Consider the following 144179-nt stretch of genomic DNA (forward strand, 5'->3'; position numbering starts at 1 on the left):
AAGGTGTTGTGGTTAAGCCACTGTAACTTATGGGTAATTTAAACTTAAGAGTATGTTGTTATTCATCAATAGATAATATATCTGGTGACCTGAATCATAGGCTGAAGGAGAGTCTCTCAGTCAGAAATAGTTGCATTGCATTCAGTTGAATAAAGATAGATTTCCATTATATAAGCCACTAACATTTGTTTTAGCACTTTGGGTTAGCTTAACTAATATAGCTAATGTCCAGAGTTCCATAACCTCTGAATTTTGGGCTTATCAACATTTTGGACTAAACAATTCTTTGCTGTGGGAGGGTGTCTTATACACTGCAGGATATTTAGCATGATACTTGATTTCTGCCCATTAGATGAAACCCCTTTCCCCCAAGTTGTGACGATAAAAAACATCAAGGGTATTGTCAAATATCCCCTGGGATAGAAAATCACCCACAGTTGAAAATCACTGAGCTAGAGAAATGTTAACATTCCTTTGAGTTCTAAGCTAGTGTGATCCTGATAAAGTCACATAAACTTAACTTCCTCCTTTATAAAATCAAAGTTGATTAGCCAAGTCAAATTTAATTCTGAAACTGAACAAGTCTTGTTTAAAGGTCTTTTCTCCTTTCTACGATGTCAGCATCATAAGATCACTTAGGAATACCATAGGATGTAATTTTTTTTTAAGGAAACAATTGTCCTAGCTCATGCAATAAAACAAGAGAGAGGACAAAATGCATATGGGCTGGGAAGGTATAAATAAAACTGTCTTTGTTCATTGATGATACGATTGGCAATGTGGAGAATCTGAAAAATTGGTAAAAAAATTGCCATAATTAATAAGGAATTATAGCGAAGTTGAAGGATAAAAGGTTAATATACAAAAGTCTACAGCTTTCTTACATACCAGCAATTAATAAGTGGAATTTTAACTGAAAAAACTCAATAACATTTATGTGGGATATTCCAAAAGTGAAATAATAAGGTATATATTTAACAAAATAAGTACAAGATCTTATGAGGAAAACTACAAAACTCTGATGAATAAAATCAAAGGACCAAATAAATGGAGAAATATTTTATGCTCATGTATAGGGAGACTCAATATTGTCAAGAAATCAGTTCTTCTCATTTAGATCTATAGATTCAATGTAATCCAAAACAGAATCCCTGTTTCTTAGAATCAAGGGATGGAGTCTAAAATTTATATGGAAAGGCAGAAGACTTACAATAGCCATCAAAATTCTAAATGAAAAGAACAAAGCTGGAAGATTTAAACTACCCCAAATCAAGTCTTACGATAAAGCTATAATAATCAAGACAGTACGGTATTGGTCAAAGAATAAGCAAATAGATAAATGGAGCAGAAAAGAGAGCATAGAAATAGATCCACATTAATATAGTCAACTGATCTTTGACCAAAGAAAAAAAAAAGAATCCAGACACAGACTTTACACACCTCACAAAAATCAACTCAAAATGGATCATAGACCTAAGTGTAAAATGCGAAACTCTAAAACTCCTAGAAGATAATTAAGAAGAAAAACTAAAAGACCTTAGGTTGGCAATGATTTTTTAGGTAAAACACAAAAGGCATGATTTATAAAGATAGAATTAATATGCTGGGTTTCATTAAAATTAAAGATTTCTGCTCTGTGAAAGATACTGACAAAGGAGTAGAAGACAAGACATCGACTGGGAGAAAATATTTACAAAAGACATAGCTGATAAAGGACTATATCCAAAACACACAACGAACTCTTAAAACTCAGCAAGAAGAAAGCAAATAACTCAATTCAACTACGAGCCAAAGACCTCAAGGATACTTCATCAAAGAAGATACACAGATGGCAGACAAGCATATGAAAAGATGCTTCACATAATATGTCATCAGAGAAATGCAAATTAAAAGAAGATAGCACTACAAACCTGTTGGAATGGCCCAAATCTGGAACACCTATAACATCAAAGGCTTGTGAGGATTTATAGCAACAGGAACTCTCCTGCATTGCTGGTGGGAATGCAAACTGCCACAGTCACTATAGAAGACAGTTTGGCTGTTTCTTACAAAACTAAACGTACTCCTACCAGGCAATCCAGCAATCACACTTCTTGGTATCTACCGGCAGAGTTGAAAACTTATGTTCACACATATGTTTTACATCACCTTTATTCACAGTTACCCACACTTGGGAAAAATCAAGATTTCCTTCAGTTAGGTGAATGGATAAATAAAGTGTGGTACATCCAGACAATGGAATACTCATTTCTTTTCGACACTGCTCAGTGCTCCAAAGAAATGAGCTCTAAGCCATGAAAAGACAGAGAGAAAAATTAAACTTATATTACTAAGTGAAAGAAGCCCATCTACTTTGGGCTATATTTGGTATGCTTTCAACTACATTACGATCTGGAAAAGGAAGACCTGTGGACATTAAAAAGATCAGTGGTTGCCAAGAGTTAAGAGGAAACTCGAATAGGCAGAGCACAGAAAAATGTCAAGTCAGTGAAGCTAGTATATATAATGCTATAATAGTGGATACATGTCATTATACATTTGCCAAAACCCATAGAATATACAATTCCAGGATTGCACCTTAATGTAAACTAGGAACTTTGGATAAAAATAAAGTGTGGATGTAAGTCCATAGGTGGCAACAAATGACAAAGGTCCCAGGCCCTCTTTTATTTTCTACCTTTGCATCCTTTTCTTTCTTTTTGGTCTCTGACTTCCTCACCCGGATAAGCTGATTAAGTGCAGGTTTTGCAAACACAGTTCTCAGAAAATATCTTTCTCATGGTTATGGGAACTCTGAGCAAGGAGCATGAATACAGGAATGGCCCACAGCCATATGTTTTTGTTAAAATAAAAACCAGATTAAACTGAGACTGTAGGACAGGTATGTAATTTCTCCTATCACATACAAATCTTGACTCCGCTTTATGGGGAAGTACCTGCTTTTCCAGTGCTTCCTAATTTGCATGAGTTGAATGGAGGCTTTCTTCTCAGAGTCCCCTAATTTCTTTTAATATCTAACCTCATGCATTAAAAAAAAAAAAAAAACAGAAACCATTCTAATGCTACCATAATGATGCCACAGCTTAAAAGTCACATTCTATTTTTTAAAATAAAATATGACAATAATATAATGTTTATGCCACCCACAAACTAGGCTCAATAAATGATTCCAATTTCATTTCCCATCTTTCTATAAATGAACAAACCCACAACACTAGTTAACATAAATTTAAAAAAAAAATGTTTAGGCTTTCCTTTTAATTAAAAAAAAATGTTTAGGCCAGCAGCTTGAAAATTGGTAGTTGTGTTATAACCACAGGGCTTACATCCATCATATTTCTCCCACCTATTCACTAAGAAACTTTAGTCTCCCACATTTTTCAATCAACATAAAACATTCCCATGGCATCAACCTCATATCATTTCATAAGCCTAACTAGTTCTGGGCTCATACTTTGCTGAGGAATCAAGGAACAATATTTACTAGAACAAATGTTCTTCGTGCATAGAGCAACTGATTTACTGTTGGAAGTAGACATCCATCCACATTCTATCTCAGAAAGAGTAGGAGAAAAGAATATAAATTCGAAGGAATCAGCAGAAAGTACATGAGAGCCCAGAATCTTGGCAAGAGAGGCAGGAGATGGGTTGGAGAATAAATTTTCACATAGCACAAATTTGAGAATCTTTGAGTCACTCTCTTCTGCTTTCTCTAATTTTATTTCTGAAAGAATGGAGACTATGTGGGAAGTAAAACCTTGGCATCAAGAATAACTTATGAATCCCTCAGGGTACTATAGAAAAATTGACATTACAGCTATATTTGAAGTAAAAAGAAAATTAGGAAATGAATCACCTTGTATGATTATAGTGTATTCTGACAAATTTGCTCTTTTTTAGCTTTCTTCTGCATCATCACTTATTTTGATATCTATATCACATTTTTGCTGTAAGGTGCCCTACAAAAGAGCAAGGTGATTCAGGAATGAGAGATAAGATCACATAGCTGACTCTTTGAGGGACTTTAGAATTGGTAGTTTCATAAAAACTAGCTGGATAAGACCAATTAAGATCAAAAATACATTTGATATAAATGGTCAGTTTGAAGTACCATATGATCCAGTCGTAGTGTTCTTAGGTATATCTCCAGCTGATTTGAAAACATATGTCCTTATAAAACCTTGCACATGACTATTTAAAACAGCTGCTTTATTAATAATCTTCCCAAACTGGAAACAACTAATATGCCCTTTAATGCACTAATGAATATACAAACTATAGTACACCCAAACATTTTTAAGCAATAAAAATAGAGAAGAGGAAAAATGTGTGTAACTTTACAGTCGTGAACTCTGGCAAACATTACCTCTTTCAGATGATCAAGGTCAGTATCAAAAGTGCTAAATCATGTTGAAAGCATGTAACTCTGATATGGTGTGATAAATATGGCATTTCACCTCCGTAGTCTTTCTACCAAAAACTCCACAACTTTAATATAGTCAGAACAACATCAGACAAATTGCTTATTGAAAGGCATTCTAGAAAATACCTGAGTACTCCTTAAAACCGCCAAGGTCATCAAAAACAAGAAAAGTCTGAGAAACTGTCACAACCAAGAATGGCCTTAGGAGACATGACAGCTGAATGTAATGTGTTCCTATCTTTGTGATTACTCATTAAAACTATTTGAACCTTGTGGCAAAATTACCTTTGTATCAAATCCATTTATTCTGTGTGTTTTGTTTTACTTCTTTTTTTAATTTTGGCAGCCTTGCCACATCTACTTTACTCTCTTTCTCTCTCTTTAATTCCATTATGCTTAACACATACTGCTGTATTACTTTCAAGTGCACAATATAGTGATTCAACAATTCTATATGTTGCTCAGTGCTCAAGATTCTCTGTTTCTTAAATTCCACGTATGCGTGAAATAATTTGGTATTCGTCTTTCTCTGACTTCTCTCACGTAGCATTATACCCTCTAGATCCATTTACGTTGTTGCAAATGGCAAGACTTCATTATGTTTTATGACTAATATTCCATTGTGTGGACATATGCACCACATCTTTTTTATCCATCCATCTATTGATGGACGCTTGGGTTGCTTCCATAATTTGGCTACAGTAAATACTGCAATAAACATAGGGCTGCATATATCTGTTCAAATTAGTGTCCTGTATGCTCTTGGTAAACACCCAATCATGTGGAAGTTCTGTTTTTAATTTTTTGAGGAATCACCACATTCTTTCCCACAGTGGTTGCACCACTTTGCATTCCCAACAGTAGGGAAGGTGGGTTCCTTTTTCTCCATGTGCTTACTTGTTTCTTCTGTTTTTGATTTTAGCCATTCTGGCAGGTATGAGATGATATCTCATTGTGGTTTTGATTTGCATTTCCCCTAATGCAAATCTGGTTTTTTTTAATTTTTTTTTTAACGTTTATTTATTTTCAAGACAGAGAGAGACAGAGCATGAACAGGGGAGGAGCAGAGAGAGAGGGAGACACAGAATCTGAAACAGGCTCCAGGCTCTGAGCTGTCAGCACAGAGACCGACGCGGGGCTCGAACTCACGGACCGTGAGATCATGACCTGAGCCGAAGTCGGATGCTTAACCGACCAAGCCACCCAGGCACCCCAAATCTGTTTATTCTTATGATCACAGACGCACAACAATTTGATGATTTTTGGCAATGTTACCCATTTGTCCAAAATATTCTGATGTTATTTTTGTGTATCCTTTGTGATAGATTCAACCACAGGCGCCTTTTTTTTTTGTTTTTTTTTAAACCTCTCTTTCCATGACCTTCTCTATTACTTTCCATTAAAAGGATGAAGGATAAATTGTAGGCCACTGAGATTTTGTTAGGAAGCAATGGTTAGCTGACACACCCTGTAAAAAAATCTATATATAAATAATTCAATATTATCCACTTTCCAACTTAAAAAGCTAATACTCTTTTCAGGGTTTTAGACTTGGAAAACACTGTCAAGGGTACAGGTTGTGGATTTGTAGTGACAGCCTCTATTCACAGGCTTTACATAAAACCTATGGTATTTTTTAGAAGGGCACTGCATCTTATTGTGTGAAATAAATCATCTTTAAAAAAGTAAATAAGAGCTCATATGTCCACTTGTACCTTCTGTTACGCAGATTAAAAAAAACCAAGTTTACAACCAAATAAGCCAAATTTTATAAAATATTTTTTTCATTTTGTGGGGAATCAAATGTTTATTATAGCCTTTCTGAAAGAAGTGGTATGCATTTCTATTTAGATTTCAAGTCAAAACATCCTTCTTTTTCTTTGCTTACCAATAATTTAAACTGCACTTAGCATGCAATCACTAGGTTGTTGTTTTATAAACTACATCATCATTTTGCTATACACTAAAATGCATAATTTTGGAAAATTACTGATTTAAATTTAATGAGAGAATAAAATATCATTCCTCTTTTCTCTTATTTTAACTAGCCCGTTTATATCTAATGATTTTCCAACATCTTTGTTTATATATTACCATATTTTCAGATTACAAATTGGCAAAAACCATTTTAGACCATCATTTTCAAATTTAATTTCTTTGTTTGTATTTTTTAGCATTTGCTTTTTTATTTATTTATTTTTTTATTTTAAAAAAAATTTTTTTTAACGTTTATTTATTTTTGAGACAGAGAGAGACAGAGCATGAACGGGGGAGGGGCAGAGAGAGAGGGAGACACAGAATCGGAAGCAGGCTCCAGGCTCCAAGCCATCAGCCCAGAGCCTGATGCGGGGCTAGAACTCACCGACCGTGAGATCGTGACCTGAGCTGAAGTCGGAGGCCCAACCGACCGAGCCACCCAGGCGCCCCAGCATTTGCTTTTTTAAAGGGATATTTTACTCCCCCTGAGGCACCAAAATTTGCTGTGATCATGCTTTGTACCATGCTTGGTGATAAACAGTGTTTATACTGCTAGATAAAAAATAATGTCTGTTTTTGACCTTATCATTTGAACTTTAGAAAGTATCTAATTAGCTGAGAACCCTTTCCTTTCTTCTGAAATAAAGGGGCAATGTTTCATGTAACCTTTAGAGTCCTTATAGAATAAAATCATTAATAATCAATGTCCACATTTTAAATCATCACTTAAAAACTAGGGATGAAAAAGGTAAGAGCAAAAGCAGCGGAGACATTATGAGAATATGGAACAGAAATGGTTGATCAATAATTTAACTCTGTGGCTTAAATCTGTTTTATATATATGTGTAAAGACATATGCCATATATATATTTGTAAAAAATAGCCTCATTAGTTAATTTCTTGGAAACCTACTCTGATAGGGTAAATGTGTGGAGTGAGGAGAGGATCATAAAAACTGCTATTATGTGATGGAAAAGGGGAAAATATTGGATTTTCTCCAACTACCATCTGCTGTCAGTTTCAGCTTCATCTATAAAACATATTTAAACAGCTAGGCGATGTGAAGGTTATATGTAACTTTTCTGTTTGCAAACAGCGTTCAGGGAAGACTGAGGTAGAGGAATTTAAAATGTAGTGATTCCAAAGTGTTCAAGAGAAATAATGGAACAATTGTAGAGAAAACCAGGCTTATTAACCTCTGTGTATGTCAGTTATTTATCCATAAAGTGGGGTGATGAAAATGGCAGTCTTTTAGTATTTCTTGGAGGCTTAAATGAGTTAAAATATGGGAAGGGCTTAGAAGAGCTCTTGTCAGGTAGTAAGTACATTACTATGTGTTGTCCTACTCTGTAGGGTAGCTTCACTCTCTAAGGAAGACAAACATGAAGTTCACTCTTGAGAGAAAAGCTAAAACCATACAATTTCCCCCGTAACTCAGAGTATTCTCTGCCTCAGTGGTAAATGTGAAGAAGTTAATACTACTCTACAGTGTAGAATACATATATCTACCTAAGCTATAAATGCCACCTTGCAATTACGTGAACGGTATTATAGTCTTATATACATCTTTCACAAATCTGGACTTGTTCTCCACAAAATTTGAAATCTTTTATATTTCTATGTAGCTGTAGTTTGCCGCATAAACATTGCCCATACATCTAGCCTTTTGCATTTCAAAACACTTAAAATGAACTCCTTTTCTAATTCTAAATAATAGTGATATAATATATAATTCTATATTATAGTTATATCCCAAAAGAGTAGAATGACAAAAATAATGAATGAAGATGTATTAGACAACTCATCACAATTCAAATTTAAGCCGAAGGACGTGTAAGAGACAATTTACTGGAGGCATTTTTTATAAGTTGTGTATCATTATAATATAAATAATGTTCTGGTCACCCAAAATTAACTCTCCATATTAGCTAAACATTGTATATATATTTTTTAAAGTGTAAGAATATTTAAGTCTACCTTATATCAAACAAGAATTATTAATTTTAAAATAATTTTCCCTTCTTCCTATCAAATCTTGAGTAAGTCCCTTACCTCCTCAAGCATCTCTTTACCTAGAAATTAAAGTTCTGTACAAGTTTAACGCTTTCTAGCTACGGGCTTCTTAGGTTTTATATACTCATCATTTAAATTCACTATGTTAAGGTGTCAAAGTAAATAAATGAGAAGTAGATATTCACCTATATGCACAATCTTGGCATGCTTACTACTAATTGCTTGATTGGATTTCAAGTACACAAATAAAATTATTTTAACTTTGTAGCATTTTGGTGGAATGAGACATTTAATAATTACCTTTCCCTGAAGAAGAGCATTATTTTACTCATCCATTTACCTTCCTATTCCTGTACAAAGACATGGTTTTACTAGTCCGTAAAGCTGTTGTTTCATAATATAGATGATTGCATAATATACTGTTGTTACAATAAATTGAGAGCTAATAAGTATTAGAATAGATATCTGTTATTTGTTCAGAGTAAGGAAACCTTTTTTTTTTTTTTTTTAATCTCGGCGGCTATCTGCATCATCATGTGGATTTCTGTGTTAAATTGATTGAGCCACGAATGAGCACTTCCCTCAGCCTTCAGAATTGCAGATTATTAGATCTGAGGTTCAGAAATAATTGCTTTCAGAGAGAGAATTTAGTTTGTCATCTATTCAATTCCATATTTTTATGACAGCCTGTTTACTTTGGTTTAGAATCAAGATATCCTTATTACCTCCACCGTCACTGTTTGTCACTTAATGTGTCTGGCTGGGGATAAGGACTACCAAGAATGCAATAAAAAAGAAGAAAGCCTAAACCTCTGAGTTTATTGACCTACTCACTTTTCATAGATGAATGAGACAAGATCAAGTTCAGAAAATATGTGCAGTGAAGGGAGGACTGGGAAAATAAAGAGAAAAAAAAGATATTTCATTAGATTTTCAGAGACCATCATCTATGTAGAAGGAACAACAGAAAAAAAGATGTTTTGCCAATGGCATTTTGTGCACAGACAGTGAGGAAGGAACACCAATGCCACTCTGAAGCCTGGGGTATCATTTCTCAGGTAATGCTCCATGGATATGAGGGGACATTGCTTAGTACCCTCTGGCTTCAATGATGGGAATTATTTCTTAAGAAACGTGCGTCATTGATGACAAACTTGAACGTCATTGGCTTCGATCCAGCATTATTGCTCTACTCATTGTTCCCTGAATCTGCCAAGGTCTCTGGCCTCATATATCCATGCTTGGCATCTAAGTTGCATCAACTCACAAGAAGCAATTAAGAAATTGATCCAGCTACCCCAAGCCCCAAACAGATGAATTGTGTGTCAGACAAAGCAAATCACTTATTTACACTGACAAATAAACTTGTGTGATGAGTTAGAAAGAAGTGTCACTTACATAAACACACATTCTATCTGTGGCAGGAAAGCCTACTTTGAAGCAAATAGTAACAGAAACTTGGATTACAAGCAAGAGAGCTGGATGTATAGTTAGAACCAATGGTTGATATTAATCAAGAGTAAAATCAAATTGTTACCACCTGATATACCCTTGTTTCACCAATGATTCACTTGTTTTACCAAGCAACTTAGAATTAGGTGCCAGTACATCCTAAGTTGCCCATGAGAGTCCTGCTGTATATTTGTTTTCCTATAAAACATTCACTCTCAAATCTTTCCCAGTTTGGATGCTTAAAGTTTCATCTTTGTAGAGCTTTGTCAGTAATGTAATAAATGATACTCCTTATAATTATTTTTGTTTATATGGATGAGGGGATCCAAGCAAGCCTCTCATTTTTTTTTCCAAAAGTGTCAGGATTATTGTCAAATATTTTGAGTTTTTCTGCATTAGTAGTTTTTTTTAGTCCTTTATCTTCTATAAAGAGAGAGACTGATGGGTCTCAGAAAGACACTAAATTTTAATCTACAACATGGAGATGACCTATGTTATTATTCTTTGCTTGAGACTCATACCTTATAACCTCTAACATCATAGGTATTTCATACATGAATATTGGCTGGTCAATTAAATCTTAAACATCCATCTGTTGACCATTTATGTCTCTATGGAAGGTGTTTCTTGTGAAATTTTCTTCTCCATCTACATTCTTAAGCTTGTCTTCTCAGTGTTATTTCTGCCTCTCTGTGTGCAAAAATATTTTCCCTAAGTATTTAGTCAGTAATTCCAATGTCTTGGGAACACCTCTTATTGTATATCTCATCGATATCTAAACTCAACATGCTCATATCAAATTATTTGATTTATATGAAGGACTTTCTCCATTACTTTTGAAAAATGTAAAAAATTACACAAGCTGGTTGTAGGGGTTTCCCTAAATGTATTGCAACAACAACAACAAAAAAAAACTACAAAACAAAACAAAATAAAACTCAAGAAGCAGGGAAAGAAAGTAGGACTAATTAAATCAAGTAGAGTTGATATATTTGCATGAAATAGTTGGGGAGGCATAGGAGAAGAGGTAGTTTGCAGTGAAAGCTACCATGTTGTACTAATCTCACTGGGGTGGGGAGAAATTATGAGCTGTGGAACAAAAAAATATATAAAGAAGTGAAAACAAAACACACTAAAATAGGTAATTTAAGAAAATTAAGAGATTTGAATAAGTTTGAGAGTGTACCACAGCCCACAGAAAAGGAGCAAAGAACAGTTTACTAGATCTGTTGCATAAAATGATCAGACATCTAAGATAAAGAAAAATATTTTGTGCACCTGGATAAAATAATTACATTATTTTATATAAAAATGGTAGAATTGCCCATGAAGGACTTACAATAATTAATGTGTATGCACCAAATTTTATAGGCCAGTGTTTATATGTTAAAAATAAACTATAACAATATAAGGAAAATAGAAACATAATATCTATCATATGATTTAATTAACCTCTTTCAGGTCATGATTGATCAAATGGACCAAAAATAAATATATAGGAGACCTAGGAAAATGATGGTTTCCTATAAACAGAATATATCATTTTTTAAGTATGCATGTGTTATTTATAAAAATCAATTCCATATATTAAGCAAGAAATAAAACTTTAAAACATTTCCAAAACAATACCCATAAATATTTAGTGTCACTATTTAGTAAACTAAAAGCTAATAATAGAAAACTCCCCCAATATAGGTCCATGTAATTTTACACAACACTACCCAACCTTTAAAACATAGATAATTCTAAATATGTCCATTGCATAGTATAAAAAAATAATAAAAGAAACACAAAGAAACTTTTCAAAATAGTTACATTTAAGGTTTTAATTCATGCAAAACCTGTCATGAAGATCATACACACAGGGAAAATAAATAGAATTAAAGAAACACACCTATGGATAATAATGCAAAAGGCTAAAATAAATATTAAGAAACATAATTCAGTATCACAGTGAAGAAAAACAGATTGCCTTGTGAAATTAATTACAGAAATGCGAAGATGGTTCAATGTAAATAAGTCCTTTAATACAGTTTATTGTTATTGTTATATGTCAAAAGCAAAAAATCATCTTAGAGAAAATTATGGTCATTTGCAGTAATATTCATATGACATTTGTTAAATTTAATTAATTATAATCAAGAATATTATACTGAAATGAAAACATATTGTTACAAGTTCTTAATAAATTAAGGATTAACTATTTACATATACCCATCATCAGACTTGATACTGTTTCCATGGAAACAATATAAATAGATTATTTATTTTATCCTATACCTAAACAGATTTCAACAGGAAAAGTTTTAAATATTTTATAAAGCTGCTAAGAATGAGTCAAATTTTGTACTGACATTAGGAAATTACTCAGAATATTGAGCAAATAGAGAGAGATGCAGAACCACTTATGCACGATGCTCCCAATCACACATTTCAAAAAGCACTCAGTAGATATACTTAAGAATGATAATTGTAAACTTTGATATGTAGACTATTTCTGGACATATTCAAAGATTCAAGGTCACTGGTTTTTGAGGAGTAAGGGTAGGCACGGGACCTGAAACTAACCTTTTCTTTATACATCTTATCTCATGAAATTTTACCATGAGCACATGTTGCTTTATGTTGCGTTATTCTTTATTTTTTCGTATGTGTAGGATAAACAAGTGGAAGAGAACTGTGAAAACGTAAAATGGCACAAGCTCTTATTTGAGTTTTTTCGTACAGTAAACATAGTCTCTGCTTCCAATATATACCAAGTTATCACAAAAACCACTCAGCTGAAGGTGGTACTTTCCAGAGTAATACAGAAAATGCATACCACATACATGCATACATACATACATTTCATCTTCCGTCCCTTAGCCAGTTTACCAGTATGTATTATCGTTCAAGTATATGTGGTGAAATTCTCCTGAATTTGCATTTTCTCTTCATGAGACTATTTAAAACATTACTCCAAATTTAAAGGACCTGATTACAAAAGTCCAAGAATACACCCAAATTGGAACACAAGAATTACATTTAGAAATGCTTGAAACAGCAGGGTTTTTGAAATAAATGAGAGAATATATTATCAGAAGAACAGAAACTGGAAAAAAAAAGTTTACTTTGAGTGCCATCAGATGCATAGCTGATAAGAGAAATTAGAGTTTAATGTGTCATCATTGCCATGTCGTGAGTAGGATGGAAAAGTGCTTTCTGTGTACTAGGACAACTGAAAGACTGAAACACTTGGAACAACACTTGGTAGCATCAGGGGTCATTAACAGCAAAAGCAGCTTCATTGTAAAAGGGGGAGATGAGTGGAACGAACGCAGCAGGACTCCTTTTTTTCTTTCAGTTTTCCTCCTTTGTATACAAAAAGTATAAAATCACATACACCTTCTTAAAAATAGTGAAAAAGAAAGAAAAATCACAACGATCTCCAAACACCTGTTTCTTTGATATAACATTTTGTCCTGAGAATGATGACGTTCTGTTTCTCATCTCTTCCTTGACACTCAAAAGCTCTAAGGACATTATCATACTGAATCCCACAAAGGAAACCTCAGGTCTTTTTGCAAGTAAAGTGCTATATTTGTGAGGTATTTCTGTAGTAAAATTTTAATGTACATAAAACTAAGGTAGTAGCTCCTTTCCTTCCTCCCTCCATCCCTCCCTCCCTTCCTTCTTTCCTTCCTTCTCATGAGATCTTTAGTTTTAAGAATTTGATCAGAAACCTTCTCCCCTCCCACAACCTCTGCTATTTTATCACATGAAAATCAATGTTACAAATAAATGTAAACCATTATAAGGGAAATGCCTATTATATGTTTAAAAACTAGTTTAAAAAAAATAAAGTGTTATTAAATGCAGGTATGTTTATTTCCCCCAATATTAAAAACATCTTGACTCCATTTCTACTATTGAAAAAAAGCCCACTTTAATTGGCAAACAAAACCCTTCACATCCTGGCCCCACATATATTTCTAGTATGCTCCTCATTTTTTCCCTACTTCCTATAAACAGAACTTTGTTTGTGATTCCTTAACATGTTATGCTTTTTGCAAGCTGCTCCCTAGTCCTAGAATATCCTGATTCACTGTTTTCTGGCTGGCAAAGGCATGGTTATAGCTCAAGGCTCAAAGTCCAGTTAAAATACCACTCCGTGCACCAAAAAAAAAAAAAAAAGTCTCAAGGAGTAATTACTATCCTCCTTTTGACTGTCATGTAGTAATTTAGTAATCTGTATACAGTTATGCAAAAGTACTTAACACAGTGTGTTGATTTCTTGCACTGTTGGGTTGTCTGCTTCAGTGCATGGAGAGGCAATGTTCTAACTCAAAGCATAAAGGTTTTGTGGTTAAGGCAGACCTGTTCCAAATATTTATTAGCCACTTGCAGATTAGGTACCTTAGATCATTTAATCAACCATCTGTGAATTCTCTTTCTACCACTGTAAAATGATAATATAGTCAAATTCATGAGGTTGATATAAAGATTAAAAAACAATGTATGTAAAGTACTCAGGTTAGTGTTTAATTTTTCCAGTAAATTCTAGCTGTCTGATTATTTCCTTCTCGAGAAGAAGATACATGTTTTATTAATTTCTGCTCCTTGCCACAGAGTGAGTACATGATAAATATTGAATAAATACTGGCATGATGATATTTTGTTACAAGCCTGTTGCATTACTAGATGCTGGACACCAGAGACACCTGAATGTTTGCTGTTTGAACTCCTTTTATCCATTTGATTTTATGTTATGCTGAGTTGAGTTTTGTGACATCTCATACTGTGAATGAGGCAAGGTTTATGCCAAGATATACAATGTCAAAACACTGTTGCTCTCTTCAATTCCAATATTCCCCTAGCTTTTCTGACCTGAATTTAAAACAAACTGCAGAAAGGAAAATATCTAAAGAGCTCAGATACTCTGAATCCTTCTGCAAACAGCTTTTGTATCTTTCAATACCTGGAGTGAAGCAAAGTGAAAATGTTTTAGAAAATTGTATGCACTTTTCCAACACAATGGCGAAACTTTGGGTGGTGCCCGCATCATAGACTGTAAAGGTAGAAGCATAAAGTGGCCTCTCCATTTGACTAGCGCGTGTATATGGGTTAGAAAGCATATTTGGTACTACTAGTGATTTATAAGCTAAAATAACAAATAAGAAACAAATGCAAAAGATACAGTTAACTCAGTGAATTGCCATCCTGAGAAGTAAGGCATATCAAAATTTCATTTGAACCCCCTCTTTATTCCTACTTTGAAAATCTTAATGTTGGATTCTTGCATTTTCTTTGCATTTCTGTTTTGTGTTGCTTTACCATAGAGGATTTTCCTCTCTTTAGGAAATTACTTAGTGACTTAAAGGTAAAATAGAAACATCATTTTGCTGGCAATTTGTCAATAGTATTTTAAATTCTGAGATATGAATTATACATTTATGCATGTACATGTGTGTATGTGCGGTGTGCATGGTGTGTATATGTGAATATATATATACATATATATTCACACACACATATATACACATACACACCCCACATATACATAAAAATCTGTGTGTTTATGTTGTATTATATATATATGTATATATACATACACACATATATATGTATATATATACACATATACATATATATACATATATACACATGTATATTATTATTATATACATGTGTATATACACATATATACATATATATGTGTATATATACATACACACACATATATATACACATATATATACATATATATACATATATACACACACACACACACACATATATATATATATATATATATATATATATATACACACACATGTCTGGGGTGTCTGGGTGGCTCAGTCGGTTGGGTGCCTGATTCTTAGTTTGGACTGAGGTCATGATCTCACAGTTCATGTGTTTGAGCCCCACATCAGGATCTGTGTTGACAGCGTGGAGCCTGCTTGGGATTCTGTCTCCCTCTCTCTCTGCCCCTCCCCTGTTTGGTCTCTATCTCTCACTCAAGAATAAATAAATAAACATTTTAAAATATTTTTAAAACGTCTTTCTGAGAATTTTACATTAACTACTGACTTTCATTTCTGTGTCACAGCTTATAATTTGTAGTAAAATACACATGAATATTCTGGTAAAATAGAAATGTGCTTAAGAAATACTGTGGTGAGACTATGGTCAACATGTTTCTCATTACTGTCTATTTGGTGCTGATGCATTGAAATATCTCTTGTAATTTTAGGGAAATAATTTAATTTAGTATCACCCCAATAATTATACATTTATGCACTTTGGGTAAATAACATGGCCAATACTTTAATTCTTGCCTAGTTTGGAGAATGCTTCCGTTTACCTTTAGCCATATTTACTGGTAAATATGCTTCCATTTTTCATGTTACACTTCAAGTGTTTGTCTTTCAAAGTCTGTGAAAGGAAAAAAATAAACAACAAAATATAACTGAAAGGATATGTGCACTCATTAAGTTTATGCCCCTTCTCCCCAACTCTTGGAGTCCTCTCCCTCTCCCCTTTTATCTTTACTTGTAGGCAAAGATAATGTAATGATTAATTGCATAGCCACTAGAGTCAGCCTGCCTGGGTTTGAATCTTACTTCTATCAATTTCTAACTTCATCCCTTAATATTGCTATTTAACCTGTAAGTAAGGATATTAATATCATTTACCTCAAGAGAATATTTAGGGGCCTGGAGTTACATGTTCACTGAATTTAGAACAGACCTATCTCATTGCAGGTATGCAGTATGTATACATCTTACAGGACTGTTCACATTAGCCTTATTTTGTTTCTTTACAACCTGAGTTCCTTCTCTCATTTAAGAAAGGCCTAGTAACTGGAGAGTGTGATGCTAAGTGAAATAAGCCATACAGAGAAAGACAGATACCATATGGTTTCACTCTTATGTGGATCCTGAGAAACATAACAGAAACCCATGGGGGAGGGAAAAAAAAAAAAAAAAAAAAGAGGTTAGAGTGGGAGAGAGCCAAAGCATAAGAGACTGTTAAAAAACTGAGAACAAACTGAGGGTTGATGGGGGGTGGGAGGGAGGGCAGGGTGGGAGGGAGGGCAGGGTGGGTGATGGGTATTGAGGAGGGCACCTTTTGGGATGAGCACTGGGTGTTGTATGGAAACCAATTTGACAGTAAATTTCATATATTAAAAAATAAAAAAAATAAAAATAAATAAAAAAAAAAAAGAAAGGCCTAGCATAGGATACTTAGTGATTGTGTATAAGAGAACAATACATAAGCATAACTGAGACACAGGCTTCTTAACAGAGGAGATATAAAATAAACATAAGATAAACATAATACTGCACAATAAACATTCAACCAGCTTTGAAAATTGGGAACATTGCCTAACTGTATTAGGGGGAAAAGAAAAATCTCATTATGACAAAGCAAATCTCTGCTAAATATTTAAATATAAAAAAATGCAAACATAAAAGAACTAGAAAATACAGAAAGAGATGGAGATATTTAATTAAATTGTGGTGAAATCTTTTCCAAACATACATGAAAAGTTCAAAGCATTTGCAAGCTTGACTATATTAAATATAAATCATCTGATTATAAAATTAATTACAAAGATAAAAGGCCAAAACTGGAGGCAGAGGCAAGCATACACAGAAAAGGTTTTCCATATATGAAAGCTCTTTTTTAAAAAAAGAAGCTGAAAATCCCAATAGATAAATAGACACAAATAAATTAGTCTGTTATAAAAGAAGATATACAAAAACCAGTAAGCCAGTGAAAGCATTTCCAACATCATCAAAAATCAAAGAAATGCCAATTAAATCTCTGAGAATTAAATCTCTGAGATAATATTTTTTCACATAAAACCGGCAAAGCTTTTCTTTTATGCAAAGTTTTTGTTTTTAATCTAGTTTTAGCAATAATATGGATGGGCCCATGGGCACATATGAAAGAATATCCTATTTTTAAGAATCTAGACAGGTAAAAATTTGGGGAGAGTAATTTAGCAACATATCAGTAAATTGAGAAATGTATATCCTTTCAAATGAACAAATTTCTTTCTGGGAATTTATTACAAGAAACTAATTAGAGATATGTACACAGTGGTGGCTGCAAGCTTGTTCATCATAGCACTGTTGATAATAAAAGTTAGGCATGACAAATATCCAACAATGGATAAATAGTTCAATAAATAAATCTTTTTATGAGTCCATTAAAATAATGATGTAGGTAGGATATTATTGGCATGTGAAAATGTCCACAAAAGGGAGAAAGTATGTTGTAAACAGGGATATACAGAGTGCTTCTAAGTTAGTGAAAGTAAAAAAGCATACACATAGAAATGGATTAGTAGAAACTGCATATAACAAGTAGTAGATAGGTTGGAAATATTTGTTTAGTTTTGATTGAAATTCTTTATTTTCCATTTTCCCTTGAAAGGACATTTATCATTTTGAAATCAGAATTTTCAAAAGTCTGTGTTTGTCATGTTAGACCTAAAAGTGGTAGGCAACTGAACACATGGGAAAACATGTTGGTATGTAAGCCAGGAACACCTGAGTGTTAATAATAATTCTGCCGCTTATTAGCATTGAGACACCGAATATTAACTTAACGTATGTGAACTTCAATTATAAAATTCACCCAAAATTTTCAACGGCCTTGCATAAAATATATCTGTTAGTTCACTCCTCCCTTCTTTTATTTACACAATATATTAATTACCTCTGCAATGTTCACCCATGGGCAATGAATCTTTGTAAATATTGCCAGATGGACACTGGTCATGATGAGCACAATGTACAACATGTTCTAAATCTTGTCTGAGAGAAAATTATACATGTACGGAGTATCATAACATTTCAAATAAGACAGTTTGTAAAGCTGCCTATGGTTTTTGTTCTCTGTCTTACATTGCCCCTTATCATTTATTTTTGGCAGGATCTCACCTGGGAAAAATGCCATTTTTTTCAATGGATTTTTACTATTAATCTATGCCACTTCAGAAATTATATTTGCGTTTGTACGTATATGTTATTTACATATGTGTGCATATATACATCTATTTATTCATTCCAGACTGAACAGACTTAGTCGACGTAAGCCATATGTAGTTCCAAATATTTCTAAGTATTTTGAGTAAAATATTCATACTAGACAAGCCTTTATAAAAGATTATTTTGCTAGGCAGAGTTCTTTCCAAAAATTTTTTCAGAAAGGAAAATGTATTTCAGTGAAGACCTTTAGATTTGAATGATTTCCATCAGCCACAAAGACATATTCCTTATTTTGGAAGTAAACTTTGTCACAAATGTCAAAACTCTCTCTAGGTTTATGATTTCAATTTCCAATATAAAAATCTTTGTAGGGGGACACCTGGGTGGCTCAGTCGGTTGAGCGTCCGACTTCGGCTCAGGTCATGATCTCACAGTTCGTGGGTTCGAGCCCCGTGTCGGGCTCCGTGCTGACAGCTCAGAGCCTGGAGCCTGCTTCAGATTTTGTGTCTCCCTCTCTCTCTGCCCCTCCCCTGCTCCTGCTCTGTCTCTCTCTCTGTCTCAAAATTAAATAAACATTATTTTTTTTAAAAAAATCTTTGTACATGTAGCCTCTTCAAGCGGAAAATTTTGAAAATAAAACCTAATGTTTGTCCCGTATCCTGTTCTTCTGGAATTTTAATGCTTGACTTTTATTTCATGAGTTAATTATTGATTTCCTGATATAGACCAACTAAGTTCTCAGATCTTCTTCACCTAAATACTATTGAAGGTAATGTTTTATAGTCTATACTGAGTTGCAAAGTCAAATGCTTACATTGCATAGCAGGAAAATAAGTGGATGAATCAAAATGTTTTTTTTTTTCCTCCTGGGCAATTTAAATATTTGTGTGATATAGATAGACAGATATAAATGTTTAAAAAGGTGTGTGGGGAGAGTGATCAAAGGAGAATTGGAAAGAACATGTCTCTTTAAAGACTGTTAAGTTGACCCACTCTTGATCTTGGCTCAGGTCGTAATCTCACCCAGTTGCTGAGTTCCAGCCCCACTTTGGGCTCTGAGCTGATGGAGTGGAGCCTGCTTGGGATTCTGTCTCTGCTTCTCTCTGCCCCTCCCCTGCTTGTGTGTGTGTTCTCTCTCTCTCTCTCCCTCTCAAAATAAATAAAAGTAAACAAAAAAATTTTTAAAAGGCTGTTAAATTGAAAAGTTTTATAGGGGTGCCTGGGTGGGTCAGTCAGTTGAGCATCTGACTTCGGCTCAGGTCATGATCTCAGTGTCTGTGGGTTCCAGCCCCGCATCGGGCTCTCTGCTGACTGCTCGGAGCCTGGAGCCTGCTTCAGACTCTGTGTCTCCCTCTCTCTCTCCCCCTCCCCTGCTCATACTCTGCCTCTATCTCGCTCTCTCAAAAATAAATAAACATTAAAAAAAAAAAACTTAGGGGCGACTGCACAGTGCAGCCATTCTGGAAAACAGTGTGGAGGTTCCTCAAAAAATTAAAAATAGATTTCCCCTACGACCCAGCAATAGCACTGCTAGGAATTTACCCAAGGGATACAGGAATGCTGATGCATAGGGGCACTGGTACCCCAATGTTTATAGCAGCACTTTCAACAATAGCCAAATTATGGAAAGAGCCTAACTGTCCATCAACTGATGAATGGATAAAGAAGATGTGGTTTATATATACAATGGAATACTACTTGGCAATGAGAAAGAATGAAATCTGGCCGTTTGCAGCAATGTGGGGTACAGGAGGGTATTATGATGAGTGAAATAAGTCCATTGCCATGTTTTCCTCTGCTGGCAATTTTTAAATTGCTGAACGAAAACTAACAAAATACATGAACTCCAATAAGATCCTTAAAAACTATTCTTTAAAGATGACATTGCTTCACAAAAAAAATTCAGTGATACCTGGCTTCTTTATAAGTTCCAAATCCTTAGCTTTTAGATGAGCTTCATACAATCTGATCTTTATTTCTGAGCTACCACCCTTCACAAACTGAAGCATGAATTTGGCATCTTTGATTCTGAACCACTTACAATGTGCCCTTGGCTTCTGTTCTCAACCTCTCACACTGGAATTTTCCAAGTCAACGATTCTTGGAGTTTTCCTCTTTCTCAACTGTTTACTCCCACTGAGCCCAGACTTACATCATTGGTTCTCTGAGTCCTGTTATGAGCTTTTGTCCTGTATCATATATTATTTCCTTAACAACTAATATATAGTTGCTAAGCTGATCTTAAACTTGCCTCTCATTCATGGTCCTTTTATATCTTTAGAATTGAGTACAAATACCGTGTGACTCAGTGAAGCATATTGACTGGTCAGTCTCTAGACTCCTTATATGTGTATGGAGGGTGAACCAATCAGGTTCTGATACTCCTGTAGTGTGTACAGAATTATGGTAACATGTCTTTTCTGGACCACTTGTTTGTGTCACATTGTCACACTCTCTCACATTTTGTATAAACACATGAATATGCTCCCTGTATAGAGTCTAGGCTCTTTGATGTCAGGAAACTTATCTAACACTTCTCACAATGGAATTCTCTCTCTCTCTCTCTCTCTCTCTCTCTCTCCATGTATACACACACACACACACACACACACACACACACCTGTAATAGCTTATTCATCTCTCCTATTCACCAGTTTTGTAAAAGATAGAGATATAAGGGGAAGGTAGAAAGTCAATAATTTTAAAGCATGGTGGAGTAAAAATGGGCAATATTTGGAATATAAATAGAATTAGCTTTCCATTCTTTTCTGTTTATAAGTTCAGTAACCTTGTACAAATTACCTAACTCCAGTAAATATCATCATTCTGATCACTGACGGGGGAGGGGGTGGTCTCTAATTAAAAAGCGTTGTTAAAATGAAACAATAATGGATGTTATCACCTTGAAAATCTATTTCAAGTATTCCTTGATTATGTACTTAGAACCTCAGTTTCCTGATATGTAAAATAAGGGACATCTGGGTGGCTCAGTGGTTAGGCATCGGACTTTGGCTCAGGTCATGATCTCATGGTTCGTGAGTTCAAGCCCTGCATCAGGCTCTGTGCTGGCAGCTCGGAGCCTGGAGCCTGCTTCCAATTCTGTGTCTCGCTCTCTCTGCCCCACCCCTGCTTGCCCTCAGTCTCTCTCTGACTCTCAAAAATGAATAAACATTAAACATTTTTTTAAATAATCTGTAAAACAAGCATAATATATGTCAAACCAATATGTGAAATAGATAATTAGAATAATGCATATAATGCCCTCGGAATAGTCCCTGTTTAAGATGAAGGTATTTAATAAAACTTAATTCATTCTTCCCATATAGCAAAATCTTAAATCATTTTTTTTTATTTTAGAGAGGCAGAGAGCATGAGCAGAGGAGAGGGGCAGAGGGAGAGAGAAAGGGAGAGAGAGAGAAAATCTTAGGCAGGCTCCATACTCAGTATGGGGCTCAATCCCAAGACCATAAATCATGTTTATATCACAATGACAGATAGTTATTACAACTAAATTAGGTCTATTGTACAGGGTTTTTATTTTGCCCCCAAAGTCTCCTGGACTATTTTTACATTACAAAGATCTAAATAGGGTTGTTAACTGAAACTTCCTGGTTAAGTTAATTATTTTACCTATCTGTAAAGATGATACCTAAAAAAATAAAATTAAGCCTGGTTTGCTCCAAAATACCCACATATAATAGTGTGAAAATGAGGAATTCTCTCCATAGGTCTTCTTAAATTATATTCACAAAATACTTCATAAACATATTTATTAGAAAAAAAATGTGAAAAAAAAAGAAAAAAAGAGAAATATTTGGAGAATGACAGTTTATGAAATGTCAATTCTGGGTGTTAAATCATTTCATCATAAATTTCATTGCCCTAGTTCTGTGACTTTTCACTTCTTCTTGAATGTTACAAATCTCAGAAATGGGAAATTTTATGGGGTTTATAATGTTGGAAATATTTATCAGTACCATACTGGCCAAAAATAATTAAATAAAATCAATCTGTATTCACAGAACAAGAACCTTCATTTTACAGTCAACAAAGCTGAAATTCTGAGAGATTTAATAGCTTTCTCAAGGTCATACAGATAGCAGATTTTGCATTAGTTTTTTTTTTTCATTTTTTATATCCTCCCTGAAAAACATATTGAAATTGAAAATGGACAGTCAGATGTAAAATATCAATATATTATAACAGCAAAAATAATATCAATCACTATAGGATTAATAGAAACCTGTTTCAAGGAGAGCTGTCTTAATTGAGTGGATTATTTTATAAAATGTACCTAGGCATGAAGCAAGATATTTCTATTAATTTTGCAAACATTAATGGCTATTTATTTTAACGTCAACCTTGATCCATGTAGGATCTCAATCAAATAGGGATAATAACCTCACTCATTGAGAGTCAGTAGAGAACACACACACATACGCATACACATGCACCTGCCCCACTGCACATGGAAATATTCTTCACAACATGGAGGAAGTAATTATGCTATCCATGAATGTGAACTATTGTCTTCATAATAATGTCTTCCATACATGTGTAAAGTGTGTCAGAAGCCTCTTGCCTTCAGAAAGGATTGGGTCATAGGTACCTAGGTTTCAAGCCATTATGTTTTCAAAATCCCTGCGTCTCCCATTATACAGTATCCCCTCTGTAAATAGATAACATAAGCCCATTGTCTTTTACTATGTTGGGCTTTGTGTATTCCTTCTCCCATATTCCAGCCCCTTTATTGGTTTACATACTGATTCTGTCCCAAGCTGTTCCCTACTCGTCCCATTAAATTTACTTTGGCAACAACTATATTTCCACTTTATCCCTTCCCCATAAAAGTGGACTCTGGTTGATAAAACCGAAGAAAAGGATGAAATAGATATTGGGTTGTTTTAAAAATGAGTTTGAGGGCTTAACAATCATGCTCAAGGCCACGCTTCTAGCAGCAAATCTGGAAACTACAGTCTAGCACTAAAGAGGAAGCAGCGAAGAAAAAAAATTTAAAAAAACAAAAAAACAACAACAACAACAAAAATAAAAGAGGAAGCAGCATCCATTGCTGAAGGGCTGAGAACAGTCCCACTTTGGTCTGGCCCCTCTTCTGCTTCAAGAATGTGGCTTTGCAACTATGGTTACCATCCTCACAGAAAGAAAAAGCTTCTCACTCCTTCCTCCTCTGGTGTCACCCTCATAGGCCCCATGATTGTGCCCATCTGTAGGGATGCTGAAAAGCAGGGAGCGCACATTTCTCAGGGTGTGTGAGGAGATGGTCTTTGCCAACCAGTAGGATTCCCGGGAGGAGGAACTTCCCACCCACAGACTGGCTCTCAGATGTGAGCAGCCATACTGAGTGAAAATGTTTACCCCATATGTTATTCATTATTATTTTCAATTTTCTATGAACTAAAATATATTTTCTCTTAAATAATTTTAAAGTAGAGAAAATTAGAGAGATTAACATAATAAACACCCCATTACAAACCTACTCAACTTCATCAAAACTTAATTGTTTGCCTCTTTTATTTTTTTCCCCCGTAAGAAATAGAAGTTGAAAGATGGTGGTAAGTTCTTGCTTGGAACTTGTCAATTAGCCCATTCTTTTTCTATTCTTTCTCTTTCCATCTTACTAATGTTCATATATGTCATTTTCATGCAGGTTTTTCTAGTTGTAGTGCGTGTGTATCTAACAGGTCAACAATAGAAGGAGCCCAGGGGCCAAATGATCATGTGAACTTCTCAAACTATTCGCCTCCATACTTATTTTCATAAAAGAAAAATAAACTATCTTGCACAGGGTACTGCAATTCTGAATTAATACAAAGTAGATATTTGACTTTAGTAGATATTACCAAATCCCTTTACATGGTGTCTATAAAATTTGCATTCCCTTCATGTAGCTTAAGAGGGTTCCTGTCAGTATACTTTCTTGTCAACATTTAACGTTGTCAGACTTTTAATTTGTTCTGAGCTAATAGATAGGAAATAATATTCAATTTTTCTAAATTTTCTCTCTTTGATTACTAGTGTGGTTAAAGATTTTTTTTCCTAATTCTCTATATGATTTACTGTATGAATTGCCAGGTTATGTTCTTTGTCCTGTAAAGGTGAGCTGAGTATCTTTTCAGTATAGATTTATGAGACATATATAGTATGATTTTATATTAGAAAGTTTTTTTCTAACTTTAACGTAGAAGATTTCCCTCTATGTATCTCGCTTCTGTATACATTTCCCCACATCATATTCATTTTAAAAAATTGATATACCTGGGGCAGCTGGGTGGCTCAGTCATGTGTATGAGTCTTCTTTCAGCTCAAGTCATGATCTCAGACTTTGTGAGATCAAGCCCTGGGTAGGGCTCTGCACTGTCAGTGCAGAACCTGCTTGGGATTCTCTCTCTCCCTTTCTCTCCCTCTTGTCCCCCTCCCTGACTTGCTTTCTCTCAGAATAAATAAACTTAAAAAATAAAATCTGATATGCATAAACATATGTATGTATTTATATACATATATATTCCCACTCATTAACATGTGTACAGATATGTGTGTATATATATGTATTTATAAATATTTTAAAGTATATTTATTTTTTATTGAGGCATATCATTCCCCAGACTATTGGTTTGTGTGTAAGTTGAGGTAGGATTTAATACATTTTTTTTTCCAAAAGCCTCTTTCTCATAGTGCCATTTATTGAATAGTTTACTTATACCTCTGAATCTATTATATACCTAATTTCAATATGTTAGTGGACTTGTTCTTGAACTCTCCACCAAAATGGTTTATTTATCTGTTTTGACACCAATATTTTACCAGTTGATTTAATTATTGTAGATTTAAAATAAAATTGGTATTTGATAATTAGAGTGATCTTATTTCAAAAAACTTTTCATTGCTTTGATTCTGTGTGTTTTCATAATGTTTTAAAGTCAAATTTCCAAAAAAATAAAATACTCTTGGAAACTGATTTGAATACAAGGAATTTAAAGATATGTTTGGGAAAATGTCCTCTATTGTTTTGAATCTTCCCATTTATAAACATAATGTATCAAATTTGTTTAGGATCTCATTTGTACCATTCAAAAATGTTTTATAAAGTTTTCTCTATAAAGGTATATTTGATATTTCTTATACTTCTAGAAGCCCTGTTCTGTTTGTGGCTTTTATGGCTATTTTATTGAATATTATGGGTTTTTAAAAACATTTTTTTAATGTTTATTTCTTTTTGAGACAGAGAGAGACAGAGTGTGAGCTGGGGAAGGGGCAGAAAGAGAGGGAGACACAGAATCTAAAGCAGTCTCCAGACCCTTAACTATGAGCACAGAGCCCGACACAGGGCTCGAACTCACAAACCGCGAGATTGTGACCTGAGCCGAAGTCGGACGCTTAACCAACTGAGCCAGCCAGCCTCCCCATTGAATATCATGTTTTCACATAAGCTATTGCTGATTTGTAGAAAAAACATTTAATTTTTATATGAATCTATCATATAAAATCAGAATTTCTAGGCCAAATTGCTAATGTGGAACATATTTTTGTTGTAGTGAATGAAAAATATTATCATATATTATCCATCAATATGAAATCTCAAACCTATATCAAAAAAATATAACTGGAAAACATACACAAAAATGACTATATATGACTTAGTCTTGTTTTAAGGTACAGAATGTTAAAAAATAATTACTGTTTATCAGTCAATTTGGATGTTGAGAAAGTTATTTTATGTGTAGTAATTTATAAAGTTTACATGCCATTTACAAGATGGTGCAATAAATCATAGAGAGAGCCAGATTCATTTTCTTATAAAGAACACAGAGCCAAAACTTATAATGAAATATCAAAAAATTTTCTGAAATAAACTTATTCACCAAGAGAAGTAATGATTTGGGTCTTAAAGAATATCGAGCAAAAAGGAAGGAATGAAACTTAGAGAAGTTTTTGTTGCTGTTTGGGAAGGAGATAGCATCAACAAGTAAGATGAATAAGGAGCAATTTCAGGCAAATGCCAGATATTGGGAAATAACGTGGATTTTTTTAAATCAGTTTTGGTCTAATATAGAGACTCTGTAGTAGAATGGATTTCAGGGGAGGTAGTTTGGGCTTATAATGAATGCTATTATCTATTACCTATCTATCTATCTATCCATCATCTATCTATCTATCTATCTATCTATCTATCTATCTATCATCTATCCATCATCTATCTATCTATCTATCCATCTATCATCTATCTGTCATTTAATGACTCTCTGTTTTCACTCTTACATGAGCGTCTTTGAATGACACTAAAAAGAATCATTAGGCAAAATCAAGGATTCTCATTATATGTGACATATTTGTAGAATATATTTATCATTACATTGGCAAATCCCATAACTGTTTTTGAAGTTAAAGGTGTCTGGGGGATGAAGTCAAGACTGCATTATCACCATCTTATTGAAGATAACCCTTTGTGGTAGAGATAGCAATTGTGGGTGATTGGGTGGGGTTTTGGTTATGACTTAAAAGTTATCATTGAAAATATTCATATATTTATTTTTGCAACCCAAGAATTATATATTGATGTTTCATTATCCAAGACTTTTATGTAAACTTATGTGTGCCACAGCTTTAGTATTCTTGCCTTCAGGAATAGACAGTGCTTTTATGAATTCTCTGCCATTATTTGATATTTGTTGTAGGAGGATACAATATACAGCTGATATTGATAATGATCATTTGATCTTTTAAATTGTATTAGTATAATTGTTTTTTAGCTTACTATTTTTTTTAAATGTTTATTTATTCTTGAGAGAGAGAGAGGCAGAGAATCTCAGGCAGGCCCTGTACTGTCAACATAGAGCCTGATACAGAGCTGAAGTACACGAACAGTGAGACCATGACCTGAGCTGAAATCAAGAGCTGGATGCCTAAACAATAGAATCACCCAGGCACTTCAAAGTTTATTATTTTTATTCAAAAAATATTTTCATGTAGATTAAAGAGTCAAACAATAAAAATGATCTGATTTATAATGAGAAAAACACAGTCTCCTATTTCACATTCCCTATCCTTAATTTCGCTCCCCCATACTATTTCTTAATTTTTCTGGTTTAGGTATTATTGTGATGGTGAATTTTATGCGTCGACTTGGCTAGGCCACATTACCCTGATATTTGGTGAACTGTTTTTTCTGGATGTTTCTGCAATGGTATTTGTTAGATGAGGTTAACATTTAGAGCAGTAGATTTTGTATAAAGCAGATCACCCTCCATAATACGGTGGGCCTCTTTCAATCAGTTGAAGGCCTTTGATCTCAACTCTTCCCTGGGTCTCCAGCCTGCTGGCTGGCCCATCTGCAGTGTTTAGACTTGTCAAACCTCCACATTTATGTGAATTAATTCTTTCAAATAAGTCTCTTTCACCCCACCCCCATCTCTCTACCTCTATCTATTTATGTACATGTATGCACATCCTGTTTATTCTATTTCTCTGGAAAATCTTGACTAATATGGATATTGCCTTCCAAATTTGGAAGATGAATCTCTACCTTTTCTTACCTTCTACCACTTCCTTTCTCCTCATCTTTGTAGTATAATCACATCCTAATTTTTACTTAAATCAATATTTTTTGTGAGTGCATTTTTAGAACTATATCATTATTGTTCACTGCTGTACCATATAATGAACCATAAACATGTCTTCATTCTAATACAACATTTTCTTTCTCCTAATGTTAATCACTGTCTCAGTTCTTCATTTGCATGCTTTTGTTTCCTAAGTGTTTTATTAATGCTACAGGACACTTCTCAATATGCTCATATACTACTCCCTCTGAAAACTAAATGTATTTATTACTGATTCTCTCGTCCTTGCCAGCCTAGTACCCCAGCTAATCTGAATCTCAGGTTTATAATTCCAGGTCTGGGATACGTACAACTGATTGGTTAAGTCAGAGTCAATAATTCATGTTTTAGGTGCAAGAGGGGACTGGTAAGACAGAATTCTAGCTTTACAGCTTCTGTTGTAAGAGGAGGATTATGTTTCACCTGGCTGGGGATTTCCATAACACTGGAAGGGGCTTCACTTTCTGAGTGGACAAGTTGAATTGTAAATGGCTGCTGTATCCTGACACTGACTTACTACTTGGCCTTGATTATCAACTGCATTCATTCATCAAGATTCATATACAGACACAGAATAGATAAGTGAAAAGAAATTGGGAAATTAGATTTTAATCCCATGTCTAATATTTATAGAGTAGGGATTGATCTAGAATGTTGTACATAATGAAAGATTGCTATTTCTAGTGAAAGTCGAGATCAGGTTTTGATTTTCACTTAGAAAGTCACCAGATAATTTCTTTTAATTATCAGTATTTTACAAGCTTTTTTTTTTAATGTTTATTTATTTTTGAGACAGAGAGAGACAGAGCATGAACGGCTGAGGGTCAGAGAGAGATGGAGACACAGAATTTGAAACAGGCTCCAGGCTCTGAGCGGTCAGCACAGAGCCCGACGCGGGGCTCGACGCGGGGCTCGACGCGGGGCTCGACGCGGGGCTCGAACTCACGGAGCTCGAGATCATGATCTGAGCCGAAGTTGGACGCTTAACTGACTGAGCCACCCAGGCGCCCCTTTTACAAGCTTTAAGATATAGGTTCTATCTCAAAAAATGAGGCCAAAACCTCAGAAAAATATCTTGAGATGGATTTTTGCTGTTTTGTCTTCAATTCCAGTAAGATATGGAAGGCGGAAATATTTGGACAAAATGAAGGAAATAATGAGGAGAATGGAATTAAAAGATTGATTTTTTAGTATTCAAACTGAAGGAGTTTTAAAAGTTTTGAGTTGAGTATTAGTAGATTCTAAAATATATACCACCGTAATGTACCTACCCATATTTTTAAGACATGGGAAGTCTTAAATTTCTCAGACTCTCACCCATAAGTGACTAAATGAGGCAGTGATAACAGTCTTAATTTAGGAGTAGGGAAATGTTTTGTTCTCTGAGGAATGAGATTTTATTTATAATGTGTGCTTCATAATTCTAAATTGTTTCCAATGTAATTATTTTATGAGTAAAAGTTTTATTTCTTTATGATGTCAGCTGAAAGAACTGTCTGAAAATCAAAAGGGAAATTTTGGCATCATACTTACCAACACATTTTTTATTACATTGCATAATTTTTTAAACATATTTTTAATGTTTATTTATTTTTGAAGGAGAGAGAGACAGAGTGTGAGTGGGGGAGGGGCAGAGAGAGAGAGACATAGAATCTGAAGCAGGCCCCAGGCTCTAAGCTGTCAGCACAGAGCCCGACGTGAGTCTTGAACTCACAAACCGCGAGATCATGACCTGAGCCACCTAGGCGCCCCTACATTGCATAATTTTAAGAAAATTCCCATTGGTAGTAAATAGCCAAAAATTATAGATGTGTTGATTACCTTCAAGTTACCTATTAGTTATTTAAGAGTTAGATGTCAAATTGGAACTTTTTTACTCATGTTTTGAATACTGGATTGAAACAATTGAATGCTGGGAAAAGTCATATGTAGGAAATTAGTAAGGATGTAATTGATCACATACAACTCTTTTCCTTTGAAAAAACATGGAATGTGTTACAATATGAAACAATTTGTGTGTGTGTGTGTGTGGAATATACCTCAAACAAAATTGTTTTTAGAAAGAAAAATACCTTAATCACTAATTTATAAAAATAAATTATTGACTTGTAGAGTAGATTCATTTATTCATCCAACAAATATTTTGAATTTTAATTATACATTGTGAAAAATGCATGCATGATACTCTGCTTACACTCTTTTTATCTAATATTATAATAAAAACATAATATATAATATGAGTTTAACTATCTCAGGTAATATTTTGAACAGGTGTTGCTTTTTTCCAACATAGAAGTCCTAATTCTTTTTTTCTGCAAAGGGAAATAAAGATATCCATAATAATCTGTCATAGATTTGGTGTGATTTGTATTCAATTTGGGAAGAAGTGTTCTATGACCAGGTAATATTTCCTATACCTGGGATACAAATTCAGATTGAAAGAGGAGCCCTATGCAGTGATGTTTTGTTAAACTCTAAGGTGATGTGGGCCATGGATTGCAGGTAAAGGACGACTGTTATGAAGTGATTTCCTGTAAGGAAAAGATCTTTGAGAAAACTACTTACATTCACTCAAGTATGTCAAAATATTACATAAATGCTGCACCTTGTATTGACAGCATCTGTTCCTTGTCCTGGCCTAAAGGGTGTCAAACTAGGTATAAATTCAAAAATGCAAATTTTATTGCTTCCTTTCAAAGCTAAATTTTCACATTATACCTCAAACCATGAATAAATTCTGCAGATTTACACTTTCTTCCCCTTCACCTCATCATCAGTCCTCTTTATTCATGAAAAATATGCTTGACTCTCCATGTATATATTCTTTTAATTTCCATCATGCCAAAGGACTGAACAGAAGTATGTTTGTAATTCTAATACTGATGATGTTGATGATGGCAGTGATCACAGTGATGATAATGTTAAAGAAAATGATTTTGATAATAATGATTAGCATGATGATGATGATGATATTTTTTTCAAGTTTTTATTAAATTCCCAATTAGTGAACATACAGTGTAATATTAGATTTAGGTATAGAATTTAGTGATTCACCACGTACATACAACACCCAGTGCTCGATGATGATATTATTTCTGATAGCAGTTCCAAGTTCTTACTCATTTCTGCATTGTTGATTGTAGGGAAGAAGAAGAAAACCATTAGTATTTTCAGACAATTATGGAGAATTAGTCTATCAGGAAGAAGACACTATCATAAATATACTTTATATCCATTCTTTCCATTTGCACTGCCAGCATTAATCTCTCTACTCATTGATTCATTCATTCATCTATTCAATACATGCTTATTAGGTATAACTAAGGTACTAGAATACCACAGAGAGCAAACATAGACACAGCTATTACCTCATGGACCCTCAATCTAGTAGAAGACATGAAGGTTAGTTCCATAAAACTAATTGAAAAATTGCAACTGTAATAAGTGCCATGATTGAAAGTGACATAATGCTACTACAGCGTATAAAAGAGGGCTTTGATATAAATTATGAGCAAGGAATTAATGAGCCTTAGGAGCTAAGGGAAGACAGGAAAAAAAAAGTATCCCAGGAACAGCAGTCAAGAGAAGCACGATAAGAATATTAGTGATTGAAAGGCATTTTGTCTGAATTAGAGAAAGCTAGGGGAATGTGGTTCAAGATATAGCTAGAAAAATAGGTAGGACCATACCAAGCTGAATCCTGTTCTCTTGTGTTACATAAAAGGGGAAGTTTGATCAAAATATTTTAAGTTGGAGGATGCCCTGATAAGATTTGCATTTTGAAAAGGTCACTCTGACTTGGCTGCTGTCTGAAGGTAGTTGGAAGGGAGCATACTGACTGGATAACAAGTCATAGATTTAAAAGAAAAAAAAAAAGTAACCTGGTATTTGGCATGGCCAATACTCTGTTTTAATAAGAAAGAAATGAATGTCTAAGAGATACAATAACTTTTATAATTAGTACCAGAACCTGATTTAAAAGAAACAGAATTTAGATTATTTATTCTAAATATTTTTTCAATGATACTCTGACATGTAGTTATTAAGTATTAGAGCCAAACTTGCTTAACTGTTTGTGCTCTTAGATCAATTTCTGTCATCTTTACTTTGCCGTTTCTTCCAGAGTTCTCATTCATTTTCAATACTTTTTGCTATTTTCTCTCTCCTGCCAAACAAATACATCATCTTGTAATTCTGAACTACAAAAAAATCTGTGATACCCTAAGGCTCTTCTCGCACATTTCCAATGATGTAATAACTTATTCATAAACATACTATTTTCCCAATAAATTGCATGTTTTCTGAGGGTAGAGGCAATAATTTGATCTGTTTTCCTTCCACTGATTCTGATTTGATGTCTTGTATGTAATGGGTGTGTCAACAAGGATATTACTTTGAAAACCATTAATATTCTTTATGAATACATTACATTGTATTACCATATATTTCTGAAGAACATTTTGTCATTTAAGAATAACAAAAATATATAACCATAGTTTTATTCATGCGCATTTCACCAAGTACTAAGGCTGACATGGCGAAACTTGACAATCCTAGAGGGAAGAAGTAGGAACTGCCTATTTACCAAGTCTTTCTTCGGGTCAGAAAGATTTGCCAACATGGTTGTGTATGTTTGTGACCATTTCGTAATTTTTATAATCCAGCCCCTAAAATCAATTATTCTGAAAGCCAAAATAGCTGTTTTAAAGGTGAGTAAAAAAATACTACAGACCTCCCTAAAACTCTTCAATAAATTCTCACTGCACTTAAAATACAGTCCAGACTCCTACTACATATGAAGTGATCCTATGTGATGAAGCCATGTGGGGGCCTCCCATCTCAGGTCCTTTCACTCTGCCCTCAGTCACTGTGCTCCAGCCACGACGTCTTTTCTCAACGCTTCAAATAGTGCAGGCTCACCTCAGCCTGGTGGCCTTTGCACTGGTTCTTTCCTGCTCTCAAGGTTTCTTCCTACACAGTCTCCTAGGTCTCATTTCTTATCATATAGATCTCAGCTGCAGCATAAGCCTCTCAGAGAGAACTTCTCTGACCATGTCTCCAGTACCACTCACCCTCTGTCACATCACACTGCTGTATATTCTCCCCAGGACTTCTCATGGTTTGACATTTCCATAGATACGCACTTGCATATGATCTGTCTTCTATAACTACACGTTCCATGAAAACAGAAACTGTGTCTGTCTGGTTCACTATTTTATTTCTAGAAAACAGAATATCACCTGTCACTTGGAAAGTACTCAATAAATATTTGTTAGAAAAGAAAATAATTCAATGAGTAGCTAAAGAAATCATGCTATTCTTTTTTTAAATGTTTATTTATTTTTGAGAGAGAGAAAGAGCGAGAGAGAGCAAGCGGGGGAGAGGCAGAGAGAGAAGGAGACACAGAATCCAAAGCAGGCTCCAGGCTCTGAGCTGTGAGTACCAGAGCCCAATGCGGGGCTTGAACCCATGAACCGTGAGATCATGACCTGAGCTGAAGTCGGATGCTTAACCGGCTGAGTAGCCCAGGCGCCCTGAAATCATGCTATTCTAAGGCCTCCTCTGGACCACTACCTCAAAGCAGCTATAGGCACAGGGTTCCAGATCTTTCTTTCATTGACAGAATTCATGACACCTATATTACCTTCCAATTTACTATGAGATGTGTTCAGAGAGAAACATAGAGAGTTTTATGGCATTGAGTGTAAAGAAAAAGAATCCAAGAACTTGGAATAATAACTGGTTTCCTTCATTGGGAGTTAAATTTACACCAATATGCTTTAGAAAATTGAACTCTTTGGTAAACCATGCCTTTATAGAACTAGAGAGAGCAGCTATTAAAAATAATGTAAGCTTGTATATATTAGCAAGTGTAAAGAGGGATTGACAGAATGAAACATTCAGAGAATAATTTAACTACCTGTTATACTAGATTAAATTAATATATATTAGGTGTGATTCATCAGGACAGTTTAAAAAAAAAGTGGTGACCTGAAATTGTGTCAGAAATAAAATTAATTCTGACAATCTATTCATACTATTCTGATGATTTGGATCTCAAAGGAACCTCATACTATTCTAGCTGTACATTCACTAGACACCCAGCAAATAATCTTTATACACTGGGCTTCATTAACAGAACAATAGTAAATGTTTATATAACATTTATCGTATCCCAGTTACTGTTATATGTACTTCACATATGTTAACAAGTGTGATCTTTATGATGGTCCTTCAGAGTGACTAATTATTCCTACTTAACAGAGAAGACTAAGTAACTTGGCCAAGATGAAACTTGTCAGAGCTAACATGTGAACATAAGCAGTCTGTCTATAGGTCCACACTCTTGATTACCGTACGATGCCACTTCTCACACAATCCTCTTCTGTCCGAAAAACAATTTTGTGTGTGTCAAATAGAGTCAAACGTAGCTAACAGAGCTGGGGAATGAAGTCAGATATAATAAGTCTGAGCAGTGAGAAACTGAGAACTAAGGGGAATTACAGAAACTTTTAAATGACTCAAAAAAATTTATTTGGATTCAAAGGGATTGTCTTAGCTTAGGCTGCTATATCAAAACACCAGAGAGGAGTGGATTAGAGTCAACAGAAATTTATTTCTCACAGTTCTGCAGGCCAGGAAGACCATGATCAAGGCAGCAGCACATTTGGCATCTGGTGAGGTGTCCTGGGGCCTCACATAAAAGAAGGGGGCAGGTAGCTCTCTGGAGTCTCTTTTACAAGAGCACTAATCTCATTCGTGAGGGCTGTAACCTCATGACCTAATTGCCTCTCAAAGGCTCTACCTCCAAACACCATTACATTGGAGATTAGGTCTCAACATATGAATTTTGGGGGAGACACATTCAGTCTGGTGAGGGAAAGATTTTGGTTGCTTTCTCTCCAGGTAATTTTGCCTGGTATAACCTAGAGTTGTAAGCAAATTTCTTAAATTCTGAAAAAGATAGTTTATAACTTTAGAATAACTAGTGGACTCTACTGTACCTGTTACCTTAGAAAAACTCTTTGTTTGTGAATTCCAAATCGTTTTAGGTACATTACAGCAGTCTAAACACATTTCTGAAACTTACTTTTGACGAAATCACGTAGTCTGTTTTAGTTGCTTTTATACATATTTACAAATTCTTTGTCCATTAAAAAAAATTGCTTGGGGGTGCCTGGGTGGCTCAGTCAGTTAAGCATCCGACTTTGGCTCAGGTCATGATCTCACAGTGAGTTCGAGCCCCATGTCAGGCTCTGTGCTGACAGCTCAGAGCCTGGAACCTGCTCCAGATTCTGTGTCTCCCCCTCTCTCTGCCTCTCCCCTACTCGTGCTCTCTCTCTCTCTCTCTCTCTCTCAAAAGTAAATAAACGTAAGAAAAACTGCTTGTATTGAAGACATATTCAAAATTACATAGTGGCATATGAAATATCTATATCTATATATATCTATATCTATATCTATATCTATATCTATATCTATATATATATGGATAGGGGAGATAGAGGTACAAGCCCCAGCTGTACTACTTACCACAAATAAAACTTTTTGCCAAAATGCTTCTTTTGGACTCATTTCCTTACTTTTACTCTTATTTCTTACTCATTTCCTTTACTTTTACAGCAAGAAGTACGCTTCCATTGCTTTTATCTGCTCAGTAATTTTCTGAGGGGATTTTCCCTCTATTCTTTTGATTCTGATTATTATTTTTTAATAAATATTTATTTGTTTGGAGAGAGAGACAGAGAGAGCATGAGGAGGGGAGGGGCAGAGAGAGGCGAAGAGAAAGAATCCCAAGAAATCTCCACTTAACTGACTGAACCACCCAGGCACCCCATCTGATGATTCTTATACTCTTGATATCCCCATATTTTACAACAAACAGACCTTATTAAGAGACGATCAAACATATAGACTCTGTCTGTCTGAATCTCTTTGCTAGGCATTTTATTCTATTAATACTTATTTATTTTTGAGAGAGAGAGTGTGAGCAGGGGAGGGGCAAAGAGAGAGGGAGACACAGAATCTGAAGCAGGATCCAGGCTCCAATGAAGCAGGATCCAGGCTCCAAGCTGTCAGCACAGAGTCTGATGTGAGACTTGAACTCACGAATGGTGAGATCATGACCTGAGCCAAAGTCGGACACTCAACTGACTGAGCCACCCAGGCGCCCCTTTTATTTTTTTAATGTTTATATATTTTGAGAAAGAAAGAGAGAGAGAGAGAGAGAGTGTGTGTGTGTGTGTGTGTGTGTGTGTGAAAATGTGAGGAAGGAAGGGGGGAGAGAGAGAGACAGACAGAGAGAGACAGAGATCCCAAGCAGGTTCTATGCTCTCAGTACAGATTCCAACACAGGGATCGAACTCACAAACCATGAGATCATGACCTGAGCCAAAATCAAGAGTCAAATGCTTAATGGACTGAGCCACCCAGGTGCCCCTCTTTGCTAGGGATTTTAATCTTTTGGGATATACCCAGGGTAGGAAGGCAGCTGGAAATGGGTAGCACTATAGATTAAGGTGTACTAATTCCCGATTCTTTAATCTCTGAAGTTGTGCTGTCTCCTGTCTTTACCAAAGATTGGGTGATTCCTTCACTATTGTGATTTAATCCACATCCTTTCAAAAAGTTGCTGTATGCATGCTCAAGTCAATAAAGTGCCTCTTCTACTTACTATCAAGGAAACTAAATGATACTTGGGAAATAATTCCTATTCTAATGATCATCAGAATTGTTAGCCTGGGCCATATGAATTGATAGCTATGAAAAGGATTAACTAGAAAATTCTACATAAGTAATCTTTACAGACCACCTAGACAATTTGCAGTATCCAGTGCAAAATGAAAATGCAGGCCTCTTGCTCAAAATTATTTAGACTTTCATATGATGACTGCCATTTTGCATTCCCCCAAATTCACGTTAGATGCTTAATACCCAATGCAATCATAGTAGGAGATGCGACCTTTGGGAAGTGATTGGTGTACTGCCCACCTGAATCAGAATAATGCCCTTATAAAAGAGTCCCCAGACAGTTCCATTGCCCCTTCCTCTATGTGAGGACATGAGAAGTCGGTACCCCGAAGAGCGCCCTTATCCAATTATGTGGCACCCTGATCTTGGACTCTCAGCCTCCAGAACTGTGAGAAATAAATTTCAGTTTTTTATAAACTACTCGGTCTGTGGTATATTGTTACAGCAGCCCTAAAAGACCAAAACAGTGACAACAGAGCATTAAACCAAGTATGGAGTCCACACATTGCATACCTGTGAAGCTGGCCCTTGCATACTTATTATAATGGACTTAAAATCAGATATTCCTGGGGCACCTAGGTGGCCCAGTGGGATAAGCATCCTACTCTTGGTTTGGGCTCAGGTCATTATCTCACAGTCTCATGAGTTCAAGCCCCACATCGGGCTCTGAACTGACAGCGAGGAGCTTGTTTGGGATTCTCTCTCTCTTTCTCTGTCCCTCCGCCACTCACATGGTCTCTGTCTCTCTCAAATAAATAAATAATCTTTATAAATAAAATAAAATTAAATCAGGATGTTCCTTAGACATCCTGATATTTTTTAAACCTAATGTCATTGTTAATACCTCTCTTCTTTCTTTATTAACTATTAACAAGAAATAAATGAAAAGGAATGTAATTCCAGTAATCCCAGGACTGGCAGTGGTATCTACTATGGGCAAACTATAATAAGACTAGAAAAAATTAGATGTATATTTTACTATCAATTAAGATAAATATAAATATTTATCTGATTATTGGACTGAAGACTAATCTGTAGTATAATCTGTAAAAAGTTGTTAATATTTGTACCATGGAAATAATCTTTATTTTTGTAAAGTTTACCCGTTAGAGTATTTGGATGCATTCATTTACAATTATAAAGTAATGAGATAAATAATGCTAAAAGTATTTTTTTAATTTATGATTTCTTAATAACTAGCTGTATGATCCTGAAAAAGTTAAAATATTTTTGTACATCTTTTTTTCTCATTCTCAAAAAACTTCAATTTTTCTTTTATCTCACTGGGTCATGGTGAGCATAGAACATGAATTCCCTGAAAATGGGGACAAAACACACACAAATAAAGTAATAGCAATACTACTGCACTTATTAATATTGTCATTATATTATGTCACTTCCTAGCTATTAAATATCCAAGATGGAGCAGGCAAGCTAAACTTGTGGTATTTGAAGTTTTTTCTAAGGCACTTTTAATTAACTTAAAGAATAAGAGGGAAATTTTTTTGACTGATTTATAAGTTCTAAATAATGTGACATATCTTTCTGACCGAAGATTGTGTTTCGATCATGTGGCACTATCCGTGGTGCCTAGCACAGTTTCAGACGTGTAGTACTTAGTATAATCTGTAAAACTTTGCCCTGGGGTGTCTCCATAATCTAACTTTAAGGTTAGATTCCCTTTGCTAAGGGAATGGGTTAATTTATTTTCAAATAGGTATTGATTCCTTCTGGCATATGATTTTAATAATCCAAGGACTTAAGAACTTTGAGTTCCACTCACCATGCATGTTTCCCATTGTTACATTTTGATTTGCCAAGCTTTTGCCATTTCTCTGTTTCTGTATTCCTTGAAATGACAGTTTAAGCCTCCTAATTTTTCAAAGTATAGATAGTTATAAAAGAGCATTGCAGGTTCAGATTTTTCATATGTTGAGTTAACACCATTAGATACTGCCATGAAAGCAGGTGAATCGGCATAAATCATACAATCATACAGCTGGAAGAAAACTCCAAAGGTCACACAGTTAATTCTCTAGAATCCACATAGACTGCCTTGAAATTAACCTAGACAAATAGGTGTCTGTCCAAGAACGTAAAGGTCAAATGGCACCATGAATGTATGAACACCCATACCCAAGTGGAGTATGAGGTGATTATTTTAGGTAATACAAGCACAATATCTTCTTATTAGTTTAATCATCTGAACATAGGAATATTTCCATTTATATAGTAGTGCTGTTAGCAGAAGAAAGTGATTGGAAGTCTGAAAGATGGTATTAGAAGGATTTTGTTGAAACTGAAAAAAGAAACTACATACAAAATGCCCGTATCAGTTATCTAACGCTATGTAACAAACCACCACGAAGCTTAATGACTTAAAACAATAATAACAATTTATTGCCCATGATTACAAAACTTGGGCAAGGCTCAGTGGGAATTGATCATCTTTACCCATATGGTGTTGACGGGAGCATGTTGACCTCGTTTGTAGGATACAAGAGAGGCTCTCTCACATGTCTGGCAAAACAGATAGGGATTGCTAGAACGCATGGAGAATGCTGAAATTCTGAAAAAGAAGAGTCTTAATTTTTTTTTTTTACATGGAGACTTACTCTTCAAAGACAAAAATGGAAGATCCATATCTTTTAATAACCAGGGATATTGCTCATAGAGTGTCACATCTGCTGTATTTCGTTGATCAAGCAAGTCACAAGGCCAGTGGGCACTGCTAAGAGAGGTAGAATAAGTCTTGATATGAGAAAGGCAAGGATGTACAAGGAAGGATCAAATTTCTAGAAACAAATCTCAGTAAAATCTAGCATGATAAATCATGCCTCCTCCGGTGAGAAATATATCCACCCCCTGCAACACCTCCCCAAACACATCTCATCATAGAATCAGACTTGAAGTCCAGTATCTTTTGCTCTGCGTCAGGGCTGGCTTTGAATGGTACTTCCTGGGTTCAAGTCCAGTTCTTCTGGAGAATTGAACATTTAAAAGGCTGGTTATCAGGGCACCTGGGTGGCTCAGTTGGTTAAGCGTCAGACTCTTAGTTTCAGCTCAGGTCATGATCTCATGGTTTCGTGGGTTCAAGCCCCACATCGGGCTCTGTGCTGGAGCCTGTTTGGGATTCACCGTCTCTGTCTCTCTCAAAGTAAATAAATAAACTTAAAAAATAATTAAAAGGCTGGCTATCTGCCCCTAGTATTATTCATGAGTCAGGGATGGGATAGTAGAGACTAGAAGGGAAGGGGAGAAAATAGGTACAAGCAGAGAGGAAGGCAAACCATAAGAGACTCTTAAATACAGAGAACAAACTGAGAGTGATGGACATTGAGAGGGCACTTGTTGGGATGAGCACTGGGTGTTGTATGTAAGCGATGAATCACGAGAATCTATCCCCCAAAACAAGAGCACACTGTATACACGGTATGTTAGCTAACTTGACAATAAATTATATATAAAAAATAAAAATAAAGAGTGGAAGAATATGCAGCACATAGCAGTCTCTGCTCTGTAGCTCTTCTGAAATCCAGCTGTTGCTTGCTTTCAGAGCCTCCTAATTACACAGACAAGGAAGGTTTTCTGAATAGAAACCGGTTCTGGCCTGTGAGAACACATTCACTGTCCCATGGCTAGCCTTGGCCCCTGGCTCTATCTTCTCAGCTATCAGCTTTGTTCTGAGACGCCATTCCCTTATCATAAGAAATAACTATTTGTTGCTAACTTTTCTTCCTGATACTAAACACGTGGTGGCTGAAGCCTCTTTTCATTAGGAAGTATATTAATCCCTATTAATTAGCCCAAGTCTGTACATATTTCTAATAACTTTGTATTAAATTGATGTATGAAATTATAGTTCATTTTATTAGACAAAAGCCATACCCACAATGTCTTCAAGATAAGCCCTTCTCAACTTTTGGCTGCAAGCCATGGTTGTACTGGACATTGCCTTAATATTCTTAGAATAGTTTGTTTTGTTTTGGGTTTTTGGTTTTTTTTTTGTTGTTTTTTTTTTCATGCTGGGGGAATACAGGATAAACCTCCTTAAGTCCTTCTGAACTTTTAAAAAGAGGTCTTATAAAACACCCTGGATTTGATCTTTTAACTGGCAGTGCCCTGAATTTGATCTTTGCCTGAGGCTATTTTGACTTTGAGGCTGGGATTAGAAAAAAAAAAAAAATTGCAACCTGGAAAGTCCTCAGATAGGAATATTTCCTCTATATTTTGTTTCAAAATGGAATATTTTCTCCTTTAGCTCATCACCCATCTTCTATTTTATCATACCCAGTAAAGAAAGTCAACTGGTACTTTAGACATTCGGCCTGGGTACCTTCTTATTCAGATACATTTTCTACATTTTATGCTAACCCAGTCAGCACTTTTGCCAATTTTCCCATCAGTGGAACAACACTGGTTTTCTTTCCTTCGGTCTTCTACCAACAGTGTCCTCACTGCCCATCCAGCCCAGAACCACTTGGTTATAAGCCAAGACAACTTATTTTAAGTTTCTGTCATGTAGCACACCATTTCCACATATCAACAGCTATCCTATTTACATATTACTGAGTAAATAATCACTAAACACTTAGCTACTTGAAACAACCATAATTTTCTACTTCCCACAATTTTATAAGAAAGTAAGACTCTGATGGATACGTCTACTGCTCAATGTCGTGTTGGTTGTGGTCACTTAGCTATTTAGTGACTGCTGCATCTAGCTGGGAGCAAAGTTGATTCTGGAAGATCTCAGATAGTTTTAGTCACATACCCACTACTTTAGTAAGGGTAGATAGAATGTCTGCTATCAGACTGGGCCTGCCTGCATATTTTCTCTCATTATTCAGTAGTCTGATCTGAACGTCTTTGCACAGTAGCTAGATCCCAAAAAATTAAAGCAGAGGCTATTAGTCCTCTGGAGACATAAGTGTGGATTTGGTGGTACATCTTCTTCACTACATTCTATTGGCAAAAGACAGCCACAAGGCTAGCTCAGACTCTAGAGGAAGATACCACATCCATGTATCGATGGGACTGTGGTATGTATGGACATGTCAAGACTGAAGAAATTCTTCGAAGTTATGCTTAAACATAATCTATCATTTCCTAGGATAATTCTGGACCTATAGTGAGTGATTAATAAATGTCAGTGGTCTTTCATTGACACCCATCAGATGATGTATATGTTACTCCTTAATAATGAATGTATTTATTCAATAATAATTTGAAAATGAAATGAATTTTACTCTCACTACAGTAATCTGGTTTTCAGTTTTAAATTTCTCCTTTTGTAAAAAATATTTTTTAAGTTTATTTATTTATTTATTTTTTGAGAGAGAGAGAGAGAGAGCGAGCAGGGGAAGGGCAGAGAGAGAGGGAGAGAGAGAATCCTAAGCAGACTCCACACTTTCAGCAAAGAGCATGACACAGGGCTTCATCTCATGAACTGAGAAATCACGCCCTGAGCTGAAATCAGAGTTGGACGCTTAACCAACTGAGCCACCAGGTGCCCCTTAAATTTCTCCTTTTTAAATAAAGAAGGAATATTTTCAGTGACAAATGATTTTGAGAGATCACGTAGTATCGTGACTACAATAGATTTGGCAACTCCAAGGTCATTGGTGCCCTTGTCTTTTTATATGTCCTGAAGACTTTTCCACTACATTGAGGATTACAAGAGGATGAGAGAGAGTAGAATCTGTGAATAAGAACTATTCAAACTTTACTGCTTAAAATATTATAGGATGTGGGGAAGAGAGAGATTGTCGTGAAGAGATGTGTTTCCACTACCTCAGCCTTATCTACTTCTATGTAAGGAATTTAAATTTAACAATTTAAAACTTATGTGAACTTCCCACACTCTCTTTCTTCAATCTTTGATTGCATTGCTTGTTCCAGCCCATGAAAGTATGTGCTGTGTAGGTGAGATGCAGTCATCTAAGCAATGATGTAGGTGTGCTGAAGTCATCGTCTATATTTTCTATAGATACAAAGTGGAATATTAGATTAATATCATGTGGCCTGATTTTTACCCCCCCCCCCCGTTTTTTATACACAGATTTTTTTTTTTTTTTTTTTTTTTTTTGCTTCTGAACAGTTCCCTTGGAGTATAGGACAAACAATTTCTAGCTAAGTGCATTCAGGAGTGTTGACATCTTATTTGTTCGGTGTCAGGCTTCAGAGAAGGAGTTTAAAAGGCCCTGGAAGCCCTGATGATTAGGAGACTCAGGTGACACATCGGCTGTGACATAAGCCGCCGTATGTGGTGTCACTGGCCAAGGCCGCTGGGTTCTGGCAGAGCAGCCTCTACCACCGGCTGAGGAGAAGACATACTTTCATCTTCATGAGTGTGACAGACATGTCAGAGAGTCTTTTCAAAGCTCTGCGTTGGCCACGCTGAGAAAGAGCATTGAAATATGTTTGCAGGAATGAGGCGGAGAGCCCTCTGTCCCCCAAAATCTCTGCAGGGAGCAGCAAGAGAGCCTTGTGTTTTTGTCATTTCCCCATGTGCATCACTCAGTCTACACAACGGTGTTCACAGAGTGAAGAGGAAAGAGAAGGGGCTGAAAGGGATCTGAGGGTAGGGGCCAGGGTAGTGACTCGTGCCAACTCCAGTCTTCAGTGAGTCCCACTCCCGCACAAAGATCAGAAGAAACTGAGAAAGATGGCAATAGACAGTGCAGTGCAGGTGATCGAAGAGCAAAGGCTGAACCCCATTCCCATAGAGCTGAGGGGAGCCAGAGAATGAGGCCGGAGGTACAGATCATCAGAGAGGAAGAAAAGTTTTACAAACTGGCCTCTGGGTTTCTACAAGTGACACGCTAAAGCCCAAAGGGAAGGCTCGATGAAGGGAGTGGTGAGAAACTTCTGGAATACAATGTGCAGTGACTAAGGAAAAAAAAAAAGAGAAACTTTTGGGAATGCTGAAAAATAAAATTGTGTGAAGGCTCTTAAACACTTCATTTAGGAGAAAAATCCATTAAGTTCTTTCTTCACATCAGACACTGTACTAAGTATAAAAAAAGAAAGGCTCTAAATTTTGAGATAATCATTTTTCATATAGTAAAAATAGGCATACAAATAATTAGGATTCAATGCTCAGAATACTAAAGTACATAAAATTATAAACTATCTCCACCTTCCATCCACAGCATTGTCTCATTTTTTTTTCTTTTTACCAGATGAGACTCTATTTGCAAAGTAAAAATGTCAGTAAGAAAATGAAATTTGGCCAGTATTTGTGAATTTTTATCTTCTAGTATGGGGAGATTTCAAACTTCCCTTTGTTTTTAATGTGCGGAAGAGTTGTTGGTAGTTCTGTCTTGTCCATGGAGTCTTTAATCTGGGACTGATTTCTTTTTTTTTTTTTTAATTGCCTGTTTATGCTATACATTTCTACTCTTATAAATAACTCACTTCCACCAGGCCAATGTTTTTTTAGTTTGCATATAAATTTAATTCTGCTGTCCATGCTCTTGAATCTTCCTGAAGCTTTCCTCTCCATTCTTAGATCCAGTCTAATTTTAAAACATTTACAGTTAAAGGCACGAAGGAAAGAACATGGCAAGTTATATAATTATAATAATATTAGCATTTTTATTTACTATGTAATTTGCTGACAAATTCACATGAATCATCACGTCTAATATTTTCAGTAATTTGTAAGTTCAATACTACTTTTTTGTTTGTTGTTTGTATAAGGCATTATAAATTAGATGAAAGAAAGCAACTTGACCAATGTTAAAGGTTCAATAAAGGGCACATTAAATTTGGGGACCTATACACTATGTCATAAAATCTTACCTATTTTGCCAAGCTTAAAATTTTGTCACATAAAATCAAGAATATAGGAAAGGATTTTTTATACATTAAAGAACAGTATTTGGGATTTATGAAAGATACTACGTGATGCTTGGAACAGCACAATTCAGGTCAGTGAAGAGAAGTAGTTTTGCCTTCTAAACCAACGTGTTTAGTTGAAGACAATAAGAACTATTAAAATAAAAATATATTAGGGGCACCTGGGTGGCTCAGTCGGTTGAGTGTCCGACTTTGGCTCAGGTCACGATCTCACTGCTTGTGAGTTCGAGTCCCATGTCGGGCTCTGTGCTGACAGTTCAGAGCCTGGAGCCTGCTTCAGATTCTGTGTGTCTCTCCCCCTCCCCTGCTCTCTCTCTCTCTCTCTCTCTCTCTCTCCCCGTCTGTCTCTCTCTCTGAAATATAAAATAAAACATAAAAGAATTATATTATATTTCGGCTTCCAGGAATATGGGGCAGACATATGTGTTCCAATTTCTCCCCCTGAATAATCTTTAGTTTTATTCCAATTAAAAGCCCTGGACGTTATATTAAAAAAAGAAAACAGAAAACAGAAAAAGAAAAGTAGAGATAAGAAGAAAGACCAGCTAGAAACCCGAAAAGGACCCCAAAACAACGTGGTGGTGGTGAGTTCCTGGGTTTTCCTTTTGCCTCATATCACACACTTGGAGTTTAAAAAATTACCCACCTGGGAACACCAACGGACACAGATAATGCCCAACAAAAGCCTGTTCTCTGTAGCCAAAGGGCTAGGAAAGAATCTTTAGACCACCAATGCTCAACTTAGCCATACAGCACCAAAAGATCTGGCTCCACTCCTATGTCAGCAAGGCCTGAATGTATAGCCCATACTTGTACCTCTGTCAGGCTGTCAGCAGGCTCCCTCCTCCCCCACCAGGCTGGAGTCAGGGACAGCTAGGTGGGGAGCCTGCACTTTTATCCCTGCTGAGCAGTAACAGATCCCCACACTATACAATGCCAATGGAGTCCATATGGCAAACCTGGACTTGCACCTCGGCAAGCATCAACAAATCGGGCCTACCCCCAAGCGCTGTGTCAGTGTGGACCACATGTGGAGACAATCTCCCACTCTGCTCAGCAGAGATGGAGAGCCATTCCCCTGCCCCGCCACCACCCCCGTGAGTGTCAGGAAGCTGTCTGGGGGAATCTAGACTTCTGTTTCCACCAGGCAATAATTCAGTGGGACCCCTACCTTTTGCCCTGCTAGGGCCATGTCAGAAAAAGCCAGTGACAGAGATGGCCTCAACATTTCCCTCAGCATGACCCAACTTGTGACAGGTTTCTTCCTGCCTCTAGGTCTCTGACCATCCTTTCCTTAGAGCATTTACTTGAGAAAAGTTGTAATTGCAAAATCTTCTTCTGCCCCTTTGAGATGTAATATTTTTAGAAGCTTCTTGCCAGTTTTTGTTTGTTTGTTTGTTTTGTTTGTTTATTTGTTCTCAATAATCTGGGCCAGTCATTCTCAACTTTGGGAGCCATCCCTTTGAAATCTACTCATCAAGGAAGACAGAGCTCCTATCCCCCAGTCTCTGTGGGTGGATAGAAATTTCACTTAGGTGGGTAGATGGGTACCTCACTCCAAATTGTACAGCAGTCTCCTATTAGAAAGATTCCAGGAAGTTTGCTTCACTTTTGTGTAAAGCTGAATGGTGAACACAAACTGCCTAAGATCCACCTCCAACCCAGCTCTTAAAGACTCCCTAGTCCTTCCTTTACTGCAGTTGAGTTTAGACTGTATTTTAGTCTGTCTCTTCTATTGCCTGTTTAACTTGGTGCAATTTTTGCTTTAACGCTGGCTCAAACAGGCTGTCTCATAACATACTACAGAAATGTTTAGGTTTTAAACAAAAATCACACGTTATACCGAGAGCCAGATGGATCTGAAGCGAATGGTAAAGAAGATAATCAATAAGTGCTAGCAACAAGATAATAGAAATATTAGAAGTTTCTGATAAATATTTTAAAGTAAGCATGATAAACAAAAATAGCGCTTCAATGGACAATTAGGACCGTGCTTGAAGCCAAAGGGAAAAAAAAAAAAGGAAAGATTTAGCAAAGAAGTTGAAGTTATCAGCCAAGATCAATCAAAAGGAAATTTTAGAACTGAAAACAACAATAATCAAAATACAAATTCAGTGGATTGTCTCATCATCAGAATGGAGGTGTGGTATTTTTATATATTTAGAAACTTTGTGCTGTCTGTCCTTATTTTATTTTACCAAATGGTTGAAAGAGAAATACTATAATTGGCCTATGAAAGTAATTAGAGAATTTGTTAAAATAAAAATAAATTGTTCTGGTAGTCGGCCTCACCTGTATGAATTTGCTCCATTTAATTGGATTGATGAAGGTTTCTAATTTGGTAAAACTACCATTTTAGGTTTGTAAAATTGCCATAATGTATTGGCAGGTTCTGTGTTAATTATTTTGTGTTTATCATTTTAATATTTCACAAAATATGGGGCACAAAAAATTGTTGTTACAGAAGATGATTAGATAGTCTATGGTCTTAACGTTAAATAACATTGTGTTACAGAGAGACAAAGATAATCCTCTTTGTTTTATCTCTGGCCTCCCTACTGCTCAGAAAGGACATATCTGTTGAATATCACAATTTCTTTACAATCTCTCTGTCTTTTTACAAATATAAAGCTTCAGGCTCAGAATCTTCGGCTGGCACAATATTTAGATACCTAGGTAGGAGTTTGTAGCATTGCTTTGTTTTCACAGTATTTACTTTATGGTTGTCTGTTATTTATGAAAAACATCCTTGTTTTCCATTATAGTGGTGATATAAAATTTCCTTTTAAAAATACATTTAATGTTTTTTTGAAAATTCAATTTAAATGAAAATAATAAGTAATAAGAACACATACGAGATGAAAACAGCAAATGATAATGGCATTATGCTAATGCAGAATATTAATTATTACACATTAGTTCATTGGGTCTTCCATTAATTATGAGATTAATGTCCCAGTTTCACAAGTGCAGGGACTGAAGCTAAGTGATTTATTCCAGGTTCCACAGATAGTTACAGTTAGATCCTACATAGTATACATTCAGCTCCTGGGTGAGTGCCCCTCCTTTAAAACAAATTAAGAAGTCACTCTTCTTCTCTATAGGAATTCTAGTCCAGGTTATGTGGTTCACTGTCTCCAGCGCTGATAAAATACTTGTGGAAATCTTAAGTTGTTTCCTCTAGCAAGAATATGCAATTTTTAGTAGTAAACACAACTGAGATTATTTATAAAATGGAAATAAGTCATTATAATCTCTTTAAAGGATACCTCAGATGAACTTATTTTATTTTTTTCAGTATATGAAGTTTATTGTCAAATTGGTTTCCATACAACACACAGTGCTCATCCCAAAAGGTGCCCTCCTCAATACCCATCACCCACCCTCCCCTCCCTCCCACCCCCCATCAACCCTCGGTTTGTTCTCAGTTTTTAAGAGTCTCTTATGCTTTGGCTCTCTTCCACTGTAACCTCTTTTTTTTTCCTTCCCCTCCCCCATGAGTTTCTGTTAAGTTTCTCAGGATCCACATAAGAGTGAAAACAGATGGTATCTGTCTTTCTCTGTATGGCTTATTTCACTTAGCATCACACTCTCCAGTTCCATCCATGTTGCTACAAAGGGCCATATTTCGTTCTTTCTCATTGCCACGTAGTACTCCATTGTGTATATAAACCACAATTTCTTAATCCATTCATCAGTTGATGGACATTTAGGCTCTTTCCATAATTTGGCTATTGTTGAGAGTGCTGCTATAAACATTGGGGTACAAGTGCCCCTATGCATCAGTACTCCTGTGTCCCCTGGGTAAATTCCTAGCAGTGCTATTGCTGGGTCATAGGGTAGGTCTATTTTTAATTTTCTGAGGAACCTCCACACTGCTTTCCAGAGTGGCTGCACCAATTTGCATTCCCACCAACAGTACAAGAGGGTTCCCGTTTCTCCACATCCTCTCCAGCATCTATAGTCTCCTGATTTGTTCATTTTGGACACTCTGACTGGAGTGAGGTGATATCTGAGTGTGGTTTTGATTTGTATTTCCCTGACGAGGAGCAACATTGAGCATCTTTTCCTGTGCCTGTTGGCCATCCAGATGTCTTCTTTAGAGAAGTGTCTATTCATGTTTTCTGCCCATTTCTTCACTGGGTTATTTGTTTTTCGGGTGTGGAGTTTGGTGAACTCTTTATAGATTTTGGACACTAGCCCTTTGTCCGATGTCATTTGCAAATATCTTTTCCCATTCCGTTGGTTGCCTTTTAGTTTTGTTGGTTGTTTCCTTTGCTGTGCAGAAGTTTTTTTTATTTTTATAAGGTCCCAGTAGTTCATTTTTGCTTTTAATTCCCTTGCCTTTGGGGATGTGTCAAGTAAGAAATTGCTACGACTGAGGTCAGAGAGGTCTTTTCCTGCTTTCTCCTCTAGGGTTTTGATGGTTTCCTGTCTCACATTCAGGTCCTTTATCCATTTTGAGTTTATTTTTATGAATGGTGTGAGAAAGTGGTCTAGTTTCAAGCTTCTGCATGTTGCTGTCCAGTTCTCCCAGCACCATTTGTTAAAGAGACTTTCTTTTTTCCATTGGATATTCTTTCCTGCTTTGTCAAAGATTAGTTGGTCATACATTTGTGCGTCTAGTTCTGGGGTTTCTATTTTATTCCATTGGTCGATGTGTCTGTTTTTGTGCCAATACCATGCTGTCTTGATGATTACAGCTTTGTAGTAGAGGCTAAAGTCTAGGATTGTGATGCCTCCTGCTTTGGTCTTCTTCTTCAAAATTACTTTGGCTATTTGGGGCCTTTTGTGGTTCCATATGAATTTTAGGATTGCTTGTTCTAGTTTCGAGAAGAATGCTGGTGCAATTTTGATTGGGATTGCATTGAATGTGTAGATAGCTCTGAGTAGTATTGACATTTTGACAATATTTATTCTTCCAATCCATGAGCACAGAATGTTTTTCCATTTCTTTATATCTTCTTTAATTTCCTTCATAAGCTTTCTATAGTTTTCAGCATACAGACCTTTTACAACTTTGGTTAGATTTATTCCTAGGTATTTATGCTTCTTGGTGCAATTGTGAATGGGATCAGTTTCTTCATTTGTCTTTCTGTTGCTTCATTGTTAGTGTATAAGAATGCAATTGATTTCTGTACATTGATTTTGTATCCTGCAACTTTGCTGAATTCATGTATCAGTTCTAGCAGACTTTTGGTGGAGTCTATCGGATTTTCCATGTATAATATCTTGTCATCTGCAAAAAGCGAAAGCTTGACTTCATCTTTGCCAATTTTGATGCCTTTGATTTCCTTTTGTTGTGTGATTGCTGATGCTAGAACTTCCAACACTATGTTAAACAACAGCGGTGAGAGTGGGCATCCCTGTCGTGTTCCTGATCTCAGGGAAAAAGCTCTCAATTTTCCCCCATTGACTATGATGTTAGCTGTGGGCTTTTCATAAATGGCTTTTATGATGTTTAAGTATGTTCCTTCTATCCTGACTTGCTCGAGGGTTTTTATTAAGAAAGGTTGCTGAATTTTGTCAAAGGCCTTTTCTGCATCAATTGACAGGATCATATGGTTCTTCTCTTTTCTTTTATTAATGTGATGTATCACATAGATTGATTTGCGAATGTTGAACCAGCCCTGCATCCCAGGAATGAATCCCACTTGATCATGGTGAATAATTCTTTTTATATGCTGTTGAATTCGATTTGCTAGTATCTTATTGAGAATTTTTGCATCCATATTCATCAGGGATATTGGCCTGTAGTTCTCTTTTTTTACTGGGTCTCTGTCTGGTTTAGGAATCAAAGTAATACTGGCTTCATAGAATGAGTCTGCAAGTTTTCCTTCCCTTTCTATTTCTTGGAATAGCTTGAGAAGGATAGGTATTATCTCTGCTTTAAACGTCTGGTAGAACTCCCCTGGGAAGCCATCTGGTCCTGGACTCTTATTTGTTGGGAGATTTTTGATAACGGATTCAATTTCTTCACTGGTTATGGTCTGTTCAAGCTTTCTATTTCCTCCTGATTGAGTTTTGGAAGGGTGTGGGTGTTTAAGAATTTGTCCATTTCTTCCAGGTTGTCCAGTTTGTTGACATATAATTTTTCATAGTATTCCCTGATAACTGCTTGTATTTCTGAGGGATTGGTTGTAATAATTCCATTTCATTCATGATTTTATCTATTTCGGTCATCTCCCTTTTCTTTTTGAGAAGCCTGGCTAGAGGTTTATCAATTTTGTTTATTTTTTTCAAAAAACCAACTCTTGGTTTCGTTGATCTGCCCTACAGTTTTTTTAGATTCTATATTGTTTATTTCTGCTCTGATCTTTATTATTTCTCTTCTTCTGCTGGATTTAGGCTGTCTTTGCTGTTCTGCTTCTATTTCCTTTAGGTGTGCTGTTAGATTTTGTATTTGGGATTTTTCTTGTTTCTTGAGATAGGCCTGGATTGCAATGTATTTTCCTCTCAGGACTGCCTTCGCTGCATCCCAAAGCATTTGGATGGTTGTATTTTCATTTTCATTTGTTTCCGTATATTTTTTAATTTCTTCTCTAATTGCCTGGTTGACCCACTCATTCGTTAGTAGGGTGTTCTTTAACCTCCATGCTTTTGGAGGTTTTCCAGACTTTCTCCTGTGGTTGATTTCAAGCTTCATAGCATTGTGGTCTGAAAGTATGCATGGTATGATTTCAATTCTTGTAAACTTATGAAGGGCTGTTTTGTGATCCAGTATGTGATCTATCTTGGAGAATGTTCCATGTGCACTCGAGAAGAAAGTATATTCTGTTGCTATGGGATGCAGAGTTCTAAATATATCTGTCAAGTCCATCTGATCCAATGTATCATTCAGGGCCCTTGTTTCTTTATTGACCGTGTGTCTAGATGATCTATCCATTTCTGTAAGTGGAGTGTTAAAGTCCCCTGCAATTACCACATTCTTATCAATAAGGTTGCTTATGTTTGTGAGTAATCGTTTTATATATTTGGGGGCTCCTGTATTCGGCACATAGACATTTATAATTGTTAGCTCTTCCTAATGGATAGACCCTGTGATTATTATATAATGTCCTTCTTCATCTCTTGTTACAGCCTTTAATTTAAAGTCTAGTTTGTCTGACATAAGTATGGCTACTCCAGCTTTCTTTTGACTCCCAGTGGCATGATAAATAGTTCTCCATCCCCTCACTCTCAATCTGAAGGTGTCCTCAGGTCTAAAATGAGTCTCTTGTAGACAGCAAATAGATGGGTCTTGTTTCTTTATCCATTCTGATACCCTATGTCTTTTGGTTGGCGCATTTAGTCCATTTACATTCAGTGTTATTATAGAAAGATATGGGTTTAGAGTCATTGTGATGTCCGTAGGTTTCATGCTTGTAGCGATGTCTCTGGTACTTTGTCTCACAGGATCCCCCTTAGGATCTCTTGTAGGGCTGGTTAGTGGTGAGGAATTCCTTCAGTTTTTGTTTGGGAAGACCTTTATCTCTCCTTCTATTCTACATGACAGACTTGCTGGATAAAGGATTCTCGGCTGCATATTTTTCCTGTTCATCACATTGATGATTTCCTGCCATTCCTTTCTGGCCTGCCAAGTTTCAGTAGAGAGATTGGTCACGAGTCTTATAGGTCTCCCTTTATGTGTTAGAGCACGTTTATCTCTAGCTGCTTTCAGAATTTTCTCTTTATCCTTGTATTTTGCCAGTTTCACTATGATATGTCGTGCAGAAGATCGATTCATGTTACGTCTAAAGGGAGTTCTCTGTGCCTCTTGGATTTCAATGCCTTTTCCTTCCCCATATCCAAGAAGTTCTCAACTATGATTTCTTCAAGTACCCCTTAAGCACCTTTCCCTCTCTCTTCCTCCTCTGGAATACCAATTATGCATATATTATTTCTCTTTAGTGCATCACTTAGTTCTCTAATTTTCCCCTCATACTCCTGGATTTTTTTATCTTTTTCTCAGCTTCTTCTTTTTCCATAATTTTATCTTCTAGTTCACCTATTCTCTCCTCTGCCTCTTCAATGTGAGCCGTAGTCATCTCCATTTTATTTTGCAGTTCATTGATAGCATTTTTTAGCTCCTCCTGGCTGTTCCTTAGTCCCTTGATCTCTGTAGCAAGAGAATCTCTGCTGTCCTTTATACTGTTTTCAAGCCCAGCGATTAATTTTATGACTATTATTCTAAATTCACTTTCTGTTAAATTGTTTAAATCATTTTTGATCAGTTCGTTAGCTGTTGTTATTTCCTGGATGTTTTTCTGAGGGGATTTCTTCTGTTTTGTCATTTTGGATAGTCCTTGGAGTGGTGTGGGACTATGGGGCACTTCCCCTGTGCTGTCTTGAATAACTTGTGGGCAGGGACGCAGTCAGACCTGATGTCTGCCCCCAGCCCACCGCTGGGGCCACAGTCAGACTGGTGTATGCCTTCTCTTCCCCTCTCCTAGGGGCGGGATTCACTGTGCGGTGGCATGGCCCATCTGGGCTACTTGCACACTGCCAGGCTTGTGGTGCTGGGAATCTTGCATATTAGCTGAGGTGGATTGGCAGGGTACACAGGGGCAGGAAGGGTAGGCTCAGCTCGCTTTTCCTTCGTAGATCCCCTTCGGGAGGGGCCCTGCAGCACCGGGAGGGAGTCAGACCCGCCGGAGGGATGGACATGCAGAAGCACAGCGTTGGGTGTTTGCATGCTGCAAGCAGTTTCCCTGGCAGGAACTGGTTCCCTTTGGGATTTTGGCTGGGGGATGGGCGAGGGAGATGGCGCTGGTGAGCACCTTTGTTCCCCGCCAAGCTGAGGTCTGTCGTCCAGGGCTCAACAACTCTCCCTCCCGTTGTCCTCCAGTCCTCCCGTTCTCTGAGCAGAGCTGTTAGCTTATAACCTTCCAGATGTCAAGTCCCGCTTGCTGTCGGAACACACTCCGTCTGGCCCCTCCGCTTTTGCAAGCCAGACTCAGGGGCTGTGCTTGGCCAGCGGGCCGCCCCTTCGCCCAGCTCCCTCCTGCCAGTGCATGGAGCACACACTGCCTCTCCGCCCTTCCTACCCTGTTCCGTGGGCCTCTCGTCTGCGCTTGGCTCTGGAGACTCTGTTCTGCTAGTCTTCTGGTGGTTTTCTGGGTTATTTAGGCAGGTGTAGGTGGAATCTAAGTGATCAGCAGGACGCACGGTGAGCCCAGCATCCTCCTACGCCGCCATCTTCCCAGGATTCCTATTTTATTGATTATTACAACATGGATCATTTGTTGAAAAGCATGGCAGGCAAATAAGACAAGGGAGTCTTATGTTTCTCCTTTGGATGTCATCTATTTGTAAAGAACCTAACTCAAAAAAAAAAAAGGAAAAAGAAAATGAAGAACTATTAAATTAAAAGAGAAGCTGTAAATTAAAACTTTGCATTTAATAAGTGTCTCAATGAAATGTACAAGATTGAAAAGCTCGGGCTGGATGGGTGGATGGGTTAGGAGAGAAAGCAAAAGAGTGTATTTGCATAAGTTTTACTCTAGAATTGAATTAAATGTTACAACTTCTCAAGATTCAGTGCAAAAATCACATATGTAGCTATGATCAGGGAATTGAAATAGATAGCTTTTATTATTCAAAGAAGCAGACTATGATATTAATCAAAAGAAACCAAAGAGAATCCATTTCACTTATTTGATGAGCATATTTGGACAGATTTTAATGTACACAATGGAGACAACTATAGAAAAAAAATCTCAGTTCCTTCTTTCCTGACTCTATTGATGCATAAATCATTTTTGGTTGAGATATTCATTTAAGATATTAAAGCCTTTACATTTTTTTATAAAGTTGTAGAATTCTATGTAAAATGATGTTTCTAATGGACTGACTTTTATCAAACTTCCAAATCCTATTTTCTGAAACTAGTCTTTTGGACCCTTTTTTAGACAGTCATATAGACAAAATAAAAATGCAAAAAAAAAGGGTATCTGTAATACATATTTCATCAACATTTTTTTAGATTTCTTGCTTTAAAATGACAAAAAACTGGAGTGCCTGGGTGGCTCAGTCGGTTAAACGTCTGACTTCAGTTCAGGTCACGTTATCACAGTTTGTGGGTACAAGCCCTGTGTCAGGCTCTGTGCTGACAGCTCAGAGCCTGGAGCCTGCTTCAGGTTCTGTGTTTCCCTCTCCCTTCCCCTACCCCCATCAAAAATAAGTAAATATTAAAAAAATTTTTTAAATGACAAAAAGCTCTGCCCAGATGATGAAAATAACTAGCCTATTGCCCCAAAAGGACAGAGAAAGAAAGACAGTTAGTCATTAGATTTCAGTAACTAGAGTAAAGATTTCCCGAATTTTTATTCTTTTGAACTCTGGTGATGGACTTAGGATGCATACTATATTATTAACTTCTGAACATATAGCCTAAAACAGGCATGGGTTACAGCTTTGGGTAAATTTATTTATATATTTTTTAATGTTTATTTTTGAGAGAGGGAGAGAGATTGTGAGCAGGGGAGGGGCAGAGAGAGGGAGAGACACAGAATCTGAAACAGGATCCAGGCTCTGAGCTGTCAGCACAGAGCCCCACATGGGGCTCGAACTCAGGAACAGTGAGATCATGACCTGAACCGAAGTTGGATGCTTAACCGACTGAGCCACCCAGACACCCAGCTTTGGGTAAGTTTAGTAAATTAGTAAAACCCATCTGAAGTCATTGGCCAGTATAGTTGATCCACTTTACTTAGAAGTCCATATTAATAATTGCTTTGGACATAATGTCAAATCCCATCTATATAATGTGAGACTCATAAATATGAGACTCCATGGCCTTAAAATCAAATTAATGTTGACTACTGACACTCTATAAATCTTTAGACAATTCTAGAACAACTATAAGCTCAAGGTGTTTATATTGTTTTTAATTATTACAAAATGATTTATTTTGTAACGATTAATTGTACTATCAAGATAAAAAGTAGTTCTGCTAAAATGAAAAATTGCAACTGATTGGTAAAAACATCAGAAGAAATTCTAGAAGATACCTCAGTCCATAGATGTGCTCATAGCCACACAAAGAAGATTGGGATGCACTGCTGACACCTTGCGTTCAAGTTGCCGCAATCAGATTCATTATTTTCCCCCCTTTCTGCCCCCTTTCTTGGTTAATTTCTTTGCTATCTTTTTAGTCACCAATGTATAAACTTTGAACTCCTTCCTCCTCTTCACTAAGTTCTGGTCATTAAGTTCTATGGTTTTACCTCTGAAATGCCTCTTGACTCAGTCTTCTCCGTTCCCTGTTTATTTCCTTGATTCAGAGCTTTACTGAGCTATCGCATTATGCTACCAACTGGTCTTCCAATCTCTCTAGCCTCCCAAGGTACTTTAGGAACCTTTGATTTTTTTGTACTTTTCAAGATCAAAATCTAACTTTTTGATGGTACCTTTAAGGTCCTTCCTTGCCTCAGTATTGTTATTACTAATGGGTAAAACTAAGGCTTTAGGGTCATACAGACCTGGATACAGATTTCATCGTTATCACTTTCTGTGTGTTTTGCTCAAACAGGTTTCTTAACTCTCCTAAGAATAGTTTCCATATCAATAAGTTAGTAATGATAAGAGCAATAATAATTTACAACACCTAGAATTTTTGTGAGGGTTAAATTTGTTATAGTCTACTTCAAGTGCTCAATGTGTGATAAGCATTCAACATGTTAGTTTTCATTTTTGTCTCTCATCATTTTAGCCACCGTGCCGATTACTTGCTATGCTGTTTTCAGATTCCATCTATCTGCTTGGGCTTCTCTATCTGATGAACTCCTACTTGCTCTTCAAAGCTCTATTTAAATGCTACTTCTTCCATGAAGATTTCATTGGCTGAACTGAATTAATCACTCTCTCTTCTGAGAGTCACATTTGCGTGAGTTTAATGTGTTTAGCTGACTAGTAGAGATGTGTAAACAATTGAAGTCTATTATGCTCCCACAGCAAACTTTGTGATAAAGATATGATGCCTCTGATTTTCAGAAATAATTTCAGTATAAGCAACTACATGGAGAAGGCATGTGTGTGTTTTAAGAGACCACACCCCCAAATGTTTCCACTACCTTAATTATGGTGAATCCTTCTGAGAAGCGCTGATCTGCTCTGTGGTGTAACCTATGTACAGGATTAAATGTTTGATGATGTCAGACAACATTTCAGAACAAAGTAAGGATAGAATTAGAATGGGGATTTTAGACACATAAGAAAAATGTTCTTATTAATAGCCAAATTTAGGGCAAATCAGCCAAATTTCACCCCAAGATGAATAAATTGGAAGACTTACACATTACATTAAAATCATTGGTATACGTACAGTCAGTTTGAATCATTAGGCCAGAAACACAAATAAGCTGTCTTAGCCACATCTTTATTTACTTATTTTTTTCACTCACATCTTTAATTCAAAATTCTTCCTATCACCATTCAACAATGATAAACAATTTTAAGTTTTGCATCTGTCCTGATAAGGCACATATGTCTTGGGACACCAAAAGAGTCATTTTTCCCATGAAGTAGTATGGAGAATCTCTGATTTGATCTGTAATTGATTAGAGGGACTCAGATTATGATTCAACAAGGCAGACAGTGAGAGATGAACTGCATGAAATCTAGCCCTAGGCACAGATTTATACCACAGAAGGCTACGATTTTACCTTTTAAATATTTCCAGGGAATCTTACCTAGAGTTAAATAAAATAACTGAATTACCATAAAAACATGCACTATTTTCCAGCTTCTTTATAAAATCCTCCAAAAGTATTTGAAGCTATAAAATAAAGCATCATTTGAAGCAGAGTTGTCTTGGTTACAGATGAAAAAAGAAATGCTCAGAAACATATGTCATAAATGGTAAAACTGTTCATCAGCAAACAATTTATTGTCTGCATTAAAAGATATTATACATTGATAAGGGATAAGTTGCAATATGGAATAACCTTGCAGTAATAACATCATCGTTTAACACATTTATGTGTTATATGACCTGAGTTGAAGTCAGATGTTTAACCAACTGAACCACTGAGGCACCTGTGTAGTTACCACTTTGTTTTCAAAAACATTGTGATTACATATGTATGAATCTTAAATAAAGTATTTTTTAACTTGTTTTAGATCTTTATACAAATGACATCAAACTATAGTCTGTAAACTGGGACTTTTTTCCTCAAAAGTATCTTTATAAGATTTTTGTTATTGTTTTGGGTTGTAGTTCACTTTTCATGATAATATTCCATGAAATAATTTGCCATAATTTACCATTACATTTTGCTTACAGTTTTTAGGTTTGTTATTTCAAGTATTTGCTTTAATAAACTGTCCTTCTAAGAACTGTCCAGTGCATGTTCCTTGGTGCTCATATGCCAGAATTTCTCTAAAATAAATGTATAAGACATCGGTGGCTTATAGGATATATTACCACCCGATTTAACAAGAGATTGTCAAATTATTTTCCAAACTGTCCTTGCTTACCTATCATCCACATTGCAAAAGAGTTCCCTTTGATTTACAATGTGAAGTATTTTTTTTTTTTATTGTTTCATTTCCTTCATGGTGCATTGTGATGAAAATCTTCATATAATTGGATTTATCAACCTTTTTTTTTTTGTGATTAGCTTTTATTCTCTATTGTTAAAGAAATGAATTTGTTACCACACTTCCGGGGTGCCTGGGGTGGCTCAGTCCGTTAAGCGGCTGCCTTCAGCTCAGGTCATGATCTCGCAGATTGTGAGTTTGAATGCCACCTGTGCTAACAGCTCAGAGCCTTGAGCCTGCTTCAGATCCTGTCTCCCTTGATCTCTTCCCCTCCCCTACTCACAATCTGTCTCTGTCTCTCTCCCTCTCTCTCAAAAATAAACAAAACATTAAAAAAAGTTCAAAAATAATTTCTTTTTGTCTTTAACTTTTAATAGATTTTCTGTGATGACCCAAGGTGTGGTTTTCTTTGCTTATATTTTGCTGGGCATTCAGAATTGTTATAAATCCCTAGCATGGCATTTCATCAGTGTTGAAAAGTCTGTCATTTTTTTCTTTAAATGTTGTTCAGCCTCTTCTCTTTTTCTTTAGTTTCTCTCTCAAAATGAATAGACTTAAAAAAAATTATCTGAATTGCCATAAATACCCATTCACATGTCTTAGAACAATTATCTTCAATAGTCTTGTATACATATGCATTATCCCTTATTATTAACAATTTGCAATAGGGTGATACGTTTGTTAAAGTTGATGAGCCAACTTTGATACATTGTTATTAACTAAAGTCCGTAGTTTGCATTAAGGTTCACTCATTGTGTTGTACGTTCTATAGATTGTGACAAATGTTTAATGACATCTATCTACCATTATAGTATCGTGCAGGATAAATTCACTGCCCTATAAGCCCCTGTGCTCCACCTAGTGATTCTTCCCTCTTTGTTCCTGAACTCTGGGCAACCACTGATCTTTTTTACTGTATCTATAGTTTTGCCTTTTCTAGAATGTCGTATAGTTAGAATCCTACAATATGTAACCTTTGCAGATTGGCTTCATTCACTTAGCAACATGCATTAGGGTTACAACCATGACTTTCATTCCACCATCTCATTTTTTTTAATTGCTGAATAATATTCCACTGTAAGGATATACCACAGTTTGTTTATCCATTTGCCTACTGATAGACATCTTGGTTGCTTCCATGTTTTGGCAGCTATGAATAAAGCTGTTAAAAACATTAGAATGTCAGTTTTTGTGTACATAGGTTTTCAACTAATTTAGGTAAATGCCAAGTAAGCATGATTGCTGGATCATATGGTAAGAGTTTGTTCAGTTTGTTAAAAAAAAATGCCAAGCTGTCATCCAAAATGGCTGAACTGTTTTGCATTCCCATGAACAGTGAATGAGAGTTCTTGTTTCACAATCTTACCAACATTTGGTGTTTTCAGTGTTTTGGATTCTGGCCATTCTAACAGGTGTGTAGTGGTATATTGTTGTTTTAATTTGCAATTCCCTAATGATATATGATGTTGAGCTTTTTTCATACGTGTATGCCATCTGTATGACTTCTTTGATGAGGTATCTATTCAGAACTTTGGTGAATTTTTAATTTTTTAGTTAGATTGCTTGTTTACTTCTTGTTGGGATTTAAGACTTCTTTGCATGTTTTTGGTGCCAATCCTTTATCAGATTTGTGGTTTGCTAATACTTTCTCTCAGTCTGTGGCTCATGTTTTAATTCTCTTAAAGTATGATTTTTTAATCACATAAATGGATTTTATCATTGTTATCATTTTATATCAATCACTATTTATGTCTGTGTTTACCTTTTTAGTAACCATTCATTCTTTCCCTTTGGACTGTCCTGTGATTATTTTTTTATTTACCTTTTCTCTTGAAATGAATTCTTTAGACTCCATTGTCAAAAAGTCAGTTTGTGGTAATCTGTCTAAATTTTGCTTATCTGAAAATGATTTTTTTTGCCCGACTTCTCCTTTTTAAATGTATTGATTTGAAGCCATTACCAACATGAATGAGCTATTCTGAATTTCTTTGTCCAAGATCCTAGATACAACTGTTTTTAAAGATTCATGTTACCTCATTTTTCTGTCTCCTAAATCTCATGTGCGTTCTTCTCACTGGTTAAATATAATCTAGAACTGTCTGGGGAAGGTAATTCTTTAAAACATAGTCTTTGTTGTTCCTGTGCCATGCCAAAGAAACTTAGACTAAGCAAAAGATAGGGTATCATGTAAACTCACACATGTAAGGATAAGCCTCACTGAGAGGTGACATTTGAGCAAAGCTTTGAGTGATATAAAGAAAAAGAGGGGCGCCTGGGTGGCTCAGTTGGTTAAGCGGCCGACTTCAGCTCAGGTCATGATCTCACAGTCTGTGAGTTCGAGCCCCGCGTCGGGCTCTGTGCTGACAGCTCAGAGCCCGGAGCCCGTTTCAGATTCTGTGTCTCCCTCTGTCTCTGACCCTACCCTGTTCATGCTCTGTCTCTCTCTGTCTCAAAAATAAATAAATGTTAAAAAAAAATTAAAAAAAAAAAAAGGAAAAGAAATAATTAAGCTGTCTGGTGAAAGAGCATTCCAGGCATTGTGCAAGGACCCTGAGATGAGAGCATTCTTAGTATGTTCTAACAGAAGCCAAGAAGTCATGATGGTTGGAACAGAGTAGGCAAGGGTGAGAGTAGCATCAGACATGTTCAAAGAGATCATGGGAACCACATCTTCTAGAGTCTTGTATGCTTTATTTTGTTTCTTACTCTTAGTAAGATGGGAACCCAATGGGAAATTTTGAGCAAAGGAGAGACCTCACTGAAATAATAAAGTTGATTTTCCTTAATTTGTAAACAGAAATTCATCTTCACATAGGCTGTAAGAATAAGATGTCAGAAAACAATTCTAACACTCAAAGCATGAGTTAAAGGCTTTGATAAACAAAAAGATAAATATTTAAGTCTATTTGGATTATATTTCCACTCAGTAAACAACATATAGGCTCATGTGTGGTCTATATGTGTACCATGCTGACTTGCTGTAATAAATGATAAGAACGATGAGAAAGATGATGATGCTAATAATATACCAAGTGTCACTACTGTCACATACTAGTTACTTATTTCCTGTTATATATATATTAATATCTATATCTATACCCATATCTATATCATCTATATCTATATCTAATCTATATCTACATCTATATCCATTTATCCTCTATCCATGCCTTTATAATGAGTGCAATTGGCTTATAATAATAAATCAGTAACCAGCCTGCCATGGTAAATAATAATCTCATATATCACAAACACGCACATATTTAATTTAAGAGCATAAATGTGACATATATACTTTCAAATATGATGTAATAAAGTAACATATCCTATAGGTGGTGGACTTAGAATAAGACAGTCTGCATCCTGCTTCCTGAGTTACTTGTGATTACAATAAATTTCCTTCATTTACCTACTTCAACATGCTCCACATATTACTTTTCCCCTTGAGATTATGACTCTACATTATATAGGCCAAATAAGATTCTTTTAAGAAACACTGGAAATCTCATCAGCATATTTACATACTCATCACAGAGGATTTGCTACATTGCCTAAAGTTTTAAAAATAATGCATACTACTTAGCTAATACAGTCTGAAAGCTTTGTATTTCTATATAGTCAGTTTCATTTTAATAGCATTCCATTTATGGAATGGAATTAAATAAGTACAAATTGTCTAAAAGTTCAAGAATAAAATACTATTTAAGGGAAATAGAATTTTAGTAACAATTTCAGCTATATTGAGCCAACATTAATCTGATTGCTAAAAAATTATTCTTAGAAATTTTTTGTAATTAGATAAAACTTTCTAATTCCAACACTCTCAGAAGAAGAAATTGCTCCTATGTAATTTTGAGAAGTATTGTAACTATTTTATAGTTTTCTGTAATTAAAAAAAAATGAGAAGGGTATCTAGAGAAGATATGTTTCTTTACATCTAAATATTTGATGGCACATATTTATTAAGTAATAATATCTACCACATTGTCTATCCTCTATTGAATCACTCATGATTGATATCAATAACTTGTTTAGTATAGGCCATAATTTCTGTTTTTTTGGTAGTGATAAACGATAGACTGGTAAGAGAAAGGCTATTTGCAAGTTTTGGTATCTGATTACAGTTAGTTGATAACACCTTGTTATGGTATTAAGGCAGTTAGGAAACATCAATAGGAGCTGGGCCCCTTAGAACCTTTTTTTTTAAGTTTATTTATTTATTCTGAGAGAGAGAGAGAGAGCACCCGAACAGGGGAAGTTGCTCCCCTAGGAGCAGCCGAAGCTTCCTCTGTGTCTCTGTTCCTCTGGTCATTAACTACCAATAGAGAGAAAAAAAAAGACTAGAAGAAATGAAATAACTGTATTATTAACAACAAATAAAATCTACCTCGATATTAATTAAATTAAAATGCTACCTAAAACATTACTTGATAGGCTGAATTTTAGTTCTTACGTTTATTGATGATTGTGTGGATATGTATACATGGCACTAAGAAAATTTTGCATTGATTCATTATGACTCTTATAGGTGAGTATCAGAATGAAACATTTAAACATGTTTAGCATTGAACAGGGCTTTATAGAATGTAGATTATGAATAAATATATGCTGAATGAAGAAATTTAAAAATATAAAAGTTTGACTTTAAATACTAAGACTTTTGAACAAACTTTTATAAGCATTTACAGCACCCAATGTAATAAACAAGATTGATGTGGCTTTCATATATGTATTGAAATTTCACAATTTTTACAATTCTGTGAGTGGGATTTATGAATCCTGTATTTATAATAAAAGAAACTGAGACTTGTAGAATTAAGGAGATTTTAGTTAAGGGTATTTAATATCTATTCTTTGAAAATCAGTTTTTTTGGGGGCACCTGGGTGGCTCAATCGGTAGAGCATCCAACTTCGGCTTAGGTCATGATCTTGCAGTTCATGAGTTTGAGACCCACGTCAGGCTCTGTGCTGACAACTCAGAGCCTGGAGCCTGCTTCATATTCTTAGTGTGTGTGTCTCTCTCTCTCTGCCCCTTCCCCACTCACTCTCTGTCTCTCTCTGTCTTTCAAAAATAAATACATGTTAATAAAATTAAAAAAAAAAGAAAGTAAGTTTGTTTAGAAACCAGTATGAAAGCCAAACTAGGGAAGTAACTTATATAGGGACGTATCTTCTTATAGTCAAGCTGTAAAATGGACTTTAAGGATATCTGGGTATTTTTGAAATATAGGTTCAACTTGTTAAATTTCTGAACATACCGAATTACCAAAAATTCATTTATCTATTGTCTATGATACCATTTTTGTTTCTAAAACTCAGAGTAGAAAAATATCATGCATCGTGAACATTTCTTATAAATCTAGACATTTCCTCATGGCTTTCAAGTCAATCACAGACCTGGCCTAACCTTCTAAGTCACTGAACTTGAGAGATTATGACCCAAGGAAGCCTCGCTCTGTGAAGACATCAAAAAAAAAAGAAACTTTTGAAGAAAATTGGAATTTAGTTACTTGATCTTCATGAGATTGAGATCTAATCCTTTCCTTTGCCAGAGTCAATGGGCAGTTGTCTAAACTCCAACTTATTTTTGGAGTGATATATAGCAGAGATGTGAAACCCCATGAAAAGATTTTTTAAAAGACACAGAACTGAAACTTCATATCTAAAAAGAAGATGCTATTGTCATTTTATCACTGCCTAAACTCAACTTTATAAAGGCAAAGAGGACACCAGTAGACTATTATAACATCAGGTATTGGAAACTATTTCTCTAATGATGCCAATAAAATTAGGCCAAAAACATACATATAATAATCATTTTCAAGTAAGTACATGACAATTAAGTTCAAAATGACTTTGACTTTATAATAATACATACATATAGAAGAACTTGAATAGTACATTTAAATAGCACCAGAAATAATATAAGTACTGGTATAAGGAGAATTGTCTTTGAAACTTGATGGGTTTTGATAGTGATAAAAACACACTAGTTAATAATTTCAAGTCTATATATTCCAGGCTCTGTGAATCATTATTTCATAGAAACCTCAGGCAAATCCCATATGGCAGGTATTTTGCCATATGGCAGGTAATATTTCCATGCCCCATTCATAAATGAGTATAATAAGGGTGAGAGAGATGTTTAAAATTGCCCAAGTTCTCAGAGTCTATAACAGAGGTAGTGCTGGAACCAGATCTCACAGAAGGGCCCAAGTTCTTAACTATGCCACTATAAAATAATACCTCATATATAAGTATCTTATTTATTATTTGTTTCAGCTATATTAACTTCAAAAATTGATACATGTAATATTTTTTACAGAGATCATTTCCTTGCCAATTTTTTTTAAGTCATAAAATAATCAATATAAAAGAAATTTAGTTTGCGGTGGGGGGAGGAAAGTAATTGACAGGAGATAAGGGATATAAAAAAATACAAAATCCAAGGCAACTAAGTATTCAATATTTAAATATTTATATTTACACTAAAAAAATGTATATACAAAGAATACATCAGGTCATGAGATCATGACCTGAGCTGAAATCAGGAGTCTGACATTTTAACAGGTTGAGCCACCCAAGTGCCCCACAATGACCTATTTTATATGGAAATGCGAAGTTTATTTGTTCCCAAAGTATTGAACCAATGGTCTGAATATTTAATACAAGACTGCCCTCCCCCCAAACAATGAAGTATAAAAGCAGAAAGATTGGCCATAGAATAATTTATATTGATTATCTTCATGAAACATAAACTTGAGTTTTGCATGTATACCAAGTGTTAGAAACCATAATAAATCTCATTATAAAGAATATAGTCAACTCATCCATGTATATGATGCTGATTATGCAGCAAATCTACCACACTCTTTAAAATTATGGACATTCATTACCTGGGTTCTGACATAAGCCTTTTGTCAAAACGTCAACTAGTTACATTATATAAGCATAAATTGAATGTCTATTTATCCACACACTCTAAAGAGGAAGGAGGCAAAGATTTTATCATTTCTTATTATAGACCTTGTCCACCATTGGTGTCTGTTGTGTGATCATCTATTCTATTAATGATCCTACACGTTTCCATCAGAGTCAATTGGATGAATAACTAACTACTGTTTAAACAAGGTCATTCCCCACTACGGAGTGCCTTAGCCTCATTAATGATAATGGGAGGGAGGGCGGCTGGCCTGCATCAGCATGAAATAGGCTTAGTAGGAAACATTCAAAGATCAACAAGAAAATTACAGCTTTTTAAAAGTTACTATTAAAGAACTCATTCTCTCTAAGAAGCAAAAGTCAAAGCAATTAAATGGCCTGTTTTTATTGGCTATCAAAATATACATATTCACTGGATGGTACTACATTTGAAAGTTCAAAATAAATAGCGTGGCCCTTTTATTTTGATTGCTGCCTGTGTGATACATGGGAAGGAAGAAATGGTTCCTTCCCCTCCATCTTCCAACCCTATTTATGGTTTTGCTTTTTAATTCAAGGTTGTATATTTTGAGTCTTAAGATACTATTAAACTTGGGTGAGCTTTGCTTCTGGCCTAAGGCTCTTCCATGTTAAGTGTTTTATTTTTAAGTCTGGATGTGAACTGAACAGACACAGATGGGGGTTAATGGATTGCAAGTCCTCATTGTGTGAAACTAAAAGCTTCTTTTAATAAGGTGCCTATTAAACATTTGCCAGTTGCTGCATGTTTATGATAATTCAATCTAGCTGAATGTTAATTTTACCTTAGAAGATTGAAGCACTAGTTCCCAAACAAAATACGTTAGAATCACCTGGGGTGCTTGTTCTACTTCTGGGGCTCAAGCTCAGCGATTTTGATTTTTAGTGGGGCCTGAGATCAAGAAAACTTAAAGTACCTCAGAGGAGGACTACATTTTGAGAAATACTGGTTTAAACTTAGAGTTGTTAATTTCCATGGTGTATTTAGTGAAATCAAGAATGGCTAATAGTTTCGTTTTTTTTTAAGATCTAATTTCTCACATCACCTTCCTTTTCTTGTCCCCTCCCAAACTTTATTTTTTATAATGTGTTTGCCAACAGAAGACAAGTATTGCTAAACTTAGCTAATTTTTGCTAGGAAAAAAAATCATAGTCCTGATAAAAATCAACAAAGCAATAAAGTCACACATAATATTTTGAAAGAAATGACGTTCACAGGTTTTGCCTCATAAAGTTCAGCCTAAAGCATCTTTTTTTAACAAGACGTAAAATTGGATTCTTAATTATCCAGGTGTTCATTTTCCTTTCTTATATTATCATGCATACATAGGTAGCCTGCTCTTATAGTTTCTAATAAAAATTAGTCATTTCTAATAATTAGAAAAATTTTAGGCAATTCCAGAACCCTGGTTCTGTCACTTACTAACGTATCTTATTTATTTAACTTTTAATCAATTCTTTCAAAAAATAGTTTATAATAGCTCTTATAGGATTGCTGTTACTCTAGCTGAGCTATTGTATGTAAAACATTTAGCACAATTACTAGCACATGTGAAATACTCAGCACCACCTTGAATTAATAGTATTGTCATCTTCCTAATTATTAGTAAAATATGCTTTTGTGATTATAATGAAACTGTTTATAATACATAGACCATTTAAAGGAACTAAACATTTTCCCTTAATATAATAAGAGATTTCTTTTTTACCGAATGATCCATCTGCTGTAAAACAGGTGTGTGTGCTGCTTTTAGATCCAAACGAGGGTGAATAAGGCAATGACAGATCAATGCATAAACCAATGGCATTCTGACATGACAGTTAAATAGGTTCAAGACAAACAATTTTGTGTTGTCAGGGTTGTCTTTATAGTAAATTCAAAAATGACTGTGGAAACAATGAATTCTGCATTTGTATTACTTAAGATGTAACATGATGGAGGCAGAATAAGAATGTAAGAGACTATAGTGTCCAAGAATGATACAATGTGGTAGAATGGTCTGTTCCTATTGAAATTTGTACCTGTTACAGAATGGAGGCTGTTGGACCATGTAACTAAAAAGCACAACTGGCTTTCAAGTGATATTTGTAGCAATTTGAAAAGAAAATCAAAAGTGAATCAGAAATTATTGAAAACAAGAAGATTCAAACTATTCACTTTGGAAAAGATTAAAAGCCAAGAGAACACTACTAGAAATGCCATCAAGTAAAGTGACCTTTCCTAGTAGTCAACACAAATTAAACTAGAAATGGAATCAAGAGGATATTTACTTTGAAACTTGCTATTTCAATTTTCTTCCTTGGTCTTGTGGTTGATACAAGTACTCAAACAGGTACACACACGGCATTTGTCGTTGTCTCTTTTCCTGAGTACCATTAGACACACATGGACTTTTAGAAATGCAATGTGCTGCAATCATTTGTAAATATCATTTTTGAATACTTTAGCCAGTGGAAAAAGTGGACAATGCATTATAGTCTCATCTAATACATTCTCACCGCAGACCTGTAATTCAGCCACTTCCCTAGAAAGCCTACTTATGTATGGTGGGGGAAAAAAACATCCTTAAGTGTTAAAAAATAATGGCGATTTTGCAAAGGGTAATTTAGAGAACAAACAGAACACTTAAAGGAGGAAGGGCTCTATGACCAAATAGTTCATCATAGAGCCCAACTAAGCCTGATGAGGAATAGCTGTCCATTCCTCGCTACTGTTCCAGAGGAGCAGCATTTTAACTGAAAGATGCATCTGGACAAGAGGTTCTCAGACACTGGTACCCAGAAGAATCTCCACAGGAGCATCTTGAAAATACAGAGATTCTAAGCTTGTGTGTCTGGGTAGGCATCTGACAATCCAAAATTTAACCAATATCCCCGGGGAATTCTGATGGCTGTGATCCATACTTAGGAAATTATGTAGGAAAGCTTTTGGTGTGTGAGCAACAGCCAGGCAGCTCATAGACTAATAGACCCCATTCTGCTGTCACTTCTCAAGCCTGTAGAGCTCACTATTCTTCATGATTACTGTCTGTGTACCTCTTCACGGACATAGATGACCACAGGGTTGTAAGTCATCTTCCTTGCTTCACCATCTATTCTAGGCAATCTAAGCTGCAAGATTACCTGTGGGTCCAATCATCTCCTTCATCTCCCAAGCTGGGAATTCCAGTTATATTAGCATAAGCATAATTTACACAACAAGATGTAAACTTAGGTCCAATGACTAAAGAATTACTCTGTACCATATTTGTTAAGAAATGCTATTTTTGAGGGCCATGAAAAGAGGTTGGGGATGGGCATGAGGGGAATGTCAGTAAATAAGGAAGAAGAGAAGAATCACTAAAATGCATTGGCTGCTTATTTTTTGCCAGGTACTGCATTAAGATATTTATATACTTTCATCCTAAGAAAAACTCAGTTAGGTTGTCTCTATATTTATATGAGTACATATATATGTAATATATGTATAGTATTACACATTAAACATTATTTTATTTTATATTATAATATTAGAAGTAAAGGTATAAAGCTTAGACTGATAAAATAATTTTATAGGGAACAAGCTAAGATGCAGGAAAACAGAAATTTGAAGTCAGGTTAGTCTGCCTGATTTTATAAAAAGTATGAGAGTCTGAAAAGGAAGCATAAAATAAAAGAAATCTTATCAAATTCTAAGGAGATAGATTTTAGTCTCCACAACAGAGAAATTGGTTTAACTACAGCACAGAGAATAAAATTGAAAATGTATTACAGCAAAAGAGATTCGGCTTTAACATTAAAATCGTATATTTTGGAATCTTGTACCTATAAACATGGTGCTGGAAATCTAGAATAATGATACTCTTTGATATTTTACCTATACTTACTGGTATATTTTGGAATGAGATCCAACCCTCCCAAAACCTTTATAGAGAAACATCTTTCAGGCTGCATGATGAAATTTCACTTTCAAGTAAGAAAGAAGATAAGGCAGTGAAACTCAAAGCATATCTAACCACTGTTCAGATCCTTCCATAAAGCCAGAAAAAGCAGGGTGGTTCCAAAGCTAGTGTAGAATTGCTCCATAATCTAGCTCAGAGAGAATTCAGCTTTATAGAAAATACTTTCAGAATCTCCTTGTGAATTTCCTTGCCAACTCCAGAACCCAAGAAGCCCAGCCTTAATGACATTTCCTTGATATATTTTCCTTCTTTCTCAAGGTCAGCAATGTTGAACTCAGTCAAACCCAAGACAGAAGAGGAATGCATACAATATGTGATGTTTGTTAATTGCTTCTTTTCTGATTTGATTGAAGTGTAATTTTACATAAAATGAGTCATTAAATAGTGCAATTTTAATCTTCTTAAATTTAAAAATTTACTTGGAATTTTTCCTGGCATCTCTGACAACCAAGGTTAAGCATTATTAACGTATTTTTCCTATCTCATACATACACATTGTGTTATACTGTTTAATTGTACAGTGTGTTGTGTTAGAAATTGAAAATCAACTAAAGGGAGTAATGGTGAATTTATTTTTAATTATTTTTTTTATCAAAATGATGATTCACTGTAGTTTAGGTAAGATAATGATGCTTTTGTCTGATGATAGACATAATCATAATGTAAACCAAAGTAAAAACAAGAGAGAGCTTGAATAATCTAAGTAATACTATATTAAAATGTCAATAATTGGAATGATAATTATGAGTATAAAATGCTTCTCTAGATTATCAATGATATAATAAGTCAAAGTAAAAGTACCACTAATATCAGCATAATATAGCACAGTAAACTCTAATAGAAAAATGCAGACTTTAGCCTTAGTTACAATTTCTCACTACGGACTGCTAATACCAGGTTCTCATTAATAGTCATGACACAAACAGTCTGCAGTTCCAAGTTTTTAGAAGACACATTTGCTCCATTTTCCCTTTTGGCAAATAATACTCTCTGACACAACTTCTAGTCTTTCTAGTTCTTTCTTCTTTGCATACTTGACTTTTTCTTTGCAAATAACTTTCTTCTTTCCACTTTTTTCTCACTCAAGCAAATCAATAGCTCTAGTTTTTTTGACTGGTCTAATTAAATTGACATAAGACAGATTATCAGTAGACAAACTAATTTTATAGGTATGGGAGATTATAGAAATATGAAACTCAAAGAAGAGACCAAAGCAGGCAGCTTGTATACCTTTTAGACAAATGAACAAAAACTCTGTGAAGAATTGGTAACACAAAGAAGTTTGGGCTTGGATTAGTAACTTAGTGACGAAGTTGCAAGATTTGTTTATACAGCCTTCTTAGTTCTAAAGTCTCTATCTCTGGTGATAAGGATGTCTCTCTACCTCCTGGGAGGATGCCTTTCACATGGGGGGGGGGGTTATTTCCTGCCTTCAGGGGGGCGGCAAAGGAGGTTCAAAGTGGTGTTGTTTCACCCGCTCTTTCCTTAGTAACTTCAATTCAAATAACCAGTAAGCCAGAGTGATATATTTTGGGGTGGCATATTCTGCTCTCTCTCACTTAATATTTCTGCTTCTTATTTAAGAGGGATTTGAGGAGGACAGATAGAGAGTATATTCTGATAATTTGGGGGTCTGATTTGCACATAAATCACAAAAGTTAAAAGAGATGGGGAAGAAGGGATCACTGTCAGATTGGCTGGAGAATAGAGGACAGATACCAATTTCCTCCTTTTCCAACTTGAATTCTTGGCCAGGTAATTTGTTGTCAGAACTTTGGTAGTGTCAGTTACAGGCAGAACATAAATCTATAAAACTGTGTCATGAAGTACTTTGGTCATGCAAAACAGAATGCAATCTGATGCTTTTTATTGATAATCCCAGTTTCTCCACAGTAGTGATACTTCCTGCATAAAACAAATTTACCTAGGACAGGGCTTATGACTCATAAAGATTCTAAGAACCAGCCCAGCAGTAAGCTTGAAAGATCTGATGAATATACAACAGTACAGACAGCTGTGTACCAGGTAATTGTTTTAACTTTTGAACTACTGAGACTACTACTACTAATAATAAATGAAATCATTCCTACATCAAAATAGTGGGCATCGATTTCACCAAAAGACTTCAGAGGTTTGATAAGTCAATTCCCTGCCCTAGGTATGTGAGGTAGCTCTGACTATGATTTCAATGGGATACTTAAAAGATATTCAAAGTTAGGGGCACCTGGGTGGCTCAGTCAATTAATCATGTGACTCTTGATTTCAGCTCAGTTCATGATCTTGTGGTTTGTAGGATGAAGCCCTTCTGTGCTGTCGGTGTGGAGCCTGTTTGGGATTCTCTCTCTCCCTCTCTCTCTGCCCCTCTCCTGCTCGCGCTCTTTATCTCAAAATAAATAAAGAAACTTAAAAGGTATTCAAAGTTATTTATAAATGACAAAAGATATAGGGGCACCTGGGTGGCTGAGTCGGTTAAGCGGCTGACTTCAGCTCAGGTCATGATCTTGTGGTCCATGAGTTCGAGCCCCACGTTGGGCTCTGTGCTGACAGCTTGGAGACTGGAGCCTGCTTCTGTGGTTCCCTCTCTCTCTGCCCCTCCCCCATTCGTGCTCTGTCTCTCTCTCCCTTTCAAAAATGAATAAATGTTTTAAAAAAATTTAAATGACAAAAGATATCAAGTCCCACTTACAAATACTTTCTCATTTCATAGTTTATTTGTCCTTAAGGAAATTAGAAGGACTGCCCTCCCATAGCTTACCCATAACTGAAATATTCAAATATCACACTGTCTTTGTTCAGGACTAATTTTATTATTATTGGACAACTCTTCGGCTGCAAATGGCTAGTAGAAGAACAACCTATTTAACAGTTGTCAGTCATCCTTATTTTCTGGTAGACTTCCGAATTAAATCAAGCAGAAAACATTTATAGAAAGCCTACAGTGGCATTACTCTTAATATATCAGTAAAACTAATGGACTCAATACAGGGCAACAGGGGATGACAAACAAAATAAATACCACAAAATAGGGACATATTAAATACTAATGGAATTCACATATTTATTTTGCTTGAAAATGAGAGAGAAGAAAAGATTGGGGTGCAAATTCAGTGAGTGACTTTTTGAATGCTTAGCAAGTTAAAATATGAAATGAGAAAATGAGAATTTGGCTCTGAGAGGGAGCAGCAGAATCATTTTAGCTCTCTGGACACTGCTTAGTGAGAACAGGACTTGGTAAGGCCTGGGTATTTGTTTTTTGTCTTTCTCATAGAGGAGGGCAGAGCCATATTAAGCCAGGAAAATCAAAGTCCTGGATGATGTTATGAAGCAAAGCTTCTCCATCTGCCCAAACAAGAAAATGAAAAACATTTATTCTAAATCTATCCATTCCTTTTCTTTCCCCCATGAAATCATGATGATTGCCTCATCAAAATGTCTAAAAAATGTATTTTCAATTAATTTCTTAGAAGCTTATAAGCAGATTGACAATGGTATTTCTCCTCTTTATCCCTTTTATTACCTTTTCTTTTGACAATAATAATACAACAATGTAAAAAATAATAGACAATTTTTCAATGTTATATATAAGAAACTGTAGATATTATATGTGTTAACTTGTTTAATTTTCACAATAATCCTATGAGGGAGATACTCTTACCATCTTCCTTTTACATATGAGAAAATTAAGTCACAGAGTTTGGATAAATTTTCAATGGTCATTCAGTTTTAAAAAGAATGGCGCTAGAAACCAGATAGCTAGATTCAAAATCTTAGCTCTTATATTTTTAAACTCCTTTATTTATAAATTGAATTACTGGGTATTTGTTGACCTTCTCTGTCAAAGGAGTCATTCCAATGTAAAAGACTGGTATAAAATCATTTTATGCATTGGGTTTACATGATCCAAAGATAAGACACCTGTAAGGCATTGAGACGTCTAAATATTCATCCTGATATAAAAGTAGAATTTCTCTGTGTTACTCCAGAAACCAGAGTACAACAACTAGTAAACTGAGTGGCAAGAAGGTTAGTGATGAAACACTAATGAATAGTGTTCCCAGGAAGGACATGCCTTGTCTCAAAGCTGTGAGTTACTTTTCACTGGACTTATTTAAAAATAATACGACTGTCTGGCAAAGACTTTGAGTAAAGGATTATCAGCCAAAGGAAAAATAGGACTGAATATTCATAATACTGATTCCATAAATTGTAACTTTTAATTGTTAACTGATCTTCTATAAGTGGACAGATACTATCAACCATACGTATACACCACTCTCAGCTTTGCACCAGATAAAGGGAACTTGATCTTGGCTGATTCAGTTGTGTTTTCCTCCCCTGGACTATACATATATTTGGAATAGTTTCTCTCTGGAAGTTGGATTTAGTTAAGGTTTCATCTTTTCTTTTTTTTACTAATATCTATGCTTTCTATTTAAAGATGTATTTCTTTAATCTTACACTATCTGTATGTGTGAGAGATAATAATCTATAATCCTATATTAATGTATGCAGGATTCATTTAGATAATTCAGAATGTCTTAATTAAAACACCAATAGATTGAAATTTCCATCCTTGAGTTTTATATGTATTTGGAAAAGTAATGTTTGCACCATTGCCCAATTCATCATAATATGTTTTAATACAAAGACATTTTTCTAGCATTTCGTGTGCCTTGAATATGGCAGATATCAAAAGAGCTTAAACTTATCATTGCTGAACTTACACATGCACCAAAATAACTTTTTTACCATCAGTCTCAGCCGAAAGCCCAAGGTTTATTTCCATTTATTTCTATAACTGATAAACATATAGTTGCATGTGGCATATCAATGTTCCCATATGAGATCTTTTTTCACTATATATAAACATGGGATAATTGAAGAATAAGTGTTGAAAACATATATACTCATTATTATTCTCATTTTGTAATATAGGGTGATTGTTGATTTGTTCTGTCTCTGAATAGTATGTAGTCTCAGAGCACACATAATGACATGAAGGGATTATATAATATTTTAAACCCACGGGAAGTCAGTGACACAAGAAGATAGCTTTCATTATCTTATTGAACGTTTAATATCTGCTGTAATAAATTTTATAAATTATTTATTTATTTATGAACAGGCATTTCTATCATGGTCAAAAGATAAAGTGGAGACAGTAACATAATTCACATATTTGTTTTTCAGAGTGCCTACCTTCCTGTTTTAAAAAATTATTAGCTTCCTTTGAAAAATCTCATTAAATTATAACCATAAAGTACAAGGAAAGCACAACCCATCAGTAAAGCCATTTGAACTTTGCCCTGATCTCCACATGTGTTATTGACCACTCAAACCACAGAAGTCTATTTTCCAACCAAAGGTTGAAGGCAAGTGAAAGAAAGTAAAGGATAAGGGTGGCAAAGAGTACCGAAGAGGAGTTCTACTTTTCTCTAGATCTTTCGAAATATGAACTGTGTTCAATGTTTAAAAGTTAGGCGGATGGGGACACTTGCCACAATAGCAGCATCTACAGCAGCAATAGCACGTTATTGCCCTTAATTTTCTTTTTCTCTAGCAGGAGAGTCAAGTTCACTTGTTAACCTCCTCCTCACCCATCTTTCCCCGGCTATGAATTATAGAGCTTCAGTTATTTCAGCAAATAAGTTTCATCTCATTATTGAAGAGATGTATAGTATATATCTATATTTTCAGAGATTTCAAGTAGCCATACGTTTTTTTTTTTTAACTAAAATACCTTTTCACAAAAGGAAAGTTTATTTCATTCTAATGTCTTTTGTCAGCTTGATCTGATCAATTAAAAAAAATTAGTGGCCAAAAATAATCAATCCTTGTTTAGGACTTTAAAATAGAAATGCATATGAATCATAACTATGTAGTTCCATTGCCCAGTCTTACCAGCTCATGTGAATTCTCTATTAACTTTTATATAATTATTTGTGTGGCATTATTATGCCATCGTAAATAAATGATTTATATAGTTTAAATTATGGTCTCTTAATAAAAAGAAAATGGATAACTTGTGGATGACAGGTTTTCCTTTAAAATTTTTTAAATGCACATTTAAATTTTTAATAAATGGCTCTGTTTGTTCATGTATCTTGGCCTAAGCATTTATCAAGCTTCTTTCAGTGAAATTTAATAAATTTGTGATAAGCCTTATTGAGTGTGTGAGATTTTAGCTCTATTTATCACACTAAGTCCAGGTGAAGTCTCAAGTAAACATGGTTTCTTGGGGTGTAGAACTTTCATTGTCAAAGAGATATTCAACAAATTGATTCAAAAGTACTTGCCTTTGTGCATAAACTTTTTTATGTTAGTGGTGATGTGCACAATATCTGTCTACTTACAACATGTTTCAATTTAATATTTTGTATTCTCCAATCAATGGACCAGGTAAAGGACTTAGATATTTGCTTTGAGAAACAACCCTAAAAAAAAAAAAATCAATCAAAGAGTACTAACATTTAATAACATTAAAAAGCCATGAGACTTTTCTCAGCCTGGTCACCACAAGGAAATCTTTAGTTTCTTAGAACTCAGTAAGAAGAAGCTTGCAAAAGAGGCAAATTCCTCAGTCCTCCTTAGTGGATTCTCCCTAATGTTTGTCCACAAAACCACAGCAGGGGATCTTTTCTATCTTGGTTCTACAGAATATAACTTATGGCATTAAAACCATTCTGTTAAACAGGTAAAATTTCTAGCACCATTCATAAGCACCTTTATTTTTCTTTCCCATCATTCTTTAAAATCGGTTTAGTGAGGCTGGTTCTTCCCTTGACCCTAGATGTGAAATCAGCAATCGCATTCAAATTATGGGCCATATTTATGTAACTATATCTTAAATCATTAATTACCAAATGCAGCTCCATGTAGTAATCAAATCTCAGAAATTTTCTTTTTGTTTTCCCTCAACTCAGGCCTAGTGTAGATGGAAAGTCTGCCTTGTCCACTGAAGCTTATAATTTGGAAGCTTATAATTGGGAGTACTATGACCTGAATGTCTGTGTTTCCCCTGCATTCATATGTAAAAATCTTAATGCCCAGTATGCTGGCTTTAGGAGGTAGAACGCTTGAGGGTGATGAGGTCATGAGAGTGGAACCCTCAAGAATGCTTTTGATCCTACAGAGCTCTGTAGGCCCTTCCACCATGTGAAGACACAATGAGAAGGCACCAGGTATGAACAAGGAAGAAGTCCTTCACCACAAGGCAACCATGCTGGAATCTTGATCTTAAATTTTCCAGCTTTCAGAACTGCAAGAAATACATTTCTGTTGTTTATAAGCTACCTAGTGTGTGGTATTTTGTGGCCTGAAGACTAAACGGGATAGTAAGGGAGAAGTTATTAACCCTTGTTCTGTGTGAAAAGCTACCTTTGCCATACTGCTTTCTAGATATTTAAAGTCGACTTTCCCTCATGAAGTCTTTCATGGTTTCTTCAGAACCCTCATCATGGTTTAGGATCTCTAACCTCTCAGATGGCTAAGGTGGATGAATCTCTATTCCATCTTGTCACAATCTCCTCGTTTGGCCCAAGGTTTCCCCTGATGCTTGCTTAGTTTTATTTGCCAATCTAGAGTCATTCTCTGAGAAAGCCTAAGGTGGTTCTAAAGTAATCTTGTCTCTCACAAAGGTACATTTTTTATCCATGAAAAACTATTGTATCCTCTCCCCTAAGAAGTTGCTCACTGAGGCAGCAATCTTCCCTTTGCTCCACCATTGGAGTGGTTAGCCAGCCAGTTACTTATCCTCAGTCCCTTGCTCCCTCAGAAGTCTAGATATCAATTTAAAATGTTGCACTGTTCGTTGAATAAACTCACTGCATTTTAACAAAAGCTTGAGTTTAGCAAGAAGGATGGGGACTCCATGGGATGGTAAGGCTAAATACTCTAATAACTCTCTCCAAAGAGTGAAAACATTTTTGTTCAAAACCCTCTAAATCGGGAGGTTTAAGAGTCTCATAAATTTTAATTTTTTTAAACAACGACTTTTCCATCCCTGTGTTTGGTTTAGCATCTCCATTTGAGTGTGGTATCTCTTGTTTGTGATCCTTTGGTAGATGTTTCCTTTTTATCATCATAGAACATTATGCACTGATGGTAAAGATGCATTCTTTTGCTTTATCCAGGTAATAGGTTGATTGTGTTCTGCTAGAAGATGTACCGAAGTCTTAACCCCTGGTGCCTGTGAATGTGAACGTATTTGGATTACATGTTATTGTGCATGTAATTGAGTTGATGTCATACTAGAATAGGTGGGTCCTTAATCCAATATGAATGAGTTCCCTATAAGAGATGAGACACAGAGACAGACACACACAGAGAAGAGATCACCACTGCACAGAGGGAAGACAGCCATGTGGCAGTGGAGGCAGAGGTTGGAGCCTTGGTGCTCCAAGCAGGAAATGCCTAGGATTGCCAATGGGAAGGCAAGAATTAGGCGAGAGAGCATGGCTCTGCCCACTTTTTGATTTTGAACTTCTAACTTCCAGAAGTATATTCTAAGCCACCCAGTTTGTGGTAGTGTGTTGTTATGTACCATGAATCTAACATACTCCTCTTAACTAAACACTTAACGTATACATAAACCAGTGACACCATCACTGCAACCTCAGCAATATGCCCAAACTCATCAAGATGCACATGTGAAATGTGTGTAATAGTTTGTATACCTGTTATACCTCAAAGCTAAAAAGATTGAAAAAATTAATATATGTTATTATAGTTCTTCTAGAGTACTGTGCTACTAGCATTGAAATTTTGTATTCAGTCATGTGTTAGCCAATTATGAAGAGTGAGACTTGAAAAAAACATATGTCCATCACTCTGATACCTGACTCGAAAGCTGGATATGCTAATTGCTTGAAAATTTGGACAACACTTCAAGTAGAAAGTGAATTATTTAATTTTTCTTTTTGGTGTGAGATGGAATGATATATACGGCATTATTTTTAGAAAGTAAATGTATGGGAGGATGGACCTCTGTAATTGTTTATGAGTTAGAGAATAGAATGTGAGGTCATCATCTATTTTTGCCCACCTGAGACTCCTCCTTTCTTTCAAGGAAAAGCATTCTAATTATACTTTAGATAACTGATTTGCCATTTTTTCACTCTACGTATATCTTGCACTAGGCCCATTCTATTTTGAATTCGTAGGGTAGGAACATGACCCTAGGCCTGGCTAATCAGAGAACCGTATCTCTGTGCTATAGAAATAGATTAAGAAATAACCACAGATATGAAGTTGGGAGATTGCATACCTTCAGACAATACTGAGGATATTAGCTGGAAGTGGTATTCTCTCAATTCTCAAGTTGCTAAGCTGTTGGGATGTAAATAATGGTGGCAAGCTTTGGATTTCCACAAATGGGGTTAATAGAAATAGAAAAGAAATAGAAATAGAAAACTATCACTGGGAAATAGTAAAGACAATGTCCTGATAGCAATGTTCAAACCTAAGATTCAATTATGCCTGAAAGCTCATATTTCTGACCTATAAGGCCAAAACCACATATGTTTTGTTTTGCCTCTCCTTCTGTAACTATGGGTGAGCTCTTTATCTTCCCATCTCTGGTGAACCTCTACATGTGTACACCATCATGTGATGGGGAACAATGTCTTGATTGTTGCTTGATAGACTCTGAGTTAATTCTACAAATGGTTTAGCTTTAAAGTCCAGTGGACTGGGAGTCATAGTTTGTTTTCAAGCATCTCCTTCAGATTAACAAGGAATCCTCTGTAAGCTTTTCTTAAGTTAGAATTAAAAGAATTTTTAATATTAAATTTTAATAGAATTATTTTCTAAATAAAGGGAACATATGCCACAATTTTCATAATGATACTCATATACATATTCTTTAATAGTTTTTTTTCAATATATGAAATTTATTGTCAAATTGGTTTCCAGACAACACCCAGTGCTCATCCCAAAAGGTGCCCTCCTCAATACCCATCCCCCACCCTCCCCTCCCTCCCACCCCCCATAAACCCTCAGTTTGTTCTCAGTTTTTAAGAGTCTCTTATGCTTTGGCTCTCTCCCACTCTAACCTCTTTTTTTTTTTTCCTTCCCCTCCTCCATGGGTTTCTGTTAAGTTTCTCAGGATCCACTTAAGAGTGAAAACATATGGTATCTGTCTTTCTCTGTATGGCTTATTTCACTTAGCATCACACTCTCCAGTTCCATCCACGTTGCTACAAAGGGCCATATTTCGTTCTTTCTCATTGCCATGTAGTACTCCATTGTGTATATAAACCACAATTTCTTTATCCATTCATCAGCTGATGGACATTTAGGCTCTGTCCATAATTTGGCTATTGTTGAAAGTGCTGCTATAAACATTGGGGTACAAGTGCCCCTATGCATCAGTACTCCTGTATCCCTTGGGTAAATTCCTAGCAGTGCTACTGCTGGGTCATAGGGTAGGTCTATTTTTAATTTTCTGAGGAACCTCCACACTGCTTTCCAGAGCGGCTGCACCAATTTGCATTCCCACCAACAGTGCAAGAGGGTTCCCGTTTCTCCACATCCTCTCCAGCATCTATAGTCTCCTGATTTGTTCATTTTAGCCACTCTGACTGGTGTGAGGTGATACCTGAGTGTAGTTTTGATTTGTATTTCCCTGATAAGGAGCGACGTTGAGCATCTTTTCATGTGCCTGTTGGCCATCCGGATGTCTTCTTTAGAGAAGTGTCTATTCATGTTTTCTGCCCATTTCTTCACTGGGTTATTTGTTTTTCGGGTGTGGAGTTTGGTGAGTTCTTTATAGATTTTGGACACTAGCCCTTTGTCCGATGTCATTTGCAAATATCTTTTCCCATTCTGTTGGTTGCCTTTTAGTTTTGTTGGTTGTTTCCTTTGCTGTGCAGAAGCCTTTTATCTTCATAAGGTCCCAGTAGTTCATTTTTGCTTTTAATTCCATTGCCTTTGGGGATGTGTCGAGTAAGAGATTGCTACGGCTGAGGTCAGAGAGGTCTTTCCTGCTTTCTCCTCTAGGGTTTTGATGGTTTCCTGTCTCACATTCAGGTCCTTTATCCATTTTGAGTTTATTTTTGTAAATGGTGTGAGAAAGTGGTCTAGTTTCAAGCTTCTGCATGTTGCTGTCCAGTTCTCCCAGCACCATTTGTTAAAGAGACTGTCTTTTTTCCATTGGATATTCTTTCCTGCTTTGTCAAAGATTAGTTGGCCATACGTTTGTGGGTCTAGTTCTGGGGTTTCTATTCTATTCCATTGGTCTATGTGTCTGTTTTTGTGCCATTTAATAATTTTGAAATACCTAACACGTTACCTACATATTTTAATGTAAAATTCACATAATCTCTCTAATAGTTTTTATGTATTCTACATAATTTACTACTTTCATTTTGTTTGTGTACTGAAATACAATGAGAGCAATGTCAGATTATCTCAATGCATGAATTTATTCACATATCTTAACTATTTTTAGTATACATGAAAGTATTCATTCAAACAAAGATTTATTGAAGGAATAAATTTTAAAGACTTTCAACCTCAAAAGCAGGAGGCGCACATATAAATAAACCAGATGTCAGAGAAATAATTATTTCTTTAGAATTGCAGTTACAGACACAAGCACACTCACATTTTCAAAGAAAAATACCTTAGGCTATTTTTCCTATCTTTACTACTCAGAATTTTTTTTAAAAATCTTAAGCAAATGAAGTTTTCTGTTACCTTTAAAATATGGACATAAAGTTAATAGAGTACAAATAGTGCGACTGAAAAGCATATAACGGTATACACTAAAATTACAGATTTAAAAAAAAATTAATGTTTATTTATTTTTGAGATTGAGAGAGAGAGAGAGAGCAGGGGAGGGAGACACAGAATCCAAAGCAAGCTCCAGGCTCTGAGGTAGCACAGAGCCCAACGCAGGGCTCAAACTCACAAACCATGAGATCATGACCTGAGCCGAAGTCAGATGCTTAACCAACTGAGCCACCCAGGAACCCCAAAATTACAGACTTTTTTACATAGTGTATGTGAACTTTAAAAATACCGCTTACCAGAGAAAGAGGATGTAACAACAGAAGTACAATGTTTACATATCAATATTTCAATGGCAGTGGCACATGATTTATTTAGAATGTTTAATTTTATTCTTTTAATTTTTCTTACTCTTATTGAAATCATTAGGCAGCAGCTACCTGCATGTCTTTTAATTATTTTTGTAAGGCATATTTGTGCCTGCTCAATTGTACATACATTCCCAAAGTCAAATTTATTGTTGGCTTTAGATATTTGTTAGCAAGAAAGTCAATAAAAGCTGTACAGTCAAATTATAATGTTTATAGTCTAGAATGAAAAAGTCAGACATAATAAAAGTTATGCCATAGCTTTGTTTTTAAGATATAGATTTTTCTGATGCTTATAAGATATTTGGAGAATATTGCTGCAAAATTAAATAAGCCATAACAGGTCGATATTTAAGGTAAATAGCCTTAAATCATTTGGCATAATTGGGTTTTAAGAACAGTAAAAATAATTAGATATAGAATGCTTAGGTACTTGGCTATTTAAAAGTCTGGCCCTAGTACAGCTAGGCATTTTACTTTATAACTCCCAAAGTGGAAAGAACTTAAATTCTTTGCTTTTATTTAGCTTGGTACACTTCATTCAAATAATTTATTTGAGTACATGGGGAAAATTGGCTCAATCCATTGACAAAATTAAGACATGTTTTGGGCATTTGGAACCAAGAAGAATGTAAGAAACTAATGGAAATGATTGTGCTTTTGAAAGTAAAAGTATGAACTCCTCAAAATCGCTGACAAGTACTCCTTAAACACTACGGCGATTATCTTTGTATAACACTAGAAATTCAACTGAGTTCAACTAAGAAAATAGGTATTGAGTAATTCATTTAGTTCCAAGGTTTTATTGTGTTTGATGTGTAACCTTGTAATAACTAAATACAGTTAGTACCTTGAGTATTTGCCTGGCATTTAGTTACGGACTTTATGTATGTTCTCACCCTTCACAACATTATTTGGAGATGGACACATTATTTTCTCTCTCTGCAATGCATTCAGCCTTTGGTGAAATTAGAAGACAGTGAAGAGCTGAGGCAAGATTTGAAATCAGAAAAACTATTCTTTTTTTAAAATTAAGTATTTTTAAAGTTTATTTATTTATTATTTTGAGACAGAGCAAGTGGGGAGAGGAGCAGAGAGAGAGGGAGAGAGAGAATTTCAAGCTGGCTTTGCACTGTCAGTGCAAAGCCTGATGTAGGGCTTGAGCTCATGGAACCATGAGCTCAGACCTAAGGCCAAAGTCGGATGCTTAACCAACTGAGCCACCAAGTCTCCCCAAGAAAACTGTGTTCTTAATAACTGTCTTTAATCACTATCTTGTAATATCATTCATCTTTTATATTACATTTAATATTGTAAATAATATAGATTTTTCCCCTGACTTCAAGAAATATGTTATACATTTGAAGAAACAACAAATATAGTCTTATTAGGGTGCTTGGCAAAAATCTGCTATTTTATGATATGAAAAGGGGAACAAACCTGGAGAGCAGGGGCTCCCCTCTCCACAAAATGATTTGCCCCACAAGATGCAAAGGACTGCCTAGAGTGAATAATGAGTAGTTCATTAGAACTTATTCTCCTGGTAAAGTAGATTGCCAAATTCACCTCTGGAAGGAGGTTGAATGAAACTAGTCAAAGATTGTATCTCAATTCTTCAACTTTATAGCACTTCTTTCTTCTTCTTTCCAAGCCCCTTCTGCTTTAACATAGTTCTAAGTAGCATAGAGGTAATGAGAAAAAGTCATGGTAAACCTGAGATAGAAAATGGAATGGAAGAATGGAAGAAGAGGCAGAGAGCAGGAAGCAGGCATAGCAATGGCACATTATGAATCAGGAAATGTTTATGGTAAAACCATTCAGCTTGATACATGATTCTGGTTGTCCTACTACAGATTATTTTAAAAAAAAAAGTCATTCCAAAGTATCTGAATGCTACTTTTCAACTGAACACTATTTTAAAGAAAACATTGGGAATTCTTTTTAAGCATAACTTTATCATAAGCAAATGTCCAGCTTCCATTTCATAGTCATAATATACACACAGAAAATAAGTAACTTATTCTAGACTCTATTACTCATTTTCATGGGCAAGTGCCCAATTTTACAAGAAATAGTCTCTAACAGGTGAAAAGAACATTTTTATAAGATAGTAGAGAGAAAATAATTTATTAGAAGTATAAATTTATTAGAGGTATATTTTAGAGGTATGTAGAGGCTGGCCATCTTGAATATAAGCTAGATATTTAATGCCAAATTGTTGTCATCAAATAATTTTTACCTATCACCAGAAAGTACATAGGCTGACATTTTACACCACCATGTGGAAATGTCACAGAAATCTCAACATATTTCAGAAGGTAAATTTGAGGACCTTAGTTTCAGCTATCACATGAAGGACAATGCTATCAACTGACTGCTCCCGCATAAAGGCATATGCTGAAGCTCTAACCCCCCTATTAGAAGGTGGGTCCTGCTATAGATGATTAGGTCAGGAATGGGATTAGTGGCCTTATAAACAGAACCTGGAGAGCTCCCTTCTCCCGTCCTCCATATGAGGACACTATGAGAAGATGGTCGTCTATGAACCAGGGAGCAAGTTCTTACCAGGTACCAAATTTCCTGCAACTTAACCTCACATGTGCCAGTCTCCAAAAGTGTTTATGTTTTTGTTGTTTATAAGTCACCCAGTTTTTGGTATTCTGTTGTAGCAGCCCAAATGGACGAAGACAGTGACTTGGTTTGTGGGTTTCCACTACTAAACTGGTTTTAAACCCCCGAGGTAACTTGGATTTAATAAATAGTGTTCACAAATCCATATGGTCTATAAGAGTTATAGGTTTCATATTAAAATTTTAGTTCTAGAAATGATGTATTTCTTGTAAGAAAAAAATGGCTTGTATGAATCAAATTGGTATTTGATAATGATTAAGTGAGAAATTTATCAATCTTATGTAATGCTTAGAATAAAATGCTGACCTGTTTACAGATCTTCTAAAGCAATAAAACGGTGAGCTCTCCTTCAAAAAACTTCGGAAGACCCCACAAAGCATATTGTGTTATGCTTTCTATAGCATCTGGATAGCCTGTGTCAACCTCAGTGTCCTCAGTATAAGTAATGGAAAACTTAGTGTGTGGGCAAAATCTTATAGGACTAGGCTATAAATCTTGATATAACTATTACAACACTGGCTACCAGAAAGGTCCCCATTTCGTTGGCCAGATGCCTTTCCAAGTATATCTTAATTATTCCCTGTGAATCACTGTCTGTCGTATTCAGCACTGATATTATTAAGTTTATTTTTGAAAAGCAAATGATATTTTAGGGCCTCAAAATATTGGCCATTTTTTTTTTAACGTTTATTTATTTTTGACAGAGACAGAGACAGAGCATGAGCAGGGGAGTGGCAGAATGAGAAGGAGACACAGAATCCGAAGCAGGCTCCAGGCTGTGAGCTATTAGCACAGAGACTGACGGGGGGGGGGGGGGGGCTCAAACTCACAAACCGCAAGATTGTGACCTGAGCCGAAGTCAGACGCTTAACCGACTGAGCCACCGAGGTGCCCCGAAATATTGGCCATTTTTATTTTTTCTTACCCTTAGAGAAAAAAATCATTTTTCTCTACCTTGAACACTCCTTTGTCAGACAAATTTTTTACCATTTTAAATTAAAATTCTAATATAGATCATGAAAATTATGGAACATCTCATAACTTTGTGAGAACCACAATGTCTTTAATACACTGAGACCCTTTTTTTTTGCATTGGTTCTCAGAATATCATTATGTTTTTCCAGAACAACCTAAAGTAATACTCTCCACAAACAAAATATTCCCTTCTGATTTTTCCCCTAACCTCTTCTACTTAAATCCAAAATCCATTTAATATAGTATCTTAGCTGACTTTTAAAAGGGATATGTAAAGTCTAATATATTTTCTGTCATCAGAGTCAAATTCAAATGACTCAGAATTTCAAGTGTAAAACTGGGACAGATGCTATCTCAAATACACTTGATATACACTTCAAGTACCCCAATATATAGTATTTTCTGTTATATTCACAATTATTACAATTAAAAAGGAACTTCCTTCTCTCTCTCTCATATATTCATATACATATATGAGAGAGATAATATATGCCCAAACCTTAAAAAACAAGAAGAAAAAAATGAAATATAGTGAGCTCTACTACTCCAAAGTGATTTTAACCTACATCCTCTTATTTGCCTTCATAAAAACCCTATATATTAGGCATTACCATACACATTTTATGGATTGAAAAATTATACCAACATACGGGTAATTAATTAAGCAACAGAGGTAGGATTCAAATTCTGGTCAAATTATTGATCTTTCAACTCTAGAAGGTTAGGTGACTGGAAATATTGCACTCAATGAATGAACAATGAGCTCAAGGCACGAGCAGAGGGAAATGATAATTCCACATAGAACATCAGAAAATAGCTTTTGGAACAGTCAGTATCTTTTCCAAATTTTGAAGGAAGAATATAATTTTGATAAGCAAAATATACACAAAGGTTAAGTAAATGGTATGGGAATAAAAACGAAAACCCAACATGTCAATTCTTTAGAGTGAGTCCTATGTGGTAGAATGTACCCTTGACTGAAGTATAAGTGATCGAGTCAATAGAAGTAGGTGAGGTAGGGCCGCTTCATGGACCCCTCTACTGTGAAGGGGTTTGAGGGCTGGAAAAGAGAGTTCAAAATTATTGTCTAAGCAATCATGGAAGGATTTTCGATGGAGGTGATATAAACATATTCAGAGATATCCATCCCTTGTGTCTTTTTTTATGTTAGGGAGAGTTCTCTGGCACACTGATTGCCCCATGGGTAACAAGGATTTGACTTTTTACAAAGTTGAAATGGGTGGATTATTGCAGCTAGTCTATTCACACTGGAGATTGTATTACCGCCCCCCCCACCGCCATGCCTACCCTTGAAACCCCACCCTACTCTACCTTCAGAGTCTGCAGCTATAATGATTGGGTTTGCTCTATAAATTCAGACTTTCTATTAAGTGGGCTATTCAAGGGGGTAGGCTTATAGCAGTTATAAACACATTTGACTACATGTATAAATCCATACTCTTTGAAAAATTGTGTGAGTATTGAGGTTGGCTTTCATATTGTCATTAGTCTCTCTCCTCTGTCTTAACTTTCAGTATTTCCAAACCCTGGCAGGGAAAAGGTTGTTTTCTACTTCTCTTCATATCTCCAATGATTTGAATTGCTTATCTTAGGGAGTTAATCCTGCCAGGAGAATGGAACATAGTTTAAAATATAAATAAATGATGGATAGTGAGATCATATGGAAGGCTACTGCCCTAAGTAGCTGTGAGGGTATAGAGTAATTAAAAATTATGAAACACAATAAGAAGTTGAATCAACAAGCATTTATATAAACAATCACATTTAAAAAAAGGAAGAATCAACTGCATTGAAATAAACAATATGCCTTTATAATTTATGAAGGTGCCCCAAATCTTTAACCCACTGGGGCCTGAATCCAGAGTTTTCTGAGCCATTGAAATGGGCTTTAATGAAAAAAAAAAAAAAAAGGCAAGGGGTTTTTGGTATGTTTTGCTTTCCTTATAGGCAAAGAGACTTTGAAAAGATGGGTAAAGTCACCCACCTGGAATATTGTTGCAATTTGAGTTTGAATATCAAGTAATACTATTTAGGCACTATCTACCATATGTCTGGAAAAATATTTTTACAAATAATTGGAGTAATTTGTCCAAAAACATTTTGGTGGATAATTCAAAACTTAGTCCTTACACACATTTTATCTGAATCAAGACATCAAGGAAAACACAAAAAATAATTAGATTAATTAATGCCTTACATTTCATATATATTACTCTTCTGAAATTGATATTAAAAGTATCCCCTTTTTACAAGGACATTCAGTGAAGTTCATTACTTTTGTTATGTGGGTAGGACATTATGAAAGTGTGATTAAACGGAGAGGTTCCAAACAGAAATGGAATTAAATTCTATTTGGTCTGTGGTGCTGAGACTTTCTGTGTGATTGCAACTAATCACAAAATGAGGCAATATTATTGCCATATTAAAGGTAGTGAAAGAGGCTAAGAGTTATTAAGTGAATTGCCCAAGTTCACAAGCTACTCTCAAATCTAGATGGGCACAAAGTAGTGACTAGTTAGATGAGTGATCGGATCACAGCAGGCATTTCATTTCTCTATTTCTCTCATCTGTTAATATTACATAACATTCAATTTTGTCTGAAACTTTTGGCAAATTATGTCAGAAAGATGAGACTGTAGAGCTCTATCAACTTGCCTCTTCTAGAATTATGGAACTACTATAATCTGCCTAGATTTTGAAGCCAATTTTCAGTGATAATTCATAATCATGAGAACCACATTAGAGATCATTTATTTTTCTTATGCCAACAATATCTCTTCTCTCTGAAATCATAAACTTCAGAGATGAAAAGGACATTATAGATTCTCTAAGCCTACTGCTAATCAAATATTTAACTTCCCCAAAATATTCCTGTTCTTCCCGCCAGCGCTGAAAACATAACAACCTGAAGAATCCGCGCCATAGTTTTCAGTTAAATTTTTACTGAAACTCCTGCTGCAGCCCTACTCACATGCATCTTTGCAATCTATCAGCCAGAGAGGCCAGACAGGGCAATTCAGGACCAAAAAATACAATCCGGAAGAACTTTCTGACTGCGTGGAGACTGACAAGTTCACCGTGGAAGGTCCTGAAGGACAGTGACATAGGGAGGCACATACAGCATATATGCCTGAAAGGCAAATCTATATCAGATCAGCTTTAAAAAATTGGCAAAATACAATAGCTATCACCTGGCACTGAGACAGAATGTAAGACAGCTATGTATGAGCAGGGCTGGCTACATGAGTTGCAGGCTGCAGCCCAAAATGAAAACACAGGGCCCCTTGTTCAAAACAAAAAGTGCTGGGGCCCCTGGGTGGCTCAGTCAGTTGAGCCTCCAACTTCAGCTCAGGTCATGATCTCACAGTCCGTGAGTTTGAGCCCCGTGTGGGGCTCTGTGCTGACAGCTCAGAGCCTGGAGCCTGCTTCAGATTCTGTGTCTCCCTTTCTTTCTGCTCCTCCCTCACTCATGCTCTGTTTTCTCTTTCTCAAAAATAAATAAATAAACATTAAAAAATAAAAAAAAAAGAAAAGTGCTGTAAAGACACTGAAATATAAAGCTTTTTCTTTCTTCAGTAGTCTGTCTCTTGACTTCTCAGGGTATTTTAATTTGCTGTTTAATGTTGTTCTAAGTAAATAATATTTAATATTATTAGTATTACTCTTTATAGTGTGTAGTGTTCATTTTAAATACAAATATAAGAGCATTTAACTCATTTGTGAAAATACCAAAATGACACAATTTCCATTTTATAACTCATTCCTGGAGGGTGCCTCTAGCCACTCCAGAGCTAACACGTCCACATTACACACTGGGAGGTTCGACAAAAGGGAAAGAGGTTTTTGGCCAGGCACTGAGCCATCCCAAGGGATGCTGCCCTGGGTATGGGAATACCAGGATATGAGAACCCTCACAGCCACCCCTGCTACCCAACCCATGACTGAAGGCACCTGCTAGGACTCCCACTGCACTGTGGGACTCCCACAACTGGGCTTAGAGCGGGCTCTAGAGAATTTAAGCCGGCCGTCCTCCTTCCCACTGCCCCACCCACTCGCAACGTGTGGCCTCTGGCTGCCCACTGGATGTTCCAGGAATTGTCTCCAGTGGCTAGAGGTGACTGTCACCAGCCTGACCCAGAGACACTCCAAGTTCAGGTGCCCAACTCTGGACTGTGATCCAGGTCTTCTGAGTTTCTCTTATACTCAGGCCCCCACTGAGGTGTGAAGAGTGGTGGTAGAATGTAGGCTCCATCCCCCCATCACCCCAACTGAATAAGAGAAGCGTTGTTGCCCAGGTAGAGGGAAGAGGCAACAGCAAGCGGTGTCTGGGGTGCCAGAGAGTAGGGGCTGGGCAACTGAAAATCTGCATGGGTGGCCAAAAGACAGGACTATACATGAACGGAGACTCCATACCTCCCTCTCCCCCTTCAACCATGTTTGCTTGTGCCATGGAGATTCACTATCAAAACACAAAGTCAAAAATAACATTTCAACACAGTGACAACAGGGCATTAAACCAAGCACATGGGCCTTCTGAACTTGTGGCCCTGTGCCACTGCAATGCTCCCATGCTCTTGAATCCAGCCTTGGATATAGTCAGGTAATGTTTGATGTTTACCCTTATATAAGCAAGTCAGGTCAAGGTCCTGGCAAATGTCAGGGACCAAGGCTGAGAAATCAGACACCAGGGGGTCCTGGATGGCTCAGTTGATTAAGTATCTGACTCTTGATTTTGGCTCAGGTTCTAATCTCACAGTTTGTGAGATCAAGCCCCTTGTTGGGCTGTGCACTGATGGCCCAGAAGTCTGCTTGGGATTCTCTCTCTCCCTCTCTCTCTGCCCCTCCTCCATTCTCTTTTAAAATAAATAAACATTAAAAAATTTTTTAAAAATCAGACACCAGAAACTATACATTTATGGAAAGATCTACTTCTTCTCTCACTATTTCTAAATGCGTCATTAATATCTGAGTCAAATCACTTGTCATATTTATTCTTTCCTTAGTCTATTATAGGTTTGGGTACCAGAATACAATTGCCAGAGCTGGGTTCACAAATGTATATAAACATAATCACCTCTCCTGTTTTAAATACTCAACTCTGCCTATTTAGCTGGTGGTTATTTATCAAAACAATTTGCTAAGTAAATTGATTTTTTATACAGTTTTCACAAGGAATATTTAACCACTTTAAAATATAGACTGTCTGCAAGCCTGCGAATACAAATATAGTACAATATGTAAGTTAATTAAAATTTTTTTCATTACTTATTCACAATAGTGGTTTTAGTTGGCCACATTTAATTTCTTTTATATATTTTTTAGCCTACAATTTAGAAATTTCATGAAAATGTAGGCAACAATAATGTACTTTATTATGATTATATTCATTTTCTTGTATATAAATTCACAAAATAAAAAAATGCCTCAAATTTAATTATTTGCCCCTAACAAGGTGAATTATCAAATGTCAAATGAAACTAATAAACACAGGCCTTTGAGATCACAAAACCACATACAAACCTGAATTGCATTTTCATACAAAAAGTTAATTATTTTCTGTTGACACTGATAGCATATTCCCTCAGCTACTTCAAAGTGTTGTTAAAAATCAGACGCTGTCACAACTCTGCATTTGACAAACAAAAGATGCATGAATACAGATTCAAGAGAGGAGAATAAACCACAGTGCAGGAACTTATTTTTAACACCAGAGACAAATGACAGAGAGAGCTTTGATCTTGTATAGGCATGAATGAGGCTTTGAGAAAGTTAACTCCCTCTGCCTAATTGAATGCCAAAGGTCACTGTCATGCTCAGACAACCCCACTACATAGTCCCTCTTCTGGGCATGTTGACTTTTATCTAGGAATGACTTCAGTGACTTTCCCATATGCAAGTTACACATTTTAGTTTGTTGAATATTAGTTTAGATGTCTCAAGGACTTAGGCTAAATTGCCTTTTTTCTGTTTATCACTGTAATAGTTTTTCCTGGTGCGATACCATTCATGTTATCTTTTAATTTCTTAGTGCCACAGGGTACAAGTTGTCTGTGATTGCATGTGTCATGAATACCTCAAACAAAAAGATTGTGCCTTGGAACAAGGGTCTCGAAGAAACTTTAGTTCCAGCCTCATTCCATTTAACAGAGATGAGCTTAAGGCTTAAAAATTTGGAGCACTATTTCAATTGGAAATGCAAATGACCATTTTCAGCATCGTATCAATGAAAGGAAATATAAAATATCGAAAGGAGCTTGCCTGGCGATGATGGGTCTTACAGAAATATACATGAATAAAATGAACATATTATTCCAAATGAACATTAAACCCTTGTGTGAAGTGATTTGATATGAAAAAAAAATGCTGGATGTCACATAGTCCTTTACTCTGTAATTCTGTAATGGAAAGCAATGGGGCATCAATTTGTTTTTACTTTATTTTTAATCTATAAAAAGTATTGATTTCCTCTTTAAAAAAAAAAGGCATCATTTTCTAGAAAATTCGTCAGCAGTTTTACAAACACAACATTTTATTTATTTCTTTTCTCTAAAAATATATATCCAAGTTTCAAAAATATCTTAATTTTACTATATTTATATTTAAATCATAATTTTTATAAATTATTAGAACAAAATATCTATGTCTGTAGATGATGTTCTTCTACCCTGAATGGGACATTGTATCATATCCAGTAATGGATTTTCCATTGCAAACTTGCTGATGAATATTTGGGTTTTCAAATGGTCATTCTAACATGTAATTTTCAAACAATTAAGAGTTTGCTAATTAGATCCACTTTGCCTAAGCTCTAAGGAAGCTGGATGAAAAACACAATTCAGGGGTGCCTGAGTGGCTCAGTTGGTTGAGCATCTGACTTCAGCTCAGGTCATGATCTCACGGTTTGTGGGTTCGAGCCCTGCATCGGGCTCTGTGCTGACAGCACAGAGCCTGGAGTCTGCTTTGGATTCTGTGTCTCCCTCTCTCTATGGCCCTTCCCACTTGCGCTCTGTCTGTGTCTCTCTCTCTCTCTCAAAAAAAAAAAATAAATAAACATTAAAAAAAAAAAGAAAAACACAATTCATTCCTAATAGTGCTATTATATAATACAGCACATGTATTTGAATTAAAAAAAAAAAAACATAAGATATTTTACATACTAGTTGATAATCAGATTAAAGTTAGTTATAATGGCATTCAAAGAAACAGATTATTGAAGGATGGAATAGTTGAAGAGGCATTCAAGGATCAGGTTATAATTTGAAATTTTAAGAAGGACAGAATTGAATGGGCATTCCAAGTGAATTTGCTTTATGACCAACTATCGGTAATACAAGTGCACATGGTAATTAAAGAATAAATAAGCAGACCCAGTTCGGTGAAATTAACGATATTGTAAAGCCGAAATTCAGCAAAGGAAATGATTGAAGTAGTTCAGGTGGATAAAACAAAAGTGATTGCAGAGAAGCATGGAGAATTGAAGACTGTGTGTCCCATCCAAATGAAACCACGCAACATAATTTGAAGAGCCTTGTGGGAATTCGGACCAGACGTGCGAAACTTCTGATAAGTGTATTAGAGCTAAAATACGGGCGGTTATAGGAAATCCTTTAGAATTTAAATTCTGGGAGTTAATTTTTAAAACTTACAGTCAAAGCTGACCATTTTATTGGGCAAGATCTTACATGGCGCCCACCCCGCAATTTGTAATCTCACTTGTATATGGTAAGTGAAAGAGGTATTTGTGCATAAAACCAAGTAACCATCACCCAGTCAAGATGTACAATTTCTAATACCCTAGAGCATTCCCTTGCAACGTTTCACAATTAGTGTCACGCCCCTTCCACAAGGACATAACTATTCTGACTTACATCAATAACGATTGGCTTTGCCATGTTAGCAGTGTTGCTCTTTGTTTATTCTTGTCCTGGAGTTTACAGTGTGACTTCACAGTGATATATTTATCCATTCTTTTCATGAGTATCAAGATTCTTATTTATGAGTGGGAGATGGTACTTAGACAATTAATATCAACATTCATATAAAAAGTAAGCAAGCAATCATTTTCATAGAAACATGGTAAATGTAAGATAACAAGGAGAGATTCATGCTATCATGATGTAGGCAAATATTAAAAAAAACTCTAATGATTGAAAAGTATGTAATTAACGTGAACCAACACAGATCAACAAATCAGAATATAAAGCTCAGGGGAGGATCCTAGAACATAGAAAATTCAATGTACAACTTAGTCTCCCAATCGGTAGGAAAAATAAGATTATTCCATAAATGATTTTGGAAGAAGTGAGTAGCCATAAATATATCCATGAATAAAGTTGGTTATAAAACTCATCCTTTGTAAAAGAATAAATTCCAAGCAGCACAAGATGGAAATTGTATATTTAATGTATTTTCTAACAACAGCAATAACAATAAACACCCTACACCCAGGAAGACATAAGTAGGCATTTCAAAGAAAAGGAAATACACACAGTTTGTATATCTATATCTATCTGATTAACTACTATAATAAGACAAATGCAATTGTCTTTCTCTTATCAGATTTGAAGAATTCAAGGAGTTTGATACCACAGTGAACTGATGAGCATATGAAAATGAGACATTATTAGAAGGTAAATTTAGATATATTTGTCAAAATCCAAAACATACATAATTTTCACCCAGTAATTTTTCTTCCTAAAATCTTATAGATTTAAAATCTGAAATAATAAAATGTAAAATATTTTTTCCTTCCTTACTGTTTGCAATAAATTCTGAAAGACCTAAATACTCATGAATAGGACACTGGCTAAATAAGTTACAATGTATCCATAAAACAGACTATAATGTTAGAGAACATAATGAGAAAGTTCTGCATGCACTAATCGGAATATTCTCTAAGATACATGATTAAATAAAAACCCTGGAATATTCTCTAAGATACATGATTAAATAAAAACCAAGGAGAATGATAATGTATCTAATAAGTTTCCATTTGTATAAAAAGAGAAAATGATACACATTTGATTTTATATGCATAAATACTCTGGAAGAATACAAGAAATTTCTAATAACATTGACTAACTCTAGCAAAGGAATATGAGTTTCTTGGGGTCAAGGAGAAAAATTTTCACATGTGTTTTTGTATACTTCACATTTTGAATCATATGAATGGGTTACTTTAAAAAATTAGGTAATTATTTTTTACAAGGAGAATGTCACAATAAAGGTTTATAAACTATAAAGCACTATGCAAATGTAGGAATTTATTTCATATTATATTGCCTTTAGGCACCACCTAGCTATGAAACTTTTTAAATGATTAGGTAATAGAAATTTTAAATTACATTTATTATAGAAACTATAAATGCTCATTTGCTCATTGCAAGAAATGTGGGAAGACATAAGGCTAATAACTTTAATATACAAAGAACTCTCTGCAAATTGCCAAAAACAATTCAAACATATAAAAAGGCAATTTTTAAAGGGGGAAATGCAAGTGAATAATAAACGTATGAACAGATATTCAACCCCACTACTAGACAAGATAATAAATATTTCAGCAATAATATAATTCTTTCCACCCTTTAAAATGACAACAGTTGTAAAGATTAATAACATTGAGTACCAATAATTATAAGTACGTCATGAAACAGGTAGTCTCATGAATTACTGGTGGAAGTTTGAACTGCTGTTACTTATTAGGAAACCGAACTAAGCTGGGCCAAAAGAAGTTTTCTTTCTTTTTTCTTTCTTTCTTTCTCTCTTTTTCTTTCTTTCTCTTTCTTTTTCTTTCTTTCTTTCTTTCTTTCTTTCTTTCTTTCTTCTTCCTTCCTTCCTTCCTTCCTTCCTTCCTTCCTTTCTTTCTCTCTCTTTCTTTCTCCCTCCCTCCCTTCCTTTCTTCTTTCCTTTCTTTCTTCCTTCCCTCCTTTGTTTTCTTGTTGTTGAAGAGGTAATATATTCACATAACTGACATAATTTAAAATTCAAAAGACAGAAGGGATGGAGAGTGAAAAGTCTCCCAGAAAATAGTGCCCTCCCATTCTTCTTTCTGAAGGCAACTAATGGCATCATTGCCTTTTAAATTTTTCCAGAGGTATATGTATGTATATGTGTGCATATATGTATACAAATATACATATATGCCTATATATACATCTATACTATTGATGTATCATATATTCATGTATATAACATTAAGTCTCTTCTACTTATGATAGCATATTGCATACATCGGCTACAATTTTCTTTTCTTCACCTATTGACATCAGGTTTTTGGGTGGCGGTGGTGTGGAGGTGACTGCCTATTCCAATGTATGAAAGTACCATAATTTATTTGCTATTGTTTTTGTGAAAATCTGTTTCTTTACAACTACTGTTTTGAGCAACATCACAGTGAATAAATGTACACATACTTAATTTCAAAAAGGAAAAAGGGAGAAAGCAAACTTTCACATTGGAAAAGAGATCAGGAACATAAACTCAGATAAATACAAAAAACAAGAATTATAGGATAATTCTTTGCTCAATTTACATTAATAGATTTTAATACTTTAAATATTGATATACTGGAATATGTAACATCCTGAGGCTGACCCAATATAGAAAAATCTATACAAACAATTACTATAAGAATATCTAAAAATGGTATTTTAAAAATTCCCTATTACCTTCATTCACTATTTCAACTTTCAAATTTATTTTCTGCCAAAATTTAAAAAAATGCCTGAAAGATTTCATGAGAGAATGCTTACAAGTTTTTCAATGAATGGATAACTCTGAATTTACTTAGTATGTTCCAAGAAGCAGTAAAGAAAGCAATGCTCCCAAATTATTGTTGTGGCGTCAGCAGAATAGTAACTGCACGGCCTAACTTTAACAGTGTGAATTAATATGATACTGAAAGCGGAATTGTAATACCATTCATCTGGTTATTAAACAATATTATAGGGCATTGCATGTAAATACTGTGCATATAGTTTGGTATATTAAAATATGCCCGGAAAGAGTTTCCAGCAATTCATGATAATAAGTACCTACATTAAAAGAACTTAGAGAAAAAAAGGAGCGATGGTTTTATTTGCAATGTTTCATTTATTTAAAAATGATTTGAAATATACAGATAGTTCAATGTCTAAATACAAAGCCACCAAAAAAATGTGCATGTATATCCACTGTAAACATATTACAAGAATAGTCCTAGTTGCATCATGGTTAAAAAAAAGTAAATAAAACACAACTCAAAACAACCTATATGTCTACCAAAGGAAAATGATTACACATTTTATTATACTTAATATGGAATAATTATACAGCAATAATACAGCAATTATACAGCAATTAAATAATTGTATATTATTAAATGAATGTATGCACTGGTATACACAACATAGATGAATTCCACAAACTGTTTTGGGGGGGGTGGAGATTGTTTTTGAGGTGGATGTTATCTTCATTGGTTTGGAGGTGGGGAGCAGGTGCTCAGGAGGTCTTGGTGGGGCAGGATGCATCCCTTTCAGCATCACAGTCTTCTGGCTGGGTGGGATGGGGCTGGCTCTATGAACTGCCGCCACATGCGGATCTGGGCTGCACTTGTTCTTGTGGATCGTGTCCCGGTTGCTGCTGAGGGTGGCCTTGGCATTCTTGTAATGGCGGTCCAACCTGTAGGAGGTGGCAGGCTTTCTCTGGCCAGATCTCCACTTCTTGACCACCACCACACTTTAGCCTTCAGCCGCAGGCTCCATGCCCACAGCCTTGAGGTGAATCAGCCTATTATAGCAGAAGGGTTATTGGGCTCCACGCTGTGTATCTGCTCGTTCCCCTCGATCAGATAGTTGAAGCAGTTGTGCAGGACCATCCATTGTAGCTGTGTGGACATGGCTGCTGCTCGTCTCACTAGGGTAGCTGGAAGCAGAACGAGCCCCAAACGTATTTTTGATGAAAAAAGGCCAGTATAAAGTAATGTGAAATGTAGGATTCCATTTGCATAAAATTTACAACAGGCAAACATATCTCTGGTGTTAGTAGTCAGTTGTTAACCTCAGCAGGGTGTATCTTGACAGAAGGGGACAGAGTGGGTAATGTAGTATTGCTGGATCTAGGTTCTGCTTACACACAAGTGAACATAGTTTGTCAGAATTCATTAGGCTATACTCATGTTTTATGTTCTATTCTGTGTGCAACTTACGTGTCAATATAAAATATACCTTCACTAGACTGACCTGAAGCAAATATGCAAACTAGTAGATGTTAAATGTGAATGGCAGAATCACAGGTGTGTATATTATTTTTGTAATAGTGTCTAACTTAATATTAAATAAATTACTTTTATTTTCATCTATGAAGCATTGACTACTGCCGGCATTTTCCTCTCACTGTAATCATGTAGCAGCAGAATAAAATGTATGAAGCAACTAGTTTTAGACATTAGATGGTAGGTACTGAATTTCTCTGATGCTTGGAATAAGGGAAACATTTAAAGTAAGCCCTGAAATTGTTCCAGCTTCCTGCATAGAATGAGTTTCCAGATCACAGTGCAGGGAGTGAGATTCCCCAAAGACTCCAGAGGTCTCAATGACTTACGCGGTTGGTATTTGGGAAGGGAGAAGGGGCTCAAATTCATGATGTTGAATGCAGATGAAGTCAGAAAAGTGGAAGGCTGAGAGAGAGAGAGAGAGACCCACAGATCTTCCAAGAACTCTGGTAAATTTTTGGCTAAGTATTGAACAGCACATACAAGTAAGGAACAACCCCAAAATACATTAAAGAACCAGAGGAAAGCAATAGCCTAGACAATTCCCAGGACTCACACAAGGGGAGAAATAGTTCATGTTTCTATCAACCAGAGTGGATAGACTTCAAGATAAATATATATAACTGTATTAATAATACATTAAATATCCAATATACCAGGGGTGCCTGGGTGGCTCAGTCGGTTAAGCATCTGACTTCAGCTCAGGTCACGATCTTATGATTTGTGAGTTCAAGCCCCGCGTCAGGCTCTGTGCTGTCAGTTCACAGCCTGGAGCTTGCTTCAGATTCTGTGTCTCCCTCTCTCTCTTCCCCTCCCCCACTCACATTCTGTCTCTCTCCATCTTTCAAAAAATGAATAAATGTTTAAAAAATTTGTAAATAAAAAAATATCCAATATATCGGTGTATTTAATGTTCACAAGTATTTCACTTTACCATCGGGTCTACAGTGGAATTAGAATGAAGACTATTCTGGACTCACCATAATAAAGCTTAAATACAAGTCTAGAGTAATCAAACTGATCTTTAAGTAACTTAACTGTGTGTCGGAACAAACTCATCCACTCTTTAAAGGCATACAACAATATACACTTAATGTAAACATTTAACTAAAAGTTTCAAGCCATACAAAGAAGCTGCGGAATGTGATGCATAATGAAGAGAAATATAAATCAACAGAAACAGACCAGAAATGATAAGAATGATGGAACTAGAGGGCTATAACGTCAAAATAGTTATTTTAAGCCTTAGAATATACTCAAGGATGTAAAGGAAAACATGAAATTCGTCAAGGAAAATGTTGGAGCTATAGAACTAGAAATTATAGTGTTAAAAGTCTATCTCTTAAGTGAAAAATACACTGAAGAGAATTAGCAGAAAATTGAAAGCTATATAAAACGATCAATATAGTTGAAAATAGTAACAAAATTATTTAAAAAAACACAGAGAAAAATATTTAAAAATAATAAACAGAATAATGAGCTGTACAACATTTTTCACTATAATATATAAGTGATTTTGTTTCAGAAGGTGCAAAAGGTGGGGAATATATGAGAAAATAATAACAGAAAGTTTTCCAAATTTTAAGTTATATCCAAATCCCTAACATAAGAAAAACACTACAAAAAGAGACATTATTATCAAATTGCTGAAAAACAGTAATTAAAAGAAACTTTAAAACTAATAAGACCAAAAAGATACCTCACATGTAGAAGAAGAAATATAATAACAGTGGATTTGTTTACAGAAACTATAGAGGTGAGAAGTCAATGAATGGCATTTTTAAGTGTCACACAAAGGGGACAAAGTTTGTTTAGATTTCTGTACCCAGCAGAAATACTCTTCAAAATTTAAGGAAAAATAAAGATCTTTAAAAACTAGCAAAAGCTGAGAGGATCAATATTTTCTCATATGCATTGTAAAAAATAGTAATGGAGGCTTTTTTTGTTTTGTTTTTTGGCAAAAAGTATATCAAATAGAAATATTTATCTTCTCTTCTTATAATATGTACTATATGAAGTATTAGAACATAATAAGAATTAAAGCAAGTTTGTTTAAATACATACTTTTATCTATATATGTATGAATTATGAAATTGTATTAAATCTTTTTTTAATGTTTATTTATATTTGAGACAGAGAGAAAGAGAGTGTGTGTGTGTGAGTGGGGGAAAGGTAGAGAGAGACAGAGACAGAATCTGAAGCAGGCCCCAGGCTCTGGGCTATGAGCCCAGAGCCCTACGCAGGGCTCAAACTCAGAAACCTTGAGATCATGACCTGAGCCTAAGTCAGATGCTTAACCGACTAGGCCACCCAGGTGCTCAAAACTGTATTAAATCTTAAAAGGATCTGAATGGTAACATTTATATAATAGTTGAAATAGTACTTTATATAGAGTAAATAAATGGGATGGATAAAATGAATGAATCGTTGAATTGGAATATCAGATTGAAGAATTTTTTGGGGGGAGGAAGTAGGAAATAATACAGGATATAACATATAAAATATTAACAGGCAATCAAATCTAAAAATATTTGTCGATATCAGTACCCAAAAAATAAGGCCAAGAAGGAATGAAATGAGGAGAACACAAAGCACAGGTAAATAGACATAAATTAAAAAGGAAGAAGGAACTCCTTGAAATTTTTCACTGAGAGTCAAACAGGACAAATAAAGTGATGCCTGTGCAAACATATTTTACAGTGGCTTAAAAGAACAGAGGAGAAAATGTTAAAACTTCCAGAGAAAAGACCAAGCTCCCTAAAAATATATGACATTCGTATTGATACCGGATGTCTTGACCACAGTAATAGCTGCAATATGAAGTTTAAAAAACTTAAAACTATTAATGACAAAAGGCATTGGACAAAGAATGCAATATCCGGTCAGATTTTCATTAAAATGTGGGATATATTAGAAACAGTACACAATACACATGGTCTTTAAGGTGTGCCAAAAAAATAAAGGCCTTTTGTGAGCAGATCAGTGGCTGCCTAGGGCTAGGGGAATGGGATGGGCCTGGGCTTGGGAAGTGATGCACTAGAAGAACATTTTCTGGGTGATGTAAATATTCTGGTGGTGGATACTTGGATATATACCTCAGCCAAATCACACTTCCAGAGATGACAAACACTCTAGGTTCTTCCCACATAAATAATAAGAAAAAGACAGTGATGAAAATGGAAACTGTAGATTGAAAGAGAATTAATCTTATCCTTATTGTTAATGATCAAGACTCACCTATATCTTTACATGAGGGAAGAAAATACAAGGAGATGAGGTCATGGTCACTATAAAAGTCAGGATAGTGAGTAATGTTGGAAGGAAGGTCAAACCTGTGGTTGAGACAGGGCACATTGAGACACTTCTAAGGTGGCTGAAATTCCAGTTCTTGACCGGGGTGCTTATTACAAGGCAGGTAAGAGGGTGAGAGAGACAGCATGGAGTCCAACATGGGGCTGGATCCCACAACCCTGAGATCATGACCTGAGCCGAAATCAAGAGTAGGATATGCTTAATAGACTGAGCCACCCAGGTGCCCTGTTAATACTTTCCAATAACAAAATTAAAATTACTGATTCAAAAATCAATATTGACACAGAAACTTGCATAAATACCACACAGATAATTTTACAAGCTTTTTAAGAAATATTCAAATCTTATATAAGGTAGGCTAAATGGTTTTTGAAAAAACATGATCAACCCTCCTCATTATATAAGGGTATTGAAATTTTGCCTACCAGCAAGGGTAGACAGCTTGGTTATGTCTCTCCTACCTTAGTAAAAAGATTTCCTATATGAGTTAACACATGCAGATTGCCTAGGGAGCAAGGACCTGCTTGGAACAACATTTTTATTTTAAAAAGATAAAATCCAGAAATGATCTACTACCAACTATGATTTGGTGGGGTAAATCCTAAATTCCTGAGAAAAAGAGACAAGAAAAAGAGAAAAAAAGTAACATTTAGTGAGGATCTAACATGTGCCAGGAATTTTATATCCATTACTGCATTTTCCCATTCTTCATGGTCAATGCTAATATTACTAACCCATTTTACAGTGAGGAAACAGGCTCAGAGAAGTTAAATATCCTACTTATTACCATATAGACAATTAGTTTAATAGATGAAGCTTGAACCTATATATGAATATTGTATCTTTTTAGTTCCTAATCCAATTGACATTGTTATTGGATTTTAAACTTGAAAGAGTTATTCATTCACGGGTTAAATTATTAATTTGCCAAGAATTTATAAAGAACCTACTATCATAGCTCAGAATGCAAGTTTCTACTTTAAAGCAAACACTCCATTCAGTGAAAGCAGTATTTTTTTTCCAAAGGCATAAACATTGCTACGTTAAGAGCTTTTATATGTGTCTAAAGGAATAAAGCCTCCCATTTCTAAGCAACCCATTAGTATTTGCGATTAATTAGCGTGAAGAATAATGAGGTGACTGAGACCAGTGTACCCTTGCTTTAATTGATTGCCTGAGTTCCTGGATTAATAAAATCCAATTATTTTCTTATGTAATTGGCACAAAGTTTATTTGTATTTCCTTTTTAATAAGTTTGCTAATGGTATAAGAAAGTAAACAAAACAAACTAATCGTAAATGAATACCAAGTTCAATTAAATCTCCAGGCCTGACCAAATATCCCTGTATACAGATTAGTTCAAAATCCTTATTTATCTGTAAAACACACACCAAGTTAATGGCCCCTTCTATCCTGACTTGTGTGTTGAAGTGGGAGCAAGAAAGCATTATAGCTTTTAAATAGAAGTGAAAGATCATAGCTCTCTGGAATTACAAAAAGGCCAATCAGAGGGAAATCTCTAGTGTTTCAGAGACTGAACTTTAACTGAGAGACTAGAAGAGTCGTTTCCATGACACTGATTTTAAGATGTCTCTCAAGTGACTCTAATGGTGCCTTCCGGAATCCTTTGCCAAATCAGCCCCTGTTCCTGCTGTGACTTACTTGTCCTCATTGTCAGATTTGCATACCCCCAGTCCTGCCTGGTTTGGGCTTATGTCCTCTTGTATGCACACTCTAGACTCAAGTTTGAGTATTTCCAGACCACTTAGGACTGGACCACCAAACATATGCCTGGAATCATCTGAGTTGGGGTGAGCCTTGGGCAACTCCGTGCTCAGTGAGATTCATTCCTCAGTTCATCATTATTTGGCTTCTGGAGCTTTACCTTACTGAATCTTTATTTCCACTGTTTTAAAAGAAATTGTTCCTTAACCTCAAGATCTTTGGTTGAGGCTTAAAAAAATTTTTTTGAGTACCTTACAAGATATCTAAGAACTGGGGAGCGCCTGGGTGGCTTAGTCGGTTAAGCGTCCAACTGTGGCTCAAGTCATGATCTCACGGTTCGTGAGTTTGAGCCCTGCAGTGGGCTCTGTGCTGACAGCTCAGGGCCTGGAGCCTGCTTCAGATTCCGTGTCTCCCTCTCTCTGCCTCTTCACCACTCACACTCTGTATCTCTCACACTGTCGCTCAAAAATAAATAAACATTAAAGAAAAACACTTAAAAAAAAAGAACTCTAAGACAGAATGCTAGATAGTATAGGCACTCCGAGTCTAGTAGAATCTTAAAAAAAGTTGGTGAAAAGTATACATTTGCTTTTTTTTAGTATATGTGCTGCCGAAGCGAGCACTACATTTGCTTTTTTTTAAATTTAATGTATTGATATAGTAACTGTATTTGAGAATTATGCCTAATGTGACTGTAGTTTTAAACATCATTCATGCTGATGACTCATCTGTGCATACCTTTAGCTCTCACCTCCCCCCAAAAGTTTAGGCTTATATGCATGACTATCTGCATGATGTCTCTACTTTGATAACATCCACAGCCAAGCTTCTCATTATCCCCCAAATCCTAATGACTTCCATATCCTTTCCATCTCTGGTAGTGGTCACTTCTACATCGTAGGTGCTTAGACCAAAAATTTTGAAGGCAGTTCTTCTCCTCTCCTCTGTCATCCAATCTTTCAGTCAATACTGTCAATTCTCCCTTAAAATAAATCCAGACTTGGGCAATCTCTTGCCATCTCTGCCACTATGGTGCTGGTCCAAAGCTCCAATCCACCATCCAACCTCATCTAAAGTATTGCAATAGTCTCTCTGCTTCCTCCCTCTCTGCCTACATTCTATTCTCAATAAAACAGGCAGAATGAGATTGTTAAAACTTACATCTGGTCATGTCACAAAAATCTGCAACTGCCTTTGCTTTCACTCAGAGTGAAAGGCACCGTCTTTACAGTGGTTTATGAAGCCAACATATGCTCTTCCCTATCACTCTGGTTTCATCCCCTTCTTTGCATAACTTCACTGGCTTCAGTTTTGGAGACTGCATTTACTGCTTTCCTGTTTTATTATTTTTTTTAAGTTTATTTGTTTATTTTGAGAGGGAGACAGAGCAGGGTTGGGGCAGAGAGAGGGAGACACAATCCCAAACAGGCTGTGTGCTGTCAGTACAGAGCCCAATGTGGAGCTTGAACCCACAAACCATGAGATCATGAGCTGAGCCAAAATCAAGAGTTGGACGCTTAATCAACTGAGCCATCCAGGCACCCCTTACTGCTTTCTTGATTAGTTGAAACATTCACTGAAATCCTAATTTATCTGTATAGTGTCCTCACTTCCTTTACATTTTTAGTTAAATGTCCCCTCCCCAGTGTCTTTCTTTTATCATCCTACTTAAAATATTATAGACAGTAGCACCTGGATGGCTCAGTTGCTTAAGAGTCCAACTCAACTCAGCTCACAATCTCATGGTTCGTGAGTTTAAGCCCCACATCAGGCTCTCTGCTGTCAGCATGAAGCCCACTTTGGGTAGTCTGTCTGCCTCTCTCTCTCTTCCCTTCCCTGCTCATGCTCTCTCTGTCTCTCTCTCTCAAAAATAAATAATAAAGCATTTTAAAATAATAAAAATATTATAATAAATTATGGAAAGAGCTCAAATGTGTCCATCGACTGACGAATGGATAAGGAAGGCACACACACACACACACACACACACACACACACGCAATGGAATACTACTCTGTGATCAAAAATGATGAAATGGTGCCATTTGCAACAATGTGGTTGGAACCTGAGTGTATTATGCTAAGTGAAATAAGACAACCAGAGAAAGATAAGTATCGTATGATATCACTCATATATGCAACTTAAGAAGCAAAACTGATATGAACATAGGCAAAGGGAAGGAAAAATAAAATAAAAACAGAGAGGAAGGCAAACCATAAGAGACTCTTAGAGAACAGACTGTGGGTTTGTGGTAGGGTGTTAGATGGGGGGTGGGCTAAATGGGTGATGGGTATTAAGGAAGGTACCTGTTGGGATGAGCACTGAGTGCTATATGAATCACTACATACTACTACTGAAACCACTTTACACTATATGTTAACTAACTTGGATTTAAATAAAATTTAAAAATAAAATAAAATAAAATAAATAAGATATTATCCCCTAATGCTCCTCATTCTCCTTCCCTGCTTTATATTATTTACTACAATATTATCATGATCTAAGGAGTACATTATGTATTTCATTTATATATTTTATTTTCTGTTTTTCTCCCCTAAAATATTAATTATGAGAGACAAGTGATTTTGTTTCCAGCTATATCCCCTGTACCTACATAGATCCTGTCACATTTAAATTGCTCAAAAATTATCTGTTGAGTAAATGGCTGAATAGGACTATAGTGGACAGATACTGTTACTATTCTCCATATTCTGCCAGTGACAGGACTGGACATCCATTCTTTTCCCCATGTATCTTTGTATGGTGTTCTTTCACTTTGGGGGTAAGGTGAGGAGGGTTGCCCTTCCTTAACTAAGGACTCAACCATGTAATTTGTTTTGGTCAATGGGCTTTTAGGAAACACAGTACAAGTACAGCACCTGAACAGTCACATAGGCATCTTGCCAGTACCTCTTCTGTCACATGAGAACATACCTCAAGCAAACCAACCAAATCCAACTGAGATCAGTGACACTGTTCAGCTGTGCTGTACTTTATTATAGTAAATTATAGTATAGTACTTTATTTTTATAGTATTTTTAGTATTATAGTATATTATAGTAATTATTTTGCTTTTTTATATTATGGTAATGTACTTTAGCATAGATTTCAGGATATAATCATTCTCTTCTCCCATAAGCTATTCATTTATTACTTGATTCTGTTTTCAATCTTTTTTAAAATAGAGGTTTTTTCCCTGTTTTACATTAATTTATTTCATTTTTTTAATAAATAGGAGTTATGTAAATTAACAATGATAACAATTATTATAATACTGTACTCAGTAGAATTTATATGTTGATACTGCAACATAAGGCTTATTAATCTTTAATTAATCTAATGGGGCCCATGTTCTAGCCTATATAATATTAAGAGGGTAAGTTCTGTCATCTATTTTCTGTGTCTTCATAGCTTAGATCTGAGCCGACTAGTAAGATGGAGCTCTGAAGTGAAACTAAATATTTTACTGATGCTTAAATCATTAATTTTTAAACTGATTTCTATATCATGGTAGTTAAATTAGTTCCTATGACAATTCGTGTAATAAAACATAAAGTTACTTGCTGAAATAATAAATTCTGAAATGAATAATAAATTATAATATGAAGATTCTAAGTCACTTTTAGTCTCTATTCTTTTATCTGAAAAGAGTTGCAAAATTTCCCCAAAATACTAGTTTAAAATAACAGGTGGTCAAATGTTTCTAAAATGTTCATGTTAGCCTTTAATTTACATAATTCATTTACAGCAGGAATTACTCTTCATATACAAATCTCTCTCTGTCTCTCACTTTCTCACTGTCTGTCTCTTCTCTGTCTCACACACAATGCACACAAATTCACTGAGCAGAATATTAATTTTTGAAATTTTCTTTTTGTCTATGTTCAATTATTCCAAAGTATCCTGAATCAATCTTAAGAGCATACACAGAATCATTCTTGACTATGAGTAGATCTATCATTTCATTCATTATATCAGCAGGCTGAGTCTGGTAAGTATAGTATAAAATTCATTCAGGAATTAAAAGTAAAATTAAACCCAAGGATTGAAAAGAAAAAAAAAATAATGAAGTGAGTAACAAATCATTTTGTTGAGTTTTTCCAGTTTATTAATAGAACTTATTTACTCATTACCCATTTTTCAATTCAATTGAAGTTTTGTGAAAGGAAAGTCAAGTGAAAAATTCACTTTGTTTCTAAAGCTTGATAAAGTTTGGACAGGTCCTTTCGAGAAACGAGAGGGAATAAGATCAGAACTGAAAAATCGAACTGGAAATAGAATTAATCACTGAAGTATGGTAACCAGATATAAAACACAGATATCTAGATAAATCAAGTGAACTTGGCCTTGGTGCAAATTGGTAGAAGATAAGTGATGTTAAAGGATTCAAATTACCAGTGATGTCCTAACTTTCAAGGGCTCTCTTTGTGACCCCAAGCAATTTCTCTTTGGATCAGGATCTCAACCAATGGTTGAGGTTAAAGTGTACATGATCCAAAATATATTCCACAGAATTTCAGTGTTCTACCCCAGTTTCTTGGACTTATGGAAGAAATGCAGTCCTCATGGGAGACTGGACTCTAAAAGGGAAAATAAGATCTTATGAGATACAGAAGTCTGATTAGATGGAAAAGAACAACATGATTGGGAAGGACAGGTTGTGATAGGATTGACATGAGTTGGCTCCTGTTCTTCATCAGTGCTTCTCTTTAACTTGTTTTGTCAGTGAATATTTAATGAGCATCTTCATGGTACTCGAATCTAGTATGCAAGGTTGAACAACATGTCCAGCGTAAGTGTGGTACCTACTGGAGGAAGATAGTCAAAGAATTAGGTAATTTTAATAGAATGTGACATATACTGTTTCTCCATAAGAGCAGTACCATTTGTATTAGACCCCTTCTACTGTCAGGTGGAAACCCCTACAGGGCTCTCCAGATCCGTGAGCAGAATTTGCTCAGGAACTGGTTAGAATAGAGCTAATCTTGCAATGGTTTCATTTACTAGCTTGGGTAAGTTGCTAACTGATTTAATCTTGGATTATCCTATTTATAAAATGAGTAACAGCATTAAGTATGTCACTGAACTTAGTGATACTAAGTAACACTGCTTTGAGAGAGATTAGTAGAGTGCCTGGCATTCCTAATTATGGCATAGTTATTAGGGTTACTATTTCCAATACTCTTATAATTAGCTATAATTGAACAAAACTAAGGAGAGAGGCATTAATGTACAACATAAAATACTGTACATGAACAGTATACAAAATCTGGAAGGTAAGAGTTAAAATCTCAGGAAGAGTTTACCATAATTCATATGAATGTCTTTCATGCTGAAAAGCAAAACTAATATTCTTTATAGCCTGATCACAAAAACATCAATAAGCATTTTACCAGAGATTCGCATCCTTTCTAGCCTTATTTAACTCTAGATTGCATGAATTACGCAAGTTACCCCAACCTCTTTTCCCTCATGAATAAATTCATTCCCTATTTAACTTTGCTTCACATGATACAGCATATTACATTTTGGAAATATGAGGTTCCAGAAGTGTCACACAAATATAGAGCTCTAATGCTTTCTGATCACTCAAAACCCATGGTTAAAAAAATAATAATCCTAAATAGAGATGGACTGATAGTATGCTAGGAGATATTGCTGCTGCTCAGTTTAATAAAATATGATTGACATGCTTAGATTTATCATGGGAAGGATCACATTTTTATAACAATCCAAAATGACATGGAGCAAAATTTGCTGCCAGTGAGTGGAATGAGAAACACAATGCTCTGTGCTCTGTAGCAGAGCATTAGCAACCCAGTATTGAAACAGACAATGCTTGTTTGTTCAGGGACCTCACACCTTCCTTCATGAGTGTGGCTCCCAGGACCTGTCTCTATTATCTAAGCACCTTCACACACTGCTTTGCGCTGTGCTCTCCCCCTATTACAACATTTGCTGGGAGGCCGATTGTTCTTATTCCTAAAAGCTTTCAACTCGGCCAGTTGATTTTCAGAAAGATGACAGAGGGTTGAAATTCCCAAATACTGGGAAGCATTTCGATAGGATCTAGTGTGGAATGGAAAGGCAAGGTCTTCTTTTTCCCTTTTAGCATTTATGTTAAGCATCATTCTCTTTGACTAAAGGAAATGAGAATTTAAAAGGGAAAAACACACACATGTTCACAGAAACATTATTCATAATAGTCCAAAAGTGGGAAAAAAACACGAAATTTTCATCAATGGATGCATGAATAAATAAAATGTAGTACATGCCTACAATGGAATGTCATTAAGCAGTAAAAACACATGAAGCGTTGGTACATGCTATGACATGGATGAACCTTGAGAACTTGCTAAGCGAAATAAGCCAGTCATGAAAGACCACATATTGTATAATTATATTTTTATGAAATGTCCAAAATAAACTGATCTATGCGGACAAGAATAGATTAATAGTTGCCAAAGGCTGGAAGTGGGAGTGGAGTAAAAACACAGAGTGACTGCTAATGAGTATGGGTATTTGAGAGTGAGGAGGAGTAATAAAAAATGTTCTTAAATTGATTATGGTGATGGTGGGGCAACTCTATGACTATCCTAAAAGGCATTGAATTTAAATAGTTAATTCTATGGTAAATGAATTATAGCTCAAGAAAGCTCTTATTTAAAAAAGACATTCATAATGAGAGCTAGCCCTATTGAATTTTTGTGAGGGTAAAAAAGGGCATATAAGATGCAACACCACATCTGATAGACATAGAGCAAATGACGTAGGACTTTTTACTTCTTCCCTAACTGCCCAGGGTGTTTCCATACAGAGTCCAAGAAAGCAGTGGTTATAGTTTCTTAAAGCCCTGTAAACTCAGATTCCAGGCTTATGTTGAATTGCGTATGGTTATACAACTAGCACGTAATGGAAATTAATCTTCAATTACTTTTTCTGACCACATGTTATCTACTCTTTCCACTATACCCCAGTAAACGAGCTCCAACACAACCTATTTTTTTCATCACTTAGGATTTTCTTAAAGTCCTAAAGTCTGCTTTTTATATTGATAATAGTAATAGTAATAATATTTCAATTTTCCTTTATAGCATATATTATTTCTGAAAGTACGTACATCATCTTTTATATTTTCTCCTATTTTCCTCTAATTAGATTTTACTTTAATAAGCCAATTGTAACTATTATAATTTTACTGTTTTATCTTCATGCTACTCTTAAAATTCAATTTCTATAGTAAAGAGGCATTCAAGATTATTCTGCATTCTTAAATTAAAACAACCATTTTTTTACAGGTAGGATATTGCTTTTTAAAGCATGTTAAATTTGGTAAGGCTTGGTGGGAGATTGAAAGCTTTATGAGGTTTCATTAGTTTGATTGCATTATCTAGTTTCTTCTTTGCTTAAAATTCTTCAGTTTCATGCTCCTCATAAATTACATGTTAATGTTATACATTTTTACATTCTAAACTGCATCTGAAGACATCAATACTATTTGGGATCAATTAATATGAAAATTGTATTATTGGTGTTTTTATGTCTATTATTTAAAGAGTATTATTTTTGAGGCTAGTATCAGGCTTTGGCAAGAGGAAATCATAAAATTTAAATTATAGTGTTCATAAGTTAAAATACACTAGTTGCTCAGGGAAAGCACGCTTAGTCCTGGTTATATGCCAGGAAGAAATCTCAATTGTGGACTCCCAGAGAGAGAGAATTGTGTAAAACACCGAGCATCCTTTTAAGTCAAATCTTCAGCAAAGTCTAATTTTTATCTTATTTCTGAAGATAGGTCTTTGGAATCATGTAAAGTCACACACAACTTGTTCAATTTGATTCTTTAGGTGACAAGAGGATATGGTGCTAAGCCTTAATGACTTGACGATTTCAGGATAGATTCTCAACGCATGCCCTTCAGTATAGTAGCCACTAGCCACATGTGGCTATTTAAATTAAAATTGACTGAAATTGAAAACTCTATGTCTCAGCCCGAGTAGCCACATTTCAAGTGCTAATGGTGATTGTGTTGAACAGAATTATAAAACACTTTTGTCGTTACAGTTTTATTGGACAGCATGCCTTGATTATATAGACTAGTCATTTTCTCCGCCCCTGGATTCAGTGTTCTTTTGAAAATGCAATGAAATCTGATCCAAAAGAACAAATAGATTAAGATTCTGCCGCCTTCCAGCAACCATCCATAATATAGTTTACTAAGTTGAGTTTTGGAAATTGTTGCTTAAATGTTATTTTTCTTGAAGATTATTAGAAGTTCAGCTACTTAATGTGGCAATCTAAAGACAAAGGCATAACTGAAAGAAAAAAGTCAATTACAGATTATGAATGACATCATCCCCTAAAAACTAAAGAACTGCACAGAAGCTACTTAAATTCTACTGAAGAGGTGATGATAGTAATTATAACAATAACAAAATTGAGAATTACAGTATCAAGTGCGATCACATATATCACCTCATTTAATCTTCAAAAATCCTATGTGTTAGGCACTACTCTTTTTTTTTTTAATTTTTTTTAATGTTTATTTATTTTTGAGACAGAGAGAGACACAGCATGAACGGGGGGGGGGGGGTGGTCAGAGAGAGAGGGAGACACAGAATCTGAAACAGGCTCCAGGTTCTGAGCCATCAGCACAGAGCCCGACGCGGGGCTCGAACCCAAGACCGCGAGATCATGACCTGAGCCAAAGTTGGACGCTTAACCGACTGAGCCACCCAGGCGCCCCTGTCAGGCACTACTCTTGTACCAAGCTGAGAGAAAAAGAATAAAAAGACCGTCCAACAAAAGGGGTTAAGTAAATTGCCAAAGATAATTCATACTTTGTAAGAGATGAATCAAGGATTATACTCACTTCTCTTTGATTCAGTTCAGATTTAAGGTTTGTTAGATACAGAAAAGGTGATGAGCAGAGCTCCCTTAAGTCACAATTACAAAAATTTTATTATGAAAATGTGAAGGCAGATATAACCATGTGCCCAACTTGCTTATTAAGAGAAAAATAAATACTTGTAAGTCACCTTTGTACACTTAGCTTGAAATTCTTTCCCTTCCTAGAATACAAAAAACTAACCAAAAAACTTGTAACAAGAAACAAACCTATGTTACTAAATGATTGTCTAGAATGTTGTATGAATATTTTTCCATTGAAATTATGAGTCACAAGCCATCTGTTTCCCTGCAATTTTGCTTTTAGCATATTTGCCCTTATACCCTTTCTTTTTTATGTAAATTAATTGAGAAATGCAAACACATATTTGGACCTTAATATCTCTGGGAATTTTTAAAAGACATATCTAAACATTGTACTTTAAATTCTTGTATGTCAAATGGGGATGGTGGTGGTGGTTAGTGAATCTGTTCTTTTAGAATTGTCGGGGATAGAGAAAGTTGAATCAGATGGCATGTGTGAAGGTGTTATGCAAGAATCTAAAGCATTACGTTTCGATTGGTATGATTTATAATTCTTGCTCTTTTTTTTTCCAGTTCACTTTGCTGAACTGCCCAAAATGCAATGATGTAAGAAGTTGAAATAATGTATCCTAAGAGTCTATTATTCATTCTTTTTTTAAACAGCCAATATATTCTACAGATCACAACCAAATTCACCACAGAATAGCACCAAACAGATCTGTGTTAGCACTCAATTCATACACACACACACACACACACACACGCACACACACACACACACACTTCTCCATATAATTCATTCATTTAGGTATATATACTTCTAAGTAAATGTTCAGCCAACAAATCTAACCAATCTGACAATAGCTTGATAGCTAAGAATCACTAAGAAGTTTATGCTTTTCCTGATTTTTATTATACTAAGAATTCAGGCTAGATTTACCTATAAAGATGGAAGTAAAGTACTTTTTAGTGCTTTAAATATACCTTTTTCATTCCACGAAATACCTCATTAGGGTCTTAAAACACTCGGTATTTGACTAAGCATATATAAGTTATAAGAACAAGAGATTTTTATTTTCAACCACTGACATCTTTCTAGATCATTCTAAAATAATAAGCTTAACCACCTTCAGAACTTTCTTCCTATCTGAATATCTTAAAGACCAGATTTTCAGGTGGCTTGACATAGTAAAAAAAAGCACTGATAAAGTTATGAGACAGAACACCTGAATTTAAGTACCATTTTGGCTCTAGATTTGTTTCAGAATGACTGTTTTCTCATCTATAATTGGGGCTATGATACCTTCCTCAAAAGGCTGTTTTGTGGTTGGAGGGAGATGAGGTATATGAAAGAACTCTACAAATGTAATGAATTACAATTATCATTTTCATTAATGCAATGTTTGGCAAAGCGAAATAGAAATAGCATGACTGATTAGCTTCTGAAAGGGACTCAGCACCCATATGACCTGCACTTCTTTTCTTCTTTTTTATTTTTAAAGTTTCCAGAGCCCACTGTAATATTTCTTTTAACTGCCACATATGTGGTAGAATTTTCTTTCAAAATTTAATGAAAAATTAGCTTTTTACCATCTTCAGCAAATTGTCTTTTTTTAAGCTAAAAAATGTTTTAATGTTTATTTATTTTTGAGGGGGGGGTGGGAGGGGCAGAGAGAGAGGGAGACTCAGAATCTGAAGCAGGCTCCAGGCTCTGGGCTGTCAGCTCAGAGCCAGATGCGGGGCTCCTTCAAGCTGTGAGATCATGACCTGAGCCGAAGTCAGATGCTTAACCAACTGAGCCACCCAGGCACTCCAGAAAATTGTCTTTAATTGTTGTTTTCTGTATTCTTGATTGAGTGACATTTGTGACTTTTGAGAGTCTTCAATGTACTGGAAGCCAAAGTTATTAATGCGGTTGACTCTTCAAATGATAAACTAATTCATTCCTCACGTGTGGGGTCTCTCTCTAACTTTGTTATTCTATTCCACAATGGCTAGCATACAGGACATTCAATGAACACCATTCAATAACAACTCAGGTATAGATGGGAGTGTGGAAAAGGACACATTTCAATTAACGAGTTTTCTTCCTCTGAGTCTGAAAGTTAAGACCAATCCCAGAATTAAAGAAAATGATGTAAGAGAAAGAAGTTTAAACTAATTGGCAGAAAGCCTGGCAAAAAATGTGGTAACCGTGAGGCGAAATTGAAATTAATATTAGCTGTATAAAATCACAATCATAATTTCCTGTGTGGTAAAAAGCAAGGTAAGAATTAAAACATATGGCAACAGTTATCTGTAAGGAGGGGAGTTTATGGGGCGACTGGGTGGCTCAGTCAGTTGAGCGTCAGACTTCAGCTCAGGTCGTGGTCTCACAGTCTGTGAGTTCGAGTGCCGCGTGAGGCTCTGTGCTGACAGCGCAGGGCCTGGAGCCTGTTTCAGATTCTGTGTCTCCCTCTCTCTCTGCCCCTCCCCCGCTCATGCTCTATCTCTCTCACTCTCAAAAATGAGTAAACGTTAAAGAAAAAAATATATAAGGAGGGGAGTTTATAGTGGTGTCTGCGGTTCTTCTTTGGTAGAGGGAGAGGGTAAAATGATTGAGTACACTTGTATTTTGATAAGGAAGTATGCACATTATAATTTCTCAGATAACCAATAGAATATATTTACTCTATATAGTATGTAGGAATAAAATGAATTATAAAAATGTTTAATCAACCCAAAAGAAGGCAAAAAGGAGAGAAAAAGAAATATAGAACGTGCAAGATATATAAAAAAGCAGAATATATGATGACATGTATCAAAAGCATGTGATGTGTTAACTGTAAACAGATGAAATTCTCTGATTAAAGTAAAAAGATTATCACAAAGCAAACTCCACCTATATGCCATTTTCAAGAGGCAAAGATAAAATACATACACACATTTTTAAGTTAAATAAAGTTATAACTTAACCCAGGAAATGATAAATGAAATAATCTTGGAATCATTTTATTAATGTTAAATAAAATAATATTCAGAGAATAGGACACTACTCTAAATAAAGAGGGTCAATGTATAATGATGTGTTTTAAATTTACTAAGAATATATTATAATTTAAAAACAAATATACTATCTGGTGATATAGTCTCTGGCTATTTTTAAAGAAGATTAAATGAAAATATATTTTTAAATTGACAAAATATATTCATAATGAGTGATTTTTCATGTTTATCTCTATAACTGACATAACAAGCAATGAATATAAGTATAAATTTATAACTGACTAAGAAACCCAGCCAAGATACAGAAGATTTCAACAGCATAATTAACATATAATCTTCACACACACACACACACACACACACACACACACACACACACACACTGCATCCAGCACATATATATACTAGGATGTTAAGAATAACAAACTAACAGATTTAGCTTACTGAACTTTTAGAAAATAATTTACATAAAATAAATACTATCTGTTATTGTTATGGTTTAAAAATACTCCTAGGAACAGTTGTCTACCTACTTCTCTAAACTTTTCTCTTGCCATTCATGCATTGATTTAAATATTCAAGTAGATTTTTATAAACCTTATAGCTTCCTGCGATCACATTCGGTTTCATGCTCCTCTGACTTTGTCATTTCAGATCTTTCTGCCTGAAATATTCCAGGTTATTTCTACTCTTGTACATACTGTATTATGATTCAGCTTTATGAAAATAACTTCTCTTTTTTGTCCCTTTTAATCAGGATTCCCTATACCAATACAGGTGACTGTAGAAATGCCCTTTCAATACCTAATTTACCTGATAAGTCTGACTATTGCTTCAATAGTGATAGTTTCTTAAAGTTGTTACTCCAGTGCATAAAACTATGTTCTTTTTTTAAATTGCTTCTCTCCCTATGCTGAATTTCTATCTTTATTACCCACCTTGATCCCAAATTTAGAAACCTTTGCTAATTCCCACACTAAAAATTTAATTTCTATTGCCTAGATTCTTCCTTGTCCTCACATCGGAACCCACCCTTCTTTTTAAATCAAATACCTATGATTATATTAATCATATTAATCATTTATTCTTTATCTTTCCTCTTAGAGCTCAACAAGTTAGCTTTCTTCCAAGATGCAAACAGTTCCCCAAATGATGCCTCCTACTTGAAGTTAGCTCTGATTATTTGGAAGATTCACCAAACTAACTATATTCTGCCTTCCTATAAACAAACCCAAGAATGCAGGTGTACTTTCTTGCCACATATATGAAACTATGTTTAGTGTATATTTATAACATGAACAAATTATATGACTTAGGTTGCACATTTATAGAAAAAAAATCAACATTCTTTAAAGAGTCCTTTAAATATTATCCACTACCTATGAAATCATTCAGCAATGTTGGTAGATTTTGTGTGCCAACTGTTTCTCCAATATTTACTGCTTCTGTTTTCTCAAGAAAAGAATACTGTGGTAATCCCTATGTTTATATTATTATACTGCTTACCTTATACACTTATGCATACTTTGAACTCTACAATTTGAAAACAAGGTGGAGGTGAAATTTCTGTGAGGTTGAAGATATTGCAAAGGTATCTTTGAGTCTATAAGATAAAAGAAACATTCATTTTGATCTCAAAGGTAATTACTTCTCTTCAGTTTAAGTGCATTGAAATTGTTGGGAACATTTTATTATTATCCTTAAGTAGGAAATTATACTCTGAAATGCCAGGTTTTAAATATTTAATTTTAGAAATAATGCCAGCTCCTATGTCCCTGTTAACATAGAACAGAGAAAATCAATAGCTCCTCGCAGGGTGATATGTCACCTAAGAAAGGTTATCTTTATGATGAAACTGTGCCAAATGTATTAACTAATTTTCTTATTATTCTGGACCAAAAACATAATTAGGTTCACAAACCTATGGCAGTTGGTGTGGCTTTAATTTCGTTACTCTCAAACGGAAGTTGAGAGGACTACATATTGAATTGATTTTGCTAAGATATGTAAAATAACTGTGGCTCTTCATTTACACATTCACTATTAAACCTCTTTCTTCCCGTGACTTCTTCATCACCGTAACTATGCCCACTCACTTGCTCAAACCAAAATCCCAAGGGTCACCTTCAGTTCTTCATTTCGTCTCACATACCAAATTCAGTCCAGTAGTAAGTTGCTGGTTCCACCTCCTGATACATACTGTATTTCATAGCTCCTTTCCATGCTCATGGCAGGCTAGCGTCCTCTCCCAGCCCATTACAGTAGACTCTCGACTGCACTTCCTGAGCTTCTCTTACCCTCATGTAATAGTTAACTTTATATATAGATAAACCACCAAATGCTTCAGACTACAATCCTCTAATGATTTCTTAATGCACTCAAGATATAATTAAAAACTCCTTATCAAAGCCAACAAAAGACTTCATATGGCATAGGTGTTGCCCCTGTACTGGACCTCGTTCTGTCCACCCCTCAGTAACAACCAGCCCTGTCACACTGGTGTTCTTTCCATTTCTTGAACATGTACATACATCTCATTCTCATACTTGCTCTTCCTGTTCTGCCTAAAAAGAGTGCTTTCGTCCCAGATATTCTCTTTGCTATTTCCCCCCAAATGTTAATGCTTCAGAGAATTCTTCCCCAGTTACTTTTCTAAAGTAAGCTGCAAAACCACAGAGAACAATTTCTTTATCATCTTGTTTTATACATAGTATATGTGACTGTTTATTGTGCACATCTCTTCTGCTAGAATTCTTGCTTGTCTCATGCACCACTTTGTCTGGAAGCTAGGGATAATGACCTGTGTGCGACAGAACATCAACCACTTTTTTAATGAACAAAATCCACTTTTTTGATAAAGGTTATAATTTAATTTGATTTTTAATAGAAAGTACAGGTACAACATAAAAACTATGCTTCTGAAAATCCTTAAAAATGTGAAATCTCAATTCATACACCCCCAAGATGAAAATTTATAAATATTTGACTTTCTTACCATAAGGGTAATAGACTCTTGGATGTTACTGCTGCCTTGAAACTTTAATTCCATTTCTGTTAGGTGGTGAAGAAAATCATCATACAGTGTGGAGCATATCACTTGACTAGATTTGCAAGTGGTTAAACCTAAAACCTAAAAGTGGCAGAAAGCCTAATTATGTAGAACATGGTGAAAACAGATGCTCACTAACATATAATAGATTGCGTACACTGTCACAATTCATTGCAGCTGAGAGCATCTGAATGACAAGACTTGGCTCTTTTGGAGGCCTGGCACATGATGACAAACAGGATTGTGGGTTGCCTCTCTTAGGGTTGCAAGATGAGTGACTACAGTCCAAAAGTTCTGGTTCCCAGTTCTCACTACTAATGCTGAGTTCTTATGACACTGGAAATGTTCAGTGTTACAAAGGAAGAGCCAAATTGCCAAAAGGAATCATATATTTTCTAGCAAATCCTGTGAAAATAAAAAAAAAACAAAAAAAAACCTGAGAGAGACCATGTAGAGAAAAACTTTATATTACATGATCACCTGAACCCTGAAGAGACTCGATTCAGTTTTCTAAGCTCTATTGATGAAGAATTTATACACACACCAAAATGCACTTATTTAATATACTGTTGACCCTTGAACAATATGTTTGAAGGGCATGGGTCCATTATAGGTGGCTTTAAAAAAAATAAATACAGTATAGTACTGTAAATATATTTTCCTTATTATTGTCTTAATAACATTTTATTTTCTCTATCTTACTTTATTGTAAGAATACAGTATATACTACCTATGACATACAAAATATGTATTACTCAACCATTTATGTCATTGGTAGGGCTTGAATTCAACAGTAGACTATTAGTAGTTAAATTTGGGGGGAGTCAAAACTTATATGTGGATTTTTTGATGTTATGAGGAGCCTGCACCTCTAAGTTCTGTGTTGTTCAAGGGTGGACCGTATACATCTTGATGAGTTTGGACACACGCGAACACCAATGAACCATCACCACGATCAATGTATTAAACCTTCAAAATTTTCCGTGTGTGTGTGTGTGTGTGTGTGTGTGTGTTTGGTGGCAAGAACATTTAACATGAGATCTATTCTTTCAACATTATTTTCCAGCTTGATGGGGATATTATTGACATAACATGTAAATGTAGATGTGATGACTCAATACATTGCAAAATTATGACCACAGTAAAGGTTAGTTAACACTCCACATACTTACCCTTCCTATTTGTGGTGATAAAACTTAAGATTAACTCTCTTAACAATTTTCAAGTGTATAATACTGTATTGTTAATTATAGTAATCTTACTATTACATCCTCAAAATTTATTCATCTTATAGCTGAAAGTTTATATCCTTTGACCAACATCTCCCAATTTCACCCAGCTCCCAGCTTCTGGCAATCACCATTTTACTCTATTTCTATGAACTCAGTTTTTTTAGATTCCACATATAAGTGAGAACATAACGTGTCTGTCTTTTATGTCTGACTTTTTTACTTACCATAATATCCTCAAGGTTCATACATGTTTTTGGAAAAGGCAGAATTTTCTTCCTTTTATGGCTGAATAATATTCATATATATGATATTATGTATGATATAATATATGTATTATACGATATTTTTGTTATACACTCATCCTTTAATGAACACTTAGTTGTTTCCATGCCATGGCTATAGTAAATAATGCTGCAGTGACATGGGGGTGCAGATATCACCTAGACATAGCGATTTGACTTCCTCTGGATATGTACTTAGAAATGGGATTGCTGGATCATATGGCAGTTCTATTTTTAATATTTTTGAAGAAACACCATACTTTTTTCCATAGTATCTGTACCAATTTCCATTCTCACCAACATTGTGCAAAACTCTAGACACAGATTAAAGTGCACCATAATGTATTGTTAACTATAGGTACTATGTGGTATAGCAGATCTCTAGAACTTATTTGTCTTGTGCAACAGAAACTTTACATCCATTGAACAATAATTCTCCATTTCCTGTTGTCCTCAGCATCTGCCAACCACTGTTCAAATTTCTGCTTCTATAAGTTTGACGATTTTAGAGACCTCATATAAGGGCAATCATGCAGTATATGTTCTTATGTGATTAGCTTATTTACTTAGCATAATGTAATATCTTCAGGGTTCATCCATGCCACAAATGTCAGGATTTCCTTTTTATAAAGGCTGAATAATATTCCATTGTATATATATATTACCACATTTTCTTTATCCATTCATCTGTCAACTGACCTTTGGATTATTTCCGTATCTTGGCTTTTGTGAAAATTGCTGCAATGAACATGGGGGTGCAGATATCTCTTTGAGATCCATATTTCAATTCTTTTGGATGTATATCCAGAAGTAGGATTGCTGGAGTATATTGTAGTTCTATTTTTAATTTTTTGAGGAAACTCCATACTGTTTTCCATACTGGCTGCAGCATTTTACATCCATTCTACATGCCCATCAATAGTATATAAGGATTCCTTTTTTTCTACATCATACTAATATTTCTTTTTTTATAATAGTCATCTTAATAGGTGTGAATTGATATTTCAGTGTGGCTTTGATCTGTGTTTCTTTGATGCTTATGATGATTTCATATACGTGGTGTCCATTTGTATGTCTTTGGAGAAAGGTCTATATAAGTCCTTTGTCCATCAAATCAGGGGTGTTTTTTTGTTTAGAGAGAGAATGAGCAAGTGAGTCGGGGGGGGGGGCAGAGAGAAAGAATGAAAGAATCTCAAGTAGAATCCATTCTCAGTGTGGAGTCCAACATGGGGCTCCATCCCACAATCCTGGGATCATGACCTGAGCTGAAAGCAAGAGTCAGATGCTCAAGCGAATGAGCCACCCCGGCACCTCCATCAAATTAGTTTTAAGTCAAGCCAGAACTAGCCTCAATTACCCAGTCCTCTCTTTATAATATTCTCACATTTTCCCAATATGCCATACACTGATTTCTTTGAAAGAAACTTAATTTTTAAAATTTAGCCACAAAAATTCTGAAAATAAATTATGTGATCCATATATAATTGGCTCATCATATATTACACTGCTACTATAATAAAATGGCTCTAATATGCCTTCTCATGTTCAAATTTGCATACAGTAAAACAAACTAACAAAAAGGTAAACTCATTAGAATATAAGTTCCATCAGTGCTGATACATTAATTACCAAGACCAAAGATTTCTTTTTTTCTTTCTCCCCTTCTTCCCATTCCTCCATCCTGGTGTGAATAGGTTATAAAGAAAGTTGTATTTTTTTTTTTTTTTTGTAAAAGCAATAGAAGTTCGGAGAAGAGATTACGTACTGGTGTTGGGGCACTGGAGGGTAATTAGATATTAATCAGCAAAATTTGGTATTGATGTAAGTTGGAGAAGCAAGATGTAGGTAGAGCAGTTTGACCACTGTGAAGCCATCCAGGGGAAATAGTGCCAAGCTCAGAACGCTGAAGAATCATCTTGTTATGTGGGATTTAAGCAAATGAGGGAGGAAAAGATCATTCCACAGGGGATTATTTGCATATTCTCTTGAAGCCTGTATAACAGTGAGAGAATGGGCAGTGCATATCTAGTGATCTGTATGGAGGACACCTCCAGCAGCATTTTTAAAATTGGAAATTACAGCATTTAACCCAAGCTAGTTTATTAAAGAAAACGTATTGATTCATTATATGAAACAAGTCTAGAGTTATCCTAACGTCAGGAAAAGCAGATGTCAGATTTTATTTTCTTACTTCAGTTTCCTCATCTGTAAAATGGAAAAGAAATATTAGCATTTATTCATATGCCCGTTATGAAAACTGTGAATTGGCATATGTAATGTACTCATGAAAATGCTTATTACAAAGTGAGTATTACCTATAATTCTTTTTTATTAACAAAAATATTTGTAAAAACCTACAGAATAATTTGTGCACGCTCCGGTTTTCTTTCAGGAGAGAATTGACTAGTGAGGAAACCAAACATTTCAATGAAACTAAAGTAAAATGATTTCAACACAATTAAACAGGAACATTTTGAGTGAAAAAAATCGGCAAAATATTTAATAATTATTCTGTCTTCCAGGGATAGGATCCTCCTCTCTTGTTAATAGTGTTAAGAGGAATTATCGCTCACTGTAATTTTTAAACCTGAAACACATTAAAGCATTCATTTTAATTTATGCCCCCCTCTTTAATATTCACAATTATTGGTATTTCCAAATATGTGGGCAAAGAATGTGAATAAAATAGATGAGCAGGACATATTTCCTAAAACTCTCATGGTAATATCTTACATGGTATGTTCAACAAACAACAATCAAATAACACAAGCAGTAAGTCTGGCAAATGTTAAAGCATATGCTCAAGCCACAGGCTGTAAGACTCAGTCAAGTGTAAAATCCCTTAACCTTCAGCCTTCCTTGCCCCAAACGCAACACCTCCCTTACACTGTTACCCGAATTCCCCTCCTTCCTTTTCATTCAAAGGAGAGTGTTTTCTCTCTGCCTGACCAAGTTGGAGTCTCCACATGTGCACTATTCTAATCCCCTCTCAGTCTCAATGAATAAATAAATAAATAAATACCCCCCCAAAAAACAGACAAAACAAAACAAAACAAAAACCCAAAAACAAAAACAAACAAAAAACACATACTCAACCTCTCTTCTCTTTCCCTTTGTCATGTGACTATAAAGTCTACCTCTCCATGTGCCTTTTTGCCTTCTGCTAATCATTATATTAATTAATGATTAACTTTCTCATATTAAAACCTGTCCCTTCACCCTGCCTTTATTGAGGTCATGTCATTTGTCTCTGGCAACTTGATCTATCTAAATACCTCGCTAGATAGCTCATACTCAGTAGCTCCTAAGGGTTCATTCCTCCTTCTTCACTGCAACCAGATTACCATTTTCTTCATGTCAACATACATACTCTGACCGTGGACAATTTGGCGAGCATCTAGCCTTAGTTGTTTTTTTTTGTTGTTGTTGTTTTTTTAATGATGTTTTTTATTTTAATTCCAGTATAGTTAACAGTTAATTTCAGTTAATAGTTAATTTCAGATATGCAGTACAGTGATTCAATTCTATACATTACTCAATTCTCTAGTCTTAGATTTGCCATTTGCAAAGAGAAATGTCACACTTGCTTTTTAGGGTTATTGTGCAGATTTAATGAAATAACATAAATGAATTTTAATGTACAATACCTGGCACATAAGAAGCATGCCAATAAATCTTCATTAATGAATAATAATGACACATTTACTGAATAAATTAAAGTTGTTCCCATGAAATTTTTGCCAATAGAATGTAAGCAGAAAACTAGACATGGGAAATTGATAAGGCATGAAGGTGAGCATATTTTCAGGAATGAGTGTTTGCTTCGTGGTGGTGATCCTGGGGAGACTCTTATTTCAGTAGATTGACATTTTATGAATGTCTTCAAATTTTCACCTGCAGCAGACTAGTACCTGTCAATCAAAGATTCATGTTTCCTTATTTTTTTCAAACACATGTTTCTGAGAACATCTACCCAAGCTGAGGCTACATTTAGTACACTTAGGGGATGGCTTTGAACCAATTTGTCCCCCAAACATTATGAGTTAACATGTGTGTGTTTCCTGAACTGGCATAATTAAGAATTAGATAAGCCTCCTTTCACCCTCTCTGTCCCTTTACATTGCTGCCTAGAAGAGCCCCATTATAAAGGTACCTGGATTCTTGAATAATGTGGAACATCTGGCATATACCAACATCTGGGGGTTATGTAAAGGGGAGATAAACTCCTACTGTATTAAATCTACAGAGATTTTTGGATGTGTCTGAGTTACCATAACGAATACATCTTCTGACCTTTTTGTGAGAACATCCACGTTTTTGTGAATTCAGGTACAAGAAGGTTTCTCTCTTTGGGCAGTAAACATGAAATTGATATTTTTATCTCAATTTACCAACTTCACATAGAACCAATGGCTCTTAGATAAATTATTGAATCACTCTTTAAAATGATACACCGACATTATCTATACAATCTTAGATATTTGGACAATTAAAGGGAGCAATCCTGATTTCTCTTAACTTTATTTTCTAGGAAATATTGAATTCATATTTTGTCTAAACAAGGCCACTGTTAAGGAGCAGAGACTGAGTGTTACTTTTAGAAGAACAGAGGGACACAGAATCAGATGTAGGCTCCAGGCTCTGAGCTGTCAGCACAAAGCCCGACCCCGGGCTTGAACTCACAAGCCACGAGATCATGACCTGAGCCGAAGTTGGATGCTTAACTGACTGAGCCACCCAGGCGCCCCAAAGCCAGAAATTGAAATGGTAGATATATGGTAGTCCACGGAAAACTCATCCAAATTGTCAAGGAGTGCAGTGAGCGTAGAACAGCAGACCATATAGTGGTTCATTAGCTTCTGTTTTCTCCAGGATATTCCTATTGGTGATAGAAAGATGTTGTAAATCCCTTTTAAAAATAATGAGAAAGATGCAAATGAATATCATTTTCAAAATAAACAATTGCAAAATATAAGCTATGTTAGTGTGCATTTCACAGATTGAGTGTTTATGTTTGATTATGCCATCAGGTAAGGAAAATAACTTTTTTTCTGAAGTTGGGACAATGGCATAGGACTCATGGTCCCATATGTCATGTTATTTTTTCTTTATTATAATGTAGAAAAGTTGTCCATATAATTGAACTCTGTCAATTTACTTTGGTACCTTGTGTTTATTGGGTGATTACTATTTTAAAAAACAATGAAGAGCTCTATGCTTGCTTTATAGTAATGGGTTTTCTACAAAATACTTTCTGGAATGGAAAGAAACAGATGAGAATAAAATCAACTTATTTTATCCATAATGTTTTTTTTTAACAGACCCTATGATCCTAGGAAAAGGGGCTTCCTTATATTCCATCTGGGTAATGCATTTATGTGTTCTTTTCACTAGCATTTTGAGTTTTTGTCTATATTCTCATCATGAGGCAATTACCCCATTGTTTGCTAATTTTGATTTTTCCATGATTGGCAACATTTATACAGTAATTATCCATGTATATGGTTGCTTTTCATATCTCAAAGATAGTTAATAACATGTCTAGAAATCATATAGAATGATTAATTTATCAGGACATTGTCTTAATAGGTGATATTTTGAAAAATCTCATATGTCTATGTAAATAAAAATGTTATGGAGCAGGTAATAGAGGGATCACTTTGCTACAGTTTGTATCATTATAGGATTTACTATTAGTGAAAATACCAAAATAAGCCAGGACACAATAATATAAAGTAGAGAATAGAAAAAATAAAATGATGAAACAAACAATTACCACATTTATCATATATGGAAAACTGATGTATATAATTTAGAGATTTTTTTTACTTAAATATGCAGGGGCACCTGGGTGGCTCAGTCAGTTAAGCGTCTGACCTCGGCTCCGGTCAAAATCTTGTGGTTCGTGAGTTGGAGCCCCACATCTGGCTCTGTGCTGACAGCTGGAAGCCTGGAGCCTGCTTCGGATTCTGTGTCTCCCTCTCTCTTTCCCCCTCCACTGCTCTTGCTGTGTGTCAAACATAAATAAACATTAAAAAATTTTAAATTAAATACGCAATTATTATGGGAAGCAGAGCTACATATAAAACCCAATTTAATGGTAAACAGAAAGTAAAATTTTAAATTTGATTTGCTTTTATTAAGCTTAATAGGGTATTTCAAAATCTCATTAACACATCTATCATTTTTTTTGGCCTAAAAGTATGCTGTATGTTTTGTGTTCATTAATTTCTCAAGCACTTTGACTGACTGATGAATTGATTCATGCACACATTGAGGTCTAGACACATTAAAATTAGAATGTAAGTTTAGATCTAGGCTTCAGTTTAGAGGAAATACAGAAGAAAAGGAAAGAGTCAGCACCTTTAAAACCAATGGGACAATTACAAAATATGGGACGTTCTACAAAAATAATTAATACGGTAGCTGATATAAGTCAATGTCAATTTTAAAAGTAGGAACTGTTCTAAAATAAACCAAAAAAATAATTTTGAGCATCTTGATTGGGGAATGGTGGGAAAAAAAAGATTTTAAAAAGACACTTGAGATATAATCTGTAATATTTAAGTATTTCAATTCCACTATAGAGGTCATTAGAGAATTATTGCTATCATCCTTCATTGCGATAACATTATTTTATTTATGTGAAATAGCATTCTTATTTTTCAAAGACATGTACTGAAGTATTTAAGAAAGAAGTGCTGTGTCCACAACTTACTTTGAAGTGGCTCAGCAAAATACACACATACACACACGCACACACATATGTGTGCACAATATACATACACGGAACAAAATTATAGCACGATATGCAATATTGTTGAATCTAGACGGTGGAAATGTGGGTACATTATTCTACTATCCTTTTATTCACCATATTTTTGAAAATTGTTATAAAATCTTGAAAAAGTATAAAGCCACTGCTTAGAAGTTGGAACTAGAAAGTTGAAAAGGGGAAAGACTCTGTGTCAAGTAATTCATAGAGCACATGCCAAATTCATACTCAAAGTGTTTGCAACAGCCATTCTTAACCTTTTAAGGTAAATTCCGAAATTCTACACTAGTATAATATTGTACCTGAACTTTTCAAGATCTCTCCTGGCACATGGTCCAATGGTAAGCTAATCCATGTGACTGCCACTGACCTCTCTAAAGGTCAGGAGCTCCCCAGACTCTTACATTTTTAATGATCTTATTTCCATTTGCATTCATTGTCCTAGATAAAATTGTCAGAAAACATAGCTTTATGAACTTTTTAGAACCTGAACTAAAAGAAGTCCCCCTTAATTTGGGGTATCTTAGTTGCATTCTCTTGGGCTCCATCTTGGTCTATTGATTTTTAGATGCTTTCTACAATAGGAATATTATTACTGTAAAATATTTTAGTGGACAGAAATATAGATGCAAGTGAACACTTTTTTTCCCAAAGTTATTATTTATATACTCTTTGAAGAGAGTCATATCTCTATGGTATTAAGTGAGTTTCTATACAGTGCGAATGTTAGAAACAGGATTGAAGATCAGGCAAAATTTTGAAAGTAAAGATGTAGAATCAAAAGTTACAGTCAGCCAAAAAGAAAATCATTATGAAATCTCTTATGAAGGTATTTAAATATAACTATAATCAATTAATATAGGTATTCATATCAATATAAATATAATTAAAAGTACAACTTTATTGGTTAATGATTGAGATGGCATATTATTAGTTTTATATATTTATGATAAAAAACAGAGACAAATAAATACAAAATTATGTAATCATGGAGCAAATGGAATAAATGGAATTTAACAAATGGAAGAGTAAATAAAATCCATCCTAAAATAGCCATAACTACTAAAACAATTATACCACTCATAGTCATGGATGAATTCCAAGATTCAATTTGTTTTTCTTTGCAATATTTCAAAGCTTAACTGTAATCAAATAGCTAATTGATTTTAAGGACTTTTTCCTTCAGTTTTCACACCAGTTTATCAATACTAAATTATTCAATTAGTATTTCAAAATACTTGGCTCATGCAGAACATATATAAAGGAGAGTGTGAGTTTAATCCATTTTCTATTAGAAGATTTTGTTGGAAAAGCCTCATTGTTTTCAGTCACATTTTCATAATGGAAATTGGTTCCTGTCCCTAATCTGACTTAATGGAAAGGAAGATCAAGTTCTTGACATATCTGATAGGATATCAACACAATTTGCTGGAACACTTGCCACTTGATGATGAAACTGTCAGGACTGTACTAATGAGAAAGGGATGCTTTGATTAGATGCCTTGTTGAATGTTAATTATGCAGTTAGGAAAATAGAGAGTTTATATTCTGACATGAAATTCCTAGTAGAATAAAATGGATTCATAAAAGACCAGGAAGTCAAGCTAAAACAAAGTACCCTTTATCTTATATATTGACCAAATAAACATCTTCACTATGACCTTGAAAATTCATATAATTTTCTGGTATTAATAGACAGCATCCATCCAGATTCCAGGATACAATGCTCAGGAGGATAAGTTTTAGTAATGTTGGTTCCATGTTCTAAGAGAAGCAGTTGCAAGATAGTGTGGAGTGAGAGATAAGCAATTAAGGTGAAATATCCAGCAACTATGTTACATAAGAAATACATAAAATATTGTGATATGTTTTGTTTAAACAAATATATGTTAGCCATCTTCAAACTCTTGAAACTATCATGTGGAAGAGAGACGAGGTTTATTCCTACCGGTTAAATTTGCAAACATGACTTGTACCACAAATGTAGCTATCCAACTATGGAAAGAATAATGTCTAAAGAAGAAGTGTCTAAAGAATAGTGTCTAAAAAAGAGATTCTATGTTAGCACAGCTTCCATTAAGTTAGGTCCCATTTCTTTGAATTTGATTTTCTATAAATTTGCCAAAATTAATAATTTCATCTTCTGTAAGTTACAATAAGATTGACATATACTATTAAAGTACTTTGGAAGTAAGTTATTTGACTGTTAGCTTCAAGGGAGTATTATTATATATTTATCAGAAATTCTGTATTTGGTTCCACTCAGAAATTTCCCATTGACCAATTACAACCATTTTATCTGTCAGGAACTAATCCAGTTTCCTACTGGTTGAAGTACCATAAAGTAGGAGATAGTAATAAGACCATTTTTTATTTTATAATCATTCAAGGAGGACAATAAGATTGCATCTGCTGAAAAACAGAGGCAATTTTCTAGTTAATTTAATTTGCAAACCACTTTTACTTGACATTTCAGGCAACTTGGGAAAAAGCTATTTTATTTTCAATTTTACTTGTAGAAACATGAAGTCACTTGAATATTGCACCTTTACTTTGCAAGTGAAGCTTTAATCAACTTGGATAATTTGATAATATTGTGCCTACATAGAGAGATTTTTGCATGCATGCCTGTGAATGTTTTATTCTTGTCACTCTTGGTAATGTCTGAAATCTGAAGGACTATGCAATAATCCCCATATAATATCTTCATGTACACCAACTGCAGCAGTTCCATTTATATATTCCACAAACACTAATTATTTTCATAGAATGCACTTAATTAACTCCATCCCACTGCAGAAATCTCATCTAGAGAAGATGATGAAACTCAGTTAATTGCAATCTGAGAGAGTATGTGCCTTAAACAGGTGCAACCTCCTGCATCTATTTTGTGACTCTGTTTATGAATAAACATAAATTTTAGGATATCATGTTTAGTCTCGTTCTATCTTGTTCTACACACAAATGATAATTTATGGGTGTTTTCATCCAAGTCTTTGGTACCTGGTGTTAGGTTATTATTAGAAAAATAAGTAAAATTAAATCATGTTGCATAACCTACAAGAGGTATTTATAGGTGTTTTAATTTAGGCAAATTCCCTATCAGTGTCTGCTTTTAACTTAGAATGAAAAAAAAATCAAATCAGTCTACTCTAAAGTCATGGCTGGTGAATTGTTATTGCTTAATACATTTGGCAAATGTTTCTAAATTCTTTACAGTATAGGACATTGGAAGAAATTGAAATCATTCTTCCATAGGGAGTTGGAAGCATTTTAAATGCTTTTCAACATCTATAAACTCTATAACTTATCAATTTTATAGTATATTCAATATTTTGACCTTACAGCATGTGCCTTCTAGAGCAGAGCCTATCAACAACCTTATTTAATTTTGTGCATAAGTGAAAAAAGAAAGAATATGATACATAATATATATTCTGTAACGTTGTGAATAAATAGCTTACTTACTGGCCCTTCAACAGTCTCAGAAATTACACTATTATTTGTGGCTTCCATATGTAATTTAAAAAATAAGCAAACAACCAAAGCAAAGTACAAACCTACCAAAACAAAAGCAAAGCAAACCAACAACACACATAGATACACACACACACACACACACACACACACACACAAATAAGTACCAGTAAGTCCAATAAAATCTTGATATTCCCCATGAAGATATATTAGAATAGTTTTAAAATTTAGAACTATTTTCAAAATTTATGTTTTGCAGCCTCTGCTTTGTTGACTCCATGGCGTGTGTTAGCCTACATGGTAGATAGAATTCAAAAATAGCTCCCAAATTCCTTGTCCCCTGGGTCCATGTCACACAAATATGATGGATTTTATTTGTATGATTAGATTATGTGATATGTCACACTTAACAGATTATCCAAGTGATCTTTGTCTAATCACCAGTCTTTTAGAAAGCAGGGGTTTTTCTTCTAACCATAACCCTAAACCTAACCCTGTGGAGGGGTCTCTGAACTGCAGGATACCAGGCACATACTCTCACCCTGGCCCTAATCTTAACCCTAATCCTAACTCTGGACATGACCCTAACCGCAGATCTCAGACAAAAAAACATATTTTACACACACACACACACACACACACACACACACACTCATGTGGAATATTAGCCATAAAAAATTGAAATCTTGCCATTTGTAATTACATGGATGGAGCTAGAGAGCAATTATTCTGTTAAGCAAAATAAGTCAAAGACAAAGACCGTATAATTTCATTCATATGTGGAATTTAAGAAACAAAACAAATGAGCAAAGGAAGACAAGAAAGACAGAGGCAAACCAAGAAACAGACTATTAACTTTAAAGAACAAGCTGATGGTTATTAGAAGGGAGGTGGGTGGGAGATGGGTGTAATAGGTGACAGGGATTAAGGAGTGCACTTATGGGGAAGAGCACAGGGTGTTTTTGTGGAAGTGTGGAATAAGTATATTGTACACCTGAAAATAATATTACATTGTATGTCAGTTAACTGAAATGTAAATAAAAACTTAAAAAAAGAGAGAGAGAAATAAAGAAAGCAGAAAGTTTTCTCTGACAGGTAGAAGCAGAATAAGAAGTTGGAGATTCAGTGCATGAGGATTCAATATGCCATTGCTGGTTAGAGATGTTGGGAGTCATGTCAGACAGAATGTGGGTGGTCTCTAGGAGTTGAGAGCAGCCAGTGGCCAATAGTTATGAATTAAATGGAGAGCTCAGTCCTATAACTGTGAGGAACTGAATTCTTCCAACATCAAGAATACACTGAGGATCAGATTTTCCCCAGAGTTTCCAGGTCAGAAGTCAATATGGCCAACATCTTGATTTGAGCCGGAGACTCTAGACATTGAACCCAGTTAAGTCCACTAGACTTCTGACCTACAGAGCTCTGAGCACAAATACAGATTTCTTTTAAGAGACATAAAGTTTGTACCAGAAAAAAAAAGTTATAAAAATCACAGAAAAAAAAAATTGAATACAATTAATATTACCAAACCTCAGAGTGTCTGCTGCTAAGGTCCAAGGCATTAGTTTTTCAACTTATTTTATTAGCATTATTCACTTTTGAGGTGAAAAATCTGACATGTACCCTCAATATATATAATAAATAAATATGTATCACTCTAGTTGAATTGAGACAAGTTTGCCTGGATTAAGGCAGGTTCTGTTCAATATCAATTTAACACAAATATTTCACTACTATTACATGCCAAGCCATATTTTATTCCATATTCTCAATGCATAGTTGGTATTCTGTACAATATTCTTAAAAGTTCAGGTAATAAATGTTAATGAAAAAAATAACATAAAGTAATATGACAAGGGATGATTAGCATTTCACATACATGAGACATCTAAAAAACCAAACAAATGAATAAACAAACAAACAAACAAAAAGCAGAATCAGACATGTAAGTACAGAGAACAAACTGATGGTGGACAGAGGGAAGGGTGGGGATGAGCAAAATGGGTGAAGAGGAGTGGGAGATACAGGCTTCGGGTTATGGTATGAATTAGTCATGAGAATAAAAGTTACAGCATAGGGAATATAATCAATGGCATTGTAATAGCATTGTATGTGATATATGGCAACTACACTTGTGATGAACAAGGGTAACATATAGAGCTGTTGAATCACTATGCTGTATACCTGAAAATAATGTAATATTGTGTGTCAATGATACTCAAATTAAAAAAGAAGAATTGGCATTTAGAAGGACCACTTTTGATGGAAGGTTAAGGAAAGCCTGGGAGTGAAAGTAATATTTCAGCTGAAATCTAAGTGTTGAGATGAAGCAACCAGGAAAATCTGGTGGTGGCGCATTCTAAGTAACCTTTTGTTCATCACTAGGAGATTCCCACTACAAGAAATAATTATAGGCAATAGTTAAGAACTATGTGTTTTTCTCCAGACCCAAACACCATTAAGATCACAGAAGGATTTATCATTGACTATTACACTGCCCTCCTGTGCCCATGCATACTGTCACTCTCTCAGTGTTCTCACTGGTTCAGCAGGAAAGGAGTACACAGGACAGTTGGCAACTGGAAGCGTGGTTATGGTCAGCACATAATTTTCCATTGCTCAATATGGAGAATGGACAAGTAGGGTCACACCGAGGAACTCTAAATGGGGTCATACAGACAAATGGCAGCTCTGATAAGACTAATACAAAAAGAGGAGTGCCATCTCACTGAACACACCATAAAAATGTATTTTCCTATGCCCCCATTACACTTGAGGAAAAGTAAATCACGCTAATCATTATGAGATTTTAGTGTGATTTCATCAGTTTTAGAGAAATAGGGCTGGACTCCTTCCTGTCTTATTCACTTAGCTCTTTCAATCTAGTTAGGACATCATCATCCTAGAGGACGTCACCATCCATATGAAATTCCATAACACATTATGCTAGTGGGTAGAGAAGGAAGGTTTAATAGAATTTCCCCTTTGACTCTCGTTTGCAGAGTTTACTCTCTGTGACTCTTTGTATAAATGCGTATTATGTAATTTTCATCATAGTTACTGATTTATACAACTGACCCCTACCCCCACATGACCGTGCATGTTTCCAAGGCAAAGTCAGTGTCAGTTGGGTTTGTACCAGCATCCAAATAGCAATCTAACAATACATGTTTGTTAAATGAATAAAACTAATTTATGTTGTAGTGTTATTAGCTGATGACAGTTCTTTATGTTAATGCTTTCAGAGCAGTGGGGACTGGCATAAAGTTGGCCTTTAATACAAAAGTGTAGGCTGAATGAAGATAATGTAGACAAATATGAATCTTGTGGGGTTTTCCTACCAAGTTTGTCTGAAAAACATAGAGAAATATTTCTTTCTACATGTGTAGGTAGGGAAGGGTGATACGGGAATGGTGTGTAAGCCAGAAATAGGAATTGAAATAATTGCTCATGTGGTATTTGACACAGAAACATGCTGTACACAAACAGGTATCTATGCGTGGCTATGTGTAAAGACCATGTCTCTGTGTATATTTGTAACAAGAAGTACTATATTTCATTTCTAATCCCAAAGTATGTACACTGAGCCATATTTACTGTAGGTCTTAACGGAGCCTATTTTAACCAATCGCTAGTTGGAACTGGGAAGGAGGTGGTGGGAGCGATTCAGAAATAGGCAACTATTTCAAATCTATTTAGAACAAGGTACATGTAGAAATAGTGGAAGGTGGTCAGGGATTCTTTGTCTTATTTTTAGGCAGTGCAGGAAAGATCTCAGGTGCCCTTACTAGATACAGGAAAGAGGAGCCGAATGCTTTCTAAACACAGGATGTAAATCATAAATTCTGTAATGTTTGCTCTTAAAGCATTTGTTTTCCATATAAATAAGGCATCATGCATTTCTTTCTTGTTTTTCATTTTTATTTGAAATATCTCCTGTTTGTGCTGTTTGCCAAATGTTAGCCTCTCAAACTTGCAGTACTTGATAGTCCCTCAAAGGGGATTTCTTGCAGAATAATCCACTAATACTAATGCCAAGGGAAAAGTAATGCCTGTGTCAAAACTATAGAACAAAATACAATTAAGTGAGACAGTCTGTATATTATAAAATGAGAAATAGATTTTTTCATTATTTTAAACCTTCTCTATTTCAAAGCAGGATTTATTAGCCACTGTTTTATTTTCTGTGAGGTCTACAGACCGCCATGGATCAATGAGAAAATAGACATTGGCTTCAGTATCATCAATTTTGCCTACATGTTGGCATTCTTAAATTCTCATCAGTACTAGATTGTTTTAATTAAAAACAAGCAAAAAAAAATCAGAGCATCACATGTAATTTGCACACATTTGGATTTTTCTCTTAGAAATACATTTTTAGATCCTGAAACACAATACACGCCCATACTAGAAAATGTGAAACACATAGAAAAGTGTGATGAGTCACAGAGTAGGCAAGTAAGTAGCAATATACAAACTTGGACAGGAAATATGCCATCTCTTTATGTATTTTAAAGTAATGACTACCTTCACAACTCAGCACACTGACTAAAACTTAATCTTTCCCCCTGGGTTGCACTATAGTTTTGGAGACCTTTCATAAAATGAAACGGGAGTGATTATGGCACATTGTAATCTGTCCACACAAGTTACCTTAGTGTCCCATAGGAAGGGTCAATTTAGGTCAGCCATTTGGTGTTGGTTCTCTGAACTAATTGAACAAAATAATTTTTTATACGGCTGCTTCTTGTCCTTATTGAGACCAGCCATTTTTCCAGGAGGCTCACCTATCACTGAAAGGCAGCCAGCTAACCTGTCTTGCTATGCAACCTATTCTGTCTTCACCACTTCTGATGCTTCAAATCATTAATTGTCCTCTTCAAGTTGGAAGACCCTTTTCTCTCCCTTCTTTCGGGTCTCTTTTTTTACCCCACCTGCTTCACCCTTATTCTTCAACTGATCTCAATAGCCCATTAATACAAATATTACAAATTGTTTTCCTTCCAAATTAAGGAAAAACTTGACCTGAAACTATTACTACTTCAACAAAGAAAACAAAAACAATTAAAACAGTTATAGTTTCATATTAAAATAGATGGGCCATTCAAATCCTACAACACTGTCTGACTTGTATGTCAACAAAAACATTATCTTTTCTTTTCAATATTTGCTGCCTGAATCACGTCATGAGTGGGACCTTCATGAAGGAGGGACCTGATCTGTGAATCATATGGGCTCCTTTAGGATGATAAAAAACCCCATTTAAAAGAGCACATCTTTGTGGATAGTATTCTCCCCAGGCTACTCAGATCTTTTGTCTTGAGTTCTACATGAGTATTTTTGCCTCCATCTTCTTGAGTATTGATTCTTCTGGGTGATTTTTCTCCTTCTCCATCCTAGCTCCATTTCCGGGGAAGTTAAAATTTTAGCACAAGCTGAATGTACTATAGTTGTGGTTATGACTCTGATCTGTATTATGTTTTGGGATGTGTAATATGGGCTGGTTCTCAAGTTTCCTGTTGGAGCTTCATCATCCTTGGCATCATTTTCTTCTTTCAAACTCTGGGACATACAGACTCAGGTGACATCTTGGCTTACATTTGGCATAATAGAGAAATGAGCAGTGGGAAGCTGTTATATCCCTGTTCAGTTTCCTTCAGTATGTGATACAGTTTCCTTCAGTAGGTGATACTTCCTATTTCTACCATTTCGTGGCTTTCAACTGTCAGATGATAAAAAAACAAAACAAAATAAAACAAAACTCTGGTGCCAGCAAAGTTTAGGCTCTTGTGGAAACTGAGGGATTCCTCTTTTTGGCTTATCTGTGCTTCCTAAACCCCCAACTTCTCTGTCATCTGAACTAACATTTGTGTGTTCTCTCCATGAAATTGTCATAAAAGCTCAATTATCAATATAAGAAATATGTTAGCAATTAATACTCCTGTATAAAATTTATAACCACCCTTGGGAAAACATGATAAACAGCTTGATATCCTTCTAGTGTTTATATATTTAACATAATCAGATAAAATTTATAAATTTCTGTGTAATTTTATTATTTATTTTTATCAATTAACAGTGCAACAGAGGGTGCAAACCAAAATCTGAATTTTTCTAAGAAGAAGATTGGTTAGCAGAGTATTTTAAAAAATAAATTAATTCTCAATATTTAAAAAATAAAAGTTTCAGATGTGTGTGGTTTTTTTCCTTAAAAAAGGGAATTAGCAACACTGGATCTGAATTTGAGTCTTAGAATACTCAGCAGTAATAACGTAGGGATGGCAGGTCCTTCTAGTTGGAGCACATGTCATGAGCTCTTAGTTTATCGCAGTCCCCAGCTGTGATTTCCATTCACTTACTTTATTTTCCTGTCCCACAGAGTTGTTTGTGATTTCTGTTACTCACAGGTTTCTATAAAATGAATGTACGATTATGTCCCAAATCATTCTCTATTTTTATATATGTAAGGGAGTGATTTGCAGTCTGGGTTGGGGGATTTTGCCTTGCCAGGGAACATCTGACATGGCTGGAGACATTGTTGCTTGTGCAAATGTTGGGGATTGGTGGATGATTATATTAGAATCTAGAGGTTAGAAACCAAAGTTGCTGCTGCTGGACATCAGGTGAAGTATAAGAGACACCACAACAAGGGATAATCCACCTCAAACAGTTGTACTGTTGTTGAAAATCCTAAATATAGACATTGTACCTCTACTGATTGAACTTTTAAAAGTATTAAAGTGGATTTCTATAAAGGTCAAAGGGTATGGGTAGATTTTATGTAATTGGTGGACATTGTCAAATTTCTCTCAAGAAAGATTTTTCCAATAGACACTGTTTTAAATTTATAGTTATTGATTTAATAAGAAAAGTCATAAATAAATACAAGATAGAGTGTAGCAGAATTTGGGTAAAAAAAGTCTTGGGTACATAATCTTGCCTTGATGTACTTGGAGCACAAGAATGTCTTTGAAGTAGAAACTTTTCCTGTACCTTCTTTACAGTGTTGAGGACACACTTCAAGTTCAATAAATATTTAATCACGATAATGGGACATTTTGAGGCGGCCTGCTAGAAAAACATTATAGTAAGCAGTTCAGTGTTAATTAGCATTCATGGCCATTAACAATGCCTGGGGACTACACATAAGCTGAGAAGTTATGACATACTTTAAAAAGTAATTTGAAAATAATATTAAAAGACTTCCTTTTCTGTTAGCTTTTTTCCTCCTATTTAATTTTTTTTTACCTAATAAAGTTCTGAATGTTCTAGAAGGAGATTTAAGAATTCAAATTATCAGAGATAAAATTTCAAGGGTATCTACTTTACAAAACTAAGGAAATTGAAGGCTAGAGAGAGACATTTCAGGTTGACTCATTACGATAGCCCAAACTCTGATGTAGGCTCAAATGAATAGAAATTAAACTCAAATGGGGTGAGGTATGTCCCAGTGTAGGAGACATTGAATGAAGCAAATGCCTGGTGTGAAGAGTCAGAGCCCCAGCAAAGTGAGGAGGTTGTAAGGAAGGGGGCAGGCAGGGGCTCTGCATAACATGCTGAAGCCCAAAAAGGTTGCAGGGGAGGAGTCTTAGGAAGGGGGGTCAGGTTAGAAAGGCATCCATGAAAGTGTGGAATAGTGGTGGGCGTGGCCTGTTATATGTGCCATAGCTGAGGTGGGGTGAGGTAGGTACTGTGCATGGGGACAGTGATAGCTGGCTGGCACAGAATTTCAGTTCCATCACAGCTGGGGCACACATATTTGGGTGGGTCGTAGTGGCAGCTGCAACCCAGCACAGTGAGTCGTATGCAAGGGTGTGAGATGCTGGAATTCAGTGAGTCTAGAGGGCTCACCTGTGGTGAAGGGAACGGTACATGGTCAGAAGATCACAGAGATGGCAGATGGTTCACATATAGGGAGATTAAGTGAATAAGTAAATATGCTAAGGATAATAGAAGCTGATTTTCTGGTTGCCATGGGACGAATTTGCAAATATGTGAAGGGGGAAAACTACAGCATATCCTATATGGGAGATTGAAATAGGAAGTTATCAGTATAGTTCAAAGGTTGCCGTATAAATAGATAGACATTAAAATTAATTCAGATGCATGTGTGTGATGCATGTTCACTGAGAGAGTCTTAGAGCAGCAACACGTCAGTAGCTGTGAGCAAACCTATCCCCCAGATCTCAGTTTCTAAATTTTGTTTCTCCACTGAAAGTAATGAAACTATTTGAAGACATGGTAAATTACAGGGCCGGTATAAAAAAAAATACAAAATGATCCTTGAATAACTGCATCATGCCAGAGAGGAAGGAAATGCTGAAAGAATGATGGGTATAGGTGAAGAGTTATTCCCTGGCCAAAATGGAGACAATCTAAAATACTATTAAATAATAATAGTAACTGATTATGAAGCACTGAATAAAATAAGAATTCATGTGTCCATGCTGGTAAAAATACATAAATGAATAAATGATAAAACATGGAGAAAAGAGTTTTTCCTTAGGGTAAAATGCCATCTAATAAAAGTGAAAAGAATGATTGATTTATAATCAAAATTTGACAGCTATCAAAGTAATAATTCAGCCAAGTATTGTCAATGGATGCTAAAATAAGAGGATAGAAGTTTGATAAGATATTAGCTATTTACATAATCATAAAAGACCTCCCCAGAAAATACTTATTAATTACAATAGTGAAAAAAGTACTTTTTCTGAGAAGAAACACTAAAAGGGTTTCTTATTCAAGTACTAACATTTAATAGGTGAAAAAATAAATGGAATTTGGGACAAATCAAAATCATATGCCACATGGCAATATAAAATGATACTAACCTGAATCTCATGGAGAAATATTAGACAAACTAAATTGATGGCTGTTTTACAAAATAACTAGTCCATAATTTTAAAAATTAACTCCTGAAAATCAAGGAAGATTAAGGAATTCCAGATTGGAATAGATAAAAAGGATATGACATCTAAATGTGACACATTTTGAATAGATTGTTTTGCTGTAATGGAGATTATTGAAAGAATGGGTAAATTTGAAATAATTCTTTGAATTATCTGATATCACTTTGGTTTCCACTTTATATCAATGGTACAATATCATTATATAGGAGATATTCTTGACACTATATATGGCATATTGGCAACTTACATTCAAATAGTTCAGGGCAAATAATTATTTTATTATTCTTGCAACTTTTTGTGAGTTTGAAACTATTTTGAAATATAGAAAACTTAATACTTTTAAGTTTATCTTTATTTTGAGAGAGAGTGGAGGAGGCGCAGTGAGAGAGGGAGAGAGAGAATCCCAAGCTGGCTCTGTGTTGTTAGTGAAGAGCCCAACATGGGGCTTGAACTCACCATGGGATCGTGACCTGAGATGAAATCAAGAGTCGGTTGCTTAACTGACTGAGCCACCCAGGTGCCCGAATATTTTCTTTTTTTAAATATAATTTAAATTTCTTCAGCATATCATGCTAAGAAATGTGACTGGCAAAAATAATACCTCTTATGATTATATTCTTTCACTTAGTAATATTCATTCAAAGTTACTCCATGTCTTTTCATGGCTTGATTGTTCATTTCTTTTTAGTGATGCATAATATTCTGTTGTCTTGGATATACCACAATTTATTTATCAATTCACCTACAAGGATATCTTGGTTGCTTCCAATTAGGCAAGTAGACATAAGGCTGCTATGAATATCCATGTGGAGATTTTTGTGTGGACATGTTTTCAACTCCTTTGGAGAAATACCAAGGTGTAGGATTTCTGGATCATACAGTAAGAATACGTACTGTTTTCCAAAGTGGCTGCACCATTTTGCATTCTCATCAGCAAGGAATAAGAGTCCCTGCTGCTCCACATACTTGTCAGCATTTGGTATTCTTAGTTTTCTGTATTTTAGCCACTCTAATGGGTATGTGGTAATATCTTATTGTATTTCTTATTTTAAAAACCACATTAAGGGTGCCTAGGTCCTCAGTTGGTTGAGTGGCCAACTCTTAATTTTGGCTTCAGTCATGATCTCACGGCTGTGAGATTGAGACCCACATCAGGCTCCATGCTGAACATGAAGACTGTTTAAGATTTTCTCTTTCTCCTCCCCTCCCTCTTTCTCTCTCTCTCCCTCTCTCTCTCTCTCTCTCTCTCTCCCAAATGAAAAAAAAAAAAAAAACAAACAGGGGCACCTGAGTGGCTCAGTTGTTTAAGCATCCCACTTCAGCTTAGTTCATGATCTCATAGTTTGTGAGTTTAAGCCCCATATCAGGCTCTAGGCTGACAGCTCAGAGCCTGGAACCTGCTTCAGACTCTCTCTCTCTCTCTCTCTCTCTCTCTCTCTCTTTCTGCCCCTCCCCTGCTTGTGCTCTGTCTTTCAAAAATAAATAAATAAATATTTTTAAAAATTCTTAAAATAAACAAGCAAACCCACATTCATAGGCACTTAAAGCACCACAAATGATGTGCAATGTTTTCCAAGGGGGGAAAAAATGAAACAAGGTCAAAAGTGATTGCACATAAATGCTAAAATGTATAGCATTATAAAGAGATACTATCTGCTAGTTATAGATTTTTTAAAAATACTAATAAAAATACCTGAAATTCTTTAACAACAGGGAAATAAAATGGAGGGATTTAAACACAAATGTTTATGTTGGAATCATGCTGAAAAGCAGGATGAACACTTACCCAAAATTTGGTTCAGATATTGAGACTAATTGTTAAGGAATGAAAAGCAGCAATTGCCCATTGGTGACAATGCCTTCCATAAAATATATGAACTCCACCTTTGTCGACTCACTTAATCTTAAGGTAACCAATGAGTTTGGAAGAGGGCTAAACTTCTACAAGACCACAGCATCTGACAAGAGAATAAGGACAGGAGAGGCCTCCCCCTCCTGCAAGTGGTATATACCAAAGGGCCTATATTTGGATCCATCCTGTAGCAAGAAGGTCTTTGTCATCTTACCGAGTCTGTGGGGTGCTTCTTTCATGACCCAAGCAAGGCAATAAGCAGCTGAGTACAGAATATCACAGGCTCAGGGCTTGTGACAGTCTCTGTTTTTAGGAGAACCTAGTTTTGTGGTTAACAATTGCTGCTTTAATGATGTATATAGCACAGGGCTGAAGAGGGCAATTTCTTGCATCAGAAATCCATGGCCAACTTATGGATGTCATGGATGGTCCAGAGATTCCGAGAGACATGAGATGTTATTGTTAAAGCATGGGCCGTTAATGCAGTGCCTATTGTATTGTAGTTTGGATTTCTGGAGACTTTTGTTGGGGGAAGACCCATTCAAAGTGGGCCAATTTGCAAGTCACCGTGCAAGTAGGCTTTAGTCAGATTTGTAAATGAGGAATATGTTGCCCTCCAAATCAGAGAGATTCTTTAAAAAAGTTGTAGTGTTGACCAAGTCAATAGGTGTTCTTTGGCAGTGCCAAGGACGGAGCAGCCCTCAAGTTATCAAGTAATTAGCAGGCATTTAACTGTAAGGGTCTTGCATGATGTGTGGGGCAAGAGCTTATTCCTATTTTTGAGCTCCTCATCAGTATGCATATGTCCTGAATGAGTAGTGCCAAGTGAGTAAAGACACCTTTCTCTTCAGAGGAGAAATCACCAATGTAATGTCACACCTATGCTCCTGGAGAAAGTTGTATGCAGTCAAGGTCTTGACTACAAAGACTGAACAAGCCTGCTGAGGTACCCATAAGTAGACAGGTGAAAATGTAGTAACTCCCTTTGGAGATGAAGACAAATTGGCCAAGAGGTTTTGAACTAGGCATGAAATAGAACATATTAGCTGAATCTATAACAGAAAACACAGTTTGGTTTCTGATTATGTGGAGTCAGTAATTTCTATAATATTGCGTAAGGAGGACTTAATGAGTAGAACGATAGCATTCAATGTGCTAAAATGCATGAGCCAATAACCTTCATGTTCTTAATTAATACTGGGACTCAAATTGCAGTTATAAGTTGGGAATCCACTAAATTTTTCTACGGTCAAAGATTTTATTACTGCTTTCACAGATTTTAAGTTTAACATTAAAAATGTTTTTAACCTAAGCATAATCAGAAAGCTAAAGTATTAATTTGATTCTCTTTCCACTAGCCCCCTTGAAATTTGGTTTTGATGCCAAGCCCAATAACACTACACACATACCAAGACAATATTAAATATTTAATTTTTAATATTTAATTAATATTAAATATTAAATATTAAATATTTAATATTTAATTTAATAACAATATTAAACTTTATTATTTAACATAATTGAGGGTTTCTAGGGAGAACAAGGCAGGTTTCCAAAGACGTTCCAAAACTGACTGGAAACAGCAGGTGCAGGTGACTGGCTTGATGCTGTTATTGTGTTTAGGTGTGGAGATGTTTTGAGGATTCTCACATAGGCAGGTACTTCCAAATTGCATCTCTTGCCAATGCTAGAGTCTTTCTTACCAGCTTGCCTAGATGTGGGACAGAATAAGAGAGAAGGGTGAGGCTCAATGCTGTAAGTAGTCAAATACCAAGAAATGGAGTCCATCTCTTTAATGTAGTAAAATAAATGTCCTATTGAATATTTTCTTTTAAAACAGTAGTTTACATTTTCTATTGTGAATTCATCAAATCACAAGAACAATATAATGAGTTTATTGTCAGACTACAGGAAACAGCAGTGCTCTCTGAAACATCTGGAACAAACTTCTAATTTTATGGATGAAAAAAAGCCTTCTGGTGCTTAATGTATTTCTCAAAGGGTAAGTTCAGCGAACATTTCACAGAGTACTGGTCAATATATCTAGGCAGGAGTCTAGAAGCTTTTGTTGAACTCAATTCTTGTCCTCAGGTACTTATAATGTAGAAAAGGAGACAGACCAATAAACAAAACAAAATAAAGCTGTTCAAACAGAAAAAGATAATGAAGTCATATACACTTGCTATTTGAGCAGAGAAGAGAGAATTCTGGATTAACAAACATGGTCAAAACATGGTTGATAGGAAAGGAAACATTCATGATGTAACTTTCATAATGAGTAGAAGCCTTTGAACCATGACTTCTACCTTTGGTAGAGGCTACATTATATATAAATCTTCCTTCATTCTCAATATGAGAGAAGGAAGGCAATTATAAAATATTTCTCTGGCATATAGTGCAAACTCTCAGTTCTCAGTGATCTCTTTTGTCCCTTGTCTTTGAAATTCTTTAGTATAGCCAGGCATGAAAAATGGTAGTTTTAAATCTTCTGACTTGAATTCCCACAGATAATGTGATTATTCTCTGTTGAAATCTATTTATATGAAAAACCACAACAATATTAAGTCAACCTGTATACTTTTCTTAATAAAAGAAGTGTTTATTTTCTTATATTTGCATAATAGGTATACTTAATGTGATATGATTTAAAATTTTAAAAGATGTTCTGTGTGCGTGTCTGTGCACAAGAGTTATAACATTTACCTAAAGAAGAATATTTGGTTCATAAACCCACAAATATTTCATAAAGTCGTCAGTGATGGATTTTTGTTTGTTTTGGTTATAGTTCCATATGGGTAACATGTGGTGGGATTTTAATCTGAAATTATGAGCTACCTCTACTAATTCTTACTAAGTTATTGAGAAAAAGTTCTCAGTGTCAGAATTTTATCACCTGTCTTCCTACATATTCCTTTATTAACTAATCTTACTAATAAACAATAACAATAACAGGTGTAGAAAGTAATTTAAAGACATTTATTTATCACTCTGTATGTGCTAAACAATGTCCTACAAAGTGACAATGAGCTGGAGTACAAGACAGTCACCATCCCTTTTCCTCATGGAACTTCTATAGCATACAAAAACTAAAACATACTACCAATGTGTACAAAGAAAAGAGTAAAAGTTATGTTTTGTTATAAATCAAAATAGGCTTAAGTCAGCAACTTTTAGTTTTTTAACTAAAACTAAAATCGTTTTAGGATTTTTCAAATTTTTAGTTGTATATTTAAAATTTTTGAAAGAAATGAAGCTTTCAATTGCAGAAACTTAACTGAAGGATACATTATTTCTAATCCAAAAGAAAATTAGTAGAATGCAACTCCTAATTCAGTTACCTATAAGTAAATTACTTAGTCCTCATTAAGAAGTTTCTGAGTACTTCCTCTTATCTCCTAAACACATTTTTCAGATTAAGTGTCTGTACTTTTGCACAAAACCAGGAAAAGGAGTAAAGTAGAAATGTGTACTTGTTATCTATGGCCCATGAAAAAGCAATACCCCAACATTTATTGGCTTAAAACAATAAGTTTTTATTATCTCACAGTTTTCTGTGGGTTTGGAATCCAGTTGCTCCTTACTGAGTGTTTCTTACTTAATTCTCTCATTAAATTATGGTCAATTTGTTGGCTGGGACATTAATCATCTCAAGACTTAACTGGAGATAAAAATATGCTTCCAGGCTCCCTCACATGTTTGTTGGCAAATATCAGAAGATCTGCTTTCAAACTCATTAACTTCATGTTTCCATGGGCTATCTCACAACATGGCAGCTAGTTTCCTGCAGAGCTAGTCATCCAGGAAAGAGCAAGATTAGAGTGGCCAACAAGGACATCACAGTCTTTTTATAGCCTAGCCTCAGAAGTAGCATACCATCACATCTCCCATATTCTACTCAGTAGAAGAAAGTCCAACCTACATTAAAGAGGAGGGAATTACATATGCACATAAATACAAGGTGGTGGAGATCACTGAAGATTAATTATAGACTGCAACGTGCCCTCTTGCCTTCAATAATTCATGTCCAGCACACAGGAAACATACACTCACCTCCTCCCAAGTTCCCCGTAGTCTCATAGTATTACAGTTGAAAACCTATAATGTCATCATCCAAATTAGGTATAGGTATGGATGAGACTCCTTAGCTATGGTTCTTTAAGTACAGTTCCTCATG

At 35.4% G+C, this 144179-nt stretch overlaps 1 pseudogene; it reads right to left on the bottom strand.

The window, feature by feature from the left end:
- Positions 1-43752: 43752 nt before the first annotated feature.
- On the bottom strand, positions 43753-97102 carry LOC122231499 (annotated as a pseudogene).
- Between the last annotated feature and the right edge of the window lie 47077 nt (positions 97103-144179).

This window comes from Panthera tigris, chromosome D1 (genome assembly GCF_018350195.1).
Source record: "Panthera tigris isolate Pti1 chromosome D1, P.tigris_Pti1_mat1.1, whole genome shotgun sequence".
In the NCBI taxonomy this organism is placed as follows: Eukaryota; Metazoa; Chordata; class Mammalia; order Carnivora; family Felidae; genus Panthera; species Panthera tigris.